General features: G+C 38.8%; 7 protein-coding genes and 1 long non-coding RNA gene across 13 annotated transcripts; 5 read left to right on the top strand and 3 right to left on the bottom strand.

Annotated features, from left to right (window-relative positions):
* The first annotated feature begins 4 nt into the window (after positions 1-4).
* Positions 5-7,448, top strand: LOC145496200 (uncharacterized). Its single transcript, XM_081475863.1, has 6 exons — positions 5-162; positions 2,130-2,398; positions 2,511-2,625; positions 3,897-4,010; positions 4,691-5,047; positions 6,353-7,448. Exons 1-6 carry the CDS (start codon positions 93-95, stop codon positions 6,976-6,978), a joined length of 1,551 nt encoding a protein of 516 aa, XP_081331989.1. The 5' UTR covers positions 5-92; the 3' UTR covers positions 6,979-7,448.
* Positions 7,449-10,843: 3,395 nt separating this feature from the next.
* LOC145496192 (uncharacterized) lies at positions 10,844-24,113 on the bottom strand. The gene is made up of 12 exons (XM_081475856.1): positions 23,903-24,113; positions 23,697-23,803; positions 23,373-23,552; positions 19,930-20,000; positions 19,538-19,639; positions 19,258-19,330; positions 18,128-18,275; positions 16,718-16,874; positions 15,745-15,905; positions 14,270-14,412; positions 13,624-13,743; positions 10,844-13,217 (listed from the first exon to the last, which is right to left on the bottom strand). Exons 1-12 carry the CDS (start codon positions 23,970-23,972, stop codon positions 12,375-12,377), a joined length of 2,175 nt encoding a protein of 724 aa, XP_081331982.1. The 5' UTR covers positions 23,973-24,113; the 3' UTR covers positions 10,844-12,374.
* A 10,870-nt stretch (positions 24,114-34,983) lies between these two features.
* Positions 34,984-36,767, top strand: LOC145496243 (uncharacterized). The gene has a single exon (XM_081475939.1). The coding sequence runs from the start codon at positions 35,149-35,151 to the stop codon at positions 35,833-35,835; it is 687 nt and encodes a 228-aa protein (XP_081332065.1). The 5' UTR covers positions 34,984-35,148; the 3' UTR covers positions 35,836-36,767.
* An 8,498-nt stretch (positions 36,768-45,265) lies between these two features.
* On the top strand, positions 45,266-60,274 carry LOC145496186 (folliculin-interacting protein 1-like). 2 transcript variants are annotated; one of them, XM_081475843.1, is made up of 25 exons: positions 45,266-45,809; positions 45,900-45,932; positions 47,515-47,632; positions 47,920-48,015; positions 48,367-48,467; positions 48,888-48,956; positions 49,748-49,875; positions 50,165-50,263; positions 50,413-50,555; positions 50,983-51,062; positions 51,210-51,333; positions 51,844-51,900; positions 52,403-52,518; positions 52,735-52,852; positions 53,162-53,214; positions 53,769-54,899; positions 55,618-55,653; positions 56,001-56,054; positions 56,181-56,277; positions 56,852-56,913; positions 57,707-57,754; positions 58,282-58,381; positions 58,636-58,686; positions 58,894-58,961; positions 59,374-60,274. In XM_081475843.1, the coding sequence occupies exons 1-25, from the start codon at positions 45,745-45,747 to the stop codon at positions 59,450-59,452; spliced, it is 3,126 nt and encodes a 1,041-aa protein (XP_081331969.1). In that variant the 5' UTR covers positions 45,266-45,744; the 3' UTR covers positions 59,453-60,274. The 2 variants fall into 2 exon arrangements, with proteins under 2 accessions (XP_081331969.1, XP_081331970.1); XM_081475844.1 differs by having other exon boundaries at positions 45,267-45,809; positions 47,515-47,605.
* Positions 60,275-63,261: 2,987 nt separating this feature from the next.
* LOC145496189 (uncharacterized) lies at positions 63,262-82,118 on the top strand. Of its 4 annotated transcripts, none has more exons than XM_081475850.1 (6): positions 63,262-65,604; positions 67,452-67,547; positions 71,628-71,669; positions 72,742-72,831; positions 76,156-76,245; positions 77,949-82,118. In XM_081475850.1, exons 1-6 carry the CDS (start codon positions 64,254-64,256, stop codon positions 78,959-78,961), a joined length of 2,682 nt encoding a protein of 893 aa, XP_081331976.1. In that variant the 5' UTR covers positions 63,262-64,253; the 3' UTR covers positions 78,962-82,118. The 4 variants fall into 4 exon arrangements, with proteins under 4 accessions (XP_081331976.1, XP_081331975.1, XP_081331978.1 ...); XM_081475849.1 differs by having other exon boundaries at positions 71,610-71,669; XM_081475852.1 differs by lacking the exon at positions 72,742-72,831 and having other exon boundaries at positions 71,610-71,673; positions 76,217-76,245.
* LOC145496268 (uncharacterized) lies at positions 76,792-77,942 on the bottom strand. The gene is made up of 2 exons (XR_014050534.1): positions 77,523-77,942; positions 76,792-76,949 (listed from the first exon to the last, which is right to left on the bottom strand). It is a non-coding gene; the product is annotated as an uncharacterized LOC145496268 (long non-coding RNA).
* Positions 82,119-91,577: 9,459 nt separating the features above from the next.
* Positions 91,578-110,699, bottom strand: LOC145496183 (uncharacterized). The gene is made up of 18 exons (XM_081475841.1): positions 110,182-110,699; positions 109,649-109,696; positions 104,906-105,255; positions 104,074-104,238; positions 103,614-103,727; positions 103,174-103,296; positions 102,825-102,921; positions 102,098-102,316; positions 100,914-101,290; positions 100,590-100,757; positions 99,891-100,001; positions 99,601-99,717; positions 99,229-99,319; positions 98,445-98,825; positions 96,904-97,029; positions 96,304-96,426; positions 95,308-95,664; positions 91,578-95,056 (listed from the first exon to the last, which is right to left on the bottom strand). Exons 1-18 carry the CDS (start codon positions 110,237-110,239, stop codon positions 94,410-94,412), a joined length of 3,672 nt encoding a protein of 1,223 aa, XP_081331967.1. The 5' UTR covers positions 110,240-110,699; the 3' UTR covers positions 91,578-94,409.
* Positions 110,700-112,665: 1,966 nt separating this feature from the next.
* On the top strand, positions 112,666-143,155 carry LOC145496181 (germinal-center associated nuclear protein-like). 2 transcript variants are annotated; one of them, XM_081475839.1, is made up of 43 exons: positions 112,666-113,179; positions 116,365-116,476; positions 117,370-117,651; positions 118,469-119,256; positions 119,570-119,675; positions 120,790-120,884; positions 121,423-121,492; positions 122,019-122,099; positions 122,462-122,535; positions 123,117-123,185; positions 123,437-123,502; positions 123,976-124,122; positions 124,629-124,690; positions 124,793-124,925; positions 125,261-125,337; positions 125,774-125,887; positions 126,013-126,061; positions 126,334-126,447; positions 127,231-127,380; positions 127,836-128,159; positions 128,480-128,524; positions 129,356-129,439; positions 129,745-129,863; positions 130,924-131,037; positions 131,497-131,700; positions 132,107-132,250; positions 132,588-132,656; positions 133,151-133,406; positions 134,060-134,137; positions 134,354-134,473; positions 135,107-135,221; positions 135,715-135,824; positions 136,212-136,299; positions 136,842-136,915; positions 137,777-137,906; positions 138,363-138,464; positions 138,632-138,710; positions 139,164-139,439; positions 139,685-139,773; positions 140,680-140,776; positions 141,022-141,127; positions 141,679-141,785; positions 142,596-143,155. In XM_081475839.1, the coding sequence occupies exons 1-43, from the start codon at positions 113,153-113,155 to the stop codon at positions 142,645-142,647; spliced, it is 5,598 nt and encodes a 1,865-aa protein (XP_081331965.1). In that variant the 5' UTR covers positions 112,666-113,152; the 3' UTR covers positions 142,648-143,155. The 2 variants fall into 2 exon arrangements, with proteins under 2 accessions (XP_081331965.1, XP_081331964.1); XM_081475838.1 differs by having other exon boundaries at positions 112,671-113,179; positions 140,557-140,776.
* The last annotated feature ends 458 nt before the right edge of the window (positions 143,156-143,613 follow it).

Below are 143,613 nucleotides of genomic sequence, written 5' to 3'. Positions count from 1 at the left end.
TTGAAGCCTCGCCTACACATTACGGTGGCTAACTCATCATTACCTTCGCTTATCTTTTGATAAACAACGGAATACATTCGTGTGATGTGACCATGCGTTTTTCTATACTCTTCCTTTTCGTGTCATGGTTTTCAATAACGTTTTATCCCACACGTGTGGAGGGTGAGTTTGAAAAATATTTTTTCACTCCATTTTGGGTTTTTAGAATAGTATGGTTACCTTATATACTTTAATGCCGTGTACTATGTTTTCGTAGGGTTTTGAATAGGGGAAATCGCAAAAAATTGTCTTGTTGAGAAGCTCTCTCCACAAAAAAGTAGTTCCGGATCGAAGAATGAAAATCGCCTAATTTTTTTAGTGTCATAGTTCAAGACATTTACTTCAAAGTAGCACAACCGCAATTTTATTACAAACTGTCTTTCGTAGGTCCACTCAAAAAGAACAATTTTTCAATCATGATTACCATCTATTATCTGGAGCTGGAGCATAATAGGCCTGTCGTGACCCTAACCTAACCTAACCCCAACCCTAGCCCTAACCCTAAACTATAAACCAAGCATGTTTAGAACACCAGAGAAACAGAAAGACGCAATTCAGGTTAGCCACGGTGCAAGCAGACTCCAGACCTGCATAGTTTTACTCCAGTTACTATGAAAAGCGAGCCGGCGTTTACTCCTCAGGTTAGCCTGTTTACGGCTAGCTCTCAAAATGATAGTGGTTTCGATAAATTATGTTTCTCTCAATTCTAAAATCTGATTTTGTTTCGTTTGCTCGTTTCCGCCGCTTCAGCAGTCCTTGTCGGTCGTTTTGGAGGTTTCGCTCGTTTCGGATATTTCGTTTCCACTTTCCATGTTTCGTGTAGGCTAATTTCCAGCGTAAACATGCAAAGGCTTCTTGAAATATTCTGTTGACAAGTTGTTACTTATTAGCTACGTGCGCTAATTTCCAGAGTTGTGTGTGTCTATTAGCGAAATTTTAATTTTGTTACCTCCATCAGCGAACTGGTTATCTATTTTGTTTTTCCATGGAGCGTGACGTTGAAAATAGAATTTTCGCAGTTTAATTCAGCCTACCTACTGGGTAAGGCATTGGCGAGTTTGAAATGTTTGCATGCGTTAATAACGATGTCACAGCTTAATGAATATTCTATATCCTGCAGTCAAACCAATTATTGTGAGGAGATCTTTCAGTAATGTCGAAATAAAGTGATGTTCTTTGCTAAAACAGTTGGAAGAAATATTTCTGACTGGAGATTTTAATAGGACCTTGCGAGACGAATAACTCCGATTTGCTTATGGATACCAATTCTAACTAGACTGGATATTGATAATATTGCAAGGCATTATCGGAAAAATCTCTTACTTTGGAAATGAACTCCCGCAATTTTGTAAAACTACCCGCCGAAAATGGCTGATTTTGGCTAAAGTTTGTGTCACGCTCATTACCGATTCGGTAGATATATTTTGCCACTTAGCGAAAACCGTAGTATTGAAGTGAAGAACATCTAATATTTCTCAGTCAACAAATAAGGGGGCAAATATTGTCCCCAAAATTCAAGGGTTTCTAGAAGTGTTACGAAGTATTTTTAGGCTCGCTTAGAGTTGCCCGGAATTTCGGCTATTTTGGACTGCTTGAGCGGCCAAAATCATTATGTGGTGATATCTCGAAGAAAAACGAATGCCTCCCTTGGCAAATGTCATGGTTGTAAATCTTTTCGATTAGCTTTGATACTCTGAAGAGATGAAGGTAAAAGTCCGACCTCGATCTTCTGGCTTTGCCCAGTTTTCTATGAAACTAACACTTAACTCAGTGTAAGCTCTTAGACGATTGGAAAAGAGAGTAACAAAAACTCATATTAAAGGAGATCAGTCACAGCATTTTGAGTTATTTTGGCCGCGTACAAAATTATCTTTAAATTGAAGGAAACCTGAAAATAGTAGTTTACTAAGTAAGAACAACACCAAAGAGATAATAATAATAAACCATAGACGATCAAGGATGGTTAAAGACAGAGAAGATCAACATGAATTACTGCACGACGAACTTGAAAAAATTATGCTAAACTTTTCAAGATACGCGTACCGTGAAGTAACTCCTTTAAATGAATACATTATTGTTATTATTTATAGGTCTCTGCCGACATCTTAGGTTTTCCCCACCGGTCGATGGGTATGCACTGCAGCGTCACGTGATTAAAGATATCTCTTTAAACATATACTTGGTGGAAAATATACCAAGTCAATGTAACAATTACTGTACCATGGAAAGTAAATGTGTATCCTTCAACATTGGTCCGCCAATTAAAAACAATGTTCTCTGTCAACTGAATGACGCTGACCACATACAGCATCCTAAAGATCTTGAGGCCCGGGAAGGCTTTATATATAGAGGCACTGAGGTAAGGAAATGAAACTAACCACTGTATTTTTGTTTTTGGTTTTGACTCGAGGTAATTTAGCCAGACTTTAGCCAGACTTGAACTAAAGCACTTTATTTCAATTTCTTCTCAGAACCCATGCTCCAGCAATCCATGCCTTCATAATGCGACCTGTCTGAATGGATTTACATCCAGAGGATACGTTTGTGAATGTCAAGATGGTTACAGTGGGGAACAATGCGAGAAAGGTAAAGCCAACGGAACTGTGACGTGAAACTGTCGTGAAATGTGATATCTTTACGCGAAATGTAACAAGGTTCGCTTTTGTGATAATAAGTTCTTTAATTATTTTTAACACGTAGAAATTGTTATAGGTGATCATTGATGTAAACATGCAAATGTTTAAGTCCGGCAGTACTTCTTGTACAAATGAAGGAATCTTCAGACAGGAACGCAAGTTGTAAAGGCCACCTGAAATTTGGAACTTGAGTCAGCTATTGCAATCCTAAAATTTCGTCTTTTCGGTGAAAGTTTCTAAGGAAACGTTTTTTCTAAGGCCCACAAGCCTCACTGTAATAATGTTACTGAGCCTGATTCAACCGTTGCTTGAAACATATATTTTCACTAGCAACCCCTCACTGAATAATGGAACTGATACATTGGAATTAACCGCAGCTACTCGCCTGATTTCAGTGAAATGATGAACATCGACTGCATGTCAATATCTTAACATGAATTAATGTGCAGCGGAGAGTTTTCAATTTGAGAACTTATTCGAATGATCTGCAATGAACTATCGTTAGGCAGTAGCGAAAGCAGTTGGGTCATTTTGAAATAACCAAAGCATTATTTAGGGGCCATGCAACGAATTGGTTCCTTGGGATGTCTGTTCCAGGCGCACTCACTAACATTAGCCTAATCTCAAGCTGGGACCTAGTTATTTCACGTGTCAGTTGTACCTGCTGCTGCAGGGTGGTTAAAACGCTGCAGTCTGATTCTCCATATTTCACATCCACCGTGACAAGGCGTAAATAAAGCCCCAGAACACGTCAATCATTCGCCCATCTCCTCCGATTCCTTCACAAAGTAAAGTTGAAGGTATGGCCCTTAGGACACTTCCCCAAGTGTGTTAATTGTCTGTAAATTTGGGGGTTTTTTTCCTTCTAGGAAAAAGCAACAGGTTAAAATTTGCCATCAACTAAGAAAAGAATTCTTCGTAGCCATAATAATCCTAGATATATTCAGATAAAATGGCTCGTTGTGCGCACCTGATTGTTACAGCTGATCAGTAACGTGTGAATGCGTGTAACCTCTTCAATCCCTTGGTTTAGAATCCCATACAAACAGAAAAAAAGGCGTTGGTGTAGAAAATCATGGGATATCAATTGAATAAGTCATTAAGAAGATTAAGACGCGAGCAAAGATGGTCTGGTATTTGTGTTGCATCAGGTGTCCAATAATGTTCAGATATTCTTCTCGCCATAACAGTAAATTCACCCTTTTTTATCCGCCTAAATAGATGTCGATGAGTGCACAAGTAACCCATGTCTGAACAATGGAACTTGCAAAGATCGTCTGAATGGGTACAACTGTAGCTGCCCTCCCGGATATAGTGGAACTCGTTGTGAAACAGGTTGGTATGGGTAGGCTGCTATATACCTCGATCAGTCAATTATTCCGTGTCGTTAATAAAAATAAATTATTCCGTGTCGTTTCTTATAAATTGGGTAGCCAAAACATTTGGCATTCAAAAGTTTACAACTACTTTCACTTTGCACCGGAATCAGAAATAACCGCAATTTCCCGAAGCAAGAAAGACTGGATACTAAAAATGATTACGGAGGCAGTGTGGGGGAGTGGTTAGGGCTCCGGACTTGAAATCCAGAGGTCGCGGGTTCAAGTCCCGCTCTGACCACTAAGCTGGAGTTGTTTCTCGGTAGACCCTAGTTCAACTCATCGGTCATGCTTGAAAATAGCCAACTGGTCTGCCTCCCGCCAGTTGGATTTTTAATTATGTTACGTTCATTTGTATTATTTGTTTCATCATTTGGTTCCATTGACCCTGGAAAGCCCCATTAGGGGAGTGGTCAACTAAGATATTTATTTAATGATTGCCTTTTATTACTTTGGGCTCCCGGCTCCACAACAAAACTTTCTGGGCTCCTGGCTCCGCACCTTAAAAAGATCAGGCCTCCGGGCTCCAGAGGCAAAAATTCCGAGCTCTAGGGCTCCATGGAACCCCCTCCCCGCCCCCCGCCCCCCGCCCCTCCTTGAAATTGAATTTTCTGGAACACTTTTTTTGTTACTTGGCAGGATTGTTCGTGAATGTGACTAGTTCATGTCCAGAAGTACATATCAAGACATCCATGTCAAGTGGAACAATTAAGTCAAGTCAGTATCCGGCAAGTTCCTACAGTATCAACGCGAATTGCCGATGGCATTTCACTTCAAACGCCAAGTTGGAACTTGTTTTCCTTCATTTTAAAACGGACTCTTCTGCTGATTACGTTAGCGTGTACGATGGAAAATCAGCTGCATCACCTCTCATTGGCAGATTTAGTGAATCTTCTCTCCCCCCGCCTATCATGAGTTCTTCTGGCGAACTTTATGTAACGTTTACAACTGATGGGATCTTCAAAGGCGCAGAAGGATTCTCAGCAATATACCGAGGTAAGTCAATTACTATAAGTAATCAAATGATTTCGAGTGCAATTTGGAATAAATAAGCACAAATAAATTTTTCAACGACTACAAAACATGCACGAGTCCGCAGGGCAAGTGCAATTTGCAGTTTATGAAAAATTTACGAGTGCCTATTTATTCCAAATTAGTAATAGAAATTGTACCTTGTGGAGTTCAATTCAGGGAGTAATCGGCCCCTTAATCGGGTAATCGGACGAGAAATTTGAAAATCGGACGAGCGCGAAGCACAAGGCCTATCTGAAATTACGAGCACGATTTCTCCCTGAATTGTACGACACGAGGTCCGATTACTAATTAATCGTATCAATGACAAACTCCGAGTTAGAAAAAGATCTTTTGCAAACTTCTTTTGAGCGAAAAAGTCAGTAGTGATTTCCATAAGAAGTAAAAAAAGTAAAAACCGTAGGGAACAGTAAAATCGGATACCTGTAATTGGACACCCGTTCGATCGCGCACCGATTACGTGACAAATACGCAGGCGGAGAACCAATCACGTTCGAGAATTGTGTTTTGGATACGATTACAAGAGAAAAATCATTTGATTACTTGTTAATACTATACAAGTGACAAATGGAGGCGTCAAGCTACTTCAACTTGATTGGATAAAAATTTGACATGTTAATTCAAGTGTAAAAATTCATTCACTCTTTCCAAGTCATGTATACGAATAAGTCTATCAACTAGTCGATCCATCCATTCAACCATGCAACCATCCATTGTAATTAATCGATCAATACATTAGTAAAATCATCAATTAGAGTATCCTTATATGGCTCTTCTAAAGAGTTGCGGAACTCTTTCCTGCGCTTAAGACTTCATTAGTGACTGTATCGTGAACATCGTAGTTCCCAAAGACTAAATAAACTGCTTAAAATTGAGGTCTCCGATAGCTTTCTATGCAGGTGGCGGATACCGCAACGGCCAAAGCTGTATTGCACCTATGTTTCAGGCTGGAAGACGGTATATGACAACTCTCTGTTGCCTCTGCTGTTATTTCTTGTTATCACATTCGTGATGACACGGTTTATCACACTGCACTCGACAGAATCGAATAGCCAACTTTTCGATGATCTTGATCAATCTATTTTTGCAATTCATTTCCGTAATATTAATGAAACAAAATTCAGTTTGGAACGGACATTATAAATCACACATGCAGCGTTTGCACCTTACACAGTAGTGGCTCCTATCGCGTGACAAGTTTCAGTTCAAGGACGTCACCGACACTCACTAAATATAGCATTTTTCTGGTTTATTTTCCGTTCTGACTAGCAATTACAAATGGTTCCCTCCGTCTTAACGGTAGTACGCCATCATCTGGAAGAGTTGAAATCCTCCATAATGACCAGTGGGGCACAATATGCGATCATGGCTGGGACATCAAAGAAGCGAACGTAGTGTGTAAACAGCTTGGTTTCTATAAAGCTTCTCGAGCCTTTAGCGGCGCTACTCATGGTCAAGGCTCTGGACCAATATGGATGGATGACTTGGCATGCTCTGGAAATGAGTCGCAGCTGCACGACTGCAGTCGCCGTGGATGGAGTAAACATAACTGTACCCACAGTCAAGACGCCAGTGTAGAGTGTTCTTCAGTTCGCTTGGCAAATGGTAATGGTAGCTATGGTCGTGTGGAGGTTTGCGTAAACGGAATCTGGGGCACAGTGTGTCGTGATTCCTGGGATATCAATGATGCGCACGTGGTGTGCCGCCAACTTGGCTTCTCCAACGCCTCCTCTGCTCCTCTGGATGCCGCATACGGTGAGGGAGTTGGTCCCATCTGGATGGAGGAAGCTGGGTGTCAAGGAGGAGAGGCTTCGCTTTTTGACTGTGCTCGAAGTGGTTGGGGAATACATAACTGTGGTCACGTAGACGATGCAAGTGTTGTTTGCAAAACATAGATGGTTAATGGCAATTATCAAAACTGCTGGTGGTAACATATGGTAGTTTACTTGATAATACCTGAATTAACTATAAAACTGAACGCATTTTTTTAATTAGTTAAGCAGAAGTGCTTGTAACGACAGTTCAGAAATTGACCGCGAGGGTACACTTCCCCTCCTGCTGTTTCCTGAAAGACCGAAATGGCTTATTTCACCCCGGCAGTACAGTGGTGTTTTCTGTATCTAACAAGACTGGCTGAGGCTTTTAGAGATAATCTGTTTGTTACATGTACCTGCTACGCTTAGAATGAAACTACTGCACGATCTTTGTCTGGTCCTGATAGGGTCAGATATATATAGTCATTTTATCGCTTCATATAGTCAGCATTTTCGTCCTTTTCAGAACCATATCACCTAGAATAGGTGATATGCTTCTGTCCTTTTATATAGTGCTAGTCATCTTTTTTACCGCTACATTAAAATACTGGTTTCGATAAATGTGTTTTAATGACACACGGCCAGCTTTCAGGTGCAACATAAAATTGCTGTAAAATAACTATATGTTACACTTTAAGTTGTTGGCGAAGAATTGTTTTTCTCTTAGTTAAAAAATAAAAGGGAGGTGCTGACTATTAATTGAGTATTAAATAATAACAATAATATTAATAATAATAATAATAATAATAATAATAATAATACCATAAAGATAAGGATAACTTGGTAAGTCGCAAACCGAGAAAGATTTATCCCATAAAAAGCCGTTCAAATCTTTGGAACTTACACTAGATTTTGATAGCGTTTTAATCTTAAAAAGAAGTCTCAAAAGAGCATAAACAAAGGCGTTATTTACACCCTCAAAATATTAATACACACTAAAAATCCTCCATTATAACAAAATAAATAATGCAGAAAGTGAATTCCACGAGAAAATAATTTAGCACTTAACAAAATATAAGCAAATACATACTCGCATACACCAAAAAAATAGTCAGTGTCAAACCATTATCTTACAACATACCCGCTTACAGTTTTGTTGTATGTGTTTTCTAGTAACATAACAAAATATAAGCAACGAAGTAAACGCTTACCGTTTTGTTACGTATCGCAGTATCAACCTATAAGCGAGTATATATACGCATAGTTTCGTTATATGTATGTTTTCTAACACAGCAGAACATAACCAATGAAATAAACGTGTGTATATCGTTTTGTTACATGTCGCCACCAAACCTTGCTTATTGTTTTTGTTACACGATAATTAAATCTAGGCAGCTACCCACTCGCTTATCATTTTGTTATGTACATCTTCTTAAAATCACATAACGGGTTATGTCCAATGTTTCAAGAACCTGAGCTGTTAACTTTCAGCATATACATACCTAGCAAAAATTGACCCAAGTACCCCCCACCCCCCCGAGTTCATTGACACGTAATATTTGAATGCGCAGGACTCAGGCTAATGTTCTTATTTTGTTCTAGTTCAGTTGATCTAAGAAAAAAAGGTTGTTCGAGTCAACATGTATGATAAGCCTCTGCAGGCATGTTTTGTTTTGAGTGATTATGTATTGAGAGTGCTCATTGCAGAAAATAATTCGACACACAGTTATTTAACAAATTGACGTCAGTTTTTCATGCGTCTGTCCTGTTGTTGTTCATGAATTTCGTCATAACATTGTCAAAGTAGCTGTCAAAGCACTACTTTGACAATGTTATGACGAAATTCATTGTCAATAACAGGACAGACGCATTAAAAAAAGACGTAAATTTCTTTTTATAATAACAAATTGTCAAATTGTCCGCTCTAACTCGTTGACGCATCTCATAAATGATACATTCATGTCTCTCCGCCTATTGACAACGAAAATTAGCCAATGAGCCCGCAGGAATTTCTGCACTTATCGTAGAAAATAAAAGATTGCAACAATAAAATAGATCAGGGTATAAATATCGCTTTATTTTATGTTTATTTTCATTCGTATCTTTCCTATCCCCAGTGGGGAAAGCCCATTTCTCATCAAGGTAGTTTTATTCAAGTTCTAAACTTGTTTTGATGAATTCCTCACCGATGCGCGCTCATGTAGACCGGAACTAACCTATTTCATGGGAAAAGAAGCCTAAAAATAGAACGGTCTGTAAAATGTCGCGACACACACACACACCTTGTTTACTTGCATTGAATTTATTTACAAACACTTCCAAGGCTCAGAATATCAATAAATCCTTATTCGCAAGGATTGCATCACAGTCGATTTGTAGTGTGAAATATAACGTTCAATCTTAGGATTATTTATTACCTAGCTAATCATAGATTGTCTTCTACAACTGGCTTCTTTTTTTCAAAATCAAATAAATGGCCTTTTTTACCTTCTTTTTTTTTTCACGAGGAAGGTCATTGGAAATTCCAAGGGGACCCAAGGGAGGTCATCAAAAGCCAAAACATTCAAAGGAAAGTATCTAGAGGGGTGGGGGAATGCGGGTCAACCGGAAAAACTTCCGCGGGAAGGGTATGGATATTTCCTAGAACAACACATCAATGGGCTTGTGGAGAGAGAAAGGACAAGCAACCTAAAAACGTATTCTGAGGGAACGTCAACAAAATCTAACACAACCCGAGTGTAACTTTTCAACTGCAACGCCAAGTTGGCTTGTGTTTCCATCAGTGGTGAAACACTTTTCAAGACGTACAAGAAAAATTGACATTTGCAATTTTAAATGACCCGGGCAAGGCTAAAAGCATGTAGAATGTACGAACTTACAAGCAGTCCTTCACTCACTCACTCAAGTCAAGTCAAGTCATCTTTATTTAGGCAGGGTAGCCCCCATCAGCCATAGGCTGGTGTCAAAAGGGGCCCTGCGTAAAATTTAAACCACTTGATCAAAACTTCACAATTTAAAAATTACCTCCCACTCATCCTCACTGTACCATACTGGACAATATTTTCTTCTTTGCTCAATTTGTCCAAAATAATAGAAAATATTCAGACGACTGTCCTAAAAAACAGCCAAGCTAGCACTGCCTTTTTCCTGTAAAAAGATACGAGTTTAACAACAATCACGACAGGCGTATTGTCTTATGATGACATGCTGTGCATATTTAGGCTTAACCTGCTGCAAGTAAGCTTTACTTCTATAACTCGATTCGAGCTAGTGACGTAATGACGACTCGAGTAAAAAGAATTTTAAGTCTTGAAAGACCTACAATTTCAATCATGACAGGAACTATTTAAATCTTAGTGTCTCAACTTTTTACTCCAGTTCCACCTCATAATGTGAGGCTGATCTACACAGGTTATTCAACGTCACCCACAATTCATCAATTGTAAAGAATCGAAATCATAACAGTGAGAGTGTTTAGATATGTGATCTTATTTAGCACAGATTTTAACATTTTTTTCCTTGTTTTCACCTTAGTCTTAGTTTCGATTGAAAAGATATATTAAATACTCAAGACAGTGTTTGACCAAATTTCCAAACACCTCAAAGTTCGTCAAAAATACTCCGCTGCGTGTCGTATTTTCAACTCTCTTCTCAGTATTTGGAAAGGCGGTAAAAGTTTGATATCTTGGACCTAGCTCACACTAGTTACATAACGAATAAGAAGGACGTTATGTGGTAATGTTTGTAGTGTGATCATGCTGGCATAATGACATGATAACATAACCGCGTGAACATAACAACATAAGGAAAAACTGATCTTTTCCTTGTTTGTCTGTCAATGTTCACATTACCGACATGGCAATCATGTCGTTAGTGTGAACTACGCTTTACTAACCTATTGATAAGCTGCACCACTCTTTAATTTAGTATAAAAAATTATCATTTTTTGACCTTCACAAGAATGTTTCAATAAGTTCATTTTTTTTTTCTTTTTTGGCTGTTTTGGTTTTCTTCTTCTTTTTTTTTTTTTAATTTTTTCAATAATTTAACCCTGGGCAGCACCATAAGTTAAATAATATTTTCTTGACTTACTAAACCAGGTCTAGGTCTGAAAATAACAAATTCAAAACCTTACGATACATGTAACGAACAAACCTTCTGGAACCACTGAGTTATTTCTCCAAGAAAGTTTTAGACGTAATAAATTTTTTGGTTAAATAACCAATATTTCATGGAACAAACAAATTGTCTGTAACTGCGACCATAATTCCAGTAGCCATTGACTGGAATTTGTCCCATGTATAATTAACATCAAACTGAGGTACTTTTCGTTGCTTTAGCAGAAACTATCTTTACAAGAATATTCAAGTACTCTAATCAACACACAAATTAGCTACAAAAAAATCTTCTTTGAAAATCTGTGTGGTGTAATGCTTATCTGACCAAACTTTGGTTGCTCAGGGCACTTGACCATAAAATAGTTATTCATTTAAAAACTAGTCTTAAAAAAGAGTTAGTCCACATTGCAAACAGTGTTCGTGAGACACGTGCACGGACGACATGCCTAATTTAAAATCATATAGGATACATGTACATGCTGCTAAAATTTTGGCCTAAACGTTAACGACGTTAAGCATACCGGGAGAACCTTGAAAAGAACTTGATGTTGGGGAAGCAAATAGTACATTTACAACTTATGTCTCTGCGGCAGGTTCGTTATTTCAGATTTGCAAGAGAAATTGAGACTTTGAGACGGCTTCGTGAATAAAGTCAAGACTACAAGACGCGTAATTTTTGAATGGTCATTCACTACCCATTGATGTTGACGCCAATGACATTTTAAATGAGAGATTTCATAATGCAGCAGCTTGAATGTTCGGAATAGTTAACACCGCTGCAAGAAATAGAGCTGAGTAAGGTTTGCTCCCCAGATGCAAGATCCTACTTACGTGATAATAAAAACGTGCTCACATGAACATTTTAGAGCAGTTTTCACTTGAGTGTCAAAAGTCCTGCAAAACGCATTTACGTTAGTTTTGAGTTACCACAGTAAGCAATTGGCTTAAGAAACACGCACCACTTTGTCATCCAATCAGAAGTAAAATCAAAACCAACCGTGACTCGCTCGCACACGTTTTCCCCCGCCTTGCGTCAGCTATATGTATTTGTATCGAGTTTTGATTGGTTCATTGGATTGTCTGTGTCTTTCGTGATTGGCCAGAGTGCTTACTTTGATTTAACGTCACTCAATTGAAAACCGCTCTAAGAAATGACATAACTGTATCATTTCATAATTATTTACCTTCACACAGCCCACCAAAGGAGCTGAAGTCAGTGCTTGGTACATAAATTTGTACCTGAACATACAAATCTACACAAAAATATTATAAAATATAGCATGCCTTATAGACTATTCTACAAGTACCCCGAAGAATCTACGCGCGTGGTTCAGTGTGTTCTGAATGCTTCCATCGCGATACAGTGCATGGGTTGTCCTGGTTTACCACTGAAGCGCTCATCAGAAACAACATGATGCATTAAGCGGGACACTTCTCGCATTGTATCTTCACCATTCCACCTCCTTCATTTATAGAGTTTCTATCATAAACAGCCTCCAAGCCATTCTCCTCTATTAAGAGACTCGTGCTGTGAGAGGATGAGCCTGAAAAACTGGGCTGTTCTGGGCAAATCGTGTTGCTTTGAACAGGAGGCGTGATGCTACACGTGTTGTCCTTGGGTGCTGAATTTGTCTTTTCAGAGAGCACCTGGTCCGTTTCAGGATAAATAAGTTTGTCTTCTTTTGAGCGACAATTCTCACTTTCAACAAACTTTGTCAAGACCTCATTTAACTCATGCGGATCTCCATTTGGCAAGCACAAACCCTCTGTATTGGGTTCTGTGAAAGAGTGAGCAAGGCTAATATGCCCGGTGTCGTCTGAACTTACTTCATGGTTCTCATTCGACACAGCTGGCTTTGCATTAGAAAGATCACTGTTTACAGCAGCAGCTGCCTCTTCTAGGTCTACAGTCTTCAGCTGGGATTCTTCAGTTTCTTTCTCTGGTAACAAGCCGTTTAACTCGTCGGTCAATTCAGTGTCTGCCTTACCTGAAGTTTCACTTCCCAACACCTCCTCTTCATTCAGAGTTAAACTTTTTTCATCATGCGTTGCTTGTGGATTATTTTGCAGATTACCATCTCCTGTGTTATCTTCAGTATCCAGTGTGGCATCTTGGAGAACTGCCTCAGGAGTTTCACTCTCTCCGCTTTCTTCAAATTTGCTCGGAAATTCAGGTGCAGCTTCTTCTGTTATTGGTGTCATAGGGTCATGACTAGCGGGTGCTGGCACAGGGCTAGGAGCTTGGGCACTCTCAAAAAAGTCCTGAAAATGAATCATTAAAAGACAATATGAAATATAATATTAATTTACTGATTCAATTTGGTTCCAGTGCACTAGAATTAGAGACATGCTACTTGACCATTGGATATATGTAAGGCTGTGAATTAAGTATACTAAGTAAAGTACTTTCAGAGTCTAGTGGCAACAAGTCGGCACTCGACTCCAGTTTCCAAGGCAATATGTAGGCAACAGCAGAACACTAGTAGATTTATACTTAAAAGTAATTGAACTCAATCAGCCCTTAAAGTGTTAATCACAGAAGACAGAGAAAAAAACTTGTCCTACGGCCACTGAACTCAGATTTACTATTAAGTTAGCAGTGAGGATGTATATAAGTACATGAAGGCTGTAAGTAATTAAGGTGGTAATAGTTAGTCAATTCACCCACCTTCTTCTCTTGAAGCTCTTCAAGAACCTTTGGAATATCAGCAGCAGTACTGGGCGGTGATAGACCAAGGGTCAAAAGGTGCTCAACAACTTGGGCATGAAGATTTAATTTGCGAGGAGCCTAAAATAAGAGAAACATGTTCTTGTTTAGGTCAATCTTAACAGAAAGAGCTATGATGAATGTGAAAAGAGTACATGTAAAAACATTTCTCCACATCTACTACACACAGATTAAAAATACCTCCTGCTTTCACATGCCAGCTCTTAAAAGTTCTTAAATAATAAAAGCAAGTTTTATCCAACGGCTCAAGAAACTGGATATTTTTCTGTCTAGTACAGTGTAGATGCCAACAAAAGCATCACAGTTATAAGCTTTCAGTCGTCCATACAAGACCACGTATTTAGCACACAGTGGCAGGGTCAACTTCCCAAAAGGCAAACTTGAAAATATGCCTCTTTTGTATCCCAGGTGATAAATTATCATGTTATCCCAAGTTTTAGGAATGAATATACACACATGTTATAATGAACACAAAGGACATTTAGTAAGAACAAATTCATTACAAGTTTATCACCATTCCTGAGACTCTGAATAACATTTTGTTATCATTTTTTTCTGTGACATTTTGATTAATGCAGTTCCTGACCTCTTTTGCAGAGGACCGCCTTCCTTTACGACTTCCTCTTCTTGAAGTCCTGTTGACCCCGGCATACACTCCCACCAGATCATCAGTTGCTGATTTGCGTCTGAGGAACACTCCTTTATCACCAGACAAGGAAAAATCAGCACCTGAAGGTCAATAATGGAGAACAAAGTCAATAAAACATAACATGTGATCATTTCATGACACTCCAGCAATTATCACTAATGAGTGATTAAAGCAAATGCAGTCATCAAGAATCACAAATCATCTTTGATTAAACCAACTTGAAAAACACAACTCTGAAAATATCCTGTAATATTTTTACAGTATATCAAGCCCCACAGTTCTATCATGCAAGACACTAGACTCACAATAAAAGATTGTGAAGTTTTCATAGCAGAGCCCCATACTCATATAGGAAAGAAAAGGAAACCCATGAATGGATTTTCTCATGGTTATCGTGGCTAGCGGTATTGCTCGTGGGCGCGTACACATGACAGCAACAATGATGGCAATGACGGCGACGCAGTTGCGCAACATGGCGGCTATAGTCCAGCTAAAAGGTTAACAGGGACATGCAGCCTTGATTTATAGCCTCCTTTGATATTGGACATCCATGCTATGGTCAATTGACACCTGTCAAAACAAGGTATCCGCTGACCAGTATCACGTGACAGTATCACGAGCTCAAGTTTTGAGCTCATCGAGGTAACGTGTTTTTTTTTAAGTTGACCGCTGAGCAAGAGCCGGTTTTCTATTGGATTGCGGGCTCATGTTAGGTTAACTTGTTGTAAATGGGACCGGGTTGTTCGGAAGTCAGTTAACACTAACCCAGGATTAAAAGTTAACAGAAGGATGAATATTAATTGTGTACAAATGTTTTGTTTTGTGTAGTTTGAGATTATTCAAACTCAAAACAGAAGGCAAAACAACATACAGAAGTTACAAAACTAAAATCAAAATTCTCGCTTAACCTGGGTTATCTTAACCGGGTTTTGAACAACGTAGCCCAGGAGCTCCGCTTTTAGGCTTGCCTAAATTTATATATTAGAAAATTGCCATACGACATTTAAGGATCTGATTTACACCATGTGGAAGTGTTGCTACATGTACAAGTAAATCTCATTTCTAAATCTGCAGGTTTTAAAGGAGATCTCCTTCTTGATTCTACATTTTCTTTTAGCAAAAATTATACACTTATTTATTAATATTAAGTTTGCCATGCTGCATTCCAGTGAATATCAACCTATTAAAGGTTGAGAAGTTTGCCTAAAGGCAGATGGTTTAGGATGGCCCTGCCCCGAGTTCGTGTTTTGATTTCATTCTTTTAAGGTAACCGAATTAATCCAACAAATACGCTGTCAGTTAAATGACAAGACAATTCCTAAACTTTGATAAGTCTCTCTAAAAAAGCTCAATTTGGTGCTTTTTGATAACTGGTTAGTCATAGTCTTATTCCAATCTTTAATTAAACATACTTGCTGCTAAAGAAATGGCAGGTTCCTTGTCTGCTGAAGACGTTGATTGAAGATCTGGCAGATGAATTGCATTTATGTGAAGTCCCTCCAAGTAGTTTACAAGCGTATCACAAAGCGCTTTTTCCTTTTCAAACGGCTGTTCCATAGCCCTGCTGCTTGCCCTGTAACAAAAACAAAATAACTCATCAAGACAGAGCAATCCTTAATAGTAACACCTTCAAAAAACAATGCGTTGTCTTAAGTGCATAAATTTACAGGACTGGCCTATTTGCAAGGTACCTGCCCAGAAATTTCTGATCTCTTTTAACATGCACAAATTTACCATTTTTAATTAATGATCATCATCATATATCATGTTTGACTTGTGAATGAACATTCTCCAAGTAGTTGTGAACTCATATGGTGCTTGCAGAGTGGATCAGCACTGTTACCAACAAGAAAACAGATGCATATATTCTATAAATTTATGATGACTAATTGAATCATCTTTGTGTCTCCCAAGCACCACCTTGGCTTCGTACACAACACCAATGCAGAGGGTGTAACCCTAGACATTCATCTGCAGATGTCCTCTAAGTGAGAGGCAGTTTCATTTGTCAATAAACATGCACCATGTCTTGTGGGAGGTGCAGTGGCCTCAGGGTTAGTGCACCTCTCTCCGCATCAAGCAGTCCAGGTTTGAACCCTGGCCGGGCACATCGCATTGTGTTCTTGGGCATGACACTTGACTCTCACAGTGCCTCTCCTCACCCAGGTGTATAAAATGGGTATCTGCAAACTTAATGCTGGGGGTAACCCTGTGATGGATTTGCATCCCATCCAGAGGGGGGGGGGGGGGGGGGTAGAAATACTCTTGGTTGCTTCGTGCTACAGAAACCAGGATAAGCTTTGACCTGATGGGCCATTTGGTTTGTATGCAGACTTTACCTACATGTATGTCTTGCACAAAAACAGTTTTTAAAAATATACTTACACTGGTTTGACCATAGGAAGTCTCTCATTCTTTCTCTTTGCTGTCCATCCCTTCTTTTTCTGAGTCTTGATTTCTCTGATGGCTGTATAGTAATCGTTTTTCTCCTTTGTAAAATTTCCTCTAATGTCTCTTTTCTTGGCATGAAGATCGTCGAGCTCTTAAAAGGCAGAGAAAAGAATTTTAAATCAGATACATGCATTGTTTTCCAAAAAAATTTTTCTCCAACCAGAAAATTAAATCAAAAGGGCATCTACAGTAGGACATAGTTTGCAACTGTGGCTAAACATACAAGAATTTTTCAAATTCCAACAATTTCTTTAAGTATTTTCAATTCCAAATATGTAATTTACATGACTGCATGGTACTAGTGGAATTCCTTTTGTTTGAACACCACGCCCACTCCCTCAGGGTTGGGGTGATTGCTGTGTAGGTCCTTCTACATGCAAAGGTTAAAATAATTTTTGCTATCATCAATGCTGATATTTATTTGTCCAAGCCTTCCCTTCTCCTCCCTTCAGAAATGAATAGCAGATGCCATAAAGTAGTCATGCATGTATCAACAGCCCACAAGTCAGGACAACGTCATGATCAATAAGCTTCAAAGCAGCTGGTTATATAAACAATAGTCTCCATTTGGCATGAAAATACGCTCGGATATTTGTCCTCGGTCATTATCTGTTCTGAGAAGCGAACAGTTTATGAGAGCATAGCTCGAGGACAACTGTGAGCCTTGAGGAACAGATAATGTCCAAGGACAAATATCCAAACTTATTTTCAAAGTCAAATGGAGGCTATTGTGTTTATTATCCTTCATATATTTTTCGCAGCATGCGCAGTTTAGAAAATAGGGGAATATTCTTGGATATTCCCCCAGCTGGGGAATATTTGGTCACATCATGCGTTTGGACCAATCACGCATGAGCAAAAATATTTGGTGGATTATAAATTTGTATATAAACATAGATGGCTGGAGTTAAACTTTTGGTCATTCTAAAACTCTGAGTTGCCAATATTTCCACTGCAAGTTGCTAACTAGTCAAAACTTCTGGCTTCTACATATCAAGCCTGCCAAGAACAGCGTCAATTTTGACTGATTGAGCTCTTCCTTGGAGGAAAGAAAGTGGCCTTAAAGCACATTTAAGTCAAGAATAAGGACTGTTTTTGTCCTAGACAAAAAGATACCTTTAATTCTTAACCTTTATTTTGCTCTCACCTTATGTCTACAGGTGTTGTATACACAATACAATGAGTCTGACTTTTCAAACATATGGTACCTAGCACAATTATTGATGTTTTAAATGTCCTGGTCACCATTACTTCCAGATCTGGCCAATTTACTTAATATTACATTTAACATTCAGAGGAATAGACTTTAAGTTATTTACATAAATTATAGTTTTAAATCATTACCTTTTTTGAGAAGTTCTACTTCCTTCAGCTGTTCTACATGTAGCTGTTGATGTTCAACTTCCTCACTCTTATCACTGACTTCTGAATCTAAAAGGTTCTTTACTTCTTCCTCTCTTGACTTCAAGCCATTTATTCTTTTGACACAAGCCTGAAAAATGGATCAGAATGAAAAATATTTACAACATTTTTTATGTACCACAACATTTACATGACTGTATGTTCATGTAAAAGTGCAAATCAGTGCAAATAATTTACCCGTAAGAAATGAAAAATTGCAAACAGTCTCCATAAACTCTGTTTCTCCTGTATTTGTTAGTTTTATACATTTTGGGCTTGAAATCCCTGACAACAGACAGGTCTCCACCACCATCACCGACCATTTTTGTGGGATTTTCTTGCTTCAAGTGAGTTAAAATTTTCTGGTTCATGTAGTGATTTGCATGCATTAAGTTATGAAGCACAGGCATGCATCTATTGAGTTATGCCCAGATATATAAACCTTGCTCTTGATTTAGTTGTTTGGATTTACTGGCTTTATTACATCCATTTTGAAATCACTGGTTATCCTTAAAATCTGACTAACTCTCAGCAGTGCGATTTATTCTCAAAACCCAATATTTTTGTGTTTTAAATCGCATCTTTTTCCCAGCCAACGAGAAAAGAACCCTGATAAACCCAACCAATCAGATTTCAAGACTAGAAATCAAATTACAGGAAAGGCAGTCTGATTTATTCACGAATCACTCTATGTTGTGCTAAATTGTGTTTTTTTTTTCTGTTTTGAGAACAAACTGAGATGTAAACTAAAGTGTTTCTGGTTCTGCTTTCAACAAACTGATTACTGGATCAATAAAATACTGGTACTGACTAAGGTGATCAAAAATGGATGTTAGTAATAAAGTAGCAATTGAACTTCGTGTCGTGCGAATTTTGGTCTGAAATCATAGTTGTAATTTCAAATTGAACTCGTGCTGCATGCTCATTCAATTTTGAAATCACTCGTATGATTACAGACCAAATTGCATTATTAATTATTAACGTGAAATTTAAAGGCTCGATTATTAACTTGACTGTGTTTCAGTACACTACTGTACATACATACATGCGTAGTCATGTAACTATGTACTCACATCTCTCTGTGATCGCAAGTGTTTCTGCTTGTTTCTCAACTGGTCGACATGCTGTTTGAGAACCAAGTACTCACTGTTGATTAAACAACCACAAAACATTTTCTCAAATAGTCTACCATCAAAGGATTTCAAAACGTTATTACCAACAATAATATCCCTCCAGCTGGGTAGTTCTATCATAAGGAAAACTTATTTTTGCTCCATACCATTGCATTATTATTCTTGTTAAATGACAATTGTTGTTAAAACTGATTACTGTATATCAGTCAGGAATACCTACTTTAAATTTCTTTTTGACCGCTTGAGGGTGTCAATTTCAGCGACTATTCGCTTCTCTTCACTTAGCTTGAGCCGTTGGGCTTGCATCTGATGTTCCAGTTTCCTGTAAACAGAGCAATCACAAGGATATAAGCTTAGCCAAGATTTGAAACAGGTTGAAATTTCTGGTTTGCTTCTGGCAGATACTAGTAAAAAGGAAGGCTTTGAAAACCCATAGTGCCTCATGCATGAAGGTCAACCCGTTAGTTTGCTTTTTTTCTGCACTGAAGAGATGATTTATTCAGCACACCTCCAACAAATCAATAGATATCAAATTTATCTTTTGCTCTGGAAACATCATTTGGAATGCTCTCTGATTATTGGCAAGAAGAAAAAATGTACATGTCAACAAACCTCACTGCCTCGTCGATCCTGGCTTCAGATTTGTACCTCACTCCTGCTTGAAGCTTTGTACAAGCATCATTCTGTGGATTTTTAAACATTATTTGAAATACTTAGCTTGAAAACAGTTCTCTTTTGGTGAGTATATGCATGCAAAATTAAAAGAAAAGTGAGATACATGTACTTTGAGAGCTAGTGGTTCAACCAGGTAAGGTAAAACCTTCACGTGCCAGATAGCTCACAAATGCCAGAGCTTCATCTGGTTTCAGTAACATGAGGTGACTATGAAAATGAAGTGAAAAAGTAACTAGAGTACTGCAACTCCTAACTACATGGGAGGCTAGTCATTGTGAGTTATCAACAGTCTTTTGTCAAGTTTCCACAACAAAATTGCTGGCACCCATCCATATTCTTAGGTGAAGGCAGGCACTGCAAGAGTTAAGTGTTGTGCCCAAGAAAACAACACAATGGTCCCAGCCAGAGTTCCTCTCAATCTCAAGTCCAGCATACGGACCATTAAACCACGACACTTAGATCTCACATAACTAAACCAGCCAATGTTTAACCCTAGTTTCCATCGCAACAAGTAGCAGTTCTTATGTGTCTGTTAGAGTAAATATACCTTATAACATGAAATTTTCACGACACGTTAATTTTGCGATTTTGAGGCTCACATATTTCACGACGCCTTAATTTTGCGATTTTGCGAAAATTTTTCATTTTGACTCACTTTAATTTCGTGTTTTTGAGTGAGACACACTTTATTTCTTTGTCAATATTATTTAACATGTCCCTGAATTTGATCAAACAACTTAATCAACAATGTCCAAATAAACAGAAATGCAACTGATTGATGTAAACAGTAACAAGAAAGATGTTCTCAGTGTCTACAAGGCACGTTTTGTAGTTCATGCTTGAATTCAAGTCACATTTTTAGTGGTCAATTGACCTCATTATCCATGTACATTAAATATTCCTTTCTGCAGACTCCAAAGAGAAAATGTTGCCGTTTAATTTCACGACTGATGTGCTGTTTAATTGTTTGCGTAAATATCTTGATACGGATCAACAGGCGGTAGCACTTCTTTTCCAGAGGCGACAGTAAGAATGGAGGCATCTACCCAGAACGTTGAAGCAATTGAAAGGTTTAAGCAACTAGTAGAACAGCACTACAAGGACCCAGTAAATGGACAGTTTGAGGATTGTACAAAAGAAGTGCTACCGGGAGTGGAGACAGAAAGCAGTAGTGATGAAGAGGACCAGAACATTACCACAGAATAGTTCAAAATGATTGTTATAAACATGTGTAATGGTAATAAAGTCGCTTTTTTAATTACTGACATAATGTGAGTCACTTAATTTTCGCGTCATGTTAATTTCACAGCATTTAACTTTCGCGTCACTTAAATTTCGCAATTTTTTTTTAAATCGCGAAATTCGCGAAATTAACATGTCACGAAAATTTCATGTAATAAGGTACAAGGGATGTGAGAGATAATGTGAGGGTTATGTCTCATTCAAGGTCACAACATAATCATCTCAGCCAGGGCTTCTATATCCAGACAGTTTGATTCAAAGGCTAACCAGGAAGCCTCAGTACCTCCTGGCTAATTTCTTCATACAGTTACACAACAAGTGTGAGTTTTCTGTGAGTGAAACCATTAAGGCACAGCCAAGTTGACTATTGTGCAGAGGAAATAAAAGTTTGTCCAGGTTCGAGGATAAGATACAATTTTAGCAATATCGAGCTAAAAATAATAATTTAATTACTGTAAATCCTTGAATTAGCACCCCCCCCCCCCTCAAAAAAGCGACCCTTCAAATAAGCGCCCCTCCCAGCAGCTGAAATTTAAAATAAGTGCCCCCCCCCGAATAAGCACCCCCCTCCCCTCCTCCCATTTTGTAGACGAGTAACAAGACAACAAAGGATCTAATACTACGTGATGTATTAGATTTGTACATTGTTACAGTTTGTGAACACCTTAAGTGAGTACGTTGAACACCTTAAATACTAACAGTGCTGCAATTTAAACTTAAGGATCAGCTTTTTATGTCAATAAACAGCTTATGTTGTTACTAATGCACAGATAATGTATGATGATGATGGAAAAATTAAATAAGTGCCCCACCTTGATTAAGCGCCCCTGTCTTCTTCTAAATTTGAAATAAGCGCCCCGGGCGCTAATTCGAGGATTTACAGTGTTACAATTTAGATAATTTGTCCCTTTTAATTTATCCTCAGATAAATTTGTCTCTTTTAAGCGTAGTATGCATGATTATGGTCTTCATACTAGTTATGCAATGCTTTTAAATGGTAAACCAAGGAATATCTCACAAGTCACTTGACAGTGTTTTTTCTCCCTGCACACACGCCATCAGGCAAGTGTGTATACCAAGAAAATACAAGTGACAAGTGAGATATTCCATGGTATACCACAAGAGAGCATGGCATAACTATCTTACACCATGCCATAGAAAATACAGTGGCCAACACAATCACTGCAACATACGCGTGGCACACAATGGGAGGGTTTGGTGTAATACTGTCAGATATACAACAGCTTTCCTGTATTCTGATTGGCTACATTTTCTATGGCTTGGTATATAAAAAAGAAATACACAGGGATGAGACAAAAAATCCAAATAGAAGCCACTGAAAGGTTCAAAAGAGTATTACAAACAAGTTGATAGTTTTGGCCTTATCAGTTATCACCTCTACTGATCTTAGGAATCTCAAGCTAATATGTAATTGTTAAATATAATTATAAACTAAGACTTTAACAAAACAATGTTGCATAATTAAAACATCCTATTCTTAAAAGAGTTATCTCATGTTCCACATCACCATAAAAGGGTCAATTTTTATCATGTATAAATAAAGGTTACATGTATGAATCTACAGTATATGTCGAAAATTTCCATTTTCTATTTCAGTTGATCAAAATGTCATACAAGGAGAAAGTTCTGCCAAATAAATTTCAAGGAACTTTATTTTGGCAACATATTTGGGATAGAGCTAACAAATGTAACCGGAATTTATCGCATGCAGGATTTGCTTGCTCTTACATAAGCTTTACTACATGTGATCTCAACATATGATGTACAAACGTTAGTTGATCACAAACCGACTAACATGGGCCGACTGCTGCATACATGTACGTCGGCGCTTGTGACTGTCCAATTTCAAATAACTATTTCTATAAAAGTTGACTCTATAAATCCCTTTTACAAACAGTGATTCAAATCATATTTTAACACAAACAGCTTGTATAAAGAACGCTCACTGATTAGGAAATGATATAATTTTCCTAAAATAGCTGATTCATCAACAATAACATTCGATCAATGGCATAAGATGAGGCATCAATGAAATTTTTTTAAAGCTTCATGTCACACGAAATATTTGTTTCCACCATTAAAACCACTTTATAGATGCGGTTTACGTAACAACCTACCTTTTTTTGAACTTGCACATTTACGCCTTTTAGCTCAAGATCAAACTGTTTTCTCTCCTCAATGACTTTCTCTCGCACTGTACGAAGTTCTCGAAGTTCGCTCTGCAACTTTTCCTTGTCGATAGCGGAGGCCGCTTTAATTTTCCCCCCAGACACGGAGACTTGCTTCTCAAGTGATTTCTATAAAAGAGTGTTAAGGACTTTCTTAAGAGACAACACGGAACAAACACGAGTGTCTTGTCGTGACGGAAAAAGAAACGAAAACGAAATGTCTTTTTGAAATCGGCCTAAATAGAAATGGAGCAACAAGTGCGAAGAGGATACAATTTTGGCGTCGGTTTCGCGGATTCTTCCAAGCATTTCATCCATCTCCAGTTGAAATCTCTTGCTATCGGGCGGCTTGAGATCTTCCAGGCCATCGTTGTCAACAGCTGTGTAGAGATAAATAGAAGATCGGGAGATACTAATTGTAAAATGGACCAAGAGAGGATTGCACCAAAAAATCACGCTGGACTTGCGGGCTTTCGTACCGGTGTCCGACAAGTCTGTCAGCGCGCTTCCCCGTCGACCATCCACCTCACCACTATTTTCATTGTTCATTTTACGTCCTCAGCAATGCTGGGAGGCTCCTCGAGGGTTGTAACCATAAATTACTCTCTCACATTTTGGCGATTTTCAACACAAAATAAAATTCCCAACAGAAAACACGAACGCAGAAAACACGAACGCAGAAAACACGAAATCTTTGGTCCATAAGAACTGTGGGTAAAATGCGAGTTAGCGCAGGGTCTGGGCCTCAGAATTTATAATAACAGTGCCGAACCCAATTTATTCGCAATATAGCCAATGAGCACATCATGGTCACTTTATCATATATTTTGGCTACGGTAATTATACATAATTGTACCTTTTATGGCACGTTTCGGCGGAATATCAGGCCTTTGGTCTCATCATGACTACATCTCGACAGAATTGGAACCATGGCTAGACCAAACTCTTAGACCAAAATCCGGGAGTTACTCCCATACATGGGCTACATAGGGTTAGTGCCGCGGGATAGGGAATCATTTTTGCCCCTGTTAACGTCGTGTTCCCGGTCTGACTGCCTGCATCCCTACTGCGCACGATTTTCGCGTCATTAGCGCACGCACATAACACATAAGCGCGTGCACGTACAAAATGTAAGAGATTTCCCTCAAACTAAGCTCGATAGCGAAATAAATGCTCCTTTTCTCGAGCACGGTGACCCCCACTTTTCATTTCATAATTTCAATGAGAACAATATCCTCAATAACTGAGAAAAAAATTAGCAGAAATCTGTGGCTACTTTTTTGGCAAATGAAATAAATACTACAGAGGGAGACATAACGGGTCCAACAGTGCATGTCCAAATTATGTTTCCTTCAAAGGATAAAAAAAATACAGGGTATTTGAGGACATTTCTTCTGGGACGTAGATGAATAAATAATCAAAGAAAGTCAAACTCTGTGTGATGTAACACGCTGCATTGAAAAATAATCGAGCTTATTTGTTGCGCACGGAGATTACCAAAAGTCACGTAAATAACCGAATTTATCAGCATTGTGGCGTGAAAACAAGCACGGTGACCCCCTCTAACAACAACAACAACAAAAGCCTTTATTAACGTGTCTGGGGTATTTAGCATTGCTGCTAATTGGGAACACACACAAAAAAAGAAATTATGAATGTAAAAATGAATAAGTATATATTAAAAAGTTAATAAGTAAATATTAAAATATTAATAAGTAAATATGAAAGTCAGGTCAAGATAAACATAAGGGACAGTTTTCACAATTATCCCCAAGCAAAGATGCTATGTCTCTTCTTCTTATAGTTGATATGAAGGAATGTAAGGTATCACTGTTCTTTTCATCTCTTGAAAGTCTTGACCAGTCTTGAAAGTCTATTTACTACGCCTTGTCTTGTAACAACAGCAAAAAAGTTTCATCGGAAATCTATGGCGGTTTCTTTTACTAGGGAATCACCTTAACTTCCAATATCAAAGAAACGAAATAAAGTTTACCTGGATCGAAAAGCTCATGGGAACGAGTCTCTGACCAATCATACACAAAGGAGATCAGACACACAATCCAGTGAGCCAATCAAAACTCGAACAACGTGTGCGAATCGCGGGAAAACATATGCAAGCGACTCGTGATTGGTCCTGGGTTTTGCTTTGATTGGTCGAGAAATTGGCTCAAGTTTTTACGTCAATCATCGTCACTTACAGTGCTACGAGAGTCTAAATGGATATTAATTGTGATAGCTGAAAATTGTGACTGACAGCTGTCGTAAAAAGTTCAACAATACCTGAGATGTGGGACCCATTTCTCGAAGGTCCAGAAAAGTTTTCGCACCTGGGAAGCCTTAGCAAAATCTCAAATTTCATGATTACAGAGCTGTTTAAAGTCATATATTCTTAACATCAACAGAGGTTCTCTTCATGTACAAGGAGTTTCCTGCGTATTCGGTTTTTGGATACAGATTATCTAAAACTGGCTTTGCGGAAAAAGTTTCTGGGGCTTTCGAGAAACGGGCCCCTGGGCTGAGCTTTCAACTGAAAGCTGAAAAATCGTCGAGATGTTAATTGGTAACTGAGATTCCAGCTCGTTGACTGCGCTATGGTGGATGGTGAAAAAATAAAGAGCGTGACTGAACTTTGCTTCCCTTATTGCCTTCTTTCCTTCCTTCCATCCTTCCTTCCTTCCTTCCTTTCCTAGGAGACACGGTGGCCTCATAATGGTTTGTGATTCTGCTCGGCAACTTTTGAGCAACTTTTATGATTCTGAGCAACTTTTCGGAGAGTGAGCAACACCATTTTTTCTAAAGGCTAGCATATTTTTGGCATATTTTCACTATTTCGAAATCAAATTCATAAGCTGAATTGATATTTTAACTCGTTTCCTAGGAAATTCACAAGAATTTGACTAGAAACTCTCTTGCGTTTTGATCGGTATCTTGCGTTGATAGATTCCAAATATGGATATGCCGGATGTGACTCCATTTTCAGAATGGGTGTCCTGTGTTAATATTCCAAATATGGTGCAACTAGCTCAAAAAGGCACTTTCTTCTGACAATGAAGAATCCGATGAAGAACAAAATCAAAGAGATCCAATCCAGGGCTTCCCTAGTAAAGAAAATACTCCTCGTCCAACCCAGCTCTGCCTCTGCCTGGAGGGTATGTAGTATGCTTGGCACCCTCTCATCCCAACGGGAAAGCGCCTTAGAAGATTACCTTGAGGCATCTGAGATGATCAGGTACAACAGTTGCCAGAGAAAGCACTAGGATGAGTCCAGAGTAATTGCTTGGTCTTCAAGAAACTGTAACTGAACTGAAACTACTCGTTTTGTTGTTGTACAGAAACACAGCCCGCTTGCTGCTCTTCGATTTCAGCAAGCAACTATAAAAAAATTTTAAGCAAGTTTTGCGATTTTAAGCAACTTTTGAGCAACTTTTGAGCAACTTTTGGGGATATTTTTGAACAACTTTTTGAGCATAATCGGTCTAGGCCTATCGAGCGGTACGGGTTCGAGCCCAACCTCGTTCCCAGGGTGACTCACCTTCCCGAAGATGAGAGACCCTAGGAACAAGGTTGATTCAAGCCCTGGCCGGGAATATTGTGTCGTGTTCTTAGGCAGGACACTTCACTCTCACGGTACTGCCTCTCTCCATCCGTGTGTGTACATTGGTACTGTACTAGGATCCCATCCAGCGGGGAGAAATAATCCTATAGTTGCCTCAAGCCATAAGCGCCGGCCTTTTGGGTATGTCGGATTCGAACGCAGATTTTCTCTTTCCTTCCCCTCTTTGAGACCAAACTAAATTCAGTCACATGACCAGTGAATCTGTCGCGCGACCGGTTAAGCCTATCGCACGTCGCGTTCCAATAAAATCTACTATCAAATATCGTAAATTTCAGTCATAATTAGGGATCAGCCATTATATTATCGAGGAGAGAGGCTGCATGGATTGTAGCCGCTCAATATCTCCCATTTTCCTCCTTCCATTCCTGCAGGAATTTTTGCTAATCCTGTTGGATATATTTTTCCCCATTCTGCGACCGTCTCGCTCGATTCTTTTAGTCTAAAGCACGTGCGGAGTATTTTTATAGGGATTTTTTCCAACCTCCAGTTCTTTCACTAATCTAATGGTGCAACCTTTAGGTATGGTTAAGACGTATCATATATTTTACTTTGTTTGCAATCGGCCTCTCAGTCAAGTAAAACCAAACCCAAGTACAAATATCTACATAAATATAGTTCACTACATATTGCATATGATGAATTGCAAATTTAAAAAACGTTGACCGAAGAAAACCTTTAGAAGTTTTCACTGAACTTCCACCAGGTTATGCCGTGAAAACATCATCATTGTCAACTTTTTATCTTTGCTCCGGCAATACTTGGTTTGAAATCTTGAAAAAATGTTTTTTTCTTCATTATTGCTGACACTTATTTTTATCACAAACGATACCAATATTTACCTAACAACCTCAAGACTACCTCACGTTTCAACTCATGTCACAAGAGCATAACGCTATTATACTAACAGCCCGGCTAGTGTCTTTCTTGAACTTCCTTTGACTTTCCATAAGAATTAGCTTACACGTAAAAGGTTCGTTTTCGTTTTCTTCCAACTTTCCTTTTGTTCTTTTTTTCTCAGTGAAACCTCGTCAGTAATCTCTGTATTATAACTGCGTTTATGCCGTTTACGATGCCTTTCCAGTCTGTGATGATCGCGGGATTTAAAAAATAAATCGGTCGAGCATCGTGCAATAAATATTTCTGATCAAGGCTTTGATAACAACTATTCCTTTTAAATTAAATAGCATGCATGCATGTATGAAGAAAAATTTACAGAAAGCAAGAGACTGAGCTCTTGTAGAAAGCTTTTGCAATTTCGTGAAACGAACAATTCTTCAGAAATTGATTTCGTAGAAGAATAAGCTACTTAGAAATTTTGTTCAACTTTTTGTATATATCGTATATATCAGGCAGCTTTACAGACAAATGCGAGCTGCTTGAGAAGCGCTCTAGTAGAGACTTTGAGATCCAATGGCTACATACAAAATTGCCCGTTTTGGTTCAAGATGCAAAATTCTTCTGTGTGAACTTGGCAACTTGCTTAGTCTATCTGTTAACGAGTGCAGTCTACTTTAAGAGATCATTTAACATATCTGGCTGACTCAAAGCTAACAGCGACCATTCTTCTCTCCAGGGTCACCACCACTTTTTAGACGGCGAGGCCCTGGAACGAGAAAAAGGTGACTAAACTATCTGATCCTGATCACTCAACACTGGTTTCTGTCTAGAAAATATCATTGGATCATAGCATCTACAGACCTTCAGCAAATATAAAACTGTCTCGATAGGAAGCAGAGAAAATTTTCGGCGAAGTCCTCCATAATAAGTATAAAGCAACCAACATGTGAATCATGCGAATTCCACTTGTGTCAAGATTGTACTTCTCTTTATTTAATACCAGTCTTAGACAATCAGGACGTGAATGATTCGCAACAAGGACGATTCTCAACTCGCCTGTGGGAATCAATGAATGGCGTTGAAGGAAAATGGCAAAAATTGCCTCAGATATATACTGTTTTAATTTATTGTCCTTCGAGCCTTAAATTAATCCAACCAAAGGGAGGGAAAAAAATCTCATACCCACAGCAAGCACAACTTTAGTGCACAAATGGCTAAAACCAGACGCCAAAGTTTATAATGTTTTGTCCTTTGCTGTTAACGTAATTCTTGTATTACCAAGTTGTCGAGAACAACTACCATGATCAGTCCAGGCAGACGCATACCCTGAAGGCTAAAAAATGTACCCTTTGGACAAAGCCTCCCTGGCCGTGTAGGCCGTTGTACGCAGTATCCCTTCTTCTCATAGAAGACATTGGTTATATGAACGTTAACGAAATAATTCATTCGCTAATTTTAAACCTGTTTTCTTTTCAGTTGACTACTTTCCTGCTACGCACAGCGAGCATTTACTACGGTGAATGTCCTCAAAAACAAAACATAAAACACGTATCGTTTAGCTTGCGTGGCAGGCCGTAGAAGGGGAGACAAAGGGTCAAAATAAGCGCGCAGGGGAGGATCGAGCACGCTTCGAGGAGGGATGGCGTCCCCTACCATTACGCGCGCTTCGCGCGCTCGTTTTTTCTCCTTTCCGTCCCCTTCGGACACCTGCCCCGGAGGCTAAGTATCGTTACAAACTTAATATTAACATGTGCATACCTTTCTCGTATAGCTTGACAAGTCTGGGTGGGTTTTTTTTATTTATTTATGTAAAGCTCAAACATTTTGCAAGATGTCAGCGAGAAATGATGAGCCGGAATTTACGTCATTAATTTCCTTGTTTAATGCTTGACGTGGCCGTCAAAATATTTTCATTTTAATACAAATTTACGTTCTAGTTCTCTATTACTACTTTAACGTTTCTATTCAAGTTATTTTTGTATAAGCTCATGAACTCCGAGCAGTTATTCTTCGCTTCTCTGGCCTTCAACTAAAACTAAAGATTTATCGAAGCAAGTTTTATTTTACTGAGATATTTGAACCAAATTATAGAACACCGATGGTTTGAGCCGTTTGATCAGTCACAAACATAACTCGACCAATATTTTCCCCATCACCCTCCTCATGCACGTCCGCTAGCATGAGAAAAGGAAAGAGGAAGTCATTAGAATATTGAAGGGTGTATGGGAGGGAGGGGTGTGTGTCGTCCTTGTTTTCTAGAAAGTGAGAAATCACGTGATTTTTTAATAGATCTGAAAGAAACGATGTTTTTTTTAAGTAAGTTACAAATGAAATGCAAGAAAGTGGGTGTCTGCGTCATGCCCAATCGCAAAGCTAAAAGTGTCTGAGTAGAAGGCTAGCCGCAAACATAATATTACCTTTACATGTGTTTCGAGGAACTGACAGTGAGTCGTGTAGTTAGCCAGGTGTAACACTTTAATTTTTATGCCGATTTTGCGTGATCTAGGAGTGTTTGTAGGGCGGTTTGGATAATTTAAACAGACCTTGAGCTATGTTACTTTGCTTTTCTGGGGGGGGGGGGGAGGTGGCTGTCAGAAACCACTGGGTTGACAAGTTCGCCTCATTCATGGTTTATGTTTCAAAGAATGTTCTCATACCGGTTAAATTTACTGCAATGCATGGAATCTTACCATGTCATTAACCCCACGTATGATTGGGACCACTTTATTTCCCAACAAAGGCTCAGTCAGCCTTTTTACCGCGATAATATGTATGGATCATTGACCAAGCGTGGGGTCAACATAGCCGGCTGAATATTGACCAAGTTGTTTTTTGTGCGTGTTTATGGACCAAAGCATGGAAGAAGTCCATAACCATGCAAAGACTATTTGCATATCCAGCCTTCTTGGTCAATATAGGATTTATTGTATGGCCATAAAGAAAACCCTTTTTTGGAAGGAAACTGCGAGTAATCCCGAGAGAACGCCCCATTCAGTCCCGCTTGGGTGCCTAGTGAATAATCTGGTTCGTCTTACTCGCTCGCGGAGCTGCTATAAATAGTAAGAACAGCTTTCACTTGATATGCTTGAATAGGCAGGTAAACTTGAAAAGCAAGAGTATTTAGGGTTCAATGAGTTTTGGCTTGTGATTAGTTCACCGAATCGAATCGAAGAAAGCAGCACTTACCTCTACCATAATGCATAAAACCCCTCTAGGGCTAATTAAAGGCGGACACATAAACAAGGTCATAAACGGTTCCATTGTACAGTTGAGCTTCCGAAGTTAATTTTGCACTCTGCAAGTTTAAGTTCGAATCATTTTAAACATTTTTCTAAATGGGCCTGATACAAAAACCTTAAAAGGTATCTGCAATTTTGCAACAGGCCTCGTTTTTAAACAAAATTGTTAATCTCAGTTCCGGTCAACACGAGAAAGGCTGGAATTTAACCATAGTTAGCACTAACTATGATTTAAGTAAAGTCATGCGGCGAAACGCTCCAATAAGCTGTGCATTTGTAAAAAAAAAACGAAACAATACAAAACAATACCGCTGGAGTATTGACCAAAGAATGAAAGAGTTGGAAGCAATCCAAATATCTCGACCGCCCTTATCCCCTCAGGGGAATAACAAGTTTTCGCTTCGTAATGCGTTTATATCTGGTAATAAAGAAAGAGCGTATGGGAGGATATAATTACCTGAGGTTTCGAAAAGTTCTTAGTAATTAAGAAAGAATTCATAATTGTTCTCAAACATCATTGCTTTTTCGGAAGAAGAGAGCCTCATTCATGGGCGTGCTAGAGATGCTTCCAGCGAGATGCACAAAATAAAAGGGTTTCGTAGAAAACGTTTTATTTTTCATCTCCAGAGATAAATGATAATTGGATTGGAAATTCTTTATATTGCTGAAAAGTTGAGCCTGGGATTTTATACGGTTATGCTCTTATGACGTCATAATCCATCCCAGTTTAGTCCACGCCTTTCGTTGTGCAAGCTGAAACAAAGCAGCTAGTCTGAAACAAAGATGCGGTGTCGGAAATAAATCATTACCATGTTTTCCTCTAACGAAATTAATCAGTCATAAAGACAGAACCATGAATATTTGTACCAGGTAAAGCAACACAGACTAAATTGCGTGACTGAGAATGGTAACAACAACTTAACTCCATAAAAATATTATCCCGCACGGCAAGTATTGATGTTGTTGATTTTTCCTAAACATAGCTCACGCCAGTGCGGAGGGAACTTGAGCACGCAGAGCTATTTCGTATCCTCCCGAACGCTGAGAGCAAATAACTCAAATGATAGTTGCAGCAGATCGGTGATTGATGCCTGCTGAGTTAAATGTGAACATGTCTTTTCACACCTGAAGACTGCATTATCGTAATTACAGACAGAGCAGTGTCAAATACGTGCTGCGATTTAGCGCAATTCCAATAACGAACTTATCCGATCGAATATAAAACTAGCTCTTTGACATATTGATAATGAAAACACAATTGACCGACAGATCAAAAGAGCATTCCTAAGCTTTTCTGTTTTTTCGATCGTCTGGCCTCGCATTCGTACCGAAGAATCAAATGCTGACATGGCAGGGTTATTTGATTACATCATCATCATTAGTATTGCACGTGGAAGCCACATGTCTCACAGTAAACGTTTACCCAAGGCCTGACGCCCCGGATGAGAGAACTGACTCTTGTCATAGTGATAATGATAACGATGATGATAACTATGATGATGACGCAATTTTATTATTAAAGAGGAAAAGTAGCACATAATTTGCAGTATTGTGATCCATATGATGATTTCTGTCACAATACATGACTCGTGAGTAGTTATTGACTGATCAGTTTCACCCTGGTTGCACCATCATATAGTTGTAATCACCCGTCTGAAATAGGGAGAGGTTATAAGATTTCGATCATATAACGCGCGCCCTGATTATTCGTTAAGCATTACACAAGGCCGTTTGCAAATCAGTTTTATTAGATTTCGATGGCTAGCGGAATTCGAAAGTACTCGAAATAGTTGGGGGAATTCCAAAGGCCTTTTACCGCCCTCGGCTGGGATTTTGTAAAGATAAACTTTCTAATTCTACTTAAAGAGTTTTATGTGCTCTCTCCCACTTCTTTCTTGAGTTCTTCTTCCTCCATTTCCCTGGGATACTACCCGAAATCTGAGAACTGGTCACAATTTTAATTGGCCAGAGCTGAGAAATTTTTTTAAACTTAAAATTTATGACTAAGATTTGAGATTTGCAAAATTTGCTGATTGCTTAGGAGGGATGGATGGATGTGAATCACCGAAAATTCAATTGATCAGGCCGAGATTCCATGACCAGAACCCTATCCGAGACCATGAGTACCATAAATGTCTTTTTGCAGGCCTTATTTTTCACGCTGTTAAAGCTACAGTGCTCTTTTACGATAATAGTTTTTGACAAAACTAGATAACAATTTGTAGGATTCCATCAATGAATATATGCCCTTTGGGTTTGAATGTTTCAAAGTGAACCTCATGTTGGACGACGCCTGTGTACCTTCTACCTGTTCGCGATTCTTTTGGCTCATGATCGTAGTTGGACAAGAGCCATGACCTGAGTTAGACTAGAATTCTTCCCAAGGCCGTATCAGAAAAAAAAAATCGCTTCGTTTATATCTATTTATTTTTTAATGCATAGCCTCTTACGGGAGCTTTAAATAGGTAAACATATTTAATATTTTTACCGAGGCAAGTTCTTCGGTTCGCATCTTTCTAACTACGATGGATGTCGCGAAAATAATTTGACACCATATTTAGCATCACGCATGTTTACATCCTTTCCAAACTATCGGGAAACTCGCAAGCTACTTCCTGTAAAAAAATACTTACATAAGAGAAAAAATATTCAAGGAAGACACAGCCCCAGTTGAAAGACCTTCCTCATTCAATTCTGATTATCTGTAAAGTGATATCTGCTTCAGCAGCAAACTGTCATCGTGCAATACGTATCGTGCACGCTTTCGCCCACGCGTGTACCCCACGCAAACCACGCGATGCCTCCTAATAATGTGATGAATTCATTTCCGCTGCTTCTGGCTGCGGGTGACCAATAGTCTTTCTAGAACGAAATTCATAAGGATTACACGCACAAATAGTAGCTATATTTACGCTCAGTAAGCTAAAAACCCTTCTAACTCTTAATGCTATTACAGTAGACCATAACGACTCCGCCTCCTCTCTGATCCCAACGAAGCACCCGGAGGGGAAGTGATTAGGAGAGTTAGGGCCTGATGGCGGACAAGACACACGCTTAGTACATAGTATACTTCTTGGTTGTACTGGCTTTCAAATACATGAATCAATTCCATTCTGTGTATTAATATTAGGAACAATTCTATCGTGTACCAAAGAGTGTGAAAAGAAAGCAACAGTAATTATTACTACGAAGCATTACAATGTCAGTGGCGACAAGGTAGTTTTCCCTCCCTCCCGGATTTATCGTGGCCAGTGTGATTTAGAGCACAGCAGGGTTCTGTTCGAGTGATGTCAGAACATCCAGCTGTATCGAATGTGACGAATCGACATTTGATGAAAGCACATGATTAATGTAGGACCAAAGATATAACGGATACAATAATCAAGATCAGAGACTAAATTGAACTTAGCGGGGAATAAAAAAATTCTTACGGTATGAAGCTATTTTTATTTTTGTTTTCCTTTGTTTTTATTTTTATTTTGTGCAGTCATGCATAGATTGCACTAATTTTTACGAGAATGGTAATTTTCTCCTTCGGTAAACTTAGTGTCAGACTATTTGTGCTGACACCTTCCGATTTTCCACTCGATTTTTCCCGTTGCGTATGTCATAATCATCGGGAGATTCCCGGAGCGACATGTTGATTGGGTTGTTAATAAAGTTTAAGCCTGCTTTTATTTCCTGATACCGGTATTGTAATGTATATATTGTGTCTTTGTGGTTATTATCTTCAACAAGGCGTGTTTTGTTGGAGGTCGAGCGGAGAGACTCCTTTGACCGATAGTTTCCGATGATTGGTCTGCTCACAAATAGCACATGCCGGACGTGACGTCATTTGATTGACAGACATGCCCCGAAGAATGTACTAGAGTTGGCCAGTGTTAGAAAAGCCTCAGTGAAACTCAGCGCTAACATCAAGGGATAAGAGTTTTGTGGCTGTTTTTGGCGTTCATTCGTTGAAACATCTTCTACAGTTCACGTTGATCAAAAAGGGAAACTATTTTTAAGAGGACAGAGAATATTTGAAACGAAAATGGGGCCTAAATCACTTCTTTTGGCTATTCTTGTTGTCAGCGTTGCCTTCGCAATCGAACACACCATGGCGGACTTCGATGGCCTAATTGACATTGACGAGGACAGTGACGATCGCGTCTCACAACATTTTGAGAAAAGATCGGTGGAAAGCTCTATTGGCGAAGGCGACGACGAAGATGATTACGGTTCTGTAATAATGTCCGACGAAAGTGGTAGCGGCAGCGGTGATGAACCAACTACAGAAGACAGTATTGTCGATGTTTCTGTTGTTAGTCCAACCAACGAAAAAGCGACTGCCACAACTGAACAGACCACGACAATTAACAACGAAATCACAGAAGGCACAGAGGAACCGACAGAAGACGAAGTGTCAGAGAAACCTACTGATGGAAATGAGGGTGGCGATGGTGATATGTTCGGTGGTGGTATCTCAGAGACAGATGCACCGGACGAAGATGATTCTCCGAACGCCGAAGCACGGGTTGATGAAAAGAGCGCGTTAAGAGTTCTGACCACCGAAGTTATTGCAGCAGTGGTTGTGGGAGCCGTTTGTGCTGTGATTCTCATTGCATTCCTTGTGTATCGGCTCCGGAAACGAGATGAAGGCAGCTATGCTTTGAGCGACGCAGGTTTTAAAGACACGTACAAACTACAAGGCGACACGGGGAAGGAAGCATTCGTGTAAACGAAGTGGATGAGTTCTATTTTGTAAGCAGAACTTTTAGCAATGGACGCAAGCAACATTTTTTTTATCGAGGTAATAGTGTAGGTACGACAAGAGAGGCATAAAATATAGAGTACGCCATCGAGATTAGCCTCGCCAACTAGTAAGTCGTACGGTATTAAAACACAGATCTTTCACGATCTGAACTAATGCAGGACTGCTAGATGAAATCGCCTCTTAGAACTAGTTTATTCGTAATCAGAAGGTAAAAAGAAGGCTTCTGTCCATAATTTGGTAGTTTTGAGGCTTAAAGTAGAAGCGAAATCGCTCCGTCAGAATTATTTTCGTATGTTTTTGAGGTTATGACAAGCGGTTAGTTTTTATCGTACCTTCGTTAGGGTGAATTGTCCATAACTTTTCCAGGTTTTTTTGTACATGATATATAGTTCTTTATGATTTTTTAAATCTATGTTCTTTTTAAGAGTGTCAATATATCATTTAAGAAGGCATGACTGTATAATATTAGTATATATACATGGAAAAATATACGATTTTAGAAAAAAAGCAAAAAAAAAAACCAACAAAATGCAAGTTGCAATGTAAGTTTTTGACATGTTACGTATTCCCCACCTTCAACAAGGTTTATATGTGCTCGAAATAACGTTATAAAAGGCCGTTTCTTTAAGTAAGTCGATAAAAATAGTATTGGTAATCTTTTTGAACATTCTTTGTGACATCAAGAGAAGTAACAGAACCAAGGGGAGGTATTTATGGGTTTAATTTAGCGGATTTTTACGTTGAATACCAGCAATAATATGCGCCTTCTGGCAGACTGGCACTCAATTATTCACAATGTAAATGCTCTCGATTTTGAAACCGCACTAGCATGTGAAGAAGGCCGCTAAGTCGGTCCCTTTTTTGTAATAAATAAACCGTTGAAGTCATTTTCCATATTTCTAGTGCTACTTGTTATATGTGCATGTTGTTCAGTCGCTCATAGCGGCTTTCTTTATCTGTTATTAGATGAGTAATCTCGCTTTGCCCAGTTAAAGAGGCGACATGTTGTCAACCCGATATTTGGGGATTTTGTGGCCGCCGTTCTTTTCAGTTTTTCAGTTTTACTGTGGCGGATGTCGCTAAAACGATTCGGCGACAAGTTTCAGCAGAAAACAACGTGGGAACGGGGTGACAACGGTTCGGATATTGTTCAGGCGCGCTATGCCGCGGCGAGGCTATGAGCTAATTTGCTTTGACATGGAATTCAGTTATTTGCTTTATTACAATAATGTGTTGGGTTTTTTTCCCAAATTCTTTGCCCCTGAAGTGTCGGCCTTTGAACACTTCATTCCTTGAAAATATTGTCGTTTTCTAAGTGGTTACTAAATTAGATAAAGAAGGCAACCCGCCTGGCGACACGCAAGGGGCAGCTTTGCTACCCCTAAGCTTGGTATGCTTTCAATAACTCGATTGCTGTGCCGACTTAAATAACGATCGTCTGTAAAATATGTTAGATATCTCGAGATTGGGCGAGCTGTTTGATTCTTTGTAGATTGAGTGTTAAGATTTCGCTCTACAAGCTCTGAAGAAGTTTCGACTCATTTAAAAATCAATGTGTGAATGTTTCATTTGTTCCGCAACATTTTATACGCTTACGAATATGCTTGTCCTGATTTAATAATTGCAAAACACACACTCCTAGGGTTTTACCAAAACTATGGCAGTAATGTTTTAGAAAACCACAGATTTGTAGGGGATTAATTTCTCTGAGTCGGCACTCAATTCCCAATTGCTTTGCATTTTCACTACATTTAATATATGCACTTCAAAATCAAGGACATTATTTACAATTCAAGCAGTGAACAAAATTTGGCAAAGATACGCGAAAGAGACTTAATTAGATGGTTTATAATAACAGTTTAAAAATTAATCCCAGCCTTGTGATTGACAGGAAATATAAATATATTTCACATTGCCTATTTCAGAGTAGAAGCTTTTTGTGTGGTTCTGTGTAAGATAACTGTGTTATGAGCTGTCACATCTTACAGTACATCCCATGAACTCAGGAAGTGTATGCTATTTCATTTGATATATTTTGTTACTGCAGTTCTGGTGGATTCAGCGTTACAGGAACTCTTGGCCAACTGAAGGGACAGAATCCAAAGTCATTTTTCTGACATACAAAATTAATAATTTCAAATTGAAAGAAAAGTCAAAGAAATCATTAACCAATTTGCCAAGAAAGTGATAATAAACCAAAAATAAACAAGGAAGGTAAAATTGAGGAAGATTAAAACAGACTGAACAACAAGCCCAAACACAAGGGCAATGTGTTTTTTTTCCGAGATGATTCACACTGAAAAATACTGGTTTAGACGTAAATGGAATGAAAGTCTTCTACTAGATGACGAAATAGAACTCCTAACAAGGTAGCCCTGTTTTCCTGTTGGGCTGTTTGGAACAGCAATTAAGCCAAGTTTCATTTAACATTTTTGCATCTCTAACGTAGTCTCAAGTCTTACTGCTGGGAATCTTCAAACAGGTTATGTTTTACTAGACTTCAAAGTAGTAATTCCCAACCAAAATTTCTGGACATTTTTCATAAGAAACAGCCATACCATTTTTAAATGTTATCTAAAGTTGTTGGTTCATGGTCACCCTGAAAGTATCTTGATGAATTTTCTTTCACCTTCAAAACTGGATAATAAATATGGATGTCTTGTGGTTGCATTGTGCAATAAAGAAAGGAATAGAGTGGTTACTGTAATCCTGAGTCACTGAGGGTTTGGCTTCCAACAGTTCAGCAAGATTTTTTGCTGTGAAATTACTTGGGAAATATACATTTGATGAATTGATACATTAATTTAAAGTGCAACTGACCCCAAAATTTTTTTTCTCATTTAATAAAATCTACCAGTTTTCTCAGTTACTAACTTATTTCCATTGATAAAATCTCTCTGCATTTCTACAAGCATTTGAAGTTGTGATTTCTATGCCCATGACTGCGAAAAATGGGATCTGTGGGTCTGAAATCTACTGACGTCATCAGAGGAACTAGGCTGAAGGAACTCATGGCGTTTGACAGAGCTAAATTAAATCAAGCACTGCAAAAACATATTGGGGTATTTGTGCTTCATATTTTATCAAAAATGGGCAAGAATTTTAAATGAAAGAACCATCTAGCAATAAACATCATGCCAATTACAACTCCCTAAATCATAGCTTTCTGATCCCAAGGAAAATGGACTGCAGACTGAAAGTAACATTAAATTTAATTAATTAATTTATTTTTTTAATGATTGCTTTGGCTGTTTACATGTATCCCGGATTATTGCAGAGTCTCTGCATGCAGACCAAATCTCTGGGTTGGCAGATCTCCCGGTTACAAAGGCAACTGATTGAGGTATTTTTTCACACTTATTTTAGTCAATGTTTAGCATTTTTGGGGAATTGTCTTTCAATATGTGAAGCAATTTTGTGGTTAAATTGGCAGAGCTCTACATGCAAAAGAATTTTTAGGTTTAGAAGAAAAAATTAATATTGTGATCTCCCAGATTTCAATTTTTTGGGGGTTTACATCTCAGTGATTTGCATGCATCCAGGATTTTTCCTTGTTTTCAGTATAACAGGTAAAAGAGCATTTTAAACTGGTAAAGCAATCAAATGAATCACAGCCTTGTTTATTAGGTCTGCTCTGTACATTACATGGAATTGAAATTTGCCCCATTCTTGTCAACTTCAGCGCTGACCTTAAATTAAACCTTTACAGATACAAGTTTTACCCTTGCTGTTAGGTAGTTTGTGTGAGTATTAAGTACAATACAAAATAGTAATGGTTGTCACAACATTCGTTGTGATTTTCTCGCTGTTCCTGTCAGCTTGTTTCAGCAGTAGCACTTAAGAGCTAACATAGAAAGCCAAACCGGTTTTTTCTTAGCCTTTTTTTTTCAGACACTTGGTCAACCTCTCAACACATGAATCATCAATAACTTGCTCTACTTTCTATCCTGTCCCATTATTGAATTGTTCACCAGAAGAACATTTCAAAAAAGGAAAGGAACTATGAAATTGATATCAGAATGTAAAACTAAAATAATTCAGTTTCTTTGAAAATGTAAGTAAAATCATTAAAAGTAATCTTCATCAAAGTCTGACTGATAAGCAGCACCTTGGACAAAAATCAAGGACAACTTTCTGTTGGGCAAGTTTGGCTCAATGGCTAATGTCTCTACAATCCAAACCTTAAGTTTTACCTGTGAACTAGCTGATTATAGCTAAGCCTAACTCCACATTAAATAAAGTAGTTTATCTTATCTTAACTGACATTTAAAAATTACAGTCAGTCAAATCTGCCAACAAAAGTAAATAATGTTGACTGCTTTGATGGAAGGACTAAGAGCTCTCATTATTAGAGATTGGATTTTGTTTGCTTTATTGATAAGGGAAACAAAATTGTGTTAACAAGCAAAACATTGCACCCAGTTTTCACCCAAAACAAATTTTCTTGGTAGCACTTTCGATGATTTGTTGTCTCCAACAAGATTTGTCCAGTGGCAGGCACAACAACCATCCATAGGTGATGACAGAAAAGTTATAAGCATGTGCAGGTGGGCCCATCGCAAAGTTCTTATTCCAAAAAGTTCCTTCCTGTGTATATGAATCAAGACCATGCTTTTAAGGCAGCACTGCTATAAAAACTTAGAATGGTCTTAAGAACACCCAATTACAAGATCATATAACACAAATCGGGTGCAGCGATCCAACTAGCCATTACTTTAGTCACTAAAGTTCCTAAGGGATAAAAATCAAAGAATATAAATTTGATTGACATGTGATAACAAAAGAAGATAAAATGTAAGATTTTCTATTTAATTTTATTCTGACTAACTAGAACATATCAAACAGGTGTGCTCAATCCTGACCAAGACTTGCTTATTTCCTATAGGCCTTTCTTTTTTATCTTTTGTCAATCTGTTTGGAATGGAAAGAAAATAATGTAGTTTAATGACTTAATTATGCACCATTTGATAGCATGCCAATTCTGAGGCTACATATTCTTAATTTTCATTTTTAATTTAATATTAATTTTTCTCAGTTTATTTGGCCTTCATGGTAATTATGATTGACAGCAGGGTCAACAACAATCAATAGTTAGGCTAGAACCTCCAAGGTCACATGTCACTGAAAGGCACACAACTTAACTAAGTCATGTAGTAATCAAGTTTATGAAATCAGTTTCTAATTTAACAGCCAAAACATCAATGTTATCAGGGCTTAAAATTTGAATTCCAGCTTGCCCTTTGGACAAGCAGCTTCCAGATTTTGCTTGCCCTGGGCAAGTCTTAGATTACAAAGTACTTTTACTTTTTTTTATTTAGTTGGCAGATAACTTGCCTCAGCATGCACCCTTGCCCATTGGGCAAGTGTGGATAAGAAGTTACTTGCCTGGCGGGATAATCTACTTATCCTGGACAACTGGACAGCACTTTTTTCAAACTCTGTATATTAAAATATAACTTTATTGACTTTATTCTCCTCTGGGAGAACAGGGTCATCCACTTGTGTCCTCCACTTTGCTATGAGCTGTCTTCCTCTGGTAAAATATATACTTGTAGGTGATTAAATCGTCACATGCAGCAAAACAGTTTACCGCTACCTCCAAACTAGCTCACAAAAGAGATGTATTTATAGCTGTCACTTGGTTCCGCTGAAATAATGTCTGTGAACCACAGTGAGAGATCTATTTCAGTGACATTAAAACTTTTGTTTTGTTGTTGACCAGTAAAATTCCCTGATAGAACATGGCACTCATGTACACGTGGTAACCAGCGATAATTTTAGAATTTGAAATTCATTCGCATGAAGCACTGGTGAAACACCAAAGAAGATCTCAACCTCCGAGATTTCTTTGCTATGCAAAGAAAACGTTTGCAGTGAAGAGAAGATAAAAGTGTCTGGAAAAAGTACTCTGGATTCTGTGTTCAACGAAAGTCAATCTGTCTGTTTGTGACAAGAGCGATCTTAGTGCTGGTGTTTGCCGCTCCAAATGTGTTAATCATCTGTTTCACTACAAGAGAGCTTTAGACAGAGTAGCAGAACTCAAAAATGAAATCAAATGAGATTTCACAAATGATGGCTTGTCAAAAAACTAGGGAGCTAGCCAGGACAAATGGCAGGAGCAAATGTTAAATGGGGCTTCATGAAACAGGCCTGCAGAACTCTTACAGTTTGTGACATTTGCCATTCTCTTTTAATTTTAGGTCTCTCCTTTGGGAGGCGCGGTGGCCTCATGGTTAGTGTGCTCGTCTCCAGATCGAGCGGTCCGGGTTCAAGCCCTGCCTGGGGACATTGTGTTGTGTTCTTGGGCAAGACACTTTACTCTCACAGTGCCTCTCGCCACCCAGGTGTATAAATGGGTACCGGCGAACTTAATGACGGGGGTAACCCTGCGATGGACTAGCATCCCATCCAGGGGGGAGTAGAAATACTCCTAGTCGCTTCATGCTACAGAAACTGGGATAAGCTCTGGCCTGGTGGGCCACTTGGCTCGTATGCAGACTTTACCAACCTTCTTTGCTTCACACATGTTTCTGAAAGGCACTTTATGCACACAAGAAACTTTAAGTAGAGAAGAGCTAGATTTGACTGTTACAAATTTTTTGTAGGTCATAGGTTTGCATGGTTTCCACTGTTATCTCTATGTTGCTATGCTGAGTTTGACACCTCTGTACTTCATGTGGGCTCATTTCTATTGCAAGTTATACCTTTCTCATATCAGCTCTAGAGGGACAAAGTTTGAAATACAGTACTCCGTAAACAAGTTGCTTGGTTGTGCTTTAAATATTGTGACATCAGGTTCTGTTGTTTAATTGGTACTGTTGCAGATAAAATTTCTTGCATCAAGAGGGAGCTGTTACTTCTCGAGCTCAATGTTGTGGTTGATACCTCCTTTGTTCATATTTCTGGCACCACATGATTCAAGTGTTGCTGTTTACGCATAATTCAGGTCCTTATCGAGGCTATTAAACTTGAAAACTTTGCAAAACTTCTTGAACGCATCTTCTGCCATTTTTCCTCCACGTGTTTGCACGAGCTCCATGCACAATATTTGCGTGTTACTTCGGTGTATATTGCAAGGCGAAATGTGATTGATTAATAAGAGCTCGAATCACCGAAATCGATCTCTCACTTTGATTCGCAGACATTATTTTTAGCAGAACTAAGTGACAGTGGGAAATACGTCTATGTTCGCAGGCTAGCTACTTTCCAACACAATACAAAGTTTTCCAAAACCTCTTTTTTGTGAGCTACATTACAAAAAACAGTATTGTTCTTGATGTCTTCCTAGCTTCACCATGAGATTATGAAACAACCCACCCTTATATTAACCACAGATCAAACATTAAATTCCCCCTCCCTCTGGGGTTACCTCAACAAGTCAAATGCCCAGAGTATAGCTGGGTGGGGATGGCATGGGGTAGAGGGAGATGTTGGTGTTTTCATTTGATTGATACATACATGTATCTTGTTAACCATGGCAATTGACCATTTACCAAAATGACGTCAGTTTTTCATGCGTCTGTCCTGTTATTGATCATGAATTTTGGCATAACATTTTCAAAGTAGCTGTGGATCTGCAGACTACTTTCTCAATGTTATGACATAATTTATTGTCAATAACAGGACAGACGCATGAAAAACTGACGTCAATTTGTTTTTTTACAATAACTGTCTAATTTCTTGCACGTTGATTGGCTCATATTTATCATCAATAAGAGTACAGACAGAAAAAAATTTAATTTATGCAACCTTTCAAGTGCAACTTTCAGCTGTCAAACTGTCAACTTTTTAACCAGTGATATTTTATTGACCTTTTTTAAGTAGCCATTCAAAAAGTGAGAAAAGCTATTGACAATGTTCGCATCATTTTGAATAAAATTCACTTATCTTTGTTTCCAGCAAGTTTACAACATCTTTACCCCTCATTTATTCTCGGCATTTGACCATTTTGGGGTCTTGTTATTGGAAAAAACAAATCCACAACAGTTTTTTATGCGTCTGTCCTCTTATTGATGATAAGTTGCATTATAACATTGTCAAAGTTTACTGCGGAACCACTTGCCTACCGCTCGTGGTTCAACAGCCACTTTGACATCGTTATGATACAATTTATCACCAATAAGAGGACAGACGTATAAAAAACTGATGTCAAGTTGTTAATTTTACAATATCAATTTGTCATATTGTCCGCTTTCGCTTGCTGATGCATCGCATAAATTTTAAATTCATGTGTCTGTCCACTTATATTTGACAATGAAAGTTAGCCAATGAGCGCGTGGAAATGTTTGCAGTTATCGTAAAAACACATGGTAGCAGATAGACACAATTTCTACATTCAAGCACAAGTGCAGTAAAACTACACCTTACTCAAATTTCAGACTCTCTTTAGGGTTAAGTACTGAATTTAAATCTTACAGCGCATCGTTCAGCAAACATAAGCTTACAATACTGAAATAATTTTCACAAACTTCTGCAAACTTGTGCACAATGCTGCATGCTGCAATCTACAGATGATGGCTGTTCACTTTTCTTTTTATCTACACAGACTGCGTCTCTAGTTTGCCAGGTGTAAGCAAAGCTGTTATATCACGAATTTTACCTCACAAAATTCATAAAATAATGCAAACACTTACCTCAGTGCATGATAAAAGAATCTCATTTTCACAACCACAACTGACAGGGAAAACCGCCAGGGATTGCAACACCGAGAGAGCACTGGAGATGAGTTCATACCCAGAGCCCCTGCAGGAAAATTTTGGAAGCCATTTGTTTGAAAAATGACCCTCAGCTTACAAACTTAAGTGTCAAGCCAAAAGATAAGAAAGAGAGATTATAAAATATTTTACATGTAAAGGAGTAGAAACATTACCTTTCCTTATTTTGCGAGGGGTGGTTTTATTTCTTATTTCATTCTGATCAAGATTGTAGTTTTCTCTTCTTTACGCTGACGTCTCACACTTTAAGGTGTATTAGGTGACAACTGAACAGTAGCTTTAAAAAGAAAGAAAACATTTCTAGCATTTTGCAAAACAGTTATACGTTAGGTGTTTTTCCCCTCCTCAGAACTGCCGCAAGGTCCCTAACATTTTAGCCAATTACTTTAAAGCCTTGAAGGGAAACTGGCTCTGAAAAAATTCTTGAGATAAGCGTTTCAAAGATTGGTAATGCGACATCTTCAATTTTCAATAAAACCTAGCCCAAAAACTAAATTTAAGCAAAAAAAAAAAAAAAACAATTAAAAAAGAAAAAAAAACTTGCAGGCACATGAAAAGGTGCTCGTTGAGATTTTTGAATTGATTAATTCTGGCTAGTGTACTTTTTCATGATATCATGCACATGCTTTTATTACAGAAATGTGATGTTGTAATAATCGTACTACCTTCTCGAGCGCAGCACGTGAGTTGAGAGGTCCAAAAAAGAAACAAATCCTTGCGAAAACGACTTTATCGTGACTCAGCCAAAAACACCACATGACTTAAATAAGCCCAGAGACGATGTATCTCACGAGCACGTGTGCCGAGTTGCGTTCTTTTTGACACGATTTTCTTCGCTAGTAAAATCCATCCGTGAAAGAATCTGAAATGTCTGTAAATCTGTTACAAAACGAGTTAAAATGTCCAAGTTTGGAAAAAATTGAGGAAACGCTCTGAGTCACGCGCTAGTCACTAGACCACTGTAATTTATGTGGGTAGATTTCGCAACCAATCAGATGACAGTGAATTTTTCCCGCCAAGTTTTTACCAATCACGTGCGGTCAAAACGTGTTTTGGAACGTCATGTGACTCTCAATCCCTTCTCCCTTTTCTCCTTCTTTTCCCTGTGCCGTCGTACGTGATATGTGGGAGATGTGGTTTGGACCGAAAAGAACTGCCAATGTTGTCGAAAATATTCTCTTTTGGATCTCGAAAAACTGGCAAAAAGCACAGCGATGTCGAAGCGTAAGTTTGGTGTCTCAAACACTGCGTTTTGTCGTTTAAGGATTATCTTATAACGACCGCTAACATTTGTTTTGCATTTGTACACCGCAGTGAAACGCCAGACGAATTTTGCGCCACGAAAAGGTAGGTTATAAAATGCTAACGTGGCATAAATTTACCAGTCTGTGACAGTCGTTCTTTAGTCGAAATATCAGTATTAACGGTTTTAACCGCCGGTTGAGTTTGAGTATTTATTGAGTGTTTCCCTGTGGGTCGTCAGTTCGTGACTGGAGTAACTTGCCTGCGAATAAAACCATTTTGCAATCCGTATGTATAGAGTACTCTTCGATTGATTTCGACCCACGAAAAACGATTTTAAAATATCAACAGGCGCATAAATTCGAGAAGACTGTGGAGTACATGACATTTTACTCTATCGTTTGAAACAGCGAGTCAATCAACTTTTGTTTAACGAGTATCGTCCCGAATCGCGAAGACAATTCTAGAAGCATTTATCAATGAGTCAGAAAACGACATGTTTATGCAAATTCTTACTCCGTCATTGTAGTGAAAATTCCAAGGCTAAACCCGCTTAAACATTTGGAACTTTTTTGTTATCGATTAATCGAGTTAACCTTATTTTATGGGAGCCAGTTGAGCACGGGATACAAACTTTAACTGTATTTTTCCCATGCAATATCGCTTTTATTGACGGTATAATTACCAATTTAAATGGCCAGCTACTATTTGTTTGAATTGGACAGGAGCTAGATCCGAAATTCAAAGACCAGTGACTCTGAAAAATGCCGGAAAAACCATACAGACGTTAGCAAGCGAGTAGTATCTGCATGACCTTCAAAACTCCACCAGATAAATTTTTGACATATCTCAACCGCCGCTATTGTAATGCATGGTTACCCTTTAGTGGAGGACAAAGGTCGATTGGTCTGTAGTGATTATCAAGCTTATGTCTGTGGAATATTTCACTGTAGGACTAACTTTTGATACAGAATGACCTGTAGCTTGGCTAGTACACGCTCAGATTAGGTTAAGAATGTTGACATGATCACCAAATTGTGTCGTCGTCTTCTGTGTTCAGTCACTTTCTAAATACAATGTGTGATTTCTAAAACATCCTGTTGTCTGGAGTAACAAAGCTATAAACAACTTCAGTGATGCAAGTAATTACAGTTGCAAAGTTATTGTTGATTTTCATCTGACATTGTGAAAGTCCTAAGATGTTTTAAACTTTTCATCCTACAAAAGCTATTCTTTTAATTCAGACATTCAGTGCTTCATTTTGCAAATAAAGCAGTTTGAATTTGTGATGTCCGAGATGACCGAGTTTTGAAATTGTAAGAATGATAATTACATTTACGTGTTACGACAGGAATAACTGACCTGAAAAAGTTTCAAAATGTGATAATATTGTAGTGATTTGAACCTGCTTCTTGTACATATTTATAGACAAGCACACCACAAATTATTTGTGCCCCAAACAGGGACACAAGCATGCTGAACATGCTAAAACTGTTATCTACTCAAAGTAGCTTCAAGCCAAGTAAATCAAGTCAATCATATTCAACTGAGAAACTCAGTCATTGGGAGAGAGAACATGTATATTGTGTGCCTTGAGATAGAGAAGCTTGTCTGAGTGTAAACTGTCAACATCCATAAATATTTAAGGTACAAACAGTTAAACCATCTTTTTACTATTTTTGTACAGGCCATTTCCACAGTTGGCTCAAGATCAGATAAGAATTCTGGTGTTCAGGGATTGTGATCGCAAGGGGAAGACCTTGCTGTTTGACTCCAAGGCAATTACACAGGATTTGAATCAGCAGGTTAGATCAGTAATGCAACTCTGCAATTGTAACGTATTATTGCATGCATTAGTACTACTGTATGAATTAAAGCTGTTTAATGAACTGCACACACACAAAAAAACAACAACATGCACAGACGGTGACTAATGTTTTGTCTTGAGCCAGCATCTTCAGATCTCACAGATGCCTGCAGGACACAAGCTTTTAAATTCAATAGGTGCACAGTTTGAAACAACTTCTTATTGCTGAAAGGTTTGCATTACCAAAGTGGCATTCCAATAAAAGTTTTTTATTGATGTGACTAGGATGTAGGTCAAACCAAAGGCACTGATGCAGAGCAAGGAAGCAAGAGGTTATCTGGAGGTCCAAGGATGGACCCAGCGCCCCGACCAAAATTACAGGTTAGCAATACATAGGTTTAGAGAGCATGGGGTGGATGGATGGAAGTAGGCACCTATTTATCAGTGGAAACAGTGTGCAAAGAAACTGTCTGATAGCCCAGAACCCAAAGATTTTTTTTGTCAGATTTTAGATTTTATCCATCACCTCTGCTGATGAGTAAATTAGAAGCTTCTAGACATTTTATTAAGAGAGGCGATTCAATTGTCAAATGGAATATAATTCTTTTTGCACCCTGTCAGAAAGTGTATTATTGATAAAAATTACTTCTTTTCTTGCTTTATTGTAGTTGTCATGTCCCGACTACTGCTATAATATTAATATGATTGTAATCTGTTTTTCTGTCATTTTAGCATTCACGCCCAAGTCACGATGCCAAAATGCTTGGAGAAATGATATTTGGCTCTGTGGCGATGACTTACAAAGGACAGACTGTCAAAGTTCATGAAATAAGGTACGTCCAGTGTCAGTGGGGTATTGAGTAGTGGATCTCTAAGGTTCATTATAACATTTGTTTTAAGCATTCTATTTTGATAATGCAGGCAATATCACCAGTTGATGAACGCCTGCCGGCTTCACATTGTACAGTAGATATTAACAGGAGAAATTACATGTGCTGGGATACACTCTTTTGGGGGATTTCATTTCTAAAGCATGGGTTTCTTCAAGGGTCGGGCACTGAAAAAATTGAGTTATTGTGAGGATGATTTTGCCTGCCGGTTTGATAATCAAGAGGAAAGTTTTTCTTACAAAGAAGTTTGGTTCAAAAAGTTTTGCCCTGAAAATGTTAATGAAGCCCCTGCTAATGCAGCAGAAAAAAAATTGAATACCATCCAATGACTAATGGCTGTAATTATTGATTGTTGTATTCTAGAACTCCGCATCAGCTTCTACTGACAAATGTCTTTGCTGTTAAACCAAGAATTGTCATGCCCAACTGCTGGTAAGTGATCTGGAAAATTTCACTGTGATGTACACTCTACATTGTAATGTCAACCATCTGACCAATGTACTGAAGGTCATCAAAGTATGACCCATTTTCAAAGCCCCCTTTCGGTGTCAAGATCTGAACAAATGTTGACCTTTTCCCATGAGATCCTCTTCAATGTAGAAGTGAGTGTCATTGAAGTGGTTAGAGTGTTGAAGTCTGGACCAAACAGTCCACCCCAAGAGTAGGCCATGATCATCATGTTTTTGTTCTTAGACAAGACACAACTCTTGTGACACTGCCCTTCCACCAAGGGTCACATTTTTGTCAGGAAACCTGACAAAATTTTGGGCATGTGGTTTTGCTGTACCTGCCATGGCCAGCATCCCTTGTAGGAGAGTGATCTTTGTGTGTCACCTGATTTTTTAAGGACTGAAGTCTTGACTTGATAATCTAGCCATGGACGCATATGCTTGTAGCAAGTTGATGACCTTTGATCTGATTCATGTATTAGACTTTGGACTATACAGGACTCTTCCTTGGATGGCACAGCTTGGCCATCAGGTGAAAGTTTTGAGGGAATCAGGGCTGTCACTAATGGTCATAAACCATAACGTCTGTTGTAGCTCAGGATCATTGCTTGATTTTTCCCTGATCCTACGGTTTAAATTGCCTGTTGTTGATAGAATTCACCCCCAAAGTAACAAGTTTGTTATGGTTGTGGAGAACAAGACTGCAGGTGACTTTAAACTGAGTGACAGCACTGGGAATACTAACCTTAATTGATTTTGCTGTAATTATTACAGTGATGGCAATGACTTCCTAAGTTCCAGTAGTCAAGTAGATTCAGTGTTGGATGAAAGTACAAGGATAGAACCAGACTGTGCATCACTGTCGCCACAGAGTAGTTTTTCCAAAGAAGATTCAGGTCTTGGTTAGTATGTACTAATGGTGTATATAAATACCTTTATTGGTCACCCCATTAAAAATGGTTTTTGACCAGCAATTACAATCAAAGTGAAAGATGTGAAAGCTAGTGTAGATAAACAAATGAATAGAGAAAAATCTAGTAAACAAATCTTAGAATTTTTTGAACGTTATTGTTATAAAAATTTGCTAAAATTTTTACTAACAATTTATTAACAATGTAGTGATAGTTTTAGCCAGTCAGAGTAAATAACTCTTTCCACACAGTCAATCACCTGTTGAATGTTTTCCTTCAGGAACTTCATCTAAACCAATGGCTGTTCCAGGATCTTCACCAATAGTTGTTATTGATCATGATACTGATGAAGACAGTGGCTTCACGGCATCTGTTGAAAGTAAGTTACTTACTTTATAGATTGAGCAAGAAGTTGATCGAGAGATATAGAAAACATTTTCTGTGCTTATCTTCTGCTGTTGCATAAGAACATGAATGGAAGTTTGGGAGAACATATCTTCAACAGTTTGTTGTATAATTTCTTTCCAGGTAATTATCTGGAAGAAACTCTGTCATCGCTTTTTCTGTCAGCCTCCTCACCTTGTGGTAGCTATCACAGGCGTCTTCATCGCAGCCAGGTCACCAGTATTGACCACAGTTTTGGAAGAAAGAGCGAAGAATTAGCTGAAGAAGTGAGTAGATGTTGAATGAATGTGGTGAAAATGCATTGTTCTGTGAATCCAGTTATTGTTGGTGTTAGATAATCTGTTTCTTAGGGGGAATGCACCTAACATACATGTACTGGAATAATTATTTTACTTCTTCAACTTTAGCTTTAGTGACATGTAGTTTCATGCACATCTGTCTGGGCAGCATGTCTCTGCTTGAAATTCCAGTTTTGATTTCTACTTTCCTTTAAAAATTTTGCCTTTTAAGACTGCCCTTCCCCTTGGAATTTCTGGGGTGGGTATATTCTCTAGAACCACACATTGTAGACCTAAAGAACAGTATCTTAAATGTAGGCCTACAGAAAAGTATCTTAAATTGTGTTACAAGGTCTCTCAACAATTATGTACTATAGAATTATTTAATCTTTTGGCATGATTTTATTTGTAACAGGTTTCTCCTCTCATGAGACGCAGGCCAAAGTTGGGTATTGGAATCATTTTTGCGCTTGGTGACAATGAAGAAAAGAGCAGGTACGTACAGTAATAAGTAATAATAACCTTTTTGTTTAGAATGCCAAGGTGATTTGTCTAGCACCTTCTTACACCTTCTTGTATTTACTCTTTGGAATTACTAGAAGGCTGACAGATTTCTGCATGTTGCTCTTTGTATCATTTCAGAGCCCTGCAAGGTTTCTTTTTTGCCCATTTCCCTCTGTTTGAGTCACATGTGAAGCGTTTGAGACTGGCTGTAGAAAATGCTTGCTTCTTGAAAACAAAGTCATTTTCAAGTCAAGTAATTGAGGTAAGGCATGCAATTAATACCATTGTAGACGTTAAGATAAGGATTAAATTATAATTTTTTGGCAGATTCTTCTCCATTTAAGGAAATTCAAAAAGTTATTTTGAAACCTTTCTTACAGACAGTACTATGCATCTTATGATAATTATGTTCAAAGTAGTTTTGTCGCATTTTGTAGAGGATAACATTGTCATCTTCTCTTTAATTGGAAAATTTGGCTGCTTAGTGGTGAGAGCACTCACCTCCCAACAGTGTAACGTGAGTTTGAACCCAGCCTGGTGCCATTTTTTGTTTCAATATGTTGATTGGCTCGTGCCTTGCTCCATGGGTTTCCTCTCGCTCCTACTCCAGTTTTCCTTTCACTCAGAAAACCAACATTTTCAAATTCCCTTTTTACCTACATGCATGACCTGCATGAAAACCAGCTACATTGTACATGTATCACTGATGTGGCTACTTCTCTTAAATTCTTTTTTGAAATTCATGAAATCTAATTGTTATTAATATCAACAGGCAGTACAGGCGTTCAGAGAGAACATCCACAACCTTCTGGCAGCACCAAGACTCAAGGTAGGGCATACATGTCTAATGTGGTTGGAATGCCAATATCATTTTATTTTTTTCTGAATATTAGAAGTGATGTTATTTTAATTAACATTTCTATGTATCCAACATCATTATCAAGAATGAAAATTCATTTAATTACTGGGTAATATCAAAGTTGTTGAAAGACTTCAGTAAGGCATTAAATTAAATATATATATATATAAAAAAACATAATCAAGAGGCTTTTACACAATTTATTATCATTTTTTCGTTAATTTAATTTATTTAATTCTCTGCATTTTAACTTTGATTGACCAAACTGGAAATCCCTAAGAATACACTGTCAGTAGTTTTGCCATCCTATTTGGGTATAAAAGTTTTCAAGAAATGACTACGGAGTGCATACAATTTTTGTTACAAGCTATTAGAATAGGGACCATGCACACTGGAATGGTATACACCAACATACATGTGACTAGTTTTCGTTCACTTTTAACATTTTTACCTTTTTGTTATTTTTCTCCAGGAGCCTGTGTGGTTAAACATGATGACACATTCTTCACACCGCTCTCATCTGTGTGAGAAATTCATGGTTCAGTTGATTGATTGCCTCAGAATTGGAAACAGCAGAGAAACTAACTTGTAAGTTATGCAGTCACTATTTATAGCCAATAATCCAACTAATTAGAAAAAAAATTGATCATTTTGTTCAGTTGTAAGGTAAAATTAATAATTTAGTTGAGCTTGTAGGAAATGATTGACATGTTCTGGGAGAAGCCCTTGTGACAACTGCAGAACATCTTGTTTTGTCATTTTATGCTAATGTGTAAACTGTTTTTATTTTTTATTTTTTACCAGTTTCATGGCTTCAGTACTGACTGCTGTTTTGCAATACCACCTTGCTTGGGTGTCGACGGTGATGCCTGCTGGGGCGGCTCCTAGCCGGGCTTATCTGGATAAACATTCATCCAAAACTGTAAGTTATTTTTCTTGAATTCTTTTGTTTGTTACAACTGTGTATCTCAACATTTATTGCCATTAAGATTTTAAGATAAAATGTAAAAGGAACATCTGTACAAACATACACCTATACCTAAGTCGCTTCTTGAAGTCCTACTTGGGATTATTGTAAGTCCGAATTTTGATGAATATTCAAAAACACAACTTGAAGTATTGATCACTTTTCATGTTGAGTAGCCTTTCCTAACCTTACTGTATGCTCCACTAACAGGAGCAAAGAGGATAAGATTCAGTTTTAGTTATTTCGTTGTCATTTTGTTAACAGCTGGATCTTCTTGCTCAGTCGCATCCTTACAATCCATTGTGGGCACAGCTGGGGTAAGATAATTGTCAATACTGATTTCCTTGCAAATGTCACAGGTTTGTTAAAGTACAAATGTACATCTGTCTTTGAGAAAATTGAGTGGCAGTGATATGCCGATTTTTTCAAACCCCTTAGGGTAGTGTTAATCAGCTGGATAAAGTTGGAAGGTTGGAAAAACTTTGGGTAAATTTCTCTGGCTAATAGTTTTGCAAAGGAAAAAAAAAAATTACTTCCAATAGTCAGGAGGTTCGAAAAATTGAAGTTTCAAAAAAAGGAATTCCACTGTACTTTTAGAATGTCTAAAGTTAGTCATACTTGTGTCATCAGGACAAAGAGGAAAAATCAATGAAATGCCTCTTCCAGGAACATCATTTTATTTATCAGCCAGGGGGCAATTTTTTATAATTGACTATTAAATATTTTAAGCAAAGTGAGGAAATATTGCGTATTTTCTAACATGATCATCAGCCATCTGTCCAATGGGATGTGTATCAAGAATTATTATTAATTAAATAACTACATGTACATGTATTTCTAAAACATGTTTTCCCGAATATTGTTTTTGTAGGGACTTGTATGGGGCAATTGGATTTCCCCTCAGAGTTGCAAGAACTGTTGTTGTTGGAAAAGATTCCAATCTTGTTGCCCAAGTGTTAGATGTTCTTAGCTATTTTATTAGATGTACAGAAGTGTTTGAACATGTACAGAAAAGAGATGATGACAGCAGAGATGTTACGCACGACAAAGTCTCCAATTTTGGAGAAGATAGTAGCTGTTCCCAGTGTGGAACCAAGTCTTTTACTGAAAGTGACTTCTCTGGAAAAACGTGTAGTTTAACCAGCGAGACTGTAATTATTTGTACTAAATGCAAACAAAATTGTGATGGAAAGTGTACACTACAAGGTGAACTTAAAGACAAAGGGGAGAAAGAATCTTTACATGAACAGATTTTAACACAGCTACAAGTCACACATGGTGTAACGCAATGCTTGAATTGTAGTTCAAGAATCAACGGCACTTCTTTGCAGAAGCTTCCTAACATTGAAATATTGCAGTCTAACTGCACATGTAACAAGATATCTACTGTTGGAGTTCAAAAAGAATTGAAACATTTTATTAAGGATGTGAATTTGTTGACTATGACCAATCACCATTTTAACACTTTTCAATGCTATTGCTGCAAGAATTCAACTGGAGTTGATCACGTCTTGTCCAAAGGAACAAAGTTTAAATGCTACTGTGCGCCAGACTGTGATTCTAACAATCATCACGGAAAACAGTTTTCCAATGAACTCTATTGCATCAATTGTCTTGAGAAACTTCATCAATCTTTGCAGAAATGCAAGGGTGACCACCAGACCAAAACAAATGACTCTCTAGCAAGGATTGCAAAAATTTCACAGGCTGTTCAAAGCCAGGACATTTTAGGTGACTGTAATGGACACACAGACAATCGTATCTCTGAGACAGACAGTTGTGTCTCAGATGACACTGATACAGCATCAGTTAGAAGTAGCGCATTAGACAAACTTGATGTGGAAGAGACTATTGCATCCTATGGACGAAGTGGCTCAGCTGACTCAGGCATTCACCAAAGTCCATTAAATTCACCCTTCATTCAGCAACCTGTGGATTTTCCAAATATCATCTCGCATCAAGGAGAAGATGAACAGATTCCAGAGGAACTTCCTCTTCCAAGGTACGGCACTGACCCGCATAATGCATCCACTCTGAGATAACAACTGGGGGAACAAATGTTCTGTTTGATTGAAGCCGACATGAAGAGTTCTTTTAATGATCAACAGTACTGTTAATCACTTGTTTATTTGATATTAATAGAGAATTCAGGCTGGTTGACTCATGAGTTCTTTAAGTTGGCACTAAAATACAATGTGGAGTGATCAAGAGTAATTTTCCTTACATGTACAAAGCAAAACTTGTTCGGTTGTGGTCTATCAGTGAGTGATAACAAGGCTAAATAATCAGATCTGCAGATTTACAGCTGTAGAACTGAAGACCAGGGTGTTCTACTTAGTAATACATGTACATGTTATTGTATATCCAGTCAAAAACTTGTGTTACAACTGAGTACTCTTGTTAACTCAGTAATGGTAATATTATTTAGAATATTGATCTTGTACATCATGTATGCAATTGATTCTCTTTTTCCTGAATGACAGATGACAGCTTCAGTGCTGCTTATGTAAATAGTTTTGTAATGCTCATACAATGCAGGACAGTTTGGGAGTTGTCCTTTGAGTGTGGGTCTACATTTACTTAATAACCGTGACAGCTGTACACATGTAACTTATGCCATCCTTTTTATTACCTCATTCCAGAAGTCCAAAGTACTCCTTGCTTCCCCTTTATTGGTTCCAAACATAGATCAATTTTTATTTTTATTTTTATTTTTTCAGGATAGAGGATGTGAACTCTTGTCCAAGCCCTGACAGGTGAGAGATTTGTTAAGTGCAATGTGCTCTCTGTCTTTTATAAAACTCCCTGTTCACCATGAATAAATTGCATGATCATGTAACAGTTCACTCAGGGGTTGTGTCAAAAGCCATTTCCCTCTCATGGGCCAGCCTTGGATCTTGTGTAGAGAGTGCTGAATTTTGTCGAAGTAGATTTTGTCAGTGGCTGCCTAACATCTTTCTCAGCCATTCCACTAGTTAAGATTTTCCAGAGCCTATGCTAATTTTATAACTAATGGCATATTTTTAGTTGATGTAAGATGGTGTTGTAAACACAGTTTTGCTGTTCATTGGTTTATGCTAAAACTAATTTGTTTTATTTGCAGTAAATCAGATGAATGGAGAAACTTCAACAATTTTGGACGATCTATGTTTGCTGGGTCAGTTGACAGAGGTTCTTTGTATTGCTGTTGCTGTATATTTGTATATTGATTGCAAATTATTTTTGTTGCATCAGTAAACACCTCTGGAAACCTTTCTTATTTTCACTATTCTGTTGTCGGCAGTGTTGTGGACAGTTATTTACCTGACCTGGTTCTTCAAGGCGTTCAAGATAACAACTTTCGTGGAAGTTTGTCAACTGACTTGAAGTTTACATTACAGGTACAAGTGATTTGAATTAACAGTCTACTGTGAACCAGCTGATGTTATTAGTCAGTGCATTTGCTTGCTCCCAAGAAATATCACTGGTGTAGAAGACCACGTGATCCCTTTGTCTTGAGTCTATTATTTGATAAAAGACCATTTTGGTATTCTCAATATTGGACTGGAACTGGCTTGCAACTGAGGCCTATGCAGGGAGTCTTTTCAAATGCAAATGCATTTATATCTTTGTAATGATATTCCCCTGCAAGCTAGTTGCAGTCCAATACCAAGAATACAAATATGGCCTATTCCTGGTGCAAAATTTACTCTGTTACCTTAGCATGGCAGACCCATAGGTTTTGTTGTGAACTTGACCCAGATGCAAGGGCTTGCTCAATGCCTTTTAGCATTTCTGCATCAAAGCATGTATGTTAATATCCATCACCAGATGAGAAACGTGACTTGACAATGTAACTATATTTGCATGGCCTCATGCAAGATACCTTGTCATCCAATCAGAGTATGTGTTAGAAATATGACCATTCTATCAAAGCTGTATTAAATCATCACGACTTTATACTTTGTGTTAAAGCATTCAGTTGTTGATGATCCAGTATCTGAAGCCGTGTGTATCATTGCCAACACAGACAAATGGTGAGTCAGCTTTGCTGTTTCTTGCAATTTGTACCAGCAGTCTCTATGGTCTCCTTTGCAATCATTATTTGAGTCGTCAGGCAATGCTTCGAGAAGAAGCATTGCCTGGTGATGCAGTTAAGCATTGCCCCTGAAAAGTGAAGCCTTGGAGACAACAGGCTCATAGCTGCTGGGGCTTATCCCAGTTTCTGTAGCATTAAGCGGCTGGGAGTATTTCTACTCCCCCTGGACGGGATGCTAGTCCATCTTAGGTCACTCCTGTGCAATTTTTTAGATTTCCCAACAATTCGCCGGTACCCATTTATCCCTGGGTGGAGAGAGGCACTATGAAAGTTGAGTGTCTTGCCCAAGAACACAACACAGTGTCCCCAGCCAGGACTCGAACCCGGCCTGCTCGATCCAGGGACGAGTGCACTAACCATGAGGCCAACGCACCTCCACATTGCCCCTGAAGGAGGCTTAATTTTGTATGACATGGAGAGAATTGGGGAAAACATAATGCCAGCTTGGTTGCTATAATATGTTTATTATGTGCTTGTAGTTAATTCAGTACACTTGAGCTTGTAGCCATGAAGTGTTGTGTGACACAAGGGTGGTTAGATCACTGTGGAGAGCCAGAGACTGAAAGGTTCAGCCTGTCTGTGTTCCTGGGTAAGGCACTCTACATGCACAGTGGGGATTGAGTGACCTGTAAAGGGAAACAGTCTGGCTACGTAGGGGTGGTGGGGGCTAATGGTTGGTATGTTGCCTTTGACATCAGTACACAAGTCATGACTGTTTGGTTTTCTTTTAGGACTTGTGAGGTTGTCTCTGTGAAGAAGAACAAGAAACAGCCAGCGAGGTAAAACAACACCTTTATTATGTGAGATTTTTGACGGGATAACATGTACACTTTCTAAGTCTGGCAATATCAGTGACCTGACAATTAATATTTTATATGCCAAATTAATGTAAATCAGTTCTGGGCCTGATCATTAAAAGTGCAATAATAAAATCCAAGATAAGCATAAATGTTGACACAAGTTTTCCAGTGAAGTTTAAACCGGCATGCAGGGTTTTGTCCTTCGTTTTGGACCTCGGCTTATCTCAAACTGTTCAAATTATAAGCAGCAGAAACTTTTGTAAAAGAGGAATAAACCCTTGACGAAGTTCTTTTCAGATTACTGTTAATTAGCAAATTCCAAGAACAACTTGTCTCTGAATTCAGGTTGAATGTAAATTAATTTTGGACAATCAATTCTTAAATTATTAGAATCAGGTTACTTTAGTTGCCATGGGTAATTTTAGGAGAATTTAGACTTAAACGTAGTGACTTAAAGAGCAAGTGCCATGTTTTCTAATTTTTTTTTCATCTGTGTTACTTTTTAGTGATTCTCCTCATGTACAACAAGTTGAAGTGTCCAACTTGGTTTTCTCTATGCTATCTTCACTAAGTGGTCTCTGGGATATTAAGATGTCTGCTGAGTTTGTAAGTGCTTAATATAAAGATTGACTTTTTGCTCTCTTTGACAGTAATTTGCAACAATTTTTTCTTCAAATTAATACTTCTGAAATAAAGTTCAGTAGAAGAACTTGTCTTTTTTTGTTTTCACTTATAATCAATCAATAATACAATACAATCCTTAATTTATCCACGCAACATTTAGGAGTAATAAAAACTCGTGAAAACATATGAGTGCTAAAAAATGGAAACAATTTTCAATGTTTTTTCACTTTTTTTAGTGTCTCATGCACTTGGAGGATAAACTGAAAGAAATCTACTTGAAAAGCAAGGTAAGGTGACTCGTAACTGAAGTCAATGAGTGTGACAAGTTTACCCAAGGTACTGCAATTTTGAATGTTTGGAATTATTTTGCTGTCTCTCAAAGCTCTTAAGAAACGTTGTGTGACGATTCCAGCAAGGCATGCAAACGGTGACGACCCATTTCGGGCTGTACAGTAAAAGAACAAAGAATGAAAAATAATTCTTTTCGGTTACAGGTTATAACAGAAAGACTGAGAGACAGAAGGAAGGCGTTGACTCGTGACGATCTCACAAAAATGCTGAGGTAAGATTTCATAGGGCATGAAATTTAGGTTGGTGTTACACACGAAGATTGACAAATCGAAATTCCTGTTTTTCATTTTGCCCAGGGGCGCATCGTCGCTTGTAGTCTCTTTTCTATCATGCCATGTAAGACCCGCCGTTGTGACCTGCGGTAGTCTCCTCCGCAACCTTTTTTTAAGTCGTTGGTCACGCCATGTTGCTTCTTGCGTGACGACCCAAATGCCAAAGGAGATACGTAAGATCACAAATCGCATAACTTCCCCTTTCCTTTGTAACGCAAGACGGGGAGGTTACGGGCCATTCCTTTACCCCCTACCCCCATCCCGGTAGCATACCTTCAAGACTATGAATAGGAACACAGATTTGTTTCAATTGTAAATTCTTATTGTTTTTGTTCCAATTTTTTTTTTCAGTGTGGATGATAATGACGTGCCGTTGCTGCTGGCAGTAGCTAGTACCCATTCCCCACAGAGCATGCCACTGGTCAGCTGAGCACCAAATTAAATGGTTTTGAAAAAAGAGCTTCAATAAAGACGTCTAGCCGTAGATGGCGTGACTCTACGTAACCAGCTGTAGCTGGATGTTGAGCACAGTATCGCATACTTCGCGCTTGAATCTTAAACAATACTTATTCATGAGTCCCGATATATTATGTTATTTAGATCAATTATTTAATGGAGAGCTTATTCCTTCGACCATTTAATAATTGCACTTATTTGAAACTTTCATTTGTTCACTTTTTTAACTGCAAAAATAATGTAGTCCGTCAAAATTTCATGTGAGAAACGTGACCATGACAATTTCACTGTCACTAGCGTGACGTATTGCTATAGCTTTCATTTCAAAGTAACGTTTTCCGTATGCTTGTGACATTTGTAACAGCAGAGCAGCTGGAGTAATTCGTCAAAAACAGACTTGATTGTTGATATTCCCACAATGTCAAGTTATAGTGTAGCTTCAGAATTTGTCTTTTGTGTCAAAGATATGTGCATAATATTTTTGTCTAAAAAGTGCTTAACGATCATTTTGCATTTGTAAAACAAGAAGTTTCTTACTTTTTTGTTGGGTATTTGGGGTATGTTTGCAAAACAACTCTTGGAAAACGGTACAGTACAAATATCAACGAAAGCCGCGCCTATGTAATTATACAAACATAGAGAAGCCTTTGAGATATTTTCTCAGGGAAATGGCTAACATTTTTGTACTTGTTTCTATTGAAAAGCTGTAATGACTGAAAACGTGTGAACACAGCATTTCTTGTACTACCAGCGATATTGTGGCTCTGTAGCAACAAATAAAATGTTTATTGCTTAAGTCCAACGCTTTAATGTCTACACGAGTCCAGCGATCGTTAACAGATTGCTTACGCCAATCCAACCAACCAACAACCGCTTGTCGGTCAAACGAGGTCAACTGGGTGCGAGACTCATGAGAAACTTGCACGAGCATGGGTATGACGTCATTATTAATGTAGACATACCCCGAGGTAATATCGTTCCCAGATCTCTTCGCCACAAATTTTTCTACCATTTTCGACACTGAGTGTTTACAGCCTTCAGAGCAGAAAAACGTACGACGCAGTTTTCTACGCATCCCTAGCCCCAGTCGACCCCAGAGGTCTTCTCTTGCGCATGACGGACGGCGCAGCCGGTCACACCCGGCGTACATGGCGTGACACTGCGTAACCAGCTGTGGTGTACATTGCCTTTATTGTCTCGAAGTGACAGATCGTTTACACCTATCCAGCCAAGCAAACAAAGTGACGGACGGCGTACCCCAGACCTTTCGCACCCGGTCAAGAAAGCGAAGGGTCTAGAGTCGAGAATGGGCTCTGTTTGGAAAGAGCGGCGGACTACTCTAATAAGGACCTCGAGGATGTCGCTCGGTTGATTCATTTATACTTGGGCATTCTTTTCGGCATTTCACTGCTAACAAAGTAAGTCTTCCACTGCCTGCTGAGAGGCTCTCTCGCTTATATATTCAGTGGCTTGCTTATATGGATGCAAATATCTAAAGAGTGCTCGTTAAGAAAATGTGTCCTCGCACAGAAATTGCTTTACTATCGCGGGAAAATATAGAGTTCGAAAACCGTCTTCAGGTTAATTTTGTCCAAAAAGAATTGATTCCCCACGAGAACGATACACCAGCTTTTCATTAATGACGTTAAAATGTTTCTACTTACCGTGAAAATTGGGAAAGCATGCAAAGTTCGTAACTTTTTTTTAAAGGGAATCCTCCCCCCCCCCCTCCCGAGGGGAGAAGGGGGATTCTCATAAACCAATGACAGGATGCTCGTCGTTTCTTGGGGGGTTAAAAAAGCGGTTTTGTTACGTCTTACGGTGTTCAGCCTCGAACGGTCCACAACTGAAGCTTTTGTGGTACCTTTTAGGGTATTGAGCCGATAAAATATGACAGCAGATATATATGTTATTGGCCGGTTGGGAGGTCCGTATAGTGAAAAACTGTGACCGAGGTCTGGGAAATGTTCAGTTTTGTTGATTAATAGTTTATGGAAATGTAAAAAAAGGCGAAAGATTGACGACTACCGCTAATTCGTTCACGAAAATAGATCAACACGACGGATTGCACCCGCTGTGGCGGTCCGGACGAGAAACTTCCGCCCACTCCAGGAACCAATCAGATTGTAGGATTTATTGAATTCCGACGCTCACGAACTGAGAAAAAGATAAAATGTGGTATGTACGGCGGCCTGGGACTGCAATAACAAAAAACCCATCGTCTCATCACGTTTCTTAAATTTATGTTTTATTTGCTTATTCGGTTGTATTTCTCATGTTTGTTTTAATGTCATTTTGTTTTTTATCACAAAAATATTTTAATTTAAAATCAAAAGTAAATAATTCAAGAAATTAATTTAAATCAAGAGAAAATATCTCAAGAAACAAAATAAAAACATAATGATTTCAAAAATTAAAGTAATTTCAAACGAAACCAAAATTTGCTGCGAAATAAATTTTAAAACTAATTCAAAAAATATTTAGAAAAAAAGGCATTGTAGATTAAACTAAAAGCAAAATTGTCCATGGCCTATCGATGACATAAGAAACGAAAACAAAATAATTGTTCATGGCCTATCGCTGCCATAGCGGGAAAAAAACACGCGTGGCATGGCCGGTGTGGCCTATTGTTGCCATCGACCAGAATGCATTTGGGTGCATTTACCGAGGATGGCAGTTCAGGACGTCAAAATTGAAAGAAATTTAGAGATAAAATGCAAAAACTGCGCCAAGGAAGAAAGGGAGGAGGGATTCTGGCAAGTCAGCGAGAGACCCTGAAACCATAGTTGTCCAGCGCCTTAGCGCAGAGGTTTAAATAAATAAAATAAATTAACTTTGTTTATCGAGGGTAACACACAACAGCCTTACGACTGACAAAGCCGTGGCCCTCGAATTCCCGATCGAATTGGAATTTAGAAACCTTGATTTTGAGGAGAGAGGAAAACCGGAGAACCCGGAGAAAAACCCTCGGAGTAAGGACGAGAACCAAGAACAAACTCAACCCACTCATGACATCGGGAGGCGAGCGCACTCACCACTGCGCCACCCATGCTCCCCTGGTTTCTGGCAAAGCTCAGGGGTTCTTACCATTTACCAAAACCATCCGGTAGGAAATTTCAGGCATAAACATTAAACAGTTGAATGCAACGTTGCGGGAGAGGGAATCGCTATAAAGTATATCCACATCAGCTAGAGAGACTTAAAAGAGCAGAAAAATAGCATCAACTCAAATCACAGCCCATATTTGCAGAAGCTTCCCAAACGTAATGGCGCCAACCATTTGATTTTCCAACTGGAATTTCCGATTTTCCCATGTAAATGGTAAGTACCCCAGAAGTACTCTCGAGTTGGAGCACGCGAGTTCGTGTCTTTCGAAGATTTCGACGAACTCTCCAGTTATAACATTAGGGGTGACAGGCCTACACAACTCCTATCCCTATGCAATAACCGCTTTTAAAGTTTTGCTCGAACGAGTATATCTTTTAAGGATCTGCCAATTTTATGATAGGCGATCTTTGAATATTTCGCTAAGCAATGGTTGATTTTGGATTAAATGCCTTACATGGACGGACTCCTACGCTTCGAGACACTTGTGTATTTGCCGTTCGTTTAGTAAATTTCGGTCCCGCGACTTTTATTGCTTCACACTCGTTTCTGAGAGGTACTTAATAGTGTTTTTATTTTTTCTGTTTTTTTTTTATTTTTTTTTTAACAACACATTCATTTAATCTTGGCATACTTAATAGTGTTATTGCGAGGACATTTTGCCACAGTAGAGCCGTTAGATCGTGGTCACGTAGGTCTGTGTGGTTTCCGCTGTTATCTGGGGTTAATTTGTAGAGTTTGACACCTCTGTATTTTGCCATTTGCTAGTTTTTTCGGCTCATTCATATTGCAAGATATGTTCTAAGCTCTCTTACTATTAGCTCTGGACATAGTTAGTAGAGGAGACTACTAACTATGCTCTGGAGAGACAAAGTTTGAAATATTCCGCCAGCATGTTTGCTATTTGCATTTTGTGTTGTTACGCCGGGACCGCCTGTTTGATTGACTGTTGCAAGTTATACAGCTTCTTATCACGGGTGTCATATTTATTATGGCAGTTCTAGGTCACCATAGTTGTGTGTGAATTGGTACCTCTTTATGGGAGAAAAAATTTTCAAGCCACGCCCACAAAAAGGATCTTGGTACCTCTTAGGGGTTCTTTCCCAAATTTACGACTAGAACCCCCGTCCTTTTTTTATATGGAAGTCCCCCCGGTTTTTTTTTGTTGTTGTTGTTTACACGATCGACGAAATTCCAGCCTTTTTCTTTTTTTTTTCACTTGGAGCCCTGCATGCGCGCCAGCCCAAAACATGAGACTTGACTAGGTAGGGTGTGGTGAGGACCGAGAGAAATGTAGGCTCTATTCTTCGTTTGGCTCGATCGCTTCGCGCTTCCTTTGCTTAACTTCTTCCTTCACGTACCTTCACGTGCATTGAAAAATAGAGAGCCTGTGAACAGTCTAGCTTGATTACCAATCAGACTACTCCCTGTGAAAGATTTGGGTCAGTGATCTGCTCGGTAAACGACAGTGAGTTGGGTCGATCGTATGCATGATACGCCGAATATGGAAGCGGGAGTGGCCGGTTACTATACCTACGGCGGGTGATGGCAATGCTGAAGTCTTTTAGTGATTCTACAATTTTGACGCAGTAGTTGCGTTGGGTTCGTTGCGTTTGATGGGTTGAGAATCATCTCCATTTCAATGCAGATTGTGATATGAAACCCTTGGAATGGGAATTGGAAGTTCAGTCGATAAAAAAGTCGTCGGAGAAAGCAAAACGTTTCACGTCACTGTCAAGGATGCGACGGACTCGCGGCCACAATCAGGGCCATCTTATTGCGCGGAGGTTTATGTTCGTGACGATGCTTCTCAGTGTATCAATGTTATGTTTATCTGTAACGAATGGGGATCCTCCAAGGGAGGTCTGCCCACTTTCAACAGGGAGTTTGTTGTAAATCTGGCTAAAGCAGCTAAAGCAGCTGGCGACCGGATCAAGGTTTACTGCTATGTCTGCAGCAGCAGCGAAGAGGACAGACTAGATGCTAGCAAACGAGGAGTAAATTTGATCACTGCGAAACGCCTTCCAGGAGCTATTGATCAAATGGAGTGGTTGAAAAACCCACCACCAGAACTTCCAACTCCAGATGTTGTGGTAGGCCATGGCAGAAAGTTCGGCAGCCCTGCCTATTTCATTTCGGACAGGACAAAATGTAAGTGGATACATTTCGTTCATGTATTCTGTGAAGACCTGGGAAAACACAAATTAGAAAGCAGCTCCACACCAGATGCAATTGCAGACAACGAAGAGAAGAATAAGAAAGAGTTAGAACTTTGCAAAGCAGCCGATATGGTTGTTGCTGTGGGTGTAAGTCTTCAACAGAAATACATAAGACGTATTCCAGAGATAGAGGTTATCACACCTGGGCTTTGCGAAAAGTTCGCTATTATGAATCACCCAATTGCAAGAGATCTGGCGCATGCATTTCGTGTCTTCATGTTTGGTCGTGGAAGCTTTGAGGACTTTGCTCTTAAAGGATATGATATTGTTGGAAAGGCAGTAGCTTTGCTTGACAGGAAGTTTGAACTGACATTTGTTGGTTCACCGCAAGATGAACAGCGGAGAATAGAGAAGTGGTTTCTTAAGAAAGCAAAGATAGCGCGCAACCAATTAACCATCCGTGGCTATTGCAATAATGAAGAAATGAAGAATATGTTTTGTGAAGCTGACGTAATTGTTATGCCTTCACGCACAGAAGGGTTTGGTCTGGTTGCCCTGGAAGCAATTTCAGCTGGAGTGCCTGTTCTTGTCTCCAGTGAAGCCGGGATAGCTAAGGCTTTAAAGGAAGTGGAGGGTGGGAGGACTGTGGTAGTCAATTCAGACAAGCCAGAGGCCTGGGCTGAAAGAATCAAACAGTTGTCAGAGCAGAAACCAAAAGACAGACATGCCAGTGCTATGCGTCTCAGAGACAAGTACGGAGAAATTTACTCCTGGAAGAAAGAATGTGAGAGATTCGAACAGATGATCCATGGGTTGATTCAGAGACCTCGCAGAGATGTTCCTTTGAATTTTGTATTGACAGGTTTGTCCTCAGTTATTTGATTTGTTTTTTCCTGATACCAGTTAATACCCAGGGTGTCCAATCAATGAATTTGATAATAGATGACCAATCGATGGAGAGGAATTGTGTGACTTTTTGTTTATTAATTATCGATGGCAATCGATTGCCTGATTGGTATCAATCTGTTACAACATTTGCAGTTCTGTTTTTGGTCTCTCAGCAGCCTGGGTTTGACTTACTTTGCCAATCAAATTGCAATCAATGACCAGCTTTTGTGTGACTATCGATTGATTGTTGATTGATTGATACCAATCAATACCAATTATCTAATTTTATCAATTGTGATATTAATTTATCAATTGCTTTTCCAATCATTGATTTCCATTGATTGGACACCCGGGGGTTAATACTGTTGAACTTCCTAGAGGACAGACCCATGAGCAGATCAGAGAAAGAGTCAACTTAATGTTAAGATCTGTGTTGTCTGCCTGTGGGAGATAAAACATGTTTGCCTGTATTTTTTCTTACAGTCAAACTCATAAAACAGTGAACACCCAAAATATGTGTGGAATGTTTATTGAGTTATAACCAATCATGAGCAAGATCTTGAACCACAGAAACAGATGAGTTTCCATCGTTCACAGAACAAATTTGTTTCGTTTCAAAAGGTGTCATAATTAAATAAATACTCTATTTTGGTTATGCAAAAAATTAGACAATTGCTGTTACAGGCCATTTAAACACTACTCAAGAGGGTTTGGGATGTTTTTATTGTGAAAAAACTATTTTCATAAACCAATGCAATATTTGTGCCAGGCTGACGCGACTCAGGTGGTCATTGAATAACTCAAGTGCAAATGATCAAAATCAGTGCTTTCACTATTTTGTTGTTTTGATAACGACGAAAAGCTATGAGTAATATAATGATATTGATGAAAGTGGAAGTCTTGAATCTATTATATTTTTGTAATATGTGAATCAAGCGCAAATTTATTTGGGAAGGAACAGCAGAAAATTGAGGTGTTAACTGTTTGCCACAACTTATTCCAAAATTAGCAAAATTCAGCTATTAAGGCATCGCCCGCCTAGATTAGCCTTTGCTAGTTGCAGGCATTCCCTTTTTTTGTAACATATAATTTGAAAATAATAATTAAAAGTGTATAGAATATATAGAGCATACATGTATATAGCGCACATTTGCATTTATCACCGTCAATCTTTCCAGGGTCTTAGTTAAGTTTGATTATGGAAATCTGGCATATGACAAGCTTGAATCAACTACTTATCTTGACATTCACTTTGACTAGAGAAACATACGCAACAAAACAGCTAGTTTACAGTTGTACCTTTAGGAATACAGAAGCTTAATTAACGTTGAATGACAAAGAGATGACAATCGCTTGCCCCATGAGACTTCTTTTCATAAACAGTACCATGCATGCATTTCATGCTTATCACAAGTAGATAGTTTTAACTCTGTAAGAGTTAAATTACTTGGGATAATAATATTGTAAGTTCTTCTTCAAATTATGTCTGAACACTTTCCAGTCTGTGTCATGCCTGTAAATTTAGTAAAAAGCCAAGTTTCTTCTGTGGAATGCATGAGCCGACATCTTTGATTTGAATGTTGATAAGACCCTGGGAATGAGTGCTATAACCCATGATGCTCTGAGAAAGGCACGCGTTTCAATGGTCAGTGGCACTTTAAGTAACTGCTGCAATATTTTTGCAACTTGGTGCAACAACTTGTTGTTGACTTCCTCTCAACCAGTGTAAAGAGATTTGTGCAAAATATATGACGATACTGAAATATGTACTGACTTACACGTACATACCTGTTCAATTTCATTTTAATTTTGTTTCATTAGATCAAACTGGAAATATTACTGTGAAGGTGGAAACAGTAACCTCTGCACAAGATAAAGGTCTGGTGCAGACAGATAGCAAAAGAAATCCATTATCAGGTTAGTGCAGCACTAATGCACATTATATGTACAGCTAATAACATATAGTTTTGTGGTGGATCTACAAGGAAGCTTAACTCCTGAGTTTGCTCAACGTTGGGTTATTCCAGAAAAAATCCACACACCCTCGACAGATGGGTTTCTGGAAGTTCTCTCAGGAGGGGGGCCAAAGGCTAAGGAAATCCAGGCAGGAGGGGGAGTGAACCTACATGTAAAAAAGTCTTCTTCAGGGATAGATCATTTCCAACCAAATGTAAGCTCAAACTTTCAGATGTGACATGTGACACTTGAGTGCTCTCTGAATCTGAAAAAAGCTGAAATCTTTCAGTTATATCTTTCTTTCCTGATACACTTGAAGTTACCCACACAGGTTCTTCCATAATCACAGTAGACACATAGAATAACATGCTACAAAAGGACATATATTGAAGAAAGCTCACTACAAGTGTGTAATGCCTGACTATATTATTTTGTACTGATGCACCCAGGCCAAGCACACTGCTGAGCATAACTGTTGACTAAACTAGCCGTTATCAGCCACCATAGGAAAAAGTTTCCAAATTGACAGGTCATGTATGGTCTACATACAGTGGAGCAGAGTGTATTTCAAACAGTTAAAGCATTGAGTTTGTGTCACGTACAATGTAACATGATTTCTTTTAGACAGAGTCAGTCAGACACAGTTTTCTAAAACAATTGACAATTGCTAGGTGTAGTTGAACTACTAGTGAAATAAATTTGGCTAAACTATCGTCAACTGATGCAGAATTTCCATGCTGTAGGACTTGGCAAGAACACTTGAAATTAAAGTCTGGTTGGACAAAAGATTGCACAATCCTGTACAATTCCCGACACAATTGAGGTTTTTTCTTGCACAATTTGCTTCCAAACCCACACAATATTTTCCTTTCCCATACCCTATCAAGGCGCATGTTTTTAATAAGCGAGTCCAAAAACATTTTGTAATTAGCTCGTTTTATTGAGTTCCACAGGATAATTGGAAGCTTAATATTTGTGAACGCTTTAGAAATTAGACAAGAACATCTTCTGGATGTGATTGTGCATGTAATTTTACTGAATCTAAATTGAATTTAAGCCTCATCCAATTTTTTGGAAATCCAGGTGGGAGGGGAGGGCTCTTTTGCCTTGGAAATCCAGGCAGGAGGGGGATGTAGTTCTTCAGGAAATTTAGTTGGGAGGGGTGGATATGGATTTTTTCTGGAATAACCCATTGGAGCAGCCCCCTTATATTTGCAGCAAAGATGATCTTAGTTTCTCTCCCCTTTCCAGATAGTTTGAAATTGTACTTGGGGGGAGAGAGATGTGTTAGCTCCATCTGTCTCCCTCATTCTCAGTCGATGGCACACTCAGAGGGTGGCAAAAGGGGTATCACTCACATATCACATTTGATTTTTCTATTAAATCATGTATCACAGAGAATTTTTTCTCCAATCACATAAAAAGGAAGCAATTATATTGCCAATTTTACCTTCTCAACCCTAAAAACATGGTGAAAAGTAGAACTCTGTTGATTCAATCACAGAAATGCATTGGTAAATACAGTCAAAGCTCTCTTTGCAACCACTCTTGTAAGCGACCAGCTCTAGTTACACCACCTTTGTGAAACCCCGTTTGAACTGTGACTTAAACTTTGTAATAAAAAGCTCTTGCAATCAACTGCTCCCGTAAGTGACCGCGACCTGTTTTGGGATTACCCAACTGGATGTTTCCTTTGTTTTTAGCTCTTGTAAGCAACCACTCACAGTCTCATACATATAAATCAACACGTTAATGAAACTGCAAGCTACAGTAATGGTTATTTTGGTCTAAAAAATTGAACATAAAGTTTAGCCATGTCTTTATCCAATATAAAGACGCACATTTACGACTCTCTGTCAACCAGAATGCTTCTACACCTTTCGCCAAGGTTCTTCGCAGTCACCATGGCCAAAATCACATAGTCGTACCAGCCGTTCTTTAGATTCTCAAATTTGTGAAAAAGTAACAATTTGCGATCAAATGTTCTACTCAGTGCTAAGGGCAATAATGAATCTTGTTTTAAAGGCCATAAATACAGAACAATCTAGGTGGATGCCTTGGATAATAAAGGATTGAAGAGCGAAACAATCAAAAACAACAAATTGGAAGTTTCGTGGACCACAAAACCTCCGGTGATGTGCGCAATGCATGCCGGTCGACAGAGAGTCTTAAACATGAATTTAATTTGTTTTTTCTATATGAATTATTAATGAGTTTCTGAAACTCTTGAAAGTGACCACCCTCTCTTGTTTTAGCATGTGGTAGCTTACGAGAGCTCATTCTTGTAAGCTACCACCTAAGTAAATAGGACCACCTTTCAAATTTCCAAGGTGGTTACGCACATGAGGTTCAAATGTATTCCATTCAAACAGTGGTGACCCACATGGCAGACCGGGAGATTCAGTCTGTATCCTGGAGACTTCTGGATAATCTGGGAGAGTTGGTTTTTGTCTCTGAACAGGTTCCCAATGAGCGTAAAAAAATTAGGCATGCAAAGTGAGCCTAATAATTATTAAGCAGAGTGGGATTTTTCTCTCTCCAGATCACTCTCATCTAGCTCTACCCGCCTGTTTTTTCCTTCCCCTATAACGTGAGTGGGAGCTAAGTTGGTAGAGATCTTAGATACGAATTGAGAAGTTGTGTGTGCCACCTTTGCTATTCCTTGATATACAGGCAATATTTGTGTCAAAGCTTTACCCTGCAAATCCTTTTCTGAACCTGCAAATCCTTTTCTGAATGGCATTTGTTTTTATGTCTGTGAAGGACTTAACATGGTTTTTGAATTCAGTTGGGTCTGTATGACAACCTTTATTAAGTGGTACATAAACTTTTTCCTTGTGTAGTCTCTCATTGCTTACACAACCGTCTCCTCAGGTGGCATTAAATGACACCAAACTCTAAACATTGCTTATTGTTTCAGCCATTAGAGACGACATTCTTTCAGACCTTTCTCATACATTATATGGTTTGACGTGCTGCCGCAAAATCAACAAAAATAACTCTGAAGCTCATAGTCATTGTGTCAATTTTAACCATTTTGACTTTCTCCTATTGTGTCACGATATTTTGGACCTATCTGATCAAAGACATCAGAGGTCAAGAAAAAGACAGAAAAGACCAGAAAATGGTGTCATGTCTGCTATAGTTTATTGATCGTTATTAAGACTCTATTTACTTTGACTCTATTTACATTGTTCAACGTTCACTTATCTTGGAAATCCAGTTAGCAAATCATTTGTCCCATGCTTTGTAAAATAGCAAATCGTGTATCACATTTTGATGTCCCATTCCATGTTACGTGGCTAATATGGTCTCAGTCGTGCATCACCCTGGTAATTTTGGGGTGATCACTTGTCAGGCAAAAAACCCTTTGCCACCCTCACTGACAGTCTGTGTGGCAGTCTCTGTGTTCATGTCTGCCTAATTTCTTTACAGCACCTAGATACCTACAGAAAGTTTAACATTGGTTTTAAATGTCAAGCATTTAATGTCAACATTTCAAACATTATGAATTCTGGCTGACTCTGCACTATATCCATACATTAACAATTTTAGATGCTTGTGTACATAATTTTAATTAACACATTCTTTACATAATTATATGGCAAAGCATACAGTGTACAGGGGTTTCATTAAGGGCCAGGCACTGGGCAAATTGACCAGCTGTGGGACAATTTTGCCTGCCTGGTTTGACCATCTAGAGGAAAGTTCTTTTTTAGAATTTCAGTTCAAATTAGTTTTGCCCTCTTGTGAAAACTAGTTGCCCTCCTGTTGAAAACATAATAATGAAACCCCTGGCATATAGCTGAGTCATACCACTACAACTGGATTCTGCAGAAATTATTTAATTAGTGAATTCTTCCTGTCATATACATAAAGGATATTTTAGCCTTAATACTGATGGTTTAAGTTCCCAAGGTCCTAGTGCAACATTTTACTTCATGCCGATTTCTTCTCTCAATTAGCAGCATTCACCTTATTAATGAAGCGTAGAGTCATATAAAATGATATCTCTCTCATTAGATGCAAATAAAGTTGCAGCTTCACTTGTTACCTCTTCAGAATCAGCAACAGGACCAACAGGTTTGTGGTTACACATGTATATTGTATGCCGTCTTTATAATCAATATGTGCACTGATGCAACAACGCTGTTTAGTATCAAAGCTAGTAATAACCTTAAAACTATCCTATTCTAAACTTGACATAACCTGTAGATAGCAGTAGTTTGGATTACATTAATTATTCCATTTGAATTCCATTTAACTAGGTACTTTGTAACCTAACTAAGTTTGAGATTCATACTGTAAGTTACCTGGTGCCAAAGTCTCTTCTCCTTTGATTTAATTGTCCTGTGCAGTTTAATGTGCTTTAAGGTACTGCCTGTATCACTAAGAAGTCTGAATGGCACTTCCAAGTACTATACATTTACAGGTGTTATGAAAACTAAAACCCTTGAAAACCTAAGACTCAAATCCCCTCTTAGTTTTCATAAATAGAACAATCCCTGAGTGCGCATAGAGTAACTGAGAGACACAAACCATTGATTGAGCAGAGCAACTTACTTGTTGTTGAAAGGCCAGTTAAATTAGATGTCTACATTGATGTATAAGAGTAATGATGATGTTTAAGTATGCTTGCTGGCTAAGGAGCATATTTTTTATTCTATTCTATAACTTTACATATGCACTGTAGTTGACAGTGACCAGTCTAAATTCATGATTTGAATGGCTTAAATCAACTCGTGTGTGTAGAGCCACCTTACCTTAGGCCGTTAGGCCTTGCTGGCTAAGAAGGAAAGGTGGCAAGAATGACAGAGAATATTTTATTACTCCTGGTGGAAATTGAGATATCCCCTGATCCCAGAAAAGACATGTATATGTGGTGGAAATGTTTATCAAAAATGTTCAAGGATCAGGATCAATAATGTATATTGGTTGTGGGCATGACTTGGTTTTTTGATATTACTTAAAATGTTCAATGATCCAATCATCAACTATTATTTTTAATTTTTTGTGTTAGTGGAAAAAGTATACCACAAGAACAATTCAAACTCTCTCCATTCAGCCCATTATGCCAATTCCTTTTATCAAGTGGCATCCTCTTTAATGAGACATGCAGCCATGTAATAAAATCTCTCTCTCTCATTATCATAAGATGCAAATGGAGTTACAGCTTCACCATCCTCTTCAGAATCTGCAGAAGCAGACAGTAATCAAGAAGGAGATTCAGCAACAGAACCAACAGGTTTGTGTTTTCTGCATGTGCAATGCAATGCTGACTTTGTTAAGATGTGTACACCGATGCATGGGAGCAAAAAACCTGTTTAGGGTGAGTTTGATTGAACTTATTCCAGAATATTCTAGAATAGACATTCTGACGGTACATCGATGATTAGAACTAATAATTCCATTTCTGGAATAAACCAAACGATGGAAAGTGGATGGATTGTACTTCTCTCCTTTCTTGATATGTTGGGCTTCATCAGATGTACTGAAGGTATTTTCGATTTTGGTTTCTACTGTTTTCCCACTTTGGTTCAACAGCCGGTGTTGTTTTTGCACGTGTAAACTTAAGGTGCTTTTCTTTGGAAATTATGATCAGGATTAATGACCTATGTAGGATCACTTGGATTATGGTGTATTAAAGAACTGATGAAGTCTTTCATGTCCAGGGGGTCAATTTAATAAAGAAATTACACTTGTAGTTTTTACACGCGTAATTTACACGTGTGAAGTCCGGTTTGTAAATACAAGGATTCAATAATAGTATTTTCTACACTGGAATTCACCCGTGTATCGCGAGTCCAATACAAGTGTAAATTACAATTGTAGCGTAACAATTTTAAAATCCGCGTGAATGCACGTGTATTTCTGCAAATGCGAATTTTAATATCTCTGCTGCCCTTTCAAAATCTGTGGGCCTTATTTAAAATTCCAAAAGGTGCAAGGATGAAGGTTCATGTAAACAGAGACGAAACTTCCCTCGATTCCCTTGGATTTTCGATGTCAAAAAGCCGTCTTTCCTCAAAATTCCTTGGTTGGCAGATAACTTGACCTCCCAGGAGCTCGTAGAGTTCCTCTTCATTAGAAGACGACATAATTTGACGCTCCATTATCCATTTCTGAAGTCCTACTCAATGTTTACAAGTGACATACGACTTGTATTTTGTACTTGTGATTTACATTAGTTGGACTCTTGTAAAAATACAAGTCGGACTCTTGTAGAAGTTTTATTAAATTTGATTCTCACCACCGTTTACACGTGTAGCGTTACACCTGTAAGTACAAGTCGGACACTGGTCCGGCTTGTAGATTACAATGTAAGAGTTTTATTAAATTGACCCCAGACTTAGGATTCATTGGTTCGTTTAATCGATGCGCCATGATCTAATAAATTGATCTTGCAATATGATCATTGATCCTGATCCAAATCCATATTCCAAAGGAAGAGTGCACCTTTATTTACGAAGAAAACTGCCATTTTTATGTGTTGTTTTCCAAAAGGACGATGCAATGTGAAGAGGTAGAACGTGACATCTTTATTCTGAATTGTTTGGCGTACTCTGAGCTCTCTTGAACAGAATGCGTGAAATAATGTTTTTTGTTCTTTCTGGAATTGGATTAATAACTCCATCAAATGAATTTGTTTGGTGATTCCATTTATTTTTTACGGAAAAAGATCAATTGAATGCACCCTGAGTACACTTGCTGACAATAAGCACAATTATCACCCTGTTCTAAACTTGACATACATGTAAGCTTTAGATAGCAGTTAAGTTGACATATGCCATTTGAATGGTGAACTGTAATCTTGTGGCGAAATTTTAACTTAACTTGCCCTTGGGAATGATATTTTGAATCATAAAGGTGCAGTGGAATACTTCAAGTAGCTAATTCTATTTCTACAATAACTGTCAGAGTTTTAGCATGCTTATCGGCCTGTTTTTATAGTCCTTTTGTGCTTTGCTGGTCTTGAGTCCCTGACCTGTCCCTTCACCGCTCTATTGAACTCAAGCCCGAGAGGAGAGCTGTAGCTAGCTGTGGTTACCTTGCATACGTACCTTGACAGCGTCACCCTTTTTCGTTCTAAAGATGGCGGAAAAAATTCTGTTTATGACCGAACTTTTGACGTGTTGTTCTAGCTACCGTGTACTAATTACGAGCAGGAAGGAACACCACTGTAAGCGCTTTTCAAGTGTAAGTAACCCCCAAATTGTTTTTTCGCTTATATAAATTTCCTCATTTTTCTGATCACCACTGCGAAAAAATTATCGTTGTAGCTAATTTTCGTTAAATGCCTAGTCTAGCCACTGAGGGCAAGGAGCCTGTAACGCTTGCGGCGACTTAAAAACGAGTCAAACTTCAAGGCGTGTCGCTTAAAAGCGTGTCTGCTGAGTGTCGGGACTATCTTACGGGTCGTATGCGAGGTAGCAAGAATCACGGAAAACCAAGTTGACGGTTAACAGCGATTTATTGCTTCAAATAGTAACGATCGTAATCTGAAATAACAATATAACGAATTTCTAATCAATTTACTTGAAATGCTGCGTAGCATAAGATCAAGGGAGCGTGTAACAATCTACGTGTCTACGTTGATAACGCGACAAAATAACAATCAACAACGTAAATTAACATAAACAAATCATTGTAAACTACTCGAGATTGTACAAACAATCAAAAGATGAACATTTGCGGATGATCAACAGCCCAGAATAGCCTAGTCTTAAATGTGGGCGTTCACTAAATAAGGCTCTAATTTATGCGATGCTCTCTTTCTGAATCCAAGACAATCAAAATTGTGTTATGTACGATTCTGTACATAAATCTGGCTTCGCCCAAAATAGAACAAACTAAATCTAAACAAACTAAATAAAACTACAAAAATCACTTACATATCGGTCCCGCTTGTGCCAAGTTTGGAAACAAAGAACAGCAAAGGTACTACTAATCAAGGCGAAATCTTACGAAACTCTGTTAAAAGGATGCTAACTGAGCTTTTATATGCGCGTGGTGACGCTAAAAGGTCCGATTACAAAACCAATAAAAAAGAAGTAAACATTGTAACTAAGTTCGTTACTAAGACCTAGGCACGCAATCAAGCTAATCGATAATTGATCTAATAAAAATTGAGACTTTGTCTAGTATCCTCAGTAGAGCCCAAGGATTTAAATTTATCATCTATACCGTATTTTCCCCGCGGGTAAACGCTGGGCCGTTCTCGCAGGTAGATTTCAAATTAAGACCCTCAAGGAAGTAATTTATATTTGACGTGTATAATAGTCTAGGTATATTTTTAGGGTATAAAAAATAAACTCTAGGCTCAAATAAACTGCAAGAGTCAAATAAACGCCTCATCCACGAAATTCCGGATTTGATAGAAACGCTGGGAGCGTTTAATCGAGAAAATACGGTAATCAGGAAACAAAGGAAGTCGTTAGAAACGCCGAACAAGTACGAGCTGTTGACGAAATGTGTGTTAACAGTAGGTGTGTTTGTGTGGGCGTTGTGGGTGTACCTTGTTTTAGTCAAGTCATGATGTCTAATTACTCTGATGTGTTTTTTGCATCAGATGCAAATAGAGACACAGCTTCACCATCCTCTTCAAAATTCGCAGAAGCAGACAGTGACAGAAAAGGAGATTCAGCAACAGGACCAACAGGTTTGTGTACATTGTATGAGGACTTTTTAATAGACCTGTGCACTGATGCAAAAGAGCAGCAATCCTGTTTAAGAACGCTCGCTGGAAATTGGCACAACACCATCTTATTCCTAAAGGCCGGTACACAGGAGGGGAAAGTCTGTGCCACTAGTCTCTCCAAGAAGTCGCGAGGACAAGTCCCTTGGTCTGAACTAGCTAGGAATTTTTGTTGAAAAAACTAGGCTCAGTAGAGGCGGCCCGAGCTCAAGCTGTTAGCGAAGATCATCTTTTGTTATGGTCGTCGCGGCAAAGTTATAAGACTTTGTATGGGAATATTTACGATCGGTTTCTAAGGAGGTAGAACTACTTGAAGGCTCTTGATAAAAATGCCTTATCTTACTTCCACAGTGTATTGTTGATTGTCTATTCACTATGTCTGCTGATTTAAAGCGATGTTTAACCAGTTTAATCGCTACCTAAGTTTCCTAATCCTAAGAGAAAGACTTGTCATGTCAAATCATTACTGTGTAGTGGGATACAACTTACAATACGTGAAGCATTTTGTAATTTTATTTTAAGTGTTCTTTAAACCGTTTCACAAACTATGAGAGTTGTTCAAATCTCGACAAAAAGAAATTAAATACATGCATGTGCCTATTAAATTTACTCATACATATTGGGCATTTGTTAAGAGAATAAAAAATTCTCGCGCAAAACCTTAGCCTCTCCCAGGCGTTCACTTAGTCAGGGCACAGTGTGAAAAAACGGCGAAGAGAAAACAAAATGCAGAGAGAGACTTAGCTTGTGTTCTCGGTTTCCCGCGCCGCGCTTCTCCACTTTTGTTTTTTTCGTGATCCATTTTCGCGCTGCACCTCAACTAACTGAACACCTGGAAAAGGCTTACGAAAGACTCGACCAGATATATTTATGCGCATGTTCGCTGCAGAGCTTTGTTTGAACATGTAGCTTCCGTTTACTGAATTAAAACAGACAGGTAAATTATTCAATAGGAAGATTTACAACACAAAGAGCTACTTCAAATACCCTTCCCTGTAGACGGAGGTAAAAAATCTGTTTATGACCAAACTTTTGACGTGCTGTTCTAGCTACCGTGTACTAATTGCAAGCACCAACACCAGAAAAACTTTTAAAAATACTTAGTCTAGCCACTAAGGGCAAGGAGCCCTAGGATTTAAATATATCATTTTTACCGTATTTTCCCGGATAAACGCTGGGTCTCCCAGGTAGATTTGTAATTAAGACCCTCAAGGAACTGATTTATATTTGCTGTGTAAAACCTTAGCCTCTCCCAGGCGTTCACTTAGTTAGGGCACAGCGGGAAAAAACGGCGATCAGGAATTATGGAGGGAGAGGCTTAACTTGTTCTCTCGCTTTCCCACGCCGCGCTTCTCCATTTTTTTTTTTTTCCATGATTTATTTTCGCGCTGCGCCTCAACTAACTGAACACCTGGAAAAGGCTTACAAAAGACTCGGCCAGACATATTTATGCGCATGTTCGCTGCAGAGCTTTGTTTGAACATGTAGCTTCCGTTTACTGAATTAAAACAGACAGGAAAATTATTCAATAGCAAGACGTACAACACGACTGGAATGTTTTTATAGTTATGTTGTCAGTTTTCCCTGTGTCAGCTACAAACTAAATTGCTTCTCTGCTATCTCGGAAAATTCACGAGCTATGTCTTTTTAATTATCAATTATTTTAGGCAACTCCTCTGTGGACGAGGAAAAGACGATAGGAAATTCACTTCACTCTGCTGCAGAGGCCGATGATGTTGATAAAATTGAATCCTTGCTCGCCCTTGGATTTTCCATTGACTCGAGAGATGATGATAAGGGTCGAACACCATTAATGGTGTCTTCTAGGAAGGGCAAGCTACAGGCTGTGAAGTGTCTGCTTAAACAGGGTGCTGATCCGTCATTACAAAGCAGCAATTGTGGATGGAATGTGTTGCATTATGCCTCACAGGGTGGAAACCCTGAGGTTATTGAATTAATGCTTAGTCACGTGCCCAGCATTAACTCAATAAGTAACAAGGGTTCCACGCCACTCATGATAGCTGCTGTTAATCACAGGCTACAGGCTGTCAAGTATCTGCTGGAACATAGTGCTGATCCGTCATTACAAGACAACAATGGATGGAATGTGTTGCATTATGCCTCACAGGGTGGCAACCCTGAGGTTATTGAATTAATAATTAGTCACGTGTCAAGCATTAACTCAATAACTAATTGGGGTTGCACGCCACTCATGATAGCTGCTGCTAATGACAAGCTACAGGCTGTTAAGTATCTGCTGGAACATGGTGCTGATCCGTCATTACAAAACTACTATGGATGGAATGTGTTGCATTTTGCCTCATCGGGTGGCAACCCTGAGGTTATTGAATTAATGCTTAGTCACGTGCCCAGCATTAACTCAATAACTGAAGATAGTTTCACGCCACTCGTGATAGCTGCTAGTAATGACAAGCTACAGGCTGTTAAGTATCTGCTGGAGCATGGTGCTGATCCAACATTACAAGACGACAATGGATGGAATGTGCTGCATTTTGCCTCAGAGGACGGCAATGTTGCTATGTTGGAGGAGATACTCTCTTACGGAGTTGACATTGAATCCAGAAACAAGTTTGGTCAAACGCCGCTTATGTTTGCACAGAGACTTGGTAAATCCGAGGCAGTGGCTTATCTTCTTAGTAAGGGTGCCAAGCCTTCTTAATAAAGAGAATAACAGAGGAGTTCTCTTTCAGCCGTGCTCAGGAACGTAGCTTCTGTAGACGTTGTTTTGTTGTGTTGCTGGACAGTGTAAGTACTTACTGTAGTTGGTTAGATGAATGAACGGCCATTTTACAATTAGTAACAGGACGTTTAAGCAAAACACGACAGCAACGGAAACGGTAACGTCACTAAAACAAAAGCAGCCAAATGCACAGTGCCTATGTAGCTGCGTCATAAACCTTGAAATTAACTGCCAGCCTTCGCGTTCCCCAAAATACGCATCAGAACTTAGTCATTTCATGTTGTTGTTGTGCTGAGAACGGCAAAGAAATGTACAAAGATTTATAGCCAACGTGCACAGCCATTGTTCAGTAACGTTCCCGTTGCCGTCGTGGTTTTCTTAAGCTTTCTGTTCATTAAGCTCTCTATTCTAATTGGGCGATTGAATTGAATCAGGCTTGCATTACAGCTTTCTTGAACACTGTAAGGCCCCGTTCACACTACATCGGAGAAAACGTAGCTTCATTTCTATGCTTAGGTCTACCGTCCACACTAATCCGTCACGAAAATGGAACTTTACGAAAACGCACTTTAAACCGGAGGAATTTGAAAACACCGGCTTTGCGTTTCCATGTGGACGGAAAACCATTTGAAAACGAAGCTTTTTGAAAACGATGACATCCCGATAACTATGAGAGATAGCTCCGTTTTCAAATTCCTCCGGCGTAGTGTGAACGGATGCTCTTATTCAACGAGCTTGTTAATTCTGTCAAGATGACACAAGAGGATTACCATTACCTTGTATTGAAACCTGTAGGGCCCCCGCGCCCTTTCCAAAACTCGGCACACTATGACAAACAAATTAAGTAACAAGAGTGTGAAACACTATTGTCAAAACTCAAAACTACAGAATATTGTAATAGTATTTTTAAGACAATTCTAAACAGTTAGTGTATAGCGTCAAGTACCTTAAAGAGGCAACGTCGCGATATAAAATCAGTCTTTGTTTCGTAATTCTCAATATAACCTTCGAGTCAAAAGTAACCTCACAACAGCAATTTATCGAGATCGAAAATGAGCAAGGAGGTAAAACAGTAAAAAGAACACGAATGATTGACATGAAACATGATTTGACGGAACACGAACCAACTCAATGCGAGGGTTGTTTTGTTCCCGAGGGCCTGCCCGAACAAGGTTGCCTTTGGTGATGTAGCTTCTTTCAACGGGAAAGAATTAGAAAGTTCGTTTCTTTTTAATCCTGGATTAGCATTAATCAGAGATTAACAACGGGACCTAGGCTGTTCACAGTCCCAAGTGATTTCTGTGTGTTCGAGTGCAACCACGTTGAATGTGATTACTTTTCGCTCTCTACTCAATTATAGGGGGAAATTGAGAGACTGTGGACAGTGTTAACAGGACCCGATATATATAAAGATGTTTAACGCAAGATTCATCATAGTCAATTTCTTCGTGGGGGCAAAATTATGAAACGTAACATAGGAAAGATATAATTTATCAAGCTGTTTAAACAGACCAATTTCCATGTATTAAAAATTCTAACTTTGCTTCAAGGTGTGGGGGATTAAAACAAAAGAAATGGCATCAAGGTCGAGGGATGAAAACGTTATTTCTTTTGTTGTTTTTTTTTTTCTCCAATCCTTGGAGCCAAATTAGGATTTTGATAAATGGAATTAAGCCTGCTTGGCAATTGTGAGACTCCTGTGAAACTATCAGTGTGTTAGTATTAGAATTGTTTGTACTTGAACTGATAACCGTTGAGTGTTAAATAACACTAACAGGACTGATATCCAAATGCAAAGACTTTTGTGATGTATTATCTTTGATGCTATTTTTATACGTATAATTTTGTAACTTTTCAGTAGCTTTGTTGGACGTTGAAAGACCTTGAAAAAATACCTCATATTGAGGTTCTAGAGAGACTTGTCTACACTTTATTTTGATAGGGAAGCGAGATATTATCTTAAGTTGTACTCTGCACTTTGTATGATCACTGCTTGTGTTAAAAGCGTGGTCGTATAAGTCAAATGGGAATTGTACATAACGCCAAATTAATACCGCTCAAGACAATCCAATTTGGCTTTTTGGAGTTAAATGTTGTAGAAATTAAAAAATTATATGCTGATTAAGTACTACAGAGTTGCAACTGACATGCTCACTGGAGTGGCTTTGCGAGTAAGGTCTTATCGTTATTTTTATTTTATTAATAAAACATGAAAAGAGTGCCGAATAAGAGCAAGTCTGGTGTTTAAAGCAGTGTTCAGGCCTTCCATTCAGACTTTTTCGCGTTACACAACCTTCCTCTCTTTTCTTTGACGAGCCGAAGAAATATCATTATTTTTATCTTCTGGAAGTCTTTGTAATTCTGTCCTGTTCCCGCCAAGCTTTCTTCCGCCTCATAAATCGAATTTCTGGAAACCAGTCGTCGAATTACCAATGTGGCCCGGGTTCAATTTCGGTCCTGTGCCATATGTGGATTGAGTTTGTTGTTGGTTCTCGACTTGCTTCGAGGGTTTTTCTCCGGGTTGTCCGGTTTTCCTTGCTGTACAAAAAACATCTCCAACTCGAGTTCAACCAGGATAGAGGACCTGCATGAAAACCAGCTAAGGCTGCTTGGCTTCCTCTCTAAATATTGTAATCTATTTATATTTATTTCTATTTTAATATGGAATGCTCAAAGTTCAAATGTTTAAACGTGCTAATTTTGGGTTCGGACCTTAGTGCGGAACGCATGGGATACTGCTGCCTTGGAAGGCGCGGCAGCCTGATAGTGTACTGGGTTCTAGCCCTGACCAGAATCTTGTGTTGTGTTTTGAACAAGACACATTACTCACACAACAACGCTCTCTTTACCCAGTCTGATGATCCAAAAGGCTCGAAAACTGACTTTACCTTAGCTTCCCTTAATTGCTAACTTGGTGATAATTCTGCCTAAAAACTACTCGTGGTCTGTTGTATCGATCCATACTCTTTATTTTGATCCTTTGATAGATTCCGAGATATGACAATGTTGTTCTAAGAGTTAATTCCGTGTTCCGATAGATATTTTCCGTAATACAGAGATAGATCAATGTCCACGCTAGACTCCTTTCCGTTCTCTCCGATTCCTTTTCTGCACACGTTTTACAAGTGTCAGTCACGAGACTCGACTCAGACCTCGCAGGTCAAACCAGCTCCAGTCCCTAACTTATTTACAAAATGGTCCGTATTTCGAACTATTTCACGTGGACGAAATAACTCCTTTCATTTGTTTTTTCGGTTTGTTTGGGACCGTTTCGGAAAAAATAACTCGGCAGTTTCGAGAAAAATTGAGTCTATCTTCCTTAGTTAAAATATTTCTTTTAAAGTCACCCTATGATTAAAGTTATTTAAGCTTTAGACTTTGTGAAAAAAAAAACGACGGAAATGAAAACAATAAGACTCTGTCGAATCTGCCTGTGACTGAAAAGCTTAGGCTCCAGAGCCTGTGGTTAAAAGGTGTGCATTGCATGTTATGGTAGCCCGCGAATCCAGACGTATTTCCGGCTGTCGCTTGTTAGTTTTGGCGACGGCAAAACGACAGCCGGAAATGCGTCTGTGTTCACATGCTAATGTTCTGGTGACTTGAGAAATATAGTGGAAAGGGGGAGGAGAGGGAAGGGGGAGGTTGAACAACAATACTCCATTTCGCTCCATGGTACGAATATAGGACTGGAGAGAAGTGCCTTGACTGACAAACTTTAATATTCTCAACACCTTCATTAATATGAGAAAGAGAAATTTGAGTCTTGAAAATTAAAGGGTCAGATATTCTCAGCTAGATGGATCGATAAATGCCTTCTGAACGTAATACCTACTTTGTTTTTTATAAATTTTTACATTGCACTCGTAACAAGTGACTAGCAAATAAACATGCTCAAATCAACATTTTAATTATTTAATTTTCCTTTCAGCATTGTAATTACATGTAGTTTTGATCAAATATTGCTGATTTATATCATGTATCTCTGCTACACGAGAAAAATAACGAAATTATGAAAATCATCCCAGTTTAAGGACGGAACATTGCTTTCTTGACAGGGGGGAGGGGTTAAGCAATTTATCTGGGGCTGGACATTTTTGCTCACTAAAGGTTGGGCATTAGTTGGTATAGGGTGAGTGTAGTTCTGAAAAGAACTGTTGTTGGTGACTGACGTTTAGACAACCTGAGCGGAAGTCATCTTTAGAGTCAAGTGAATAGTTTTTGTCAGTCGATGATGTTATAAGTCTGGTCCGGTAAACATGATTGGTCAGTTTAGCCATGATGGTATTGGCTAAAAGACTCGTGTAAAGTGGTCCGTCTATTGTTAGTCAAAAGGTTGGGCATGATGGTTTTGGTATGCAGAAGCTTGAATGCTCAGGAATTTTGTTTTTGTACATCAAAACTCAAAAGAATGATAGTAGAAAGCACTTCCTCGTTGTTTTCCATGACTCCTCTTACCCTTTCTTTTTCAGCAGTCCTTGCTGTGCAGGAGTGTTTTGGAAATTGCCTAACACACCCCCGCCCCCTCAAAAAAACGATGGTCTGTCTGTTAGTTAGTCTCCTACGCAGCTGTCACTTGAGTCATCACGGAAGATTCCTCTCTCACTTACTTACAGTGGTGGGGCGGGGAACGGGTTCGTGACAGCCCAAATAACGGCTCTATGAGATTACAAGTGAGTCAGATCACTTGGAAATCGTGAACATGAGCAATAAATTCCTTTAGCATAATGAGCAAACTACCCACTAGACCCAAGCTATACTTATCCTGATCTCATGCAGTCTTGGTAGTGAAGAAAACTTCGAGAAACTTGAAAAGTATACTTTATCTTTTATGTCAACCCTATCCCAAGCAATTAAAACTGCAGTGTGTTGATGTTAAGAAACACATGATTGCAACATTGCCTTGGAGCAGAGCTCGGAAAATAGAATAAGGACTTCACATTTCAAACGAAATTGACATTCAGTGGCATTTTGTCAAGTGTAAGAGAGTGTTAATTAACATAAAGTTTATAGTCTTTATCTCGCACAAAAATTCCTCCACTTTATGCAGGTACTAAGGGGACTAAGATAGTTTATATTCGTGAGATAAGCGCAAGTGTAACCACAAGCAGAAGCACAAGGATATTCATCACTAGCAATATAAGCATGCGCAGTGCTAGTTACGGCGCAGGAGAAACAAGATGGTGATTTGTTGAATTCTTGCGCTTATGCTTATTTCACGCCAGTTCGCACTTGTTAAATAAGCATAACAGTAGTGAAATAAGTGCAAGTTTTGTTTATGCTTGCGCTTACACTAGTGCTCATCTTACAAGTGTGAATCAGGCTTAATTAAGGGTCTAAGAATGACCCTTAATGGTGGGATTCGTTCAAGATCTAAACTTCACATCTCATAAGATCTCCTCTCCGTGAGGTCCATTCAGAACCTGCTAGTTTGTTTGAATGAAAAACTCAGAAATACTTGACCCGACATCGGTAAAATGGTCGACTCCTCGGATAAGTGAACTATAACTATATGCTCTTATCTTTCAATATTAGAGTGATATTTGTGCACAGAAAATTGACCTTTTTTCCCTTTGAGTTAATGTCCACTGGTATATTTTTTATTAGAATTAGAATTGTGGAAGTCTCAAATTCAAATTCTCAAACTGAGTAAAATGATACCAGTTTAATTCCAAATGTCTTGAAATACTTTTTTCATTTTTATACAGACACGAGTGTTTTACTAGAAAATATAACACTCGTAAAATTCATACGAAACTACATCCGGGACCTGGGTGGCGTATTTTCCATATCCTTGCTAGTGACGATATTGATGGCGTCATTTCCCGCTTTTTCACTCTTGTTTGCGCAAACAGTCAGTTTGTCTACAGAGTATAAAGAAAATTAGACGAAGGCTTGAAGATTAGACTGCAAAACAGTCGGATTTTTTGCGAACGCGAGCGACGGTCAATGTTCGAACAAAATGTCTGGAGCGAGTGTAAAAACGGCGAGAGAAAATACGTCCTACGGGCGTGTGAGACTCGCGCGCTTCACACGCGAGGATCGCGCTTACGGCGCTTAGCGCCTTCCGAAAACGTCCGAAAACGACTGTTTTACAGTCTACTTGAATTATATTTTTGATTTGAATTATATTTTCTGTTGTTAAAAACAATATTTTACTCACTTGCTGCGCTCGTTGGTAAAATATTGCTTTCACCACTCGAAAATGAAATTCATATCTTCGCGCTGTCGTAGGTGTAATATCCTCTATCAGTCTTAACTGTGTGCTAGCAATTTTGGTCAGCATTTTTAAGTGTATCATCTAAAGTGAATTGTTCACGAATCCAGCGAGAAGATAACCTGTTTACTACCTACAAAAGATATTTTTAATTATTAACTACCTTTATATTTTATATAATATTAGTATTTTATATTTTATATTTGTATTTATGTTAGTGTCCCCAATTAGTTATCTTTAGCTAAATACTCCGACACTCAAATAAAGTTTATGTATGTATGTATGTATGTATGTACCTGCCTATTGTTTCATTCTAAAATTTCAGGCACCTTCCCACCAGTATTGGTGAAGATTTTACTCTAGGTCCAGCGGTAATGTTAAATACTAAAAGGGATCAGACTATTTATGTTATGGTAAATATGGTAAACGCTAACATAGCTGCCTGTCTCAACGAGTTATTTTTTTCAGTCGGTTTGAACACTATCCTGAGTGGTGATGTCGCCTGATTTTGCTAAATACAATAGAAGCTTAGCGCTTCTACAACACTTGGGAAATTCGTTATGCATATGATATTTGCTCATGTAAGGAATGGTCAGAGTGATTTTGTAGCTTATTTTATGACTGAGAAAATTACTTTACTGTCAATAGCTGAGGGCAAGCAAATGTTTCATTAACAATAATAAAAGAGTAATTGTATGAAGCGAATGAAGCCTCAAGCAATTAGGGATTTACACTACTCGTGATATTTGAAAAACCTTGCAAACTGCACTCGCATAAAGGCTCGTGCAGTTTTGAGAGAATTGTCAAATACCATAAGGCATTCGTATTGTAAATCTTTAGTTGCGCTCGCATTCATACATTAACCTATATTTATTCTCGAAAGAAAATCAAGAATTGCACTTTAAGATAGTTTGACAACTTACGTCTTCTGCAATTACAATCTATAACAGGACAGTAACAGCAAACTCACGATATATTCAGTAGGCTGTTTCATGCTTTTAGTCAATGGGAACGGGCGAAAAAGCGAGCGGACTACCAGCAGGATCTGGGAGAGAAAAAGAACTGGGCCGCCCTCTCCATTTTCTTTCCCAGACACCGTTCATTGTCCTCCCGCTTTTTCGGTGGTCCCCACTGACCGAGAGCATGGAACAGGCTAATAACCATAGGATCTGCATTTTAAGAAGTTGTCTCGTAAAACTATTTAATATCAGTCGGAGTGAAGTGGCTGTCTCCAGCAAAGTATGAACAATAACCAACTGAGTTCCCCGGGGGGGGGAGAGTAAGTAGAGCCACAGTAGGTGAAAGCAGTTTGTCCGTTCACAGCATGGTTTGGTGTGTAGGTGTCGTGCTGGCCAAGGTTTCCCCCGAACGTAGGTCCATAACTGGATTAGCTGTACATGGCTTTGTTAAGATATTGGTACTGTGTCAGTTTGACAGGATCGTATCCATTGGTGTTGTAGAACGAGAAAATGAAAGCTTTGGCTGCAGAGGAGTAGCTGCAAGAACCTGAAAATAAATGAAAATCACAAAGCACAGAGCTTTTTTATTAACTTCACCATCCAAAAAAAGACGGAATTGTCTTGTTTGTTCCTATTTTATGTCTACTTTACTTACTAGATAATCTGTAATCATTGAATAGCACAACCTAAACCGCAGTCACGCGATTATACCATTATATCATTGTACATACTAGAATAGTTTAGTTCAGTCCTAATAAGGCAGTTGCGTGGAACACTTGTCCCGATTTATTGCGCATTCCATAGTAGTACTCCGAACCCGAATACAAAACAGGAATATACAGAAGCTGAGGAATATAGCAAAACAGACAATCATAAGTGAAAGTACCAAGTCAGCACACTTTGATTTTGCTTTAACAGTCTTAACATTATCAATAACTTGTTGTTTTTTCTTCTTAAAAATTCTTTTTTTTAATAACAACTACAGATTTCTTACATGTTCGCCCGAAGGGCGAATTCAATTTGTGGCCTTACGAGTGCTTATTTATTCCAGATTACACGAGAAAAACTATAATTTGATAACTTGTTAATAATATAAAATTTATTTTCAAGTTTCTGCACTCAGTATCATCTCTTTTTTTGCTCCATTTCAACTTTATACATTGTTTGGGAATAATTGACGTGCTCTTAGCCAATCGGTATGCTGAAATTTTTGCGCGTATATTATTAATCAACAAACTACGATAACTATTTCGATATTTTATCATTTATGATACTTACTATGCCAAGATATGTCCGCGTACCCACCGAATATGTAGTCGTTAACTTTGATGATAGTAACAGTGGGTCCCTTTCCATCGCACTTGGCGTGAAACGTTGTAGTTTGCCAACCATCTGTCTTAGCATGGTAACACCTCACAAACTTGCTCAAGGATGCGTTCATGAGGACTGGGTCAAAATAGAGCGCCAGCGTCTCCACATATTTTTGGTGCTCTAGCTGACCGTCAAGAATTATGGATGTAGCAAGGCCCCCTGGTTAAACAAAACAGCAGGTGCGGTGATGTTACTTCTAATAGCTGAAGTAAACTGTTTGAACTAAGGGTGTCTAGGTTGTCTCGTGTAATCTTACTGATGTTAGAAACTGCTGCGACTGGTGTTGTTGACCAGTTGATTCTGGGGGCGATTCGCAGTCAGCGTCATTTTGTTATTTTTGAAGATTAAATTTTCAAGCTGTAGACTGATTGACCGTAATGATTATGAACTTCTTATTTTGCTGTAATGCCTCACCCAACCCAGGGCTGTAGAAATTTACCAGACGATAGGCTTTATGCATGATGACGTCAGATGCTCAAAACTAACCTCGAAGCCTCGCTAAGAAGAACGTTTTTTCTCAAATTTCCGGCACCTTTACACTGTGTTCAACTCAGGGGCTCGGAGAAGTCTTATTAAGCGTCCTGATTAAGTATATCAAACTCACGGTGACTCTTGCAAATGTAGGATCCCACAGCATTGCTGCAGTAGCTGTTGACGTCACAGGCATGTAAGTCGTTAACACATTCATCCACATCTGCAATGGAAGGATACTGGCATAAGTGGGCGTCAATATAACGCTAACATAGGTCCGCAATGTGCACATGTGTTAATTATTATTAAAATGTTAGTTATGATTTTCGGAAACCACGCGATGTATTTGAAATTCATATTGTCTTAGACATGACATGTTTCGGATGAAACATCATCCATCGTCAGTTTACAAGAATAGCAATCTTACCTCGGCTTCCACTAGCTTCCGATTGAAAGTTAAGGAAGCCATGCACATCCTTTGGGGGCAGTCTTCTTCAAATTCCCAAGTTAGGCATCTTAAATCATCCCTTTTATACTGATTAGTTTTTGTTATTTTAGTGTTGTATTTTTACCTTTTTATGTTTCGGGCCTTAATGCTTAATTATTCTTATTTTCAACCATTTATTGTTCATTTTCTATTGCTATTCTTGTAAACTGACGATCCATAATGTTTCATCCGAAACATGTCTTGGTTAATACAATGTGAACTTCAAACACATCGTGTGGTTTCTGAACGCTCCATGTATATCTTACTTGTACTGCTGAGAAACCTTGGTAAAAAAGTTAATAATTTTTTGCGGTAGGCGCGGTGGCTTAATGGTTAGCATGTTAGGCTTTGGATCGAGGGGTCTGGTTTCGAGCCCTGGTCGGAGTCACTGAGTTGTGTATTTGGACAAGACACTTATCTCTCACAGTGCCTCCCTCAGCCAAGGCGAATGAATGGCTGCCGGAGATTTTTGCGCTGGGGGAGGGAGAAGATGGGGGGCGCTTATTCGAAGGGAGCGCTCAATCGAGGGTTTCATTGCAGCAGAGATCGTTCTCTTTGAACTAGCTTATCTTAATAAAAAACCAAGGAATTTATCAAGACACGTTCTGTCTTCATATCGCAGAAAGTAAGCACTGACTTTCCTTGTTTAAATGAATGTAGCCAGTAATTGCCGCTGACCGCTTGAACTCCTTCACTGTCCTTGATCTCTTTACATGATTCAGCAGGCAGCTCAGCTCAGCAGGCAGCCAAGGAGAACTGTGAAATACAAATAGTTATGCCTGTCAAAATCACATGGCAACTATAGTTTTCTTTTGCGATTCAACTGGGTAGCTATTTTCAAGTTTCTCGCACTTCTTTGTCATATAATAAACATCTTATTAACCGAGCTAAGTCGGTCTGTATGGGAGAATCTTGACCTCGGTCGTGTATGCAGACCTCACTGCGTTCGGTCTATACTCACGACCTCGGTCAGGATTCTCCCATACAGACCTCCAGCTCGGTTAATAAGAGCTAAGTAGAAACTGTGCCACCAGGTGTATAAAGAAATCATTACTGAACCCCATCAATTTTTAAAACAAATTTGCATTTTTGAATTTCTGTATTCCTTTTAAGTAACAGACCACTCTTTCTATGAGTTTACGGACGCAATAAGCCCACGCGGGAGGTTGGGGGAACACGAATAAAGCTTGTAATTTTTAGTGTTTCAAGTTAATAATATTTGTAATCTCAATACCAATAAAATATTAAAATTAAAGTTGCCCGACGATTCGATGTTTCTAACATCATTTTCAAGGCAAAAGTGAACTTATCTAGATGACACAAGGATTTAAATAAGAAAAACCTAATTTATATTCCACTGAAGTTTTTCAGCAAGCCAATAAAATAAAGAAATTATAGCATTGAGAATGCTTTGTTCGACTTTTATTCACTCATTGATTGCATCACAAAACTCAATCGTTCGCTGCGCCTACACGTTCGTTTTCTCATACTACTCAGCTCTTATATTTTCGTACACGAGCGTTTTCCATGGAGTAATCTCTATTTCCCAAATTCTGCATGCGTATTCTGATGGAAACCCATGGACTACGACGGCTTATTTTTGGTCTTTTTAGTTACAATTGAATGATAACTTTATGGCTAGGTCTTAAACTGTAGAATAATTGAAAAGACTGATCTAGATAGCAACGAGATTCTCAGGAAATAACAGATAAGCTAGACTTAGGATATTATTGAAACGAGTGAATAACAGTAGCATCAACTACATGCTCAGATATAAATTCGTGAGTACTTACTTCTCTCATATCAATCTAAATGACCACTCCAAACACTATTTAATGTCATCCATGCGAACTCCTTGTTAACTCCTGTGCTTGTCCGACTAAATGAACTCCAAGTGTTAATTCTTTTTTGATGCCTTTGTCACGTTCTGTTTTGTATAGAAATTTAGCAGTTGTCACAACTTGCATTGGGCAGTTTCCTGACGACTCTGAAAACATAACGCTCGTGTAAATAAACTTAGATTAATCCTACGTAATTGCTCATATCCGTGCGCTTAGATGCATAATGAATAAAAATCGACTTCTTCTAATTAGCAATGATCTTAATACTTGTCGAAGAAATGTCATTATCCAATTTACATAACTTTGCTTGCGTGAGTTCAGCTGCAGGTCTGCAAGAGTTAGCTCGGGGTTTGTAATATGAATAATCCCGTCTGCAATCTTCATGCGTCCATGAGAATGGAACAAAACGGAATGAACGGAAATTTTTGAAGTCTAAGATTCGTTATCCCTTTTCGAATCAATCACTTCTAGAAAAAAAAATAAACGTATATAAACTAAAATTCTAGGTTAGCTCTTTCTTGATAAACCTCCGAATACTGAGTTAACCAAACGTTGGCATGCTGCTTAATCAATTATGAAGTCAATCCTGGACTGGAAGAACCACCCGACAGAATTGGTTTCCACTAACAAATCACAGAAAAATCCGATCGCTAGAAGCTCTACCAGAGGAGAGAGAACGCCTAAAATTGACAAGTGCTGGTTTTCGCAAAAAAAAAAACCATTCAATAAATAAAGTCAAGAATCTGGGATATGATAGATGATTGATGATATACAAACAACCTAGCCGAGTCTGTGCGGTTTTTCATTCACGCGTTATTCGGAGACGTGTTTCACACAAATTTATAGAGTTTTGTTTGGAGATGCCATGTTGGTGACCCTCGGACGGGTACCAACATGGCGGCCGTAAAGTAATAAATCATCCGTCTAGAGCTCCGTCACATTAAAATAATGTAATGATATGAGAATAACAAGCACAATAAGAAGTGCAAGCGTCTTAAGGACAACTGTCTCCCACCCTCCTCCCCCCCTCCCCCCCGCCCCCCACCATCCACCAAAGGCAGAAAACGAGACAAAGCATGAAATCAGTGATCCTATTGCACAGGCAAGTCCTTTGGTTTCGCAGACTTATCAGCTTTAGTTTATACCACGAAAATACAAGTAACGAATGTGATATTTCATGGTTAATCAAAACTCAACAAAATTCTCGAACGTGATTGGCTATCAGCATCCCGATTTGAGCATTAATTGGACAGTGGACGCGTCATGCTTGTAATTGGACAGTACACGTCATTTTGCGTGCGCTGTTGCGGTGCACTTTGTTGAGTAAACTCAATCGATAGCTTGTTCGTTTCTCGAATTTTGTCACAGTTTTGATTAACTGGTAACTCGTGATAAACTCGTGATTAACAAATCGGACTCCCGCTTCGCGGTCGTCCGATTTGTTAATCACTCGTACGATTACAGACCGAATTGGACTCCACTCAGTCCTATTACCATTATAAACCACGAGAGAGCGTTGTTTAATTTTTTGTGCCATCCATATAAAATACAGAGGCAAACACAATCTATGTGACGTACGCGCAGGGCACGACGGGATGGCTGGATGTAATACCGTCGAATGTACAACGGCTTTCCTGTATTTTGATTACTTGTATTTTCTATGGCATGGTGTAAATGGCAGAATCTGTTGTATGAGTAACTTCTTAACGTAAACTTCGGATAATGGAATTAGACTTTAATATTAGTAATTAATCGGCTTTGAAGGGGCTTTTCAGCGACGAGTCGCCGAAGTAACGAGCAGACATTGAAGTGAAAAGGGCAACACGCGTTCAAAGATTTCATTGATTGCGTCGTGAGTACTACGGTCTAGTACTTTTCAGCGATCAAATGAAGTCAGTTTTCTAGTGATCAGCTTTCCACGTGTGCCTTCTTCAATCACTTCATAAGCAGTACTTTAAATTTCCCAGGTCCAAATCAAAATTTTCGAAGACGGGTGACAATCCTGTTTTGCGAAGTGAAATGGCACGCCGTCAACGGCAGAGATACAAGTTCTGTTCTCTAATCAATTGTTTCACTAGCGTGACACTGCCAGCATGCACGACCCGCATGTGCTCTAACGGGGCAAAGCCGGACTCCCATGTAAAAAGGACGGGTGTTCGTGTTGCCTTTTAGTGGTTAAAGAGCGGGTTTGTTACCTCTTATAATTAGGGTGTTCAGCCTGAAAAGGTCCACAGTGGGAACTTTTACTGTACCTCTTAGGGTGTTGAGCTGAAAAAAATATGACAGAAGATAATGTGCTGTTTTAGAATTGGTACCTCCTAAGGGTGAAAACGTTCAAGCTACGCCCACAAACAGGATCTTAGTACCTCTAAATCTCCGACTAGATAACCCTAATCCTAACCCTAGGCGCGAAACGTGAGGCTTAAGGCAGAGAATGGATGTTAGATTTAAATTTTCGTCCAACGGATTCCTTTGTAGTAGTGAGGAGTTTTAAATAAATGAGCCAGGGGCAAGAAACTATTAAGTACACCAACAGCTGTATTTATTACTTTTTCGATAGAAACAGTTACTAAGTAACTATTTTTTGCAGCGGTTTTTCCCACGTTTATTGTGTTATACTGAGGACATTAAGCATGCAAACCACGGAATGACAACGGCAACGACAACGAGCAAATGACTTTAACGTGTGTTACATTCTTGGAGGTTCTCTGCAAAATTATAGTCGGTGAAACCATGTACCATACCTGTGAGGGGTTTACCGAACTCTGGAACAGCAACTACAAACTTAACGTTGCTTTACATATTCAGCTGAGGGAAGTCTAAGTCAGACTGAACATGTCTCAGGAAATTCGGGGGATTTGGTAGCAGAATTACACTTACAAGTAATCGATGTCGTCCTTGTCGTTGCCATAGTGGTTGTTTGAAAACTTGTTATTTCCGTTCTGTTTCTTTGACTAATATAACGAGAAGTCGATTCCTTTAAATAATAGTTTTCCTCTAATAGCCAGGGATAACCAAAACTGATTAACTGTGTGATGTAGGCTCTTGTAGCTCTAAACCTATTGAATGGCACGTATTGATTTCACTATAGCCATTTAGCGAAACTTAAAGCTAAGAATAAACAGTTACTAGATATGATTTAACTTACCGATGTCTGATCACACGAGCCAGGTTTCATACTTTTCGCCAACTGTTTACGACTCTAGTTGTTTGTTTAACTTTAAGCAATTAAAATAATATACGTTGCTAGATTAATATGACAAAATATTTGACTGAATGTTGATTCAATTTAGCAGTAAGTTATTCTAAAGAGTGCCTCTGGCTATATATAGTTGTTTCTGAATCAATAACAGAAAAACAGGATTGAAGCCTAACTGTGCTTCAGAATTTGTGACCGCTCGGTGTAGATACATTGAGAGTCTCTCATAATGTTTTCCTAGGTTGGCAAATTCAAACACAAAAATGCTTACCCCTCTATCACGGATCAGCGCACCTTACAAGCCCCTATGACAAACTACCTAATTGCTTTACTGTATAATACTGAAGATAAACTTTGAGCATGCTAAATAATTTTGACTGGCTCAGAAGCAAGGTGATCATCCCGAAATTGAAAACAGAAGGCAAAAAAACAAAAAAACAAAACAAATAATAACAAGAAGAAGATCGACTCGTAAATATAAGCAATCTGTAGCATACTCTCACCGTACGGTTTTGTTTTCCCGATGCAATTTTCAGTTTTAGTGTTTGCTTACTTTGCCTCGCGCCCTTTACGTTCGCCATGAACGGGTATCCAGATTTGCTTTAAAAAAAAACCTTTAAAAATAGAAAACCCGCGGGAAAGTAGTCATTGTGGTAAATACACTGCTCGAGCATCTTTTTGGATATTCTTTCTCCGTTATCGGGAGTCATAGAAACTGAGGACCCGAGATAAACAATACATGTGAGAGGCTAGTGATTGTGATGAAACTGAAACAAAATGTCCAACGGGAATATTAGCGCTTCTATTTATTAGTATTATTGGCCCCCGAAAAGAAAAACCCACAAAAATAATAGTCGAAAACGTTTTGATATCGTTCCAAGCTATCTAGATACTACAGACCACCCCTGCATCCTTCCAATGGCCACAGTTATGACTTCCCCATCCACGTTGTTTACAGTTACGTAGCGACGACTCTCCTCCTGCACAATTAACATCATCCATCCAGATACGACCAGAGCCACGACCAAATGCTGCATAGTAAGTAGCGGAGGCAGCACCGCTGTAGCCCAGTTGGCGACACACTACACGTGCATCTCTCATATCCCAGCCGTCATGACACACTGTTCCCCAGTGCCCACCGTAGTACACTTCAACACGGCCAAAGTGAAGACCTCCGTCCGCCAGACGAACGCTAGAAGATCCATAGGAGCACATCACACCGGCATCTCGGCTGTGAGTGCAGTCATGTTTGCCCCATCCACGGTGTCTGCAATCATGCATGTGGGCCTCACTCCCTGAGCATGCCACGTCATCCATCCATATTGGACCAGTTCCTTGACCATAAAAGGCACCTCTGTATTCTCGTATAGCGTGATTGTAACCAAGTTGCTTGCAGAACACGTCAGCATCGTTTTTATCCCAGGCGTCATCGCAGATTGTGCCCCACTTCCCATCGTAGAATATTTCTGCTCTTCCCTGAGGTGGTGGTATAGGGGAGCTGTTATTTATGCGGATCGATCCTCCTGTTATGACTAATTATTAGAAACAAAAAAAAAAGTGAATATAAGCACACGTGGATTATCAAATGAAGTCCAGCAATGCTCACTAACACACTTGAACTTAAATTCGTGTTTCAAATCGTCATTGGTCATTTTTTTTGTTCGCATGTGCAATAATAGGTCATGATTGGTCACAAATGAGGGTGATCCATCCGTTAGGGTAAAAGTAGTTTTTCCTTTGTACTGCACAGATTTGCCACCATTTAAAATGTAACGGTTCTTACCTCGGTAAATTGCACGAAATCCCTTGTACTGTTTATTTTGGGCGGCATCGGTCGTAAACCTCACATAAAGGTTGTTCCCTGAACTGATGAGAGGAGGAGGTCGCTCGGATCCACTAAATTGGTCAATAACCGGAGAAGAGAGGGAAGTGCCATCATATACAGTTACGTAATCGTCAAGGTACTCGGTGTCAAAACGATCGAAGGTAAGTTCCACCCATGCATTTGAGGTTATATTCCACTGGCAATCCATGTTATTTTCGTACAATTCGCCAAGCTTATTGGACTGTATAATTCCATCTATTGTAGTTAGATTGATCGTCATATTTGGACAGGTGCTGCTAGAGTTCACCACCGGAGCTATTGAAATAATGAGAGACAACAACTTACTCTTTTAAATTCCTACTTTCAAAAGCAGTTGTGATAGTTTCACAGTCATGCACAAAAGAATTATCGATTGCATTATAGCATTTAGAATATTCGCGCAAAGAAAAAATATTAAGGGAAAGTACGCTGGAAGAAAACTAGATGTTTATATTTCTCCTTCAAATCTCATTTTTCCAGCCTTGCGAGGCACATATGATATATGATTATCATGTTAAAATCTCTAGAACAGTTCAGGTGGCACTTTGAATTGTGAACTAAAAACGTGTAATTATAACTAAATCTTAAACCCAATCTTTGAAGCAGACATCCTTTCAATCTTTACAGAGATCACAGCTAGGGGAGAAAACACAAAGAGCTCCAAGCTTGTTGAAGATGGTATATTTTTCTTGGCCAATTCCACGGCTAATGGAATTGGCCTAAACCCAGCTCTTTTTTTCGTTTGGAAATAAGTTTCCTTGAATCAACAGTTATGTCAGATTCCCCATCCTTTGGTTATTTTTATTGTTAAATTTTTTATTTCGCGCCAACAGAGGAGAGAAAAACATCATTCGGAGAACAGGAATAGCGATACTATTATTTCACTATTTTACCACGACTATTTTGAGCACTCACCACCACAATATTTTCCGTCGCCTCCGTAGCCTGTGTTACATCTGCAATCGTAGTAGCCAGGAATATTCACACACTTGGCTAATTTGTGGCACGAATATAGCCCCAACTTGCACTCGTCTACATCTGTTTAGGTAAAGAATTAAACAGTTCCTTAATTTGCTACAAAACGTGTGCTACAAATTACAAAGGAAGCTCCGATTAAGAATCCTAACGAGTCCCACATGATGTCAATTCATTACTGAGGTTTAAGCGAACGACCTAATTCCCGTTCAGAAAGGAGATGGCAAAAAAATTAATATCAGTCTTAACCGGGTTTTAAAACATTTCTGTTCCTACAAAGAGTGTCAAGTTCTTCGGAATTATTTGAGCAACCATTCAATTCCTAATTGGGAGAAAGAGATCAGTTGTGATAGTTCGTGCTAGTAACTTTGATAAATGTGACTTGATACTGCTTATTACACAAATTCCTAACTTTACTTCAACTACTTGACTGTTCCTTAAAAAGTACTTTCTCATAAGAACAAAATATACAATTACAACTAATTATGAAATTAGAGGTTATTATGAGAGGGCACATATAGAACGGAAACCTGTACAAACCCGAGCAGTTGCCAGCTGCATTACGCCGATATCCACTATTACACCGACATGTGTAAGAACCATCATTGTTCACACAAGAGGAGCCTTGTGGACAGTTGTAGCCGAAGTTGTCGCATTCATTGTAATCTGTAGTGAAAAGAAAAAAGTACTAATTTACTTTTATATATTGGAGACGAAAAAAAGTTATCATTTTGTGGTGTTAAAAGTCGTCACTAGAGTAACCAAAAAGCGGCCATGTTGAACAAGTCCATTTGTGATGAGCAGTTGTTCATTCTGCAACTTTCGCACGACATTCGTTAATTGGGTACAGAGCAATCATTGCTTCCAGCTAATTATCCCCTCTGAAGGATTCGATTAAACACACGCAAATTTAAAAGAACAGCTAATCTATCATCGCTTTTGAATAAAAGCTTCAAAATGCAGATGGTCTTAGTGTAATCGTACCACGAGTCAAAACTACAATAGGTGACAAAAGTGTTGAGACACTGGCAGTAAAATTCGATTTTCGATTTCCCTCCCCCCTCCCTCCCCCCTCCCCCCAAACAATGTTGATTTTCCTATTTCTTAGACTGTACAGACCACAGCGCCTACATAACATTGAATTAGGGGGCCGGACCTATCAGAGAATTAAAGCTAGATGCAAATAAAATAGAGTAAGCGCTTAAATTTCGAAAAGCATCATTTTCTAAAAGCGTCTCGGCTACTTTTGTCGCCCATTGTAGTTCGTCTCAATTTTTTTTTCTTTTTTCACTTTTTTAATGATATAGTTTGACTATAATTGTTCTTGTAAAAAAACTGCCAGTTAGGCCTGACATAAAACAGTTTTCCACTGCAGACGCGATCGCGAAGCTAAGATTTCATTTTGCATTTTCAAACAATATACTCTAATATAAGCTTAAAACTACCGGTAATTCCTCGCTGAGCCTCGCCATCTATTAATTTTGCGATAGCGTTCTCCACAAAACCCGTACACAAGAGAAAAATGCGTTGGCTATGATTATTTTGATGAAATAAATAAGTGTTTAACAGAAAAACAATGTCCTCCACCAATTTGACCACAGGACATGGGTTGGAATCTACATGATTATCTCTTGTATGGGTGCCCTGTAGATGCAACAAGACAGCGCTCGAGTCCCGCTAAATGCTAACATTTTCACGGCTCTTCCTTGGGATGGAACCTCTGCATCAGTTGTGTGTAATTAATAGATGCCGAGGGATGTTTTATTCTTTGAAAAGCAGCAGCGAATCAAAGCAGAAATTAACTCTCGTAATCGGCAGTGAAAAAAGAGTCAAACCTTGTGCTGTTCTTGTACTTCTGTTTCATCATTTTTTCATAAAAATAAAATCCGAAAGACCAAAAATAACACAGAAAAAATAACTTGACTCGTGACTCAACTTGACCCGTGCTACGATACAACTCAACTGGTCGATACCTTGCTGCAGCATCATTACACATCCACTCTAACCCTCTCTACATCATTTAGTCTAAGGTTAAACTATTCGATCAAACTAAGAAAACAAGGAAAGCGTTTTAAACTTACCTTTCTTGCAAGTAAATCTGTGGCAGTCTGTGCAGTTGACATCATTCCATTCATAGTCGTGATCTTTAAGAAAACCCAGAGTATGCACGCAATCCTGATTGGCAAAGTTGTTTGGTTGGAATTTTGCCCAGTGATGGAAGTCAGTAGATGTTCCATCGGTCCACACAAACTTTCCTTCTGTGTTGATATCAGACAGGCCCAACCAAGACTTTTCTCCTCCGTGCAAACTTTGAACGAACACATTTTCTTCTTGGCTGTGGATACTGGGAAGATTAGCTCCTTGTATAGAGCATGCTCCCTGACTGAGGCTCCATGAACTGCAGGGAGCAACTTTTTTGTAACAGTATCCTCTGAAGTAGAACCAGTCTTTCTCGCAAATGTCTGTTCAAGAAATAAAAAAACGTATCATTGATTCGTTTCACCCATTTACTAATATATTGAACATCATTTTTTTAATCAACTCCTGTAATGCCACATGCCCTAAATCCTTTGAAATAGCCCCATTCCTTTTGGGAAAAAAAATTGTCTCTAAAAAGCTGTTAAATCTTTCATTCACCTGTTTGTTAGTTCGTTCGCATATATTTAATTCATTCATTGAGTTGTTGCGTCGCTATATATTTCGCATTTTGAAAATCTGGATTTGTTTGCTTTTTTTCAGTTGCTATTTTAAAACATCAATCCATGTGGAACTCGTCTATTTCGCATTTTTTCATGTAACTGTAATAAAATCAATTTAAACAGCTACAGGTGCATATTCCCAAAGGAGATAGAAATGAGGGCTTACCTGATAGCACTGCATATGACACTGTGATGGGATCGAAGCGTTTAACAAAGAGTTCTTTGGCACAAATTCGAAATCCGTTTTCGGTGATAAACTTGAAGAAAGAGAAAAGAAACAATAAGGATTCTGGTATACAAGCTGTAATAAACGGTTACTCCCTTAGAAATGTAACGCCTTCGTCTACTGAGTAATCTGACAGAATGGAGAGGCCTGCTATATCCAAAGTACTGTGGTGTAGTTAACAATCATTTAAGTCAAAATTGTTTAGCGACACTACCTTGACGAAATATTACACTTGTTACTGTATTTATTCATACTCTTGGAAATATCTAATATTTTATTTTTTGTTAAGGTAGATTGAGTTCTTTTTTGTACCTCAATCCAGCTTACGATTCCGTTACACTCTGCGCCTGAGTTTGCACCACTGCTGGAATGTTTGGCTGTTATCACCAGTGTTGGGGGCTTGGGGTATGTCCAAGCAAACTTCACATCCTGTTTATCATTAAAAAGAAACACGTGCATGTCTTCAGCTGATGTCATAGCACCTAGAAAATCTTTAACATATGACGTTTTGTTGCTTACTTCATTCTTAATGAAAGCCGCCAGCCTCGCCAATAACAGCTTAATCTCCCCAACTCACTGTCTGCACAATATATGATGCCTACCTTGCAAAAGGCGTAGTTATACTTCTCTGAAGGCAAAACGTTGTTAGGAAACTCGACATCATGGTGCTCTTTAAACAATGGTCTATGAAGCTTTTCAAAGGCCAGCCAGTTCTGCAACAATAAAAGGTGCAATATAATGAAAATAGCGTTGCCATATGTGGAAGAAATATTAAATGATGTTTTTACAATACCGTTTCTTGATCAGTGTTAGTGCTAAGTTACCAGCAACAACATAATTTGCATACGACTACCACATGGTGTAACAGCTCGCATATTTTAAAAAGAAATACAGATGATTGTCTTGTCATCGTCTAATATTCAGTAACCGAGAAAAGTGGCTAAGAAATAGAACTCTAGGTAATTACATTCTTCTTATATTTTGAAAATTCGCTGACGGTCTGAATGGCTAAATGAGTCATTGGCTGACGGACTGACTAACTGACTAGCTGTCTGACCGACTGACTGTCTGTCTGACTCACTGACTAGCTGACTGACTGACTGAGTGACTGTCTTTCTTTCTGACTGACTGACCTACTGACGTACTCGCTAACTGACTGACTGACTGATAGACCAGACTAGACCAAGTTGTAGCCTTATGCTCCCCTCACAGGAGCGAAGAGGATAAGTGAGTGAGTGTGAGACTAAGTTAAGGTGTTAGATTAGATGACAATGCGTTACGTTAAATTTAATAATACACACCACTGAGATGTCGTCATGAACTCCAGCAAAGTTTTGTAGTTCCCGAAGACAGATCTTAAAGGAACTCGCTGAGACATCTTCGAGCCACACACTGGCAGCATCGTGCATTAGACTAGACCGGTAGTGTTCAGCGGTCGCAAATACCGTCGGTGACTTGGAAAACTTCCCCTAAGAAAAAGGAAACAAAACAAAATAAGAATACTAGTTTTATAGTGACATGCAATCTGGCTTGTTCGACGGGGAAATCACTTAAGATTAGGAAATGCTACGTTTAAATGATTGCAATATATTTCAGTAAGGTAACAACCAAAACAGATCAGTTACCTTTGGAAAGGTGACTGTTTGACAACTAGTCCCAGTCCACCATCTAGAAAACGTTTCTTCCCCTGCTATTCCTCCAGGAGGTGCACCTTGGTAGGCGACCCAGTCAATTGTGGCAAAGCTATCTGTTGGATAGTCATTCCTGCCAGCTCGAGTAACACAGGCTGTAAACTGAGTGCTGTTAACACTTTCAACCCAAGGTGTGGTGGCCTCGTGCACGAAACTCGCATCAGAGTAATTAAAATGATTCACAGAGAGCTGCACATAGATCATCTTCAGAGGATAAAAAATTAACGGTTCAAATTTGATAACTTCACACTGATCTTGTGCCCAGGAGGGAGTGTTTTTGAATTCGTGCCTTCCTCTCTGAACTGGAAAACCTACGAGGGAAAAAAAAAACAGCAACAGAAAGTAACTACTTCTTCGTGTACATTTAATTTATAATTCGCGTCCGTCTTTTTCACCGGTCAGCTCTTCTATCTTTAGGGCTGGTTTTCATTGTCGTGCCATCAAAAATAAAACTAGCAACCATTAACTAAATTAAGTCAAGAATCTGATATATGATATTTGATTGATATATAAACAACCTCGCAGGATTTAGGTCTGTGTGGTTTTTCATTCGCATGTTATTCGGAGAAGTGTTTCACGCAAATTTATGTCGGTGCCTAACCAGATGGACACCAAAATGGCGGCCGTAAAGTAACAAAAACATCTGTCATTGAATTTTGCTGTTGAAACGAAGTTTTTACTCTTAAGTTCTGGCACATTGAAATTAATACTTCTTCTCGTGCAAGAACTGTTCGAACTGTTCAGTTAACAGAAACTTTAGCAATAACTGATCTTTCAGATTGACCTAGGTGACAGTCTTCTCCGGCCGCCACACAACACAAAAGCTTGGAAATTCAAACGTGCTCTACTAGAAAACGAAGGACCCTGTCAAGCTAAAGTTCTTAGTTCTAAGTTCTTAGAGGGTCTTATATCTGATGAAACTGAACCCTCAGAAGATAATTTTGGAATATGACTACGTCACATGAAAACCGGCAGTTCTTCCCACTGTCTGACTTTAATTTGTATGAAAAAATAGCTCATGTAGACAATAGCGTTTCACAATTCTTATACTATAAAATTGTTGCAAAAACTGTCCATGAACTGGATAAGCTACTACAGGAGAGGACAGTTCCCATTACCTGTGCAGCTCCCAGGATGGTACTTCGTGTAGTTTGCACGTCGTGTACATATGTCTTTCTGTAGCAAGCAGAGGTTGCCAAAAGTGCGACCGTTGGAGGCACAGACCTGTTCTTCGTATGACGGGCAATGTTCTTCACAAATGCATTTAAATTGGGTAGGAGTATACGCTTTGCAGTAACTGTGATATGTGCAGATAATATCTCTGCAAGGATCAAGGTCTAAAAATAGTAAATAAAATGATTAGCTAATGGGATTACGGTTTGATTGATTACGGAAGGATTGGCTAAAAGAAATAGGTATACAGATGAATGGATGCACAATTTATTTTGCTTCTGTCGCTTTGTTGCTTTTTTTTTAACTTTTTCAAGACGCTATAGACCTATTGGATGAAGGCAGAAGAGACCAGCATGTGTTTTCGGTCTTGTTGACAGGTAAGAGATGTTAATTAAGGAAAAACCTAAACTGATCAATGTTGCCTTGTAGAAACATTCTGTATACTATAAAAGAATGTTGAATAGATTAAGCGAGAGATGGACAAAACTAATGTTTGGTTTCCTGACGTACGTGAAGAGATTAGTTAAGAGATTAGTTAATACAGAGTGGTAATGCGGGAACAGCTCTCTGCATTCTGCCCATTAACATTAGTTCGTTTAGGATGATCGTCTGGACGAGGGTAGTTCTGAAAAGAACATGTTCTACAAAGAAGGAAACTGGTTCCATAGTTACCTCCGATAACCAGATAGTTCACAATTACATCGTTTCTCTGGCCATTGTATCCCACGCTGTCCTTGATGCAAACTCGGCTGTGAGTTTTGTTCACTTCCTACAAAAGGATGAAAGATTGATAAGACCTGCAATAGATATGTCATAATAGTCCCCCGACAAATATCGGCGTTAATGGGAAAATGTGAAAAATGCGATTTTAAATTTCAATCAACCTTCAAGGGTCAAACCAAACACCGACCTTACGCAAAAATAGAATTTTTTAATGGGCTTTTTTTTTAGGTACTGTTTAATGTGTTAAAATTGTTTAAGGATTTCTTTAAGTTTGTAACGACCTATAAAGAGACTGTACCTCGAGCCAGGTTGCCAAAGGACCTTTGTAAGAGTAAGGTATGTTGGCACTGTTGCTGTCTCCATTGAGGACTGTTGTGAGTATCGCGGGAGGCTTAAAAAATGGCTCTTTAAACTTGATAGTCTACAAAAGAAGTTGAAATTTAATATCAAAATGTGCTCTGATTCTGTTATTATAATATGCAGCACATACAGGTGCCGTCAGCTGTTTTAATATCACAGGAAATAATCTAGTACACGCTAAAGAGCTGTTTTGACAAAAACCTACTAAACTACAAACTCACAAAACGAAAACTAAAAACACGTGAGATTCCCTCGGGAAAATGACACGTGATGTGACGTCACTCAAACCAGAAACGAAACGGTAGCCAAATCACGGTTTTGTCATATTCCACTCTGATGTCCAACAGTTAATGATGTTAAACAAACTCGTGTACATACCATGCACAGAGCATAATTATTTCCTGCAGCTGGTACCTCGCTCTTGGGAAATACAAGCTTATGTGATTCTTCAGCTTTCCACGAGGATGAATAGTTCACGTACGCCAACCAGTTCTAAATAACGAAATGAAGAAAAAGAATTAAGTAGCATTATATCAAGTAATAATTAACTTTAAAATTATCGCTTGTAAATAGATAGAAAATGGAATTTAATTGGTGTCAAAGCAGATGTTTGTTGTTATTGACGAAGGGGGAAGGTGGATATCTAAGGCTGGATAATTCAGAAGATGTTTCTAATCTCCCTCTCCTTTGTGTAAATCTTGGAATCGACAAATCAATCAATCAGTTATTTAGAAACGTAACGTCTTTGAGCTAACAGCTCGATCAAAATACTTATGTGAAAAATCAATTTCATGAATGAATGAAAATCATTTTCATGAATATTCACCACACAACTTACCACTACAATTTTGTTGTGCCCGCCATCTAATGCCCTTGACTCACGCAAGCAAACTTCGAAATGACTTATGGTAACATTTTCCATCCAAACATGCATGGCATCCTGCTTTTGCTTTTTGGTTCCATGTTGGACAGTGACCTGAACTGTAGGAATCGCTGAAAAGGCCTGGCAAATATTAAACAGTATTGTGAAAAATGTCATCATCTGAATGCCTAATAACGACATGAAAAAGCATTCAACTGCGCTTGTTTGAAATAACCCTTGCTCTCCAGGAAACAACTCGCTAATCTACAAAGTAAGTAGTCACGTTAGGAAATGGAAATTAATTGTCATAACTACTTACATTTAGAAAGCAGTCCTAAGAAAATACGCTCGCTGATTCGTTAACAAGCGCACACTGCTACGCTACTCACTATCTATCACAGCATATAGAGTGAGTAGCGTGGCCAATCAGAGCACGGCATCCGTGATAGAACGCTAGTAGATTTTATACTAAAACTCGATAGAAACACGGTACATGTTTTCTGTTTCTGAAATAATTTAGGCAAACTGTTATTGGCAAGATAGTAACAAGTTGTAGCTTAGGAAACTGCTGTCCCAGTTTGAGATAACCGTGTTAAGCATGTCATCGTTGCCTAAGAAATATCCTGACAGCTTTCAAGATCAAAAACGCGTTGAAGTAGCAACGAAGAATATTTCATTTCACTCAAACTAATGTAACCTGTACAAATTTGGTAACGCTTGGAAATGTAATATAATCAGGCGAAAACAACTCGCTTCTTTACTTTGTCCTATGTGTTATACGAAGCTGCCAATTTTCTTTTAATCTTACCTTAGGAAATTTCACTTTTTTGCATTGCGTTCCAGTGGTAAATAAGCTAAAACTAGCCGATCCATCGTAAACTCCTGATTGGGAACCTTGGAATGCAAACCAATCAATGGTTGTGTTACCTCCGTTACCTTGGCCACCGAGCACTAAACAGGCCTTGAAACCGCTTGTTGTCACGCCTTCCACCCAAATAAAAGACGTATCGTGGACTTTCAACGGAATTTCTCCGTGATTGGCTGAGATGTACACTCGCACAGGCGATCCTTTGGTAAAACGCTTGCTGAAGGACACATCTTCGCAATAGAGGCCATTGTTTCCCTTTTGTGGAATATGAACTTTACCCCATTGAGCTCCTGAGAAGGCAGTTGAAATAAACGGGATTTAACCACTCAAACAAACAGGAAATCGTTTAAAAAATCGTTATTTTTCTTTCAAATAAAGTTGATGATGAAGATGATGAAGATGATGAAGATGATTGTACTACTTCAAGAGTGTTACAATATTGAATGGTTAACCTGTAGGTCGCCATCCTGGCTTTTAGGAAAAACCTCTGAGCAGCATGTGAAATTCGATAAAAATCTGGATTATCTGAAACTCACTCGAAACATAGAAGAACATGCATTATCAAAGTCGCAGCTCTCTGTTTTAGTTAATTCTTTTGATTGAGGCAGAGTTGTGATCTGAGGAAAGCATAAGGGGGTTTTATTTCTCTAAGCAAGAGTCATGCAGTGCACTTTGTAAGGAACAGTCATGTTAAGGACACTAGCCAGGCCAATTTTGATTAGTTAATAATTGTCTCTTTATCTTAGTTACGAACGTAGTTACAATGTTTACTTCTTTTTTATTGGTTTTGTAATCTGACCTTTAAGCGCCACCACGCGCATATAAAAGTTGAGTTAGCGTCCCTTTAAAATAGTTTTTCTTTCCATCTCGCGTGGCCTTGTCAACCTTGAACTCTTGATGTTTTTTGATTTCCTAATCCTTGGCTCAAGCGGGACCGATATGTGAGTACGTTTGTCATTTTGATTAGGTTACGTTTTTTGTAGCTATGGGCGAAGGAATACAAAGGAACATTTGTACAATGTTGATCGATTTAGTCGTCTAAATTAGAAAATGTTCTTAACGTTACTAGAGTGAACGCCCACCTTTTAGGTTCGAAAGCATTGAGCTGTTAATCAGTTCCTTTTGTTGTGTATTTCTGTGATCGAATCTTATTTAGTATCTTAGCGTAGTATTTACGCTGGCTATTTTTGATGTATTGTTGTTCAATTTCGTTATGTTATCGATTCCTAATCGTTAGTTTGTCTCGTGTAAGTTTTGACTATTTGTTACGCTACTTTTCCGCTAATTAAAATTGATAGAAATTCGTTACATATTGTTATTTCAGTTTACGATCGTTTATCTTGATGCAGTAAATCGCCGATAACCGTCAACTTTGGTTTTCCGTGGTTTACTTGTCTACCCTTGAAGACGACCTGTAAGGTAGTCCCACCCACTAGTTTGTCGCGACACGCCTAGAGCTCATTTTGTTTCGTCTCGTTTCGGAATTTGCCAGTCGCTGCAAGCGCCATTAGTCATCTGTAGTTGAAGTCACTTAAAAAGCCAGGGAATTGTGTAGAATAAACAGTAGCAAGTCACATTTATCAAAAATACTAGCAAGCACTACCACAACTGATCACCTTATCCCAATTAGGATTTGAATGGTTGGAATTTAATGAAAGAAGTGTGTTTTGTTGGGCCCTCATCTGACCACAAAATTACCGTCAATGCGTTCTACGCGTAAACCAGTAAGAATATATTGCATACCCAATTTTTTAAGGAGATTTCAAGTAAGTTTTTAGAAGATGCCAAGGTGCATATCTTAGTTGGTTTGAGGCCGAGTATGCGTATAGTTTCACAGTATGAAGAGACCTGCAAATCCCACAGGTATGTTTTTGAAACTGTAGTCTCAGTATTTTTAAAATCTTCTGTTTGGTTTGCTGTTTGGGTTCCAGAATTTTCCTTAGTATCAGTATCCTTCCGTAGTTCTAATCAGTACTCAACTGAGCAACTTCCAAATTATTAACACTCTGACAATTTTCACATCATTTAGACCTGTTCGTTTTCTTAGCCATTTACACTTACACAATTCTCACTCTATTAAATTCGTTTTTATCACAGCATTTAGCTATTGCAGTTTCACAGTAGTTTTTATATCTTCAGAATTCTCACGACATTTTTACTTTCGCGTACTCTTTCACATTATTTCGCACAATTTTAACAGTATCAACTCGCCCAATTTCCACTGAATTAGATTCACCCAATTTTCCCAGTTTTCAGTTAGTATAGAATTTTGTTTCGCAATATTCAGCTTCGAGCAATTTCCACAATATTTAAGCTCACACAGCTTCACAGTATTCAGAATGTTATAATTTTCACACCATTTAGACTTCCGCAGTGTTAAGAACTGCGCAACTTTCAGTACATTTAGACTCCAAAATTTCCATAGCCTTTATATCCGAATAATTTCCACAATACTGACGCTCCCCTTGTTTGCGCTGCGTTTGGTCTTATGTAATTTGCTCGGGACTCGGGCGATTTCAACAATTATTTTAACTTGGTCAATTTTTTTTTAGAAATTTGGATTCGTGCAAGATTCTCAGAATTTGGATTCGAGTAACTGAACGTTAACAGTTCTTAGACCCATAAAAATCATGGTCTTTGGACACGCTATAATTTCATACATGTACATGTAGTATATTAATTTGAGAATTTTCCGCAGTAACTCGAGCCACACAGTTTTAAGTTTGACTCGCGCAATGTACACAACATTGAGACTTAAGCAATTCCCAAAGTATTAAGACTAACTCAGTCTATTTTCTGGAACATTTCCATTGTATTAACTCTGACACATTATTCACAGTATTTTCTCATTTTCCACGATATTTTCACGGTTGAGACTCCAGTAATGTAGACAGAATTTAGACTCGCGAAATTTGCGCAATGTTTAGACGTCGGTCCACAACAAGATTTCCTAAGTTTTAAGTCTCTCAATTTTTTTTACACTTTTAGGTTCCAGTAATTTTCATTATGTTTACACTCATACAATTTTTTACAGTATTTACAGACCCAAAACCGTTTAGACTAACGAAATTTTTGCTGTTAAGGGCTCAAGCAACTTTTTGGACTCCTGTAGTATGCCTAATATTTATCATATCCTTTTTCCAGAATTTATGTTCGTGCAATTTGCTGACATGTGGTTGTTAAAAAAATTTCTTTGCACTCACATAATTTTCAGTAGTAAATAATTTTTTTTTTAATTTGGCGTTGTTAAGTCTCAAGAATTTTCATTAGTATCGGCATTCACCCATTTCCGCAGTTTTTAGATAAGTAGAATTTTGTTTCACAGTATTCAGCCTTGAGCAGTTTCCACAGTATTTAAGCTCACACAGCTTCCACAGTATTCAGATGATTCATATAATTTTCATACAATTTAAACTACCAGAATGTTAACTGCTCAACTTTCAGTACATTTACCCTCCTCAATTTACTTTTTTTTTATGTCCGCGCAATTTCCACATTTAGACTCCCTCGATTTTCGCTGCGCTTAGTCTGGAGCAATTTCAAAGTTATTCTTCACACAATTTTGTTTTGTTGAGATTCGTGCGATTTTCTGAGTGTTTTAATTTGCTCGATGCTTTTTAGAAATTTCGTGCAAGTTTCACAGAATTTGTGTTCGAGTAACTTTGACAGGTTTTAGACCTACAAAAAATGTTGATGTTTCGACGCGCTATAATTTCATACATGTAGCATATAGACTTGAGAAGTATCCGGCGCAGTAACTAGAGTACCACAATTTTAAGTTTGACTGTCGCAATCTGACACAACAGTAAGACTCATCCAATTGACAAAGGTCTTAAACTAACTCAATCTGTTTTTCGAAACATTTTCATGGTATTAATTCTTACACATTTCTCACAGTATTTTCACATTTCTCCACTATATTTTCACTGTTTAGACTCGAGTGATTTAAGCAGAATTTAGACTCGCGAAATTTCCGCAATGTTCAGACACAATTTCGTAAGTACTTTTACGTTCCTGCAATTTCTATTATGATTAAACTCATTACAGTATTTCGAGATCCGAAAACGTTAAGACGAACACAATTTCCAATGTTAAGGCTCGCGCAAATTAAGTATACAGCCTTGTGAAGCCTATCCGCAGTAACTAGAGCGAGACTGTCTGACTCGGGCAAAGCTCACAACATTAAGACGCATGCAAATCTGTTTTTCGGAACATTTCCATGGTATTAACTCTAACACATTTCTCACAGTATTCCCTCATTTTCTTTGATATTTTCTCTGTTCAGAGTCGGATGATTTAAATAGTATTTAGACTCGCGAACTTTCCGCAATATTTATAGACGCCCACAATTTCATAAGTTTTTAGGCTCGCAATTTTTTTTTACATTTTTAGGCTCCCGTAATTTCCAATATGTTTACACTCACGCAATTTTTTAGTATTTTTAGACCGGAAAGCGTTTAGACAAAAGAAATTTTCAATGTTAAGGCTCGTGCAACTTTTTATACTTCTATAATTTGTCCAATATTTATCACACAACTTTTTTCCAGGATTTATGTTCGTGCAATCTTTCCACAGTCAGTTTTCTCACTTTCACAGTACTGTAGAACACCCACTTAGTCAATGTATACTAAAATGCTTTATTTCTATCTAATAATCGATTTGGACAATGGACTTTTCGCTTACCAGAGCCTTGCTCGTCGTTTTCCAGAATTTCACGCTCCTGTCTGACCTCTGGAAAGAAACAACAAAGTTAGAGATTCAGGTCTGTAAAAAAAGTCGTCAATACGGCGCTAAATGCGTAGCGCGCAAAAGATCATTATATTTTCTCAGAATCAATACCAGTAATTTAAATTAGCAACCATAAATTCACATGATTCAAGAACAAAAACTATTGAGCCACTAAAGCCTTAGAAACAACTAATAAAAATGATACTCTGGTGCTTGAATCCACGTACAACAATTTGTTTTGAAGCAGTGTTTTGCTGCTGTTCTTTTCCCGGTATGGTGAGGATGTGGGAACATTTTGAAATGTGTGGCCTCCAAAACTGCGTCGCCTCCAAAACGCCGCTTAAGTTATTAGATTGGTTAAAAAAACTAATTTAACTGTTAGGGACAAAAATTTGTTTTTGCTGTTCTAACGGTGAAATTTTCATACAATGAACATCGATCTGGCAGTCTGAAATACGAACTAAGAAGTCCACTAACACTGCAGTTACCTGATATACCTGCAGCTAAAGAACCGAGGAAGACAAGAAGAAATATAATATTCCTCATCTTGGCCGCAATCAACAGACTAGGTAAGCCGTCCGTGAGTTTTCCAAGTTCAATAAAGTGCTGCAGCTTGGCAAGTAGGGTGTTTAGGAACAAGGAACACTTCAGTAGTTTCCACTAATTTATGTGTCAAGCAGAACGAGTTAGAACGAGTAACGAAACCAGGAAGAATAGACGTGTACTGCTTATGAACAATTGATAACGAATTGAAAAGGATTCGTTTATTCTCTGGGTCAAGCTTTTTGTAACTTCGACTAAACCTTTCGGTCGATGGTTTCTCGGCTATAGCGAAATACAGCGCCCCCACTTGATCAAGTCGTTATAGATTTCAAATCAGCGAAAATATTGGCCGCAATTACTGTTCATTCGCTGTTTTGTTTTGTTTTGTTTTTCACACGCTTTCACCATGATCACAATTTTTGTTTTGACTACGAGAACAAAGGCTGTTTCTGCATGGGCTCTGAAAAAGAATAGAAACTGGCGCAGTGATTGACTAGATCAGCATTCAAGAATTTTTATAAGGCTAATTTGTTTTCGATCTCTCGCTCTCAGTACACATTGTAGTTTGAGTTTGAACTGTATAGCGCAGTTTTCACAGAGGCCAAGTGTAGCAATGTAGAGGAAAATGATGAAACTATAGTTCCCTCTGCTTTATAAGAAATACTGTATTTTCTCCATTAAACACAGAAGGCGTTTATCTAAACCACTATTACACTGTATTAATGAAAACTTTAACGTAGACACCAAAAAGAAAAAAAGAAAACGGCACTGTCCGTGACTTCCTCTAGGCCAGAGCGGTCACCAAGAGCACACATTGTCCGAAACTCTGCCTTATTTCTGTTCCACTGGATGACAACTTTTTTACTCGGGTAAATGCCAGACCGAATAAACGCCCGACCAGTATGGTCAGTTGAGTTTTAATTAACACACCCCAGTATTTATTTGAGTTCCTGCTGATGTTCGTTTGAAGTTGGGCGTTTATTTGAACTCGACTTTCTGTATAACCGGCCAATTTCCATACATCACTGAAATAAATCAAGAAGGACTGAGCATAAATGTGCTTATGCGTGTGATATCTAAAGATAGCACCTATCGACCCTATCGTCCGTTACACTTCAATGGATATATTAATCATAGCAGTGGCATAACGGAAGGGCTGAAAATCGCGATTAACATGCAAAAAATTTCTATACAATTTCCCTTTGGCTGCCTCCTTTTGTAATCTGCGATATAAAATAAAGATTGGTCTGCCCAACTCACGAAGCAGGAAAAATATTATTAATCGAATATAGTATACTCCTGGGTGCCTTTCTTGTCGCAGTAAATGAATGCAAACCAAACAAGGTTATTCATTGTGATGTCGAAATAGACCGGCACACAATTCAGTGAATATCAACAAGAAAACGCTGAGCTCTATCACACTTCTTGTCGTTCAGATTTTAAAATAGATTTCACACGTTTTATACTCCATTTTATGCCCGAAGTAACTCATTAGCGATCAAATGAAGGTGTTTTAAACATACTTGTTCGTGTCAGTTATCGCCAGTACGATACGATACGATACTTTATTTAACGTGGATTTACGCCTGGCTAATCAGCTAGTTTACAGGTAACCCACGTTCCTAGTATATTCTAAAAACTAAAACTAAAAATGTACAATAATTGATCGTATAAAACTATAAACACAGAGAACTAAAAATCTAGAGGATCAAATCACAATAAATTCCGATATCAGTCAAACTTAGCGATCGAAATTTATTGTTCACTTCATTAGTGCCTACTTTAGTCCTAATGTCATCTGTTAGCTCGGTCCATTCTTTGCGGTGTTAATTTTCGACAAAGAAAGGATATACAGTCATGTATAACTATAGTCCTCTGTGGCCTTATGCTCCACTCACGAAGGAGCGAAGAGGGTGATTATACAACGTATAATGACCCTCTATAGTAAAACAATCAACAGTGATACAGTTTCGAGTTGCGGAAGAAAAACCTAAACGGAAGGATACATGTATAAAGTGATAACCAGTGTTCAGCGTGTCTATCTCGTTTCAGTACTAGCTGTAAGGTCGGTAAGCAACTCCGCTGGGCAACAACCGAATGATCCAGATACTGAACTGGTGTCAGCATTTCGTGCAAGCTATTTATTGAAAGTAGCTGAGAGCGGGAAGACAAGCAAATAATGAAAACAGCAAGGAACTGAAATGCCTTATCTTGATCATAATTAAAAGAAGATTTAATAAGCCATCGAAGATCACGAAAAAAGCGATGATCAACTCTGAATAGACACGTGGACACTGTCGATTGCGAACGGTTGGCAATCGAAACTGGTGTGTCTATACAAGAGAAAAGAAAGCGGAAGCAAAACAAATCAATTTTCTCGTCAATATGGACAGTATAATGAAATCGAGCTCGAAACGATAAACTATAAACTGTATTTATGGTAAGGGTCCACCCGCGATGGAGGAGGTTGTGGTTGATTTTAAAATTCTTAACCGACTCGGGTAATAAGCATTTCTAGCACTGAATCGTGGTTACATTCGTCTCGGATGCGTCACCGAAATCAATTTACAGTGAAGGCCTGGGAGAAAGCCGTTCAAAGATGCTTCCAAGAGGGGGACAATGGGAAGTAAAAGTCCCCCATATCTCACTTTTCCCTTACCAGTGTTCCCCGCCCGTTTTGCCACTTTCAGGTAGACATTTCGTGTAGCTTTTATAAAGAGACATTCTTTCAAAGTGTCAGCGGTTAGAAACATGGCGCCTCTGTGAAACTGTCTCCCTCTGTGATCTTCTGGAACCTATTTTATGTCAATGTACAATACAGACGATTCTAGCTTGGTTTATACTTCATTTAAGTCTCCATATGTTACTAAAGGAACCACTGGGATCTGTTTATAAATCACGAAACTGAATCTTGTCATGCTAAGTAACATTCGACAGAAAAAGGTAAGTCTAGCGAGTACGTGCTTTGCTCGGCTATTGTGGGTACATGTAGTCTAACCCTTGCAGAAGCAAATACTACTCAGTCGAATGACTGGGTTCTGTTATACAACACAGTTACAACAATAAATGTCAGTGTTCAACTGATTTTAACCGAATCAAATGGAATATTGCAGAATATGGATCGATTAATAATTAGCCTGGATGTAGATCTAAGCTAAGAGCTTTTAATTCATTACATGTAGTTGCCAGATCATTTCAGTAGACTCAGTGGAAATAAATTTGAATAATGTTTTCTTGTACTTGCTGGAAAATAACAATAAAACGTACACCTGTTTCATCGACAGAAGAAACACTAGGTGTATAACTGAACTATGAAGAAAGAATGATATAAAGACATAAACATATGAAGAAGCTAGTCATAAAAGGGGATAAGTGACGATTTTGGTTGCTTTTCTTTTTTCTTGCTCCAAATTAGCTGAATTTTTGCATGTGGTCTTCAATATAATAAAAAAACGTGGTTCTGTATTTTTGTCGCTGGTTTTTGCTTTGTTTTTGAGTTAAAACGTAGGCAAAAAACTTGGCTTTTCCTAGCCATGTCTTTAGGAGTTTATTTGTTGAACAGCAAACAGGCAGACTGTTTATAGTGTATGAAGTCAAAACCAAATCCCACAGCATATAGAGCGGAAATCTGGGAACAGATTGTTTGCACCGGTTGTTGTGATGTGAACACAACACGTGAATCGATCGAGCGTCAAACGAAATGTCATCAAACAAAAAAGAGGTGTGCCACATTAGAGCTCTGTCAACTAATATCTTAAGCATTGTTTTAAAGTTCCTTGTATGCCTGCCTGGTGGTTGAGAGGCATCATAAAGCCTCGATAAACCCATAAGCCATCAGCACGTTTTAAAGAATCAAAACGTGTTCTGAAACTTCCAAGGCAGCTGATATACCGTAATCGTGTTGTCGGCGTTCGAAGTCAGATTGAGCCAGGTAGCAAAGTCCAAGAGCAGTTCTTGCCCAAGAAAAATACCCTCGGGTGAGTTGTGGCCCATTTGCCAAGCGTTGCTAGCGTCAAAGTTTGGAAAGCGAGAACTGGTTTTAGAGTGATAAAATTTGTCTTGTATCGACCGCCATGTTTTCCCGCACACGAGGTGTAAAGACCCTTCCCGGCATGCATTGCGATTACGTTCAGCGGACGTTTCTCGAACTGGTAACTAGATTTAAACATAATAATGGCCAGCAAGTGGCGATCAATTGTAACAGATCTGTGATCCAGTTTGCGTTGATTTTATTTCAAATCGGCATGATTTGTAGTGTTTTGAGCTTCTGGGATCAGGGGACATGCAGATGTATGGAGACCCGTACGTTGCACAGAAGGGTTAATCTGTTAATCTGTCAGCCCTATTTATAGAGCGTTTTCACGTGGAGTCATCAAATTCTTAAATCCAAAACTAAACAGCCACCAAAGTTGTTATCCTCATCAGGCATAAGAGGCACCAGCGCATTTTGAACTTGGAAGTCATGGCGGTGCGTGACATAAAGCTACGATCGCGTTTGTCGAAAACTATGTTTTATCTCGTGATTTTTTAGCCATTTAAGACGTTGCCGTATTTGGAAAAGTGCTTATTGAAATGTTTATTTGTTTCATTTCATTTTTATTTACAACTTTTTTTGACCTGAAATCAACATTTTTGAGCTTATACGTTGCGTGAAATTACCATTTTCAGGTGCCCATCATGGGCTCCTACCATTTTGCTGGTTTCTAAGTGAAACCAACATCCTTGCCGTCACGCGTTAATGTCAAATCAACATTTTAACCTATTTAGACTTGAAATCGACATCATTAAGCTTATGCGCTGTGTGAAATTACCATTTTGCTGTTTTCTAAGTGAAATTAACATCCTTGCCGTCACGTGTTAACGCAAAATCAACATTTTAACCTATTTAGACTTGAAATCAACATCATTGAGCTTATGCGCTGCGTGAAATTGACATTTTGCTGGTTTCTAAGTGAAACCAACATCCTTGCCGTCACGCGTTAACGTCAAGTCAACATTTTAACCTATTTAGACCTGAAATCAACATCATTGAGCTTATGCGCTGCGTAAAATTGACATTTTGCTGGTTTCTTAGTGAAACCAACATCCTTGCTGTCACGCGTTAACGTGAAATCAACGTTTAAACCTTTTTTGACCTAAAATCAACATTTTTGAGCTTATACGTTGCGTGAAATTGACATTTTGCTGGTTTCTAAGAGAAATCAACCTCCTTGCCGTCATGCGTTAACGTGAAATCATCATTTTAACCTATTTAGACCTGAAATCAACATCATTAAGCTTATGCGTTGCGTGAAATTGACATTTTGCTGGTTTCTAAGTGAAATCAGCCTCCTTGCCGTCACGCGTTAATGTGAAATCAACATTTAAACCTTTTTTGACCTAAAATTAACATTTTTGAGCTTATACGTTGCGTGAAATTGACATTTTGCTACTTTCTAAGTGAGATCAAAGTCCCTGTGGTCACGGCAGCCGATCCTTTGTTATGATAACCGAGGCAAGACTTCGACTTATAACAAAGGCTTGGCTTGGTTATTATAACAAAGGATCGGCTCTGTTTATCATAACAAAGGCCCGGCTTCGTTTATTTGCAGCCTCGGCGGGAAAAGGGCGTTAGGTATTTTAGTCAAAAGTGAACTTTGTCGAAAACGCTCCAAATTTCACATAGAGTTTTGTTTAGGTATGTTTAGCAATGTCCCATAGTTTTTCCGCTAAACTTTGCTTCGTTTTCAGGATATTGCGTATGCAAAAAACTACTCGGTTTTCCTAGCAGCGTCGTTATAAAGCGAAGCAAAAACCAGCGGCAAAAATACAGGAACACGTTTTTCTGTTACATTGAAGACCACATGCAAAAATTCAGCTAATTTGGAGCAAGAAAAAAGAAAAGCAACCAAAATCGTCACTTATCCCCTTTTATGACTAGCTTCTTCATATGGATGACAACTTTTAGTTATTTCCAGTGTATTTCCAAACTACAGAGGACATATAAAGGCATGAATGATCATTGTGGTTATGTACACAACTGATTGTGAAAATTAAGCAGAGGTCATGGGTTTGAGTCCATCGAGGCCTGATTTTTTTATCAGGCTTTATTCTCCCCACTTTTAATTGCTTTCTTTTGCTCTTTGTAGAAAAAAGAGGCTGTGCGCAGACTATCACAGGGTTCTGGAGCAGTTCACAATCATGGTGGTTCCTTCTCCTCACAAGCTCCAGGGCAATGGCCACAATGGAGAAAATTCTCAGGTACAACAATGTGAACAGTGACTATTATACATGTTCAAGTACTTGTATGTCTACTCTTACATGGAGCTTGTAACTATCAACAAGATCTTTTCTTTTTTGCAAGCTCCCAGTTCTCATGAATAGCATACATGTAGCATTAAGCAGCATAATCTCGGCCTTGGACCATGTGTAACTTTGGTCAGTGGTGACTGAAAGTCCTATGTTCTGGGTGAAATAAAAAGACAGAACCAGAAAATCAATGGTTCTGGTTTGTTTGTGTCTTAGTTTGTCAATGGTTTCTCAAACATGGGGGAGCAAGAGAGAAGCTGTTGAAAGTCAATTTGTTCTATAGGTCTATTTGTTTCAAACTATAGTTCAGTTCGCTAATCTCTGTCTGCCTGGTTTTTTTTGGCTGTATGGAGATGTCTCACAGCCGGACAAATTCTTTGTGTCCGGTTAGCCTGAATAGCGTTCTGTTTAGCCTGAATAGCACAAAGATTAGCTTGAACATCACAAAGGTTAGCTTGAATAGCGCAAAGGTTAGCTTGAATAGCACAAAAGTTACATGTACTGTAGCCTGAATAGTGCACTGGTGAGCCTGTTTACAGTTAGTTCCCAATAATTGTAATGGTAACACGATAAATGCATGATCGTAAATGGAAAATTCTCTTTTCTGTTAAGCTAGTGAAACTGACTTGTACATCTTAGATTGTACAGACATGTATTTCGGGATGGTACTTTAGCAATATGAGAATGAATTAATGTTAGTGAGAGTTTTTGATAGTTGATGTGCGTCAAAATCTCAAACGTGCATATGCATAATAGTTCTGAACTGATCAGGTTGTATAGAGAACAGCAGTGAATACAATTTATCATGTTATGGGTACAAGGCTTTCCTCTGTTATTATTTGCAGACCAACAACAAATGAGAAGACAGCAACCAGGTGGGCAAAGACCAGCCAAGAGAAGCCATGCTAGTCCACTTGACCGAGATCCCTCCGTTAGTGGTAACACTGATGCAAAGGCAATTAAACCGGCTGGGACGGCAAGTTTCACTTTTCGTAGTGTGCAAACCTCACTGAGCAGTCAGGCATCACAGTTAACACACATAACCAGTGATACTTCTTCGTCATTTCCAGCAGCACCTGTATTTGGGACTGGGTTTAGTTCTGCATCCAATCTTCAACAAAGTGCAGGTTAAATACTCAAATTGTTTTGGCAATGTACACCGTTAAATTATCTTTACGAGTATTCCAAAGTACACCCTCTTGACATTTTATTTTGCTACACGTAGTCTTTATGTGAGGTAGTGTTACTGTACATGTAATTCATTTTTGTGCATGTGTACATGTATGCAAGTCATGTACAAAATGCTGTTCCTCAGTAAATTCTTATTTCATACATTATCAGAAAAGCATAAACGCCTACTTAAAGTAATACAAGTGCATGTATTTTGGGAATGTAATACACTGTACCTATCAGTTACTGTAAAATGCATGTAAAACTATTAGAGTTTCCTTAATTTGTAATTCCAGATTCCTTTCATTTTATGGAACTGTAAAATGTACATTATACATGAACATATCCATAAGGCATATTAGACACAGACAAAGGAAAACTTTTGTAAAGTGAAAACAAGAATCAAGGCGATCCGCTAAAAGCAGCATGGAATACAGAAATTGCATTTACAGTAATTTAGGATCTTGATATGCATCAAAATGCCCTACACTGTATTTAGTGGTGATTAAGATGGACTTAAAGATTGTATTCCTTATTTAGCACAAGGACATTCACACTTTGAATGAGAGAAGACTTCATGTTGTTTTAAAGTGAAATGCTTTGGCCATTTTCACCATAATCCCTGGACATAGTGTTGAGGAGTGTAGGATGAGTAATGTAGACATGTACTACATGTGTATGCAAGGCTGTACAAAAGTCACATGTTCTTGTTTTCTAATCATCAATGAAAACGTTTAATGTACATTTCAGATTTGATCAATTTTCATTTCTCAGGAGAAGCTGTAGTTCCGTCCACCAGTAGCATTTTTGGTTCAGGGTTTGGGAAGAGTGAACCTAAGGCAGGTGTCTCTGTGACTACAGCACCCTCTAGCATCTTTGCAACAGGTTCACAGACAACTTCATTCATCGCACCATCCCAAGCTTTAACTCCTGTCTTTGGCACAGTTTTCAACAAGAATGCTGCCTTAACTTCCATGAATGCATCTCTGGCAAGCACGTCTAGCTCTAGTAATCTTTTCAGTCTTGGTGCAGCAGTCCAACAGTCACCCTCTAGCAGCTTAACCTTTGGTAGTTTTAGCAATCTGGGATCCTCTGGCTCAACAGAAGTCTCTTCAAGCAGCAGTTTTGGTGGTGCTAATGGAAGTGAAACTACTGGCGACAATGCTACTTCACCTTTAACATTTGGAGCATTGCCTAGGCCGTCATTTGAGGTTAAATCAAGTGACTCAAAACCTTTGTTCCCAATAATGTCACAATCTACTTCATCAACGTTTGGTGCAGGGAATGCAAACAAGCCACAGACAGGAACAACAGGACATTTTGGCCGTGCATTTGCTGCAGCAACAGCAGGTCAGAGGGCAAAAGAAAACAAGGAAAAAGTAGCAGAGGAGAAAATAAGAGGCTTAGACACCTCCAATTTGACAGCACTGCTCATCAAAGATATTCCGGAAGCATACAACAAGAATGCTTGGTTGAGGAGGTTTTATTCACGGTTTGGTGAGGTGACAAAGGTGTTGTGTAGTGCAGCCAAGAAGAGTGCATCAGTGGTTTTTAAAACTCATGTAAGTAATGTTCTGAGAGCTTTTTACAGTGGGGACACTTGAACTGTGGGTTATTGTTTGGTGACTATATCATGAGTGCTTGTCATATAACAAGAGTACTTTGACTAGACTGTTACTCTCTGAAGAAACACTAATCTTCTACATTCTTCGCAGATGTGCAAAAAATTTCTTGTGTTCATGGTTTGAGTGTCCTTACTGTAATTTTTAAATTCAGGATTGCATTTAGTTTCAATGTGTAATTCAGCTCTGTGATACTTCATGTATGAATACTTAGTATTTCTTGTCCAAATGCTCTAATTTCTTAATTTATTAGGAAGCTGCAGAGTTAGCTAAGAAGAAAGGCAGAATTCTGAGGCCTAGTTTGCCTCCTGTGGTAATTTTCTGGAAGCAGCAAGGGAGTCGTCGGAGTACGACATCAGGTACAGTGTTTTCAAGTCCAAACTTCTCCTGTTTTATCGTTTGTTTACCACAGATGGCCAAACTGTGTGGTCTGGAATAGTGTGACTCTGTACCTATAATTATAATAATATTAGTATACAGACATGTGTAATTATGTTCCAGGGTTCTCCCGCAATTTTGAATTAGTCGGAGACAAATTTCAGGTACCCGGCGACAATCTCTTTCCTTGCCAAGCCGACCCCAAAAAATGTATGTATATTTTCCCTGAGTAGCTGGTGCGCCCAGGTCCAGTAGACGGCGATTTTCGTCGGCCGCTGGAGCTTCTGAAGAACCCTGTGTTCATCGCAAGGGTTGAGAAATTTGTGTTGTTTTCATCTAGCAATTAAATTTTGTGGTCAATATACAGGTGTAAGTTAAAGTAGAGTTGGGTTGACATTATGATCAATGTTAATGTGCACCTGTAGGCAGAGTTATGGCCAAATCATAATGACTATACATGTATTTTTACAGTACAGGACTCGACACTAACTTTTCAACTTACTAGCCTAGTGGCTAGCGACAACTAAGATGTTACTAGCCAAAAACAAAATTTATTAGCCAAGTGTTGACATTGACTAGGTCCAATAGCAGCAGATTTACTAGCAAGACTTGAAAGCACAATGCAAGCGACAAATTCTAATCGAAAATTAGAACAGCCTCCTGTGATGAATGCTGACGAGGAATTGGACAGATTTTTTTTTCTACACACCATGTGCAGAACATTGCTCCATTTGGTGAATAATCCATGGAAGGTCGGATGCCATGATTGTTGAAATATTTTTGCTTTGACGTTGGAGGTTGTTTCTTTTCAGACCTCTCGTCTTTGCCTTTTTCTTTTTTACCACCAGTAAAAAACCCTTATATCTATTATGAAATTTTCAGAAAAAACAAAACAATGCAATTTTGCACCTGTGAGCATGTTTCCAAGAAAACTGTTTGTGTCTGTCTCCCGTCAAGGGAGACAGAAACTAGTTCAGTCAATTTATTTTTCTGGTTTACCTACAGTGGTAAATGGATAAATGTAATGCAGTGAACTTTTCATTTTCCATTCTTAGAAAGTATGTTTTTACATGATGTAAGTGTCTTTATAAACAGAGAGCGATCGACAGACCAAACCAAGCCCAGATGCTGACAAGTTGAGTGGTAGAATATTGCGCAGTCCAGAGAAAAGCAAGAAGGTTTCTAAACAGGTAAAGTACACCACAGGCCACAGGAATTCCAGCTATAACACATGCACAGCATATGTGTTAAATGATGGCTTTGCATGCAATCTACACTTTGCATGATAAATAATAATTATTATTCTGTGTGTGTGTAAAGTTTTACATGCACCCTCAATTATTTTGCATAAGAATTGTGCATTGTCTAGATGAAGGATACTGCATGAATTCTTTTGATGCTGTATATAAATATTTTCCACTGGAAAAAAAATGTAATGTTCGTGAATATGCCGGTGTTATTAATTATATTTCCCTATTAAATTTGGAAGAACCAGGCTTGTGCTGAAGAGCAAAAAAAAAAAGGTATTGCTATTGGTTCCAAAAGTGTAGTACAGGATCAACACATTGCTGAAACCACTAACATGTGCATGCACTAGTCTAAATTTTGCAACTCCCAAAATTTAAACAGGAATACAACTCATGCGTCACCTGTGCGAACAGGCAGCATTTTTTATCCCCAAGATAAACCACTTGACTTGACAGCTGTCTTTCTTATTGTATTTCTTAGATTGAATCATCCCAGGAACAGGGTGCATGCAGCATGAGAAGTTCAGAAGTTCTAAGGGATATTCAAGAATGTAATTACTATGCAATTTCATTGTAATTAAATAAGTTGTACATGTACTGTTGTACATACATGTACTTTTGTGTGGAGACGTGGTGGCCTCATGGTTGGTACACTCACTTTCGGATCAAGCGGTCCGGGTTGGAGCCCTGACCGGGGATATTGCGTTGTTTTCTTGGGCAAGGCACTTCACTTCCACAGTGCCTCACTTCACCCATGTGTATAAATCGGTACCCTGGAACTTAATGCAGGGGGGGGGGGTAACCCTACAATGTGCTAGCATCCCATTTCTGGGGGGGTTTGGGGGTTTAAATACTCCCACCAGCCTGATGGACCACTTGGTTCTTATGTAGACTGAATTTACCTGTACATGCACGGTATAATTATCTTGATTATTACTGAGGGGAACTACCATGTATTAATAAAGTCATCCAACCATCCACGCATCCATGTATATGGACAAACTGCTTTTATTTGATAAATACAAATGAGTCTTATTTAGTAAAGATTAACAGGATATCTTACATTTAATCTTGCAGATTTAAACTCAGCACAACCAAGTGAAAATGCAGGAGAAAAACTCCAAGTCTTAGAAGAAATTGACAAAAGGCTCAGGCAAGGTATTGAACTGCAGAATTGTTTCAAAACATGTTGCTGACGAGCCTTTTAAAAGGAGACAACAGTACACGCACCATTCTCAGCAGTCTTTGCCATTGTTTCATCTCTTGATCTCATTTTGATGTCAATATTTCAAAATAATATTTATTGATTAAGACTTTGTTGTGTAAACAATATTTTTGTGGAAACAGGCTTGGAATGCTAGATTATTAAGCTATGAAATTCTTCTGTGTTCTCTAAATAAAGTTTGCAAGAAACACGATTAAAAAAATTATAGTTTGTGATAATCATTGTAGATTCAACGATCTTTGGTTGATTTTGTTTTTAAAGGTAAATTTGTATTTTGTTACATCCAATATTTTAGCATACAAAAGGTCATCAGATATCAGTTCTGCAAAAGCTGTTGTTGGAACTTGCAAAGACATGTGCCCAGAGAAGGTAAAGTAGAAAGTCTTTGCTTGTGTTTAAATTACTTTATTTCTTCTAGCCCAAAGGACAGTGAATTCTTGGAATGTGTAGGCCTTTCATGAGTCTTGACATCATCCACATGTATTGTATTATCTCCCATGCACAGTAAGATATTTGAGGGCAGTGCCATAAAACTCGCCTTGTTAGTACAAAGAGTTGATGAGGATTGACTGAGTTAGGAAGTGGGGGAGTGTTAGGGAGAAAGTGAGTGAATGTGTGAGAGGAAGATTTATGGCAGGAGGATAAAAAGACAGGGAGAGATGGATGGATGGAGGTAGGAAGGGAGGAAGGAAGGGAGGAATGGTGAGTTGGAAGACGGCATAAATGGAGGAAGGAGAACAGGAGGATTGGTGAGTGATGGGATGGGCTAGGATACCTGGAGGCATGGAGCTAAGAAGCTACGGTCAAGGAGGAAATGGGGGAGTTGCACTATAACCTAGTAGAAGAGGGAAGGTTGATAAGTAGGAAGTCCAAAGTTAAAATAATTCTTTCTGCTTGGTACAATGTGGTCTGTAGAAATACTAATATTCACTTGTCTAATTGTTTCACAGGAGAGGTACATGAGAGAATATCAGAGACGACTTAGTGTGTTTGAGTCTGTTCCTGGGACAGGCAGTATAGTGAGTATTTCTGTTGGTATAGTGGACAGAATGCAGTTAGACCCTATTGTTTGGTGTGACTGTCAGCTCTTGAAATGAACAACTTAACAAGCCACATATTGGCTCTCTTAAACCTGTTAAATTGATAGCTCCTAAGTCGGAATGGAATTTCTTACCTCTCAAGCAAAGACATGTATCATGCATGATATCAATCAAAAGCTTTATTGTCATGCATGTCTTGTTGTTAAAATTTGTTTGTCCTTTCCTTACAGGATGAAAATCCTCAAGTTGATCACACTTGTGCTATTAAAGAGTATGACAGATCAGCAGCTGACAAGGTTTTTTCCTTACTGTTTTTGTTTCCTTGTTTGATTTTAAACCAGAGTTATTAAGTGCATTTTTATTTTCATGCAGATTTCATCCCTTAAAAGTATAAATTTTGTTCAAATAATGGTTTCCAATTATTTGTCTACATACATGCATTGATGTGTTTACATGTAGTATTAAACGTCACACTTTTGCAAAATCTTGTTCTAACTGAATTGTTTTGTGTATGTGTACATGAATGTGCTTGTCAGTTCATTTGACAACTTTTAGGTCAGCATAACAGTGAATGTTCTTCTTTACGTTTTATTGGGAAATGAGCAAATTACAGTATCTAGTAACCACAAAGAGATGTATTGAAGCCACAACCTACATGTACAGTCTCCTCATGCCACAAACTTGGCTTTTGTATTTGTTTCTTGTTCTTTTTGGAGAATGAATCGGTTAATTTAGATTAAGAAAACGATTTTGTTGCTGTCTTTTCCAGGAAGAGCCATTGCCACATGAGCTTCGTCCTGTCCCAGTTCTGAAAATGACCATGGATTACCTGGCAACGACTATCATGGATCAAGTGGAAGGCAGAGAAGGAGAGTGGTTTGACTTTGTCTGGAACAGAACCAGGGGAATCAGAAAGGTCAAAAAATATGTTTGTTAAAAATTCAAAAGTTCAACTTCTAACTTCATTTATTACTCATACATTTACAATTTTACAAAAAAAATAGACACACTTTACACTTGACACTTTGTTGTTAAAAATAATTAAGTTAAAAAACATGACTATTACAACAGCGTGAACCAGCAGGTAGTCCAGGCTAATCTAGGCGGGCCACATCTATATTCCTTACTTTAACACCACTGCCTCAAGTTTCATCTGCCAAATCAAATCTTATAAAGAGACAGACAGTGTGTACAAGATTGCAAATTTCTCCTCATGCATACAGTTGATTACATTACTTTACAATACTTCAGAACATGTTCATTTGTACTGATTTGTACAACGAAAACCAAACTTCAATTATGTAACAACATCTTATAGCGATTATCTTGCCCATGTCAAACAATTTACGTGAACATTGGGTAATCTATACAAGCTGTTTGACTGGTTTTGTTAATACGCATGTTACATTTTTTTGCATCTAGGATATTACTCAGCAGCATTTGTGTGACCCTGATTGTGTTGATCTTGTGGAGAAAACAGCAAGGTTAATATACATTCAATATTTTTAGCTTGGGATAAACATTTTAATTAATACGTAACATTTTAAGCAATACGTAATTAATAAAGAATATGTGTTTTGTTGTAGGTTTCATATCCTTTGTGCTCATTATCTGTGTGAGGCAGACATGAACTCTTTTGATGCAAAGATTAATACTGAAAACTTGACCAAATGCCTGCAAACATTGAAACAGTTTTATGGAGATCTTTATAAGGACAAGGTAACTACCACTGTATAGATTAACACTGAAAACTTCACTCAAGACAGTGTGTTACCACTTTTCCAAACTACTCGAGGTTCGTCAAAAATACTCCGCTACGCGTCCTATTTTAAATTCCCTTCTCGGCCATTAGAAATGTGGTCAGACACGGTCTTTAGTGTTTGAAATATTACGTCTATAGATATGTACATGCGGATTGCAGATGCCCGTTCTTTTTGCATTAGCCAGTCCATTATTTAAAGATGTACAACAGATAATGCATGTTCATAGAGGTATAATAGTTTTAGTATATTTCATATTCTAAGTACTTTGTGTTCATGCCTTTTGACTTGAAGGGAATAACATGCCCACAAGAAGCAGAGTTCCGAGCTTATGACATTTTGTTGAATTTGAATGAGGGCGATATTTTGAGGTAAGTTCAGTTGGCAGTGGCAATCTTTCTAAGTACGAATTTTTCTGTTAAAGGGGTGTGTACCACTTGTCTCACTGACTATTCTTGTTTGACCACGAACCTGTGAACTTGTGAGCCAACTGGGCCCGCCATGCTGCAGACGTTTATCCGAGTTTGCGTGGCATATGAGTTGAATAGCACTTACTGCAAAATTTGCTTATCTTTGTGTTTCACAGGAGGGCTTACAAATGTGCCAGGATTTTTACGCTGGGGCATAGCACTTGTTCTGCTCATGAAACCTTTTGATTCGGGACGTCCTCATTGCTGTTGTTGTCGCGTTAACTCCCAAATGAAGGCCTGTGGACAGATTAAGACCATCACGTCTCCCTTTTATGACTTCCTTGTTTATTACTAGTTGCGGTAGAAAATAACTTCATTCTGTTTTTTTTTCCCTCAGGGAAGTTATGACATTGCGAGATGAAGTCCAAAAGTCAACGGAAGTCAAGTTTGCGATGGCTGTTTTCCATGCTTTGAACAGCAATAATTTTGTCAGATTTTTTCGACTTCTCAGGTATGGAATCCCTTCTTCAAGTCATACCACTGATTGCTGTTGAAGTGCAATTTAACGTATAGTAGATACATGTAAGCTATGCAGTATAGATCCTTTTATTTTATTTCTTTTTCTGTTTTACCTAGAAATGCGAAGTACCTCAGTGCTTGCCTATTGCACCGTTACTTTACACAGGTAGGGCATAACTAACATATATTTACATGTAATAAATAGCTTGTCCTTACACTGATACGCTAGTATATTTTTTTGGATAAAAGAAATACAACCCAAGTTTCCCTCCCACCATGTCCTGAGCAGAAGATCTTCATAAATTCGAGAAAACATCAGTTTTGCCACATAAATTGTAAAATACATTTTGTCTTGATCAAAATATCCGATGATGGTCTTCCAAGTTATTTACATGTAGTGTCGACACAATGAAAATATATATTTGTATTATTTTACAGGTTCGCAGCAGAGCTGTTCAGACGTTAAACCATTCTCTAAGCATCGCTAATAGGACAACTCCATTCCAGTTGAAAGAGCTGGTAGACATCTTGGCTTTTGAAAGCGATTCTGAGGTACACTGACTTCTCCAACTGGTCAATTGTGTTAGGTGTAAAGAGGTGTAAACGCAATGTTCTCTATACTAGTAAGGTGTTTGTAGCTGCGGTCCGTATGTAGAAATATACTCTTTTTGTCATTGTCATTTTTGCTGTTGTTGGGGTTGTCTTGATAGACTATCAAATCTTTTTATGCCGGCCCCTGCTTGTGTATTGGTTTTGTATTTATTTTCGCATGAGCCAAAACTGTCCTCCAATATCAGGCGGTTTTTACAACTTAAGCGGCTAGTCAGGAAAAGTTCTTTTTAAGCCCGGCAAATATCAACTACCTCGAAGTTTCGTAAGGAACGACCCATTTGCCATAATGCAGTGCAATATGTTAGTACATGTAGATAGGTGCGCTCGCCAATGTGACTGGCCTCTTGCAATGCAGTCAACACCATTAAGCTTGATAAAAGACTTACTGACTGAGGGGGAAGGCTGAGTATGAGACTTATGTTTGATCTTACTTCTGTCCTATGATCAGTCTGTGTACTGTTTCCTGTTTGTTCCCTTGAATTCCAACCAAAGATATCCCTTTCTTCACTCAAGCATTTACAGTCGAACCTTTTTCCAACGGCCACCCTGGGGTCAGAGTTTACTGACCATTGTGAAGGAATGACTATGAGTGGGAGGTTAAAGTAAAAGCAAATCTCTTGACTGAGATAAAAATATGTAGGCGCAGTGAAAAGGTGATCGTGTTTTGGAGGTGGCCTTTAGTAGAGGTTGCATGGACTGTAATTTCCTCTCGCTTTTTAACAGGCTGGTGAATTTTGCTCGTCTCATGGTCTATCCGTCACAGAAGGATCAGTGAATTTTGCTCGGTCTTCATTTATCGAACCCGAGACAAAGCTGTCAGTGAAACGAGCTTGGAGATTGATAGAATCTAAACGAAGCTGTTCTCTTGGCGAGGTAGGGACTGACGTCACACTTTAAAAACATTCTTTATAGAATCGTCCAATCTTATAGTATGTAATGTCGTCTACGTACAGATGTAAATAAATAAAAACCCTTGTCTCCAGAGCGATTTTCACGGTTTTCAAAAGTAATTTGCTGTTCTACGATTACTGCGGATTGGTTTAAAAAGTAAAAAGCAAAAACAAAACTCACGCCACTTTCTTCAACCAATGTGAAGTTAATTTAAAAGTAATCGTGACTCGCTCGCTCTAACAACGTGATTAACATCAACACAAATTGAAGAGCAAACTTGTTTAAACTAAATGAAATAAACGCCAATGCAACGAATAAAACACTTTATTTGATATAAGTCTGTATAAAAACAGAAACCTTTATTCTGCACCAGTTTTTGTTACGTACTACAATTAATTGAAGAATATTTCCTTTTTTTGCCGTTTCTTGTACATTAGGTGGTCTACAATGGGCCCCTTCCACCTCCCCCACATCATCAACCATGCCTCAGTTTCAGCGAAGATGGCCGCTTCATTGGCGACACAATGGAGCTGCTTTCTGTGTTCAGCAAAGACGAGGCCTCCCCTTCATTAGCAGCAGATCAGGGTAGAGCGCAGCCAACATTTGGTACCAGTTCTTCCGCGGTTCTGTTTTCTGGGAGGCAGACAGCACAGCCGGACACCTCCGATAGAAACTTGTCAGTTGTATTGACGGCTTCCTCTCGCTCAGTGTCAACTCTGCCTGGAATTCCAGGACAGTCTGCTCAAAGGCCGTCCATTCAGGTTTGCTCCCTTCACAGAATACATATCTCTTACCGACCGAGTTCGAGATCCGTATTGTAAGTTATGGACCTACTTTTTCCCCTCTTCAATTTACAGCCCAAGCGCGAAGCGAGAATTCAATAGAAAGGCGAGAAGAAGAATTCTTCGTGAGCACGCAACCACTGTTAAGGTCATGAAACCAAGCTTATTGACATGGCAAAACTGAAAACCTACGTACGCGAGTGTAGGGGAGATTCGGTAGCGGATACTGTTTTTGACTGGTTTCAAGTCTTTGCAACTTTGTGTTAAAAACCAGGTATCATTCTCTTTTTCTCTTCCAGGCTCCTCAGAGTTCACCCAAAGACACAGTGGTTTATTCTGGAGAGGTGGGTTGATGAAGTTAACATTTCGTAGCTGTTGGGCCTTTCAAAACACTTTTAGCCCTGAACTTGACCAGTTGTGTTTATCCTTCTGCTAGAAGTTAATGCCTATTTTCTTCTTACTTCAAAGTCAGAGTCGTACAAGTTCAGTTTTCGCCGTGACATGAAGCTGTTAGATAGTAAATGCATTGCGAGTGAGATTCCGTGTTTTAAATACGACCTTCGTGTCTTAGTTTGCAACTTCTTGCCTAACACTCAAGATTTAAAACTGGGCTTTCGTGGACGACTGGACGACTTCGAAAAAAAAATCACACTTATCAAAGAGATAAACGAGCTTATGACCGACCGTTCTTTAACTTAAACTTTCGATTTACACAGTCTTATTTCTGTCATGATATGTGCATTTTTTTGTTTGCTTACTGATGTTGTGGATCGGGTTTTCTTGTTTTTGGCGGAAAAAGTGTTTCACAAAGAAAATTTTTTCAATGAATAACAAAGGAGGTAACAGCTCGAAGAAGTGCGTTTACAAAACGCATGCGCTCGTATTTTGGCTTCGTGTGAAATGCTTCTTAAACGCGAGAGTACGATCAGTGTACAACAACGTCACTTGTCACCAGTCATTACTCTTGTACACAGTAAATTTTAACTCCAAAATTGGAGTTAAAATTTTAGGTACAGGATAACTCCTTAATTTATCTCCAAATTTGGGGTTAAAATAACTCTGAGGCCGGGGTTGGATTAACTCCTAAAACGGAGTTATTCTTTTTCATGGAGTTATTTCAACTATTTTAACTCCCCGAAATTTACTGGGTGTATTTTGTTTTTCTTTGTCTACAGGAAATTCTTCTTTTTACCAAGAGGCTTTTTGTGGAAGTGATGAATGAAATGTGCACAGAAATTACAAAAGAAGCCCTTGACAAGGTATGCGAACTAAAATTAATACCCAGTGACTTCTATTCAAGTTGTCGAAAAATCACTATAGATGATCATAATCACACGACACGATGGTTTCAAACCTTTCACTGTAAATACAGCCTGTTTTAAATTTACGACCACCTTTATCTTCAGCTGCTCATATCAGAAACTGTATAGAATGGTTAAAAAGTCTGTAACATGATGTTGAAAATAGTCAGTGCGCGCGAACAAATTTCTGCGCTTGTTTTGATTACTATGTCCACGGGATAACAGTTGTCGTACTTTGTTTAACTTATGTCATTTTTCTACAGGTTCATTGCTGTCTTCAGTTATCGTCGGAGATTACTGATGATCTTCACGAGCAGGCAGTGACTGAATTCATAAGAGAGACAGCGAACTCGGTGCTAAATGAGGAATTAAACAAAAAGAGGTGAATTCTATTAGCTGTTAAAGTTACATGCTTCTGCTGGCCTCCAAGTAAACAATACCGAGAGAGCTTTTCGCTCTCGAGGGTTGCATTGATCAAACGTTTTCACTGTTGAAATCAAATAGTACCACCTGGAAGTACTGCTTAATAGCTTTCATATGAGTGACTGGGGATAACACGCTTTTGACTACAAGTTCCTTCGCACGACCAAAGAGAAAGAACCAAATCAGATGCCAACTAATCCCTTGTCATGAGGAAGAGAACATCGCGACATTTTACTCGGAAAATGACATTCATTATTCCGAGTATAGGTAGGACCACGAATTTCACTCGCCTCCATCACCATCGTTCCTTTGCTTCCTAATAACCTTTTCTCTAAATCCACGACCAGTACGTAAGGCTTTCTCAGTCCGAAGTGGGGTATCGTGATTCCACTGCAGTCGTGATAACAATGCGCGACATTCAGTCTCTAGAACTAAAGAAAACTCTCCTCAAGTACTCATGTACTGAAAAAGGCAATTGCTGCGGTTCGGTTTATAGTTTCCTAATATAAACACAAGTGTAAAGGAAACAAAATAATGATATTTGAAAAAAAAATAGAAGTGTTCCTCCTACTAATCAAACTCGATAACTCCTGCCTGGAAAACGATCGCGATTCCACTACGCCACATATCCATTCATTGAAGGAAATTTTTTATGGTAATACATTGTTTCGTGGGTAGTCTTACGCGGCTCGTTTCTTCTCTGAGCTGCGTAAGACTGCCACGAACAATGTATCATCACAAGTAACTGTTAACGCAATTTTTATGAAGTTCTCATGTATTGAACTGCTGGGTTATTTAACTGCCACAGCAGGCTCAAGTGAGAAAAGGCATTGTACAAGCCTCCCGGGAGTGGGCCTCATGAACAATGGATTTACACCGTTCAGTAGCTCAAAGCCACTAAGATTGTTGTGGGTTTTCATTTGTAACCAGGAATCGATAAAACAAATACAAGTGAATTTACTTGAAACGACAATTGTATCGTTTTACGTAATGCTCATACTATTATCCGTTGTCCTCAGAATCGACGAGGAAAATGCGGCAACAGAAGAACGAGTATCACGCACTATTCACCAAGACTTCATGAAGGAATTCATCTCTCTTGAATGTTCAAGAATAGTGACGGACGTTATGAGGTAAAGCAGAAAACGTACAGAATGGATCGAAGAAATTGTTTCAAGGGTTACTTTGCTTTTATGTTCTCCTAGCTCCATCGTCACTTCAGAAAACATTCACATGTCGTTATAATCAATCAGAGTAATGTCTTTATGATCCGGCGCTCAATTGCAAGATATTTTGCGTAACTTTTTTCCGACCAAAAATTTACTTTGCTGTACTTTACGGTACTGATTTTTTCAGGACACCTTGTTCTCTCCTCACTAATCAGTGTTGTTTCTTTAAGATTGCGTTTTTTTTCTTTTTAGTTTTAGTGTTTTACCAGTTGCAAGAAACAACCAGAGAAGGAAAGAAAACGCGATTGCGACACAGAGATTTTAGATCAAGCCTGATTCTTTTGCCCTATAGTTTGCGGGAGAAATGACGTACGAACTAGCACTACTTTGGATGCTAACAGAAACACTTTTTCTTTTCCTCAGAGAAGTACAGGAAGAACTTCTTAAAATAGCGAGAGAAAAAGCGGCTAAAGAGATCTGCCTTGCACTGATCGAAGAAGGAGTATTGCATGAATTGCGGGAAGTTGCAGGGGACGCTTTGGAGGAAGAAAAGGCAGAAAGAGACGCTAAGCTTCAACAACTAGCTTCCCTTGTCGTCAGGAAGAGAACATCGCGATATTTTAAGAGGTGTAGTATGTCTGATTCTCCGACTTTCTTAAACTACAAGTTGCGTCTTTGCTCCTGAAGCACGAATAGTCCGGGAAATTGAGGTAAAGTGTGGTGTTCGACTTCGCTCCAACCATTTTCTCATTAACTGACTCCGTTCTGGTAGGCCTCGTAAAGGTTAAGAGCTTATAACGGTTTCAGTGGGGTGGCGTGACTGTCACTTTTCAACGTGCTTCTTTGTCTTTATTATTGGCTGAAACAAGACTTTGCGTTGCATTGCGTTTTAGCCAATCGAAGCGAATACGTGTTTTCTTGGCCAATAAGGTGCGGCAAGAGGATGATGTGTTTGAAACTTTTTCCAGCGCTTGCTGCCGCTGTTTTCGACGTGTATTAGGTCTCGTCATTTACAAGTCGTCTTTTTTTTCAGGTGGTTGAAATCGTACCGGACCTGTGTGCACCTCAAGGACCTTCTGAGCGCTTTTCCACCAGGGGCTCCCATGCTGAGTACAGAGGAACAGCTTCAGAACCTTGTGGGAAGCAGAACACATAGCGTCACTATGGCCTCTATACGGTAAAGTACTTTTATGAACGAAAATCATGTAAATTATGTTATCACGAGCGTGGCACAAAGGAAAATAACCTGTCCCTAATAACAGCGATCGCAGGTTAATAAGTCCCCAGTAATAGTTGTTGAACTTATGATGACGTTCCGCTTAGCTGTTAGATGCTCTGAGCACTGAGCTACAGGGAAACCTCCATGAACGCGTTGTGTGTGAATCTTTCTCATCTAAGAGATCCTCTCACGACAAAGCCGTTGTTGCCAGTGTTGTTGTTGTTGTTGTTGTTGTTACTCCCGATTTGTCACTCTGCTCGTTTCTGTCGTTGATGGCAATTTTCCATGCCTGCAGAACTGATGTCCAAGGACGGGAAATTCACGATGCACTCAAGAAAAGAGAGTTGGACGTCGAGCATAACAGGTGTGCTTCCCATGGCTACAATGAGTAAATTGCGCTAATTTCATCAGTAATGGTCCTAGAAAGTCTCCTTTTTCTACTGTTACATACGTGACGACATGGAGTATTGATTTTGAAGAGTTTGTTTATATTTGTTAATATGTCGTAATCTTACTTAGGGGTGGGCAATTTGACTTTTGAGCGTGGGAAGGGTTAGTTGATTTGGTATAGACATGGACTGTTTTAACCCTTTCATACACTAGGAATTTTTTTCTCAGGACTTGTGTATGGATTACTGTTTTTTGTTTTTAAGCTCACCTAACGTGCGTGAATTATTTTTCGGCAGTAGTAGTGTCCATGAATTTTTTTTTTTGGTACAAGTATGCTTGTGGGATAGATAGATTTTTTTTTCGAAATAACCCAATCTCCCCCTGTAAAGTAAAATGGTCCACCCCTTGAGTTCGTTGTTAGATTTCAATTATTCTTGTTATGTATTCATTCATTTATTGTTCCCCAAGAAAACAAGTATGTAGACCGCTGGACGTACCTTCACTGCTCGCAGACTCGATGAGATCTCAGCCAGTTACTGGCAATTTAGATCCTAGCTCCCCAGTGTACTGGAAACTGGTTATTTCGTTGCCAGAAGACTGCAAAGAAAATGGATTTACCGGCAGTGACAACAGTGGGCGAGATATCAGTTTTGTCATCAAGGAAAAATTCAAAAGAGGAGTGTGTCCGCCTCAAGATCATATTCCACAGGGACTCAAGAAAAAGGTCTGTTTCTAATATTAAACGCTTTAAAAAAAATTTGAAGCTTTTAATTTAAGTTCGCCGTGGTGAATTTGGTTGCAACTATTAACTTTCAAAACGTTAACATGCCAAATTCACCACGGCGATGAAATAAACAACAGTCTTTATAGACTAATTGTTTGAATGCGGTCGAACCAAGCTTGTTTCTGGATTCATTCTGGGGTCGTGTTTTTTTCGGAAGTGAGAAGCGCGGTGACGTAACGGCCAGCCTGCTGAACCTGCTGAACCTGTTGATCCTGTGGAACCACCGAGCTGTCTTGGCAACCACAGTGGAGGGAGTCGAAATTTATCTCAAGACTGCAACTAATATAGGTAGCGAACATTTATTCCGAGGCCCCAAGGACGGGGAGAAAAATGACGAGCATTCAGTTTATATTGTGTCCTGACGTAGAGACGCTGTTTGTTTCATTCGATGTAATATGGCTTTTCAGAATCCACGCACTTCTTCAGAACCTGTAATTTTATTCGCTCCCTGTTTCACGCACTTCTATTGGCTAGGTTTGTTCTTTCTGTTGTTTGTTCTATTGTTTTCTCAGCTAATCCTGCTCAGCCCTCTGAGTGGTACGAGATGCCTCTGGCTTCTTGGTTGCTATGTTTTTTTTTTCGTTTCTTTTCAGGTTGAATTGTTGTCGCTCTACAAAGCAGAGATCCGAAACTTTCCTACACGGAATAAAGTAATGAAAGTCTGTACTAAGGTTAGTTACTAAGGTGGCGGACGAACGCTGATCCGACGTTGATCCTTTCTTCCACTTTTAAGAAGTAACTGTAGTGTCTCTCACTGATCGAATTTCCGCGCGCTCAAGAAACAACCAATGGCAGACCGTGCACGGTTCTCTCCCGACCTATCATCAGTAGGTTTCAATGCTAGTGTCTCTCCACTATGTTAATAAAAAGTCGCTTCGCTTTTGCAGGCATGTTACGGCGTACTGACAAACACAGAAGTCAGAGAAGTCCTGGGCAGGCGGCAGTTCCACGGTGCTTGTGCTGTCATTTTTGTTGTCGACTGGAAACAACTTCAGCTCAATCGACAGGTATATTAGTACCCTTCTCAGCCCTTGTTTGAGCGTCACGTAATGCACAGAGTAAACGTTTGCGTCACGTAATGCACAGAATAAACATTGTGCGTCACGTAATGCACAGAGTAAACGTTGTGCGTCACGTAATGTACAGAGCAAACGTTGTGCGTCACGTAATGCACAGAGCTAACGTTGCGTGACCTTTAAAATAACGACACTGAGAAAATGAGTTTCTTTGGTTGCGTTACTCAGATCATGGTGTATCAAAGGAACCGATAAATCCTGGGTCCCCTTATGTGCCTCACACTCGCTATTTCTCTATTGTAAATCTTTTGGAGTTCCCTTAACTCTTTTCAGTCCCAACAATGATAATTTCAGAATCAAGAGAATTCATATTGCATTCATCATTTTGCTATTATGTTCGTCACTGGTTGTTCATTCTAAAAACTGACCAACGCCGAACTTCTGATTACATCAACACAATTGCACAAAGCAAAGAACTGATGAGAATGAAGAGGATTATCAAATATAGCATATGGTCTTGATGTGCCACGAAATTCTCAGAACTAACCTGAAGGTTTCCGAGAAAACCAATGAGGAGAAATGATGTTTTGATATTCATACTCGATGTGTTTTCGTCCTGTTTAGGCCTTAAGAGAGGCTCATGTTCGCCTGAGACGCGTGTTAGAGAGCAAACTCACCGAGCCGAGGATCCCTGTAGCTGTAGTTTTAATAAATAACGCGGACAACGCGCCTTCTAACGGTAGGTTTATGTGTTCTTTGCAAAGGGTGTTTCTTGTATCTACTTTGTAAACATTGTATATTCGTCATGCATTATCCATTGTAATTCGATGAAGACCAGTGGGGTCTAGGCTCGACTATCAGCCGCTGTTCAGGAAAGGAGACGGCACCCCTCCCCCCAAGGGCGTCTTACCTGAGAGAGCGGCGGAAATCGAGCCTAATTGGGGTGGAAATCACAAACTGCTGGAAAACTGTAGGTGTGGAAAACAGAAACGGTACTTAACATTGTGCATTTTGTTTTGTCTTGTGTTGGAGGAGACGTGGCTTCTGGTTACCGCGGCGTTGGGCCAGACAGTTCACTCCGACATTACCTGTGTTCTGTTAGGGATAAGCATTACAACAAGAGGGAGTTGTAATACTCCTAGTCGCTTCACTCTACAGAAACGGAAGTTATGCACCGCCCCTTGAATCTCTACAGGTTTCATAAAGGCTTAACTTTACTTTTGTTTTAGCAGATGTGTTGTCCCTTCTTGGTGTTGATCAATTAAGGACTGATGGCCTTCTATCCGAGTGCAAACTCTGTACGGTCAGTTCTCTTGGCCATCGTGATGATCTCTCACAAAAGGTTTGTCAATAATTTCGTTAGGCTTAATCTGCTTTGATTGAATTAATCATTAGGGCTTCACTCGGGTACCGCAGATTGTCCTACAGACGGTTCCATGATATACAAAAGCCACCATGCTGGATGTCAATCTATGTGCCGAGACTTCCGAAACCATCAGTCAAGGTTTATTGGTTGAAGTTTTTTTTTTTTTTTTGTAGTTTATTCATTGTTTCAGCATCCAACTTGGTACTTTTCTGTACCATGTTACAAAAACAATATTTTGCAAAAAGAATATTTTGATGGGAAACTGGCAAAAGCAAAGGACGGAGTCAGGCATTCTTAACCTTCTGAAAATTGTGAAAAACTTCACTCTTGTCTAATTATCAAGCTTTTACCTTATTTTGATAGTTGTCTACAGCGGTCACGTGGTTAGGGCGTCATATGGCTCGTTCTAGTCTACCGAAGATTGACAACCTTGTGAATTTCATTGAGGACGGTGAGTAGCTTGGTTTATGAAGTAAATGACCTCTGAATTGCTAGGGGTTCGATACTTTATACAATAGTGGGAAAAAATACAGAGGAAATTAAAGAACTTTGTTAATACTCCTTCGTTGTTTATTTGAGGCCTTATTCTTAGTCCTCCGGTCGAGAGTAACGCTAAAGAAAGTGCGAGAGAAAAAAAAATGGGCGTGTTTTTTCCTTCGCGTTACGTTTATTTGTTGTGCGAAGGGAAAAAAATAAGGGATGGGCTGCTCGTATGTATTTAAGCTTCTGTGGACGCCGGTTGCATAGTGTTCTTAGAGTCTGATGCCAAACGCTAGCGTCAGTTTTTGTGAGCTCCTGTTTTGAAAGTTTGGAGTCGTGGTGGAAGGTTTTACCACTCTTATGTTCACGTGTTATATGATGTCTGCTTGGCAGTTTCCTCGACATAAAATAGTTTTCGTTCTGTTCAGTTACCATCACCACGGCATAGGAAGGCGTATCAAAATATGTCAGCCATGGCTTGGTGTTGTAGTTTTTACACTGTATGCTTTGCAGGTCTTCAGAAAGAGTTCACAGTACCTGTATCCGAGGATCTGTTCATAAGAAAACAAGCTAAACTAGAGCAGCAGGTATGTGTACAACCCCATGCATCAAGAGACTAGAAGGAGTTACGTTACTGATTGTGCCCTCGAAAATTTTAACCTCGAAGCTCTCAACCTTGCTCAGTTAGTCAAGTAGATCAGAAGCACAGGAGAAGTTGTGATTGCCTTGCAGTTGTTTTGTTTTCGTGGTGTGTTTTCCTCCTGTATGTGTTTTCTGGTCTCAAAGGCGACTCACAAGCAAGAATGATCGACAGGCGATATTTTCCTCTTAATCATAACAATTACAATATCCTCAAACGTGATTGGTGCATAAACTGCTGTATTTTGCTCTAATTGATCTGCAAAGTTGTAATCGGACAGTGTAATCGGACAGTTGGCTGTAATCGGACACCTGTAATCGGACAGTTACATGAGCCAATCATTGTAAGTCCTCTCCACTAAATCCACCAATCACAACATTGATTACAATCACTATAGTAACCAATTCAAGAGACTTACTTTGTAAAGTTGTGGAGGTTTAGTCTCTGGTGACTGTTTGGAAAGAAACTTAACATCCATTTTGCCAGCTATCCTCCATATTTTTAATTGTGATATTTAAAAATGACTATTAAACGCTCTTTTTCAAATGAATTTTTACTTTTGTGGGAAATTGTAATTGTTAGGATTAATTGATAACAGGACATCGTGTCGTCCAATTCAGTCTGTAATCACACTCGTGATTAACAAATCAGACTCCCGCTTCGCGGTCGTCCGATTTTGTTAATCACTCGTGTGATTACAGACCGAATTGGACTCCACTCAGTCCTGTTACCATTATTAATTTCAACACGCAATGAAAAAATAAAGTTTGTAGGATCAAAGAAATGGTTTTGTGTTTTGTGTTTACAGTGTCCAGAAGCTATTATTGAACTCTACAACAGCGTGTTGGATCACCTCGGAGCTGTTGTTTCGTCCAACAGTTTGCAGCGTCTTTCCTGGCCAATCAATGAATTTACTGATGACAAGAAAATAGATAATGGTAAGAGAACTGGTGTTTTTTAATATTTTAATGATACGGAGAATTAGAGAAACAGTTGACAATTCGACGTACACATTAATTACACAAAAACATATACATAACCTGCTGTGTATAACAATGCTTATTAATAGGGGCAACGTTCTTAATTGCTAACTGAAAATGTTTAAACGGGCCATCTCGCGTATACATGTATTCATAGAGAATCTCTGAATCACTGAAAGGTTTTCCATTTCTTGTTACGATAGATTTTTTGAACCGGATCTTTTATATCGGTATTACTTCTACCCAACTTCCCCCCAGGGGAGTCATGACAAGAAATGGAGTGAAAACCTCCAAAGATTCACTGTGTACTTTTCCCCTTATTGAGAACATCGTCTGTGTCACTGTGTTATAACGAGGCAGACTCGGATTTCTAACGAGCACTTTGCCTCACATCTGTGAATTTTTATTCGGCAGGTCTGCCAGATGAGATGTGGAACAGCCACGAAAATCTTGAAAGACTTCACAACTGTATCACAGCTTTAAAACTGCCTCCACCTCCACCAGCTGCAGTTGATGGTGAGAAAATTTTGCTTAACATTCCCTGTACTTTTCCATAGTTAAGCTTAGGAAAATGTCAATTTTAAATAGCTAAGGCACGTTTTCTAAGATGATAATTACTTTTGTAATGAAACTATCTTAAATTCCAGTATCATCTTCATAATTGTTTTCTTTCTCTTTTTCAGGCATCTGGGAGTCTGAAAGTGAATTGTGTCTGGAGTACGCTCGAAGTCTTTCAACAAACACAACGGGACTGTTAAACAGGTAAAACACTGCTGTTCTGTCAGCATTTTAAGCTTGACTCTTTCTTCCTTGTGGCCATGTAATACTGTCTAATATACTACCGTACGACTACATTTTGTTTGGCATTGTATCTCTTTCTTTCAACTGAATCAGCTTCCAATAAAAATTCTAGGGGTTCAAAATTAGTCTCCGACCTCCGACACGAAGTTCTTTTGTATAATTAATCTAAGCTATAACTGTTTGTCGCCGACGATAGTCAAGTATTCATTGTTGGGAATTCAGGAATCAAAATGGTTGTACGGAAAACTAGTGCTCCATTTTGCCGTCTGAAGATTCTGTATTGACAAATTTACGGATATAATCACTACTTTGCCGTCAAGGAAGGTTTTGTTTTCTTAGTAACTTGATGCCAAAAGAATGGAAGGATAAAATGACACTATTTTTAACTTTCTAATTCATTTATTTTCATTCCAGGGTTAAGACGATTCTTGCACGTGCCAAGCGAGTTTTGGAAGAGATCAACTTCCTCTCGGACAGTCCCAGGCTGTCCGCATCTCAGGTTCCCTGGCCGCTCGTCCTGGACGCATGCGTCAACTTTCGTCTAACGCCCTTGCATTCGGACCCAGACCTAGCGGAGCAAGACGTTTACTTCTTGGCAGACGAGCTGAATACATTTGAACAACCATCTCTTTGGCGGGAGTCGTCGAGATTGTCAAAGGAGGAAGCTGCTAAAGTTAAAAGTGAAAACAGGTAATTATAAAATAAATTTTAAAAAAAACTTACCTGTTTTTAAAACTTTTCCCGCCACTGACTCTGTGAACCAGGCAAATTCAGATTCAAGACGTTAATATGTCAAGTTTATCCACACACTGTTTGAATTTTTACTTTCGAAAACAAAACCGTTGTATTCGCATAGCGTCATTGTCATCTTACAAACTGCACTGACAGTCAGTATGGTATCACGTAGATATTTCATATTTTGTATTTATTTACAGTCTAGAGTCATCAATACCGAAGAAGACCAGAGATGTGAAGCTACACGAGTCATTTGTAGACATAGAGCAACAACTTGATAAAATAACAGGTATAAGATATGCATATTGTTTTATGATGGTCGGATTTTTCCATTTGAGCATATAATTCAGAAATTTCGGAACGGTACCGAATGGTGCGAAGATATCTTGAGAGGGTTTTCAGAAGTGTTGAATGTCTCACTAACACTTCACTGACTAAAGACGACCAATATCTAATTTCTCTTTACAATTTCAAGGCATGGTCAAGCAGTAAAACGATGAGAATAGCGAAACTGATCAACAGGGGATACTGTCAGATCAACTGTTGAAAGCTAAGCTGGTGCTAGTGCATCGTTCTTTAGTTTACATTCTGTTTTACAAGTCATATTTGATAACACTTATGGAATCAGACGAAAGATATTGTCTAAACACAAATTCTCTTTACTGGTTTCCATGGATTGCTTATAGCACAAGATAGGAGAATTTGACGAACATCACGAAAATTTGGTGTGGACCACAGAAATCCATAGCACACGCTTTCTATGTAGTACAGGGCCGGGTTGTTCAAAGCCCGATTAGGCTCACCCAGGATTAGCGAGAATTTTGATTTCAGTTTTGCAGTTTTTCCGTGAGGTTTTTTGTTTATATTATTTGTCCTTCATTTCTGAACTTGTGTAATCTCGACCCACTAAAAACAGAAGCAGTGAAAAATATTCTTACACAACAAAAATTGATTCTTCGGTTAACTTTTAATCCTGGGTTAGCGTTAGCCGGCTTGCGGACAACCCGGCCCAGGTGCTTTCTTCCTTCCTTTCCTCTTTCTTCCTCGTTAGTAAGGAGTCTTGTTATCGCAGGTACTTCCCATAATATCGCGACACACTCACTGCAGCCGGCCTCGTTGGTCACCCCTCCTCACCTCTCTACGCCTTTGGTAACTCCACTTCTTGTCACGCCAATTCCTGTCACGCCATCTGTAGATGTGGAACCTTCAAGTTCATCGTCAGATTCCGCCGTACGAACGGCAAGCGAAAGATTACAGACCGCAGTGGAAGAAGCCAAAACAGAGTCTAAACGGTAGAGATTTCTCCTTGTTTTTGTTTGTTTTTTGGTGAAGGAGGCTGATTAGCCTTCATAGAGTCACTGCCTACGATAATTCTTGGTTTTCATGTGACGTCAGCGCCGCGCATGTTTGATAGCATTCACAAAAGATTTCTAATGAGCTTCCTTTTTTTGTCTTCCAACATGGACGCCATGCGTTTGTCATTCTTGTCTCTTAGTTTTGGGGACAAACTATCAATTATTATATTTTTGTTCCACAGGTTTGAAGAATTGTTGAAGAGCGTCCTCGGAGACGGGGACAATCCTCGAGTAATGGGACAGAGCGCATGGAGGAAACGAAAAGCACAGAGCTTGGGAGAAAGCAAAGTACAACAGGCGTGATAGTTATATTTTTTATGTTTTAAACTGTGGGAAACCCGCGTTTTTCGTCGCTAAGCAACATGCCACTTGTTCTGAGAAATGTCAGGGTGGTTATCATCTGCTCAACGAGAGAAAGATTTGTGAAAGATTTTTGCGGGATAAGTTGTGATTGTTGTTAACAATGAGCCTTTTATATGGTCAATGAAACTTGCTTTCTTAAAAGTTGTAAATCAAAGCCTAAATTTTATACCTTCGATTTCATTAGCTTTGTTGTCACCTCACCTCACCTACCTTCTTCGCGCTCTGTTGCCCATAAGGCCGCTAGCCTTTTTGTAGTCAGAAACAAACGCGCCAGTTCTGTTCAGTGAAAATTTGGAAGTTTTCTGTTTTTTTTTTTTAATAGTCTGTAGCAATGTTTGTCCGTGAGACGAAAGCACAACTTATGATTACTGTAATGAGAAGTAAAAGAAGGCATGTTTCATTTGTGTATGGGTGCATGGTTATGGTGCTGTAAACGCCTGACTCAGTACATACAAACATATTTCTTTCTGTTTTAGAAGTCTCCAAAATTCCTTGAAGAATTGCATATCCCGGATATCGACGTCTCATTCGGTTCTCTTGAAGAAAGCTTGCGCTGCTTCAATCAAACGCTCAGGTTACAAAGGTAGGGCAATGTGTCTCGATAAACAGAGTGGACACTGCAATCCGTATGGTGACAATCAGACCAAATTGTGTTCGTATTTAAGGAGTCAGTCATTTCGACGTTAAAGTGCAGTGGCATTTAGGGCTTTTCGACTTCGTTAGATTCACTCTGAGAACACGAAACAGTTCGCCACTCCATTACTAAGGACCCGGGAAACTGATGTGAGCTTTGATTGGTCTAAAATTGTCTATTGAAACCATCTACCAATCATATCTCGCTCTAGCAAACGATACCGGAATTCTTGAGGTCTTAGCTGGCACTCAGTCTCCCACAAGTTTCTGGAGTGGCGACTGGAAGTGGCGAGGCCATAAACGTCAAAACGGTATATTGTCCTGAACTGTCATTTCCTAAGGCCATCCAAATAATATGTTTCGTTCCCTTGGTTGGGCAGAAAGGAAAAGAAAAAGAAACAAACGAAGCAAAGCAATAGTAGCCCTGGTTATTGCTTCCCTTCGCTTAAATTTTCTAGCGATTCAGTATTGTCGTTTCAGTGTGCTTCTAATTAATAGATGTTAGAGTCGGTCGGGCGTCGCGAAACGGCGTATTCTATTGCAATTTCAAAGGCAGCACAGCAAGATCAGTTGACAATTGTGTAGCCACGAGCTAAGCTTTAAATAAAGCTGATCTCACTACTGTCTTTATCCTCCCATGTTTGGCTTTGCAAACTCTTCTTTCGATCCAAAACATTGAGGATGTTGATCCTCAGATCCCCAATTCCTGTTCTACTATTATATTGTCTGATCCTGATCAGTGCTTATCTCTTTCACACAGACGTTCTGACCAGTTCACAGAGACAAGGCTGAAGGAGTGTCTGGAGTCTTGAATAAAATGAAGCATGTTATGACAACTATACCAAACTGTTTCACACCCTGCAAAGCCAGGCTTGTCGCTTGTCTATGAAGTGTGGAACTGGGGTTTGCAAGATTATGAAGTGTCTTACACCAGTGAAAAAGAACAAACAAGTGTTGTTGTTTTGTTTTGCTTTGTTTTGTTTTTACCCCACTGATCTCAAATGCTAATTCTCCTGACAGATTGCCATACATTTCTAGCGTTAACAATAGGGAGAATTGAATTCTTTGTCACGACATCGTTTTGGAAGTAGTCTGTGAATGTATTCTTTCCACAGCCTGTACTGCTCAGTTTCAGGGTTTGAAACAGTTTTCCACTTTAAAGTCGGTGAATAACGGGAAAATATTCACTCAAAGCTGTCGAACTCCACTGGGGTAAATAATTGTTTCAGAATTAGCCGACATCGTTTACAGTTGTTACATACTTAAAGTAGTTATAGCATTTATATTATTTGAATAATAAAATATGTTTGCGAATAACAATTTGTTACTGCCTGTAATAGTTGTCGAATTTTCTTGATCCAGCTTACGTGAAATGGTTTTCTTTAACTCGGACTTAATCACAGTGTTTTATTCCTTTTCAGCCAGTCCCGTAAAATCCCCCGCCCATGCTCCCACGCAACCACCCACGCGGGCTTGCCCGCCGTTTCCTAAACAAGGAACTCTTTGATGTCGCTGTTCCAACCAGTTTTGTAAAAGGGAGTCAAATTAGTTTCATTACCTTTGTACAGTTGAGCTAATATCTTAGTATGCAAATTAAGTCACCTAAATATAACTTTAAGCTGTTATCCAGGTATGGCCTCCACCCTACATACACTCGGCTGGTATTGATTACAAGTAGAAAACACAGAAGTGACATTTTTAAGTGAGCATTTGTAAAACTTCGCTTCACTCAGATGAGTTCAGCTTGAAGTCAGTGTATATACCCTGCGAGCAGTTCG

Source organism: Orbicella franksi, chromosome 8, assembly GCF_964199315.1.
Source record: "Orbicella franksi chromosome 8, jaOrbFran1.1, whole genome shotgun sequence".
In the NCBI taxonomy this organism is placed as follows: domain Eukaryota; kingdom Metazoa; phylum Cnidaria; class Anthozoa; order Scleractinia; family Merulinidae; genus Orbicella; species Orbicella franksi.
This window is presented reverse-complemented; position numbering and strand designations above follow the sequence as displayed.

Excerpts from the sequence above, each read along its gene's own strand:
- LOC145496181 (XM_081475838.1), top strand. The coding sequence starts at position 113,153 with ATGCTAAGTAACATTCGACAGAAAAAG. Across the intron at positions 116,477-117,369 it reads ACAATGGAGAAAATTCTCAG|ACCAACAACAAATGAGAAGA; the intron begins GTACAACAATGT and ends TATTATTTGCAG. Across the intron at positions 125,338-125,773 it reads AATGAGGGCGATATTTTGAG|GGAAGTTATGACATTGCGAG; the intron begins GTAAGTTCAGTT and ends TTTTTCCCTCAG.
- LOC145496186 (XM_081475843.1), top strand. The coding sequence starts at position 45,745 with ATGTTGTCGAAAATATTCTCTTTTGGATCTCGAAAAACTGGCAAAAAG. Across the intron at positions 48,468-48,887 it reads GTCAAAGTTCATGAAATAAG|AACTCCGCATCAGCTTCTAC; the intron begins GTACGTCCAGTG and ends GTTGTATTCTAG. Across the intron at positions 53,215-53,768 it reads CCATTGTGGGCACAGCTGGG|GGACTTGTATGGGGCAATTG; the intron begins GTAAGATAATTG and ends TTGTTTTTGTAG.
- LOC145496243 (XM_081475939.1), top strand. The coding sequence starts at position 35,149 with ATGGGGCCTAAATCACTTCTTTTGGCTATTCTTGTTGTCAGCGTTGCC.
- LOC145496200 (XM_081475863.1), top strand. The coding sequence starts at position 93 with ATGCGTTTTTCTATACTCTTCCTTTTCGTGTCATGGTTTTCAATAACG. Across the intron at positions 2,626-3,896 it reads TGGGGAACAATGCGAGAAAG|ATGTCGATGAGTGCACAAGT; the intron begins GTAAAGCCAACG and ends CCGCCTAAATAG. Across the intron at positions 4,011-4,690 it reads TGGAACTCGTTGTGAAACAG|GATTGTTCGTGAATGTGACT; the intron begins GTTGGTATGGGT and ends GTTACTTGGCAG.
- LOC145496183 (XM_081475841.1), bottom strand. The coding sequence starts at position 110,239 with ATGAGGAATATTATATTTCTTCTTGTCTTCCTCGGTTCTTTAGCTGCA. Across the intron at positions 103,728-104,073 it reads GGCACAACAAAATTGTAGTG|AACTGGTTGGCGTACGTGAA; the intron begins GTAAGTTGTGTG and ends TTCGTTATTTAG. Across the intron at positions 102,922-103,173 it reads CTTTGGCAACCTGGCTCGAG|GAAGTGAACAAAACTCACAG; the intron begins GTACAGTCTCTT and ends ATCCTTTTGTAG.
- LOC145496192 (XM_081475856.1), bottom strand. The coding sequence starts at position 23,972 with ATGAACAATGAAAATAGTGGTGAGGTGGATGGTCGACGGGGAAGCGCG. Across the intron at positions 19,331-19,537 it reads CGGTCAAAAAGAAATTTAAA|TGAGTACTTGGTTCTCAAAC; the intron begins GTAGGTATTCCT and ends TTTAATCAACAG. Across the intron at positions 13,744-14,269 it reads GGCGGTCCTCTGCAAAAGAG|GCTCCTCGCAAATTAAATCT; the intron begins GTCAGGAACTGC and ends CTCTTATTTTAG.
- LOC145496189 (XM_081475849.1), top strand. The coding sequence starts at position 64,254 with ATGGGAATTGGAAGTTCAGTCGATAAAAAAGTCGTCGGAGAAAGCAAA. Across the intron at positions 65,605-67,451 it reads TTTGAATTTTGTATTGACAG|ATCAAACTGGAAATATTACT; the intron begins GTTTGTCCTCAG and ends TTGTTTCATTAG. Across the intron at positions 76,246-77,948 it reads TTCAGCAACAGGACCAACAG|GCAACTCCTCTGTGGACGAG; the intron begins GTTTGTGTACAT and ends CAATTATTTTAG.